The sequence below is a fragment of the Elephas maximus genome, chromosome 2, assembly GCF_024166365.1.
Source record: "Elephas maximus indicus isolate mEleMax1 chromosome 2, mEleMax1 primary haplotype, whole genome shotgun sequence".
Lineage (NCBI taxonomy): Eukaryota > Metazoa > Chordata > Mammalia > Proboscidea > Elephantidae > Elephas > Elephas maximus.
Window position 1 is genome coordinate 215,825,716 of NC_064820.1, and position 144,179 is coordinate 215,969,894.

General features: G+C 42.1%; 1 protein-coding gene across 1 annotated transcript; it reads right to left on the minus strand.

Annotated features, from left to right (window-relative positions):
• Positions 1 to 8,261: 8,261 nt before the first annotated feature.
• Positions 8,262 to 85,749, minus strand: USP22 (ubiquitin specific peptidase 22). The gene is made up of 13 exons (XM_049874779.1): positions 85,341 to 85,749; positions 56,510 to 56,642; positions 43,168 to 43,281; positions 41,645 to 41,746; positions 40,799 to 40,968; positions 37,228 to 37,375; positions 35,039 to 35,144; positions 32,623 to 32,781; positions 16,602 to 16,728; positions 15,368 to 15,459; positions 13,243 to 13,305; positions 12,327 to 12,476; positions 8,262 to 11,425 (listed from the first exon to the last, which is right to left on the minus strand). The coding sequence occupies exons 1-13, from the start codon at positions 85,476 to 85,478 to the stop codon at positions 11,383 to 11,385; spliced, it is 1,545 nt and encodes a 514-aa protein (XP_049730736.1). The 5' UTR covers positions 85,479 to 85,749; the 3' UTR covers positions 8,262 to 11,382.
• Positions 85,750 to 144,179: the final 58,430 nt, after the last annotated feature.

The window sequence follows — 144,179 nt, forward strand, 5'->3', positions numbered from 1 at the left end:
CATGTGATCATCATGCCCGGCCAGCCCCAAGAAACCCTGCCTGCAAGTGCAGAACCTTGCCAGTGCCCTGCCCTGTCACTGCTGAGTGAGGCCACCAGCCCCAAGTTGGGATCAGGGGTCTCCTGGAGCTGTAATGCATCTGGACTTGTGTTCACACATATTCTGCAGAGAGCAATATCTCATACTGACATGAACTCCCACAATCGATAAAGTGGGCAAGGCTGCAGGCAGACATATTTCTTTCCGTGGAAAGGGAAGATAGTCCCCTTCCTGGACAGGGTCCTCTGTGCAGAGAGCTAGGCTGAGAGAGTCACTGAGAGGGGACAGGGTCCTGCCCCAGGAACTGTCCAGGTTGGCACTTCAGGTGCGCTCTGATTTAAATCAGACCCTGGGGTCTGCACTGGGGTGGGGCTGTGCCACACTGAGTTGAGGGTCTTAAAATCCCAGGAGCCCACAGGGTGTGACTTCAGAGTGGACACTGACCCCTAGGACTGAGCCTTACTTAATTCCCCCCACTGTAGGGGTGCTGCTTGTAGAGGGCTCACAACTGAGGTCTTTGCTAGGACCTCTTCTATGTCAGAGCAGCCTCACCCAAGGTCACACCCCCTCATCAAGGTCATGGCCTCACCCAAGGTCACACCCTTCCCAGGATGACCTGTCCAGGGATGGAGCTCCGTGGGAGTTGAAAGTCTTGGTCCCTTTGCTCCAACTCGGAACATCTCTGTGGGGCCGCCTCAGTGTCAAGAGTTCCCACAGGGTCAGCAAGGCCTTTTGTCACGGCTACATCACCTCCCAACCTCTCCCTCTGCTTGGCCTTGCTACCCTCACAAGTACTGACTGTGAGCACTCCTGCAAACCCTTATGCATGCTAACCCATGTCACCAGGTCTTCTTTTCAAGGAAACAGCCAGTCACATTCAATCAGATACTCAAGTTCCAGATGCCAATCCTTTGGCACTGAGCTGAACAGTGGCTTGGACAGATTTTCCACCCACCCACCCCATTTCTAGATCACTTCCTTGGGAGAAAACTCTTCTTTAGAATGTTTACAGAGGTTATCTACTTTAACTCCTGTCCACTGGTTCTCCTTCTCAGAGCCACATAGAACCGAGATTTATCCTTCCTCCATGTGCTGACCCCTAACTGTATGAAGATTTGACAGTTCTTCAAGTAAACAGCTCCAGTTCCTCCATCACTCCTGGTGTGGCCATCTCACCAGCTACTCTTAACATCACCAATGCCCATGGGGGTCTTTCATCTCTGCTCTCCTGTGCTCCAGCCACATTGGTCTTTCAGCAGTCACAGGGCCCCTGCTGTCCTGGGGCACTTGTCTGTGTTGTTCCCTCTTAGTGCCCCCAACCACCACCACCACCCCCAACTGTTCAATGCCACTTCCTCAGCAGGCCTTTGAGACCCAGCTTGTGAAAACCAACTGTGAAACCAGATTGCCAGTGTTACAGACCACCCCACCCCCTCATCTACATTTCTCACAGATGGTGATAAAACTAGATCATCTTAATGTCCCTGGCCCTTTTTGGTTATGGAGGCCATACCCAAGCAGGATAATCATTTATTCAATAAGTATTTATTGTGGGTAGGCACTAAGTGTTGTGAATATAAAAAAAGACTAGGTTTGGCCAGCTCCATATTTTTAGACACTATTAATGCATCCCAAGGTAACAGCTTTCTTAACAACCAGTGTCATTTTTGCTTACATATGTCCCTCAGTGTCACCTGGAGGTGTTCCTCCCTGCCACCCTTTATCCAGGGCATCTGATTGGTAGAGCCTCCACGGCCTAACCAGTGCCAGTTTTCTGGGCAGAGAAAGGGAAAGCCTAGGGAAACACTGTTGGCCTGCAGGTTAATTTTATAATTAACCTACACTTAATTTGATAAACTTAAGTATAATAGTTCCCAGGGTGGTGCCAACTGTTCAGGACTCAGCTACCAGATGAAAGATTGGCAGTTGGGACCCACCCAGAAATGCCTCAGAAGACAAGCCCGGTGATCCTATCTACTTCCAAAAGGTCGCAGCCTTGAAAGCCTTATGGAACAGTCCTACTCTGCACACATGTGCTCATCATGCTTAGGACTTGACTCAAAGGCAACTAACAACATATTTTACATACAATGAAGTACACTGGTTTCAGACTTTTGAGTTTTAACATATCAGTGTGATCCACACCCCAATTAGAATACAGAACACTCCTATCACCCCCAAGAGTTCTCTCTTGTTCTTTCCCAGTGATACTCACCCAAACTAACTGGTTTTATTCCTAACACCATGGATTAGTTCTGTTTTACCTTGAACTTTATGTAAATGGACAATGCCATGTGTACTCTTATGTCTAGCTTTTTTCATTCAGTATGTTTCAGAGGTTTATCCATTTGTTTCACATATCAGCAGTTTGTGTGTTTTTACTGTTTTGTAGTGAAAACCCTACGGGGCAGTTCTACTCGGCAACACATGGGGTTGCCATGAGTTGGAGCTGACTTGATGGCAACTGGTTTTAAGTGTTCCATTACACAGATATACCACAATTCTCTTATCCATTCTCCTGTTGATAAGACACTGGGTTACATCTGGTTAGTATGAACATTCTTAAATGGGTCTTTTTGGAGACATGTCTTCATATCTAGGAGTAGCAGCCAGAAGCCTGATGTAATGCCAGCAGAGTCATGACCTCATTTCATTTTCCAAACTTAGTCAACTCACAGACCCAGAGCCCCTTCCAGGTCCAATTAAGGGCCAATCACGACTGCTACAAGTACAGACCAGATATCTTCCCCTGAGACCTGTGGCCATTTACAAGAGTGGCTGTGCCCTAGGAAACAGGAAAATGCCCAGGCCTTTAGAGCATGAAGAGACTCTGACTGACTGATGCAACTCCTTGGGACCCACCAATCAAAGAGGGGCTGTGGCAGTCAGGTCATTACTGGAGTCTTAAGCTCAAGTCCAACTCACATCAGGCCCAGTTGGTCCACAGGTCCACCCTGCAGTTATTTCCCCAGTTCCTGCATGTGACACAGGATCCCCACATTAACTCTTTGGTCAACTGCATGATGGCTATTATGGTAGAAAGAACTGTATAGAAGCCTCTGGAATTTTATCTTCCTACCAAAATTGTAGATCATAAGCAATATCGTATTCCTCGGGGATTTCGGACATCAATGCTCCTATTGGAGACTTGACAGGAGCAGCAGTGATAATATCTGTCACTTCCCCTTTTAACTCACTTGTTTGGCTTGTACAGAAGTCAACAGATCTTAGAGAATGACTACGGATGACTGTAGACTTAACTAGGTGACGACTCAAATTGCAGCTGCTGTCAATGATTAGAGTATCTTTACTGGATCAAACCAACATGGCCCGGGACACTAAGTATGCACCTACTCAACTGGCTAATGCCTTTTTTCCCATACCAATTTGTGTTGCTGTTAGCTGCCCTCAAATCAGCCCCAAACTCACAGCAACCCCATGCACAATAAAACAAAACACTACCCGGTTCTGTGCCATCCCCACTATCAGTTGCAGATTGGACTGTTGTAATTCATAGAGTTTCCACTGACTGATTTTCGGAAGTAGATCACCAGGCCTTTCTTCCTAGTCCATCTTAAGTCTAGAAGTTCTGCTGAAACCTGTTCAGGATCATAGCAACATGCAAGCCTCCACTGACGGATGGTGGCTGCGCATGAAGTGCACTGGCCGGGAACCAAACCCACATGGAAGGGGAGAATTCTACCACTGAGCCACAATGCCTCATACCAATTTGTAAACACCACCAAATGTAGCTTGCTATCATCTGACAGGGCCAACAGGATACCTATGTGGTAGAGCATCAGAGCTGTGTCCATTCTCCTGCTCTCTGCTGTAGAGTCTACAGATATATTGGCCATCTTGACAACCCATTAACATCACTCTGGTCACTCCATTGGTGACGTTTTGTGGACTGGATCTGATAAGCAGGAAGTAGCAAATATAGATGCTTTAAAAAGACATAACTAGAGGTTGAGCAATGAACCCCCTAAAATTCAGGGATTCCCAACTTAGTGAATTCTGCAGGATCAGATGTCTGGAGCATGTCAAGATAGCCCCTCCAATGGGAATGACAAGCTGCTGTGCCTTGTAAAAATGGTAGATCAACGAAAATTGTTTGGCAGGCCTTTTCAGATTTTGGAGACAAGATAACCACATTTCAGTTCTTTCGACCCATCTGGAGGCACCATATGGTGGCCCGTGTGAAGTGGAACCAGGCTGTCTGCCACACATGCTGCTCCACTACTTGAATCTTATGATCCAGAAGATCCAATGGGACTTGAAATGTCCATGGCAAATGAGGCTGCTTTGTGGAGGCTCTCACAAGGACCAACAGAAGAGTCACGGTGCAGACCTCCAGCATTTGGAAGCAAATCTGAGCCATGTCTTCTTCTGCAGATATTCCCTTTTTGAGAATCAGCTTCTCTTTGCTACTAGGACTCAGGAAAGACTCCACGCGTAATCATTCCACGGTAAAATGGGCATTGTCTGACCCACCTCACCGTAAGGTTGGGCGTGTGTGCAGCAGCCATCTATCATGGAGTGGAAACGGTAGGTGAGACTAACCATGGGCAGGAGTTAAGAGTTGCATCAACACAAGGTCAGATTTACTTCAACACCAACAACTGCTGCATTGCTGCCTCTCTTGAGCTAGGCCCAGGGCCTCCTCCTGTTCCTTATGACCATATGACTGAGGAAGAAAAACCCAAATCCACCTCACAGATGTGTCTCCATGATATGCTGAAACCACGTGAAAAGTGGAGTTGCAACTCTTGGCCTGTGCAGTGATGAGACTGGAGGGCAGTAAAGATAAACCTCCTGGTGAGTGGATCTTCAAACTATAATATGTCTGATTACCTATCTTGTCTAGAATGTGATATGGCCCAAAGTATTGATCCACACTGATTCACAGGGAGGTGCTAACAGCTTGGCTGGGTGGTCAAAAACTTGGAAAAAACCAAAACCTGTTGCCATCGATTCTGAGTTACAGCAATCCTACAGGACAGAGTAGAACTGTCCCATAAGGTTCCTGTTATGGGTTGAATTGTGTTCCCCAAAATGTGTCAACTTTGCTATGATTCCCAGTATTGTGTGATTGTCCACCATTTTGTCATCTGATCTGATTTTCCTATTATGTTGTAAGTCCTACCTCTATGATGTTAATGACGCAGGCTTAGAGGCAGTTATGTTAATGAGGCAGAACTCAAAAAGATTAGGTTGTTTATTGAGTCAATCTTTTTTGAGATATAAGAGAATCAAGAAGACGAAAGGGGACCTCATACCACCAAGAAAGCAGTAAAAGCAGAGCATGTCCTTTAGATCTGGGGTCCCTGCACTGAGAAGTTCCTAGGCCAGAGTAAAACTGATGACAAGGGCCTTATTCAAGAGCCGACAGAGACAGAACACCTTCCCCTGGAGCTGACACCCTATACCTAGCCTACTGGACTGTGAGAAAATAAACGTTTGTTTGTTGAAGTCAGCCGCTGTGATATTTCTGTTATAGCAGCACTAGACAACCAAGACAGTTTCCAAGGAGCAGCTGGTAGATTCGAACTGCCAACCTTTTGGTTAGCAGCCTGAGCTCTTAACCGCTGCTCCACCAGGGCCCCCCAAATTTGGAAGGAGTATGGTTAAAAAGCAGGTGATGTCTGGGGGAAGGGGGATGAACCCTCAAAGGGTGAGACTGGTAAAATGTCCAGTGCAAGCCCACCAGAGCCCCCCCAGAGAAGGCTCAACAGCCAGGTGGACAGCATGGGCTGCCTTGTGGACATTGTCTTATCCAGGCTTCAGGCTTTCTCAAAAGGCCCTGGGCAAAGCAGCTGCTGTGAGAGGGAGAGCCTGGGATGTGCTCCACATCGTTAGCCTGCCCTTACCAAGGCTAACAATGCCACTGGTGCCTAATTTGCCAGCAGCAGAGACACACTGATCCCTGATGTGGCATCACCTCCAAGGCAGATGGCCAGCTACGAGGGCGCGACACAGGGCCTCTCACAGACTGGTAAATTCATCTCCACTGGAGTAAACCCACACTCAGGGAGAGGATTTGCCTGCCCCGCCACCCACCATCCCGCATTCCACAAGCACTGCCTCCATCAGGAACCTCAGTTCACAGCACAGGGCATGCAACAACAGGCTCCCGTTCATGAAATTAACTCTTTGTACTACATACCTGTAAAATGGTGGGAGTAATAGTAGTATCAGAACCTAACTTCAGCAGGGATGACGACCAGGATCAACCCAAAGCTGATTCCTATGAGGTGGAGCTCAGACATACCTTCACCCTCCAACCCTTTTACCAATTCTCACGCCAGCCGTCCCTCCCGTGGCACTCTCTACTTGTCTTCTGGGTTCGATAATCTGTTGAAATGGCCACAAAGAACTCAAACCATCCTTACAGTTAAGTGGTTTATTAAGGAACAGCGTTCAACTCGAGATCAGGAAGAACAGGCTACAAATCAGCATGAGGATCATGAAGCATGTAGGCAAAGCCCCTTCTCTTCAGTACAGACAGCTCTCTCAGCTCCTCTTGACTGTACAGGACTCCTCTTGGCCCCGAGGACAGATTTCTCTTGGCCTTGCCATCTGTCACCAACAACTCTGCCACACGGCCCCTTCCAGGCCTGTTGCTGTCTTCAGTGTTACAGCTCTTTTAGGAGGTTCCTTTCCTCTTTTCTTCCTTTTGCTTCCTCCTGCTTTTGTCTTTCTCTGAAAACCTCTATGGAATTTACTGCTTTATATCTACAAACTCATCATCAATTTCAAGGCACAGCCCCTCTCAGTGGGGAACACAAACTGACCAATATCCTCTTGGTAGCCACAGGTACTTCATTTGCATAGTAGCACAGACACTTCATTTGCATAGTCTATTTACCAATCCCTGCAAAGTGCATACCAATCACAGGGCAGACTGCAGCCCTGAGCTATGTTAAAAGTATCAAACTACAACTTGTTTACAGCTTACCCAGGAAATGCCAATCCACCTGGACAAAAGTAACAAACCCTTTGGTGTAGAAAACTAGGGCAAAGGTAACTCTTCAGGGTTTAGCAGGAAAATCGCTCAAACTGGTTTTTCAAAGATTCAAGGCAAAATTTTGGCCACATAAAGGAACTCATGTCACTACAATACCCTATCACCCAGAGGCAGCTGGGCTAACTGAAAGGTGACAGCTTCCTGAAGAGATGGACAAGATGGCTGTTATGCTTCTAACTAGAGATCATTATTATGTGGTGCCGACTCCCCCCAGGACCAGACACATGGTCTCAGAATCAAGGGTAGAAATGCAATTGGCTCGTTTATTATATGCAACAACCCACTCATAATTTTATTTCTCTCCTGGCAAATCTGAACTTTACTTCTTTATAGATTTCAGTCTTTAGTGGAGAAAGTGTCCCCCAAGGGACATATGGTTCCACCTAACTTGAAAATGCAGGCCATCTGACCATTTTGGACTCCTCATGCATTGAACCAACAGGCAAAAAAGAAACTGTCACTCTGACCCTGATTACCTAGGGGAACCTGGGGTACTGCCATGCAATGTGGACAGGGAGGCCTGCCTGGAACCCTGGGGATCTTCAGAGGGTCTCTTTGTACTTCCATGGAAAAGTAGCCAAGAAACTTGTGCCAAGATTAATGGAAATTGCAGTTTCCAAATGCTGGGGCGTGGGGTGAGCACTCAGACTCTTCAAGAATGAAGGCTGGGCAGAAGGGGACAGGAGCTGGTTGAATGGATGTGGGAAATCCAGGGTGGAAAGGATGAGTGTGCTGTCACATTACAGGGAGAACAACTAGGGTCAAGTAACAACATGTGTACAAGCTTTTGTATGAGAAACTGACATGAACTGTAAACTTTCACTTAAAGCTCAAAAAAAACCCTGAGGTTGGGTCACTTCCCTTGGTAAAGGACCCTGACCTTGCCAGGTGTGAGGGCTCCAGCCGTCTCTGCATGCCGGGTATGAGGACCCTGGCTGCCCCTGCACCCCAGGTGTGGGGACCCCAGCCATCGCTGCATGCCAGGTATGAAGATACTGGCTGTCTGCATCCTGGGCATGCTACCCTCCTGCCTCAGAAGGAGGGAAAGAGGGTCAGAGACAATGACAACATGTGGATCACAGACGCTGAGGGCCTGAGGATGCGCAGTTGGCCCTCACTTTGAGACAGTGTCCTGCCTCTGGTCTCCACCCCCTCCCCCTAGTTGTCGAGTTAGCTAGAGGAAAACGGCCAGGTCTCAGGACAAAATGCAGCTTTATTATGACACAGGAAACACTACAGCCACTGCGGGAGAAGTGGGAGAGTCACACAGCTCCTCAGAGACAGGTGAGAGCAAGTGTAAACATCTCGGTAATAAAATATCCAACCACAGCACAATCATTGAAATTTCTCTTACAATTTTTGTTTTCAGAATTATAGTAAACAGTCACTTGAGTTGTCCGCAGAACAACAGTTTTATACAAAGGAAGCGTATGACCGTGGCAGCACTCGGGTGTATGCACTGCAGGGAAAGGGAGTCTGGGACAGTGCTAGCGCCTGACAGGAGAAAGGAGACCCAGCCCAGCTCCAGGGGCAGCCATCCACTTAATCCTTGAGTTGCCCAACTCTATGTCCCTTGGTGCCCCTTAGGCCAGCAAATCAACCATGCTCAAAACATTCCCTTAGGAAATCTGACAGGAGACCCAGCACGGGGCTATGGAACGCTGCCCTGATGGCCAACTAACACCCCCTTAGGACATTTTTGAGGGGACCCAGCAACAGGTTGCAGAACACTGTGCTGACGGTGGCAGCTTGGAGGTACATGCTGCTTCAATACACCAGCAGGATGGGGAGAGCACACGACGAGGTCCTTAATAACGAGACACACTTTGTGACCATGTAAACACTATGCAGGGTGGTTACCAGGGAACAGGAAAACAGCCTCCTGAACTTGGCTAGGGCTGTAAGAGAAGAAATCCCCAAACTCATCTGTTTCTGAAAAGGCAAACCCAAGACGGAGCGTCAAACAGAGGCATGCACGCAGACAATGTAGGCAGAGGCGTGGCCAAGCAAGCCTGGAGCCTGTGCCCCTCTGTGGAGACAGGCTCCACCTGAGCCAAGTTTGGCTGAGAGCAAATAAGGGGATGCAAACAGTGGAAAATAAGTCCAGGGACAACCAATGAAGCTCCCTCGGTCCTTGGTGGACATGAGGGATAATGGGAATGGGGTTGGGGAGGCCAACGAAGAGGGGAGATGGAGACAAATGTGGGGGCCAGGGGCTGGCCACCACAGCTCAGAGCCATCACAGCAAGTGGACAGGAGCCATCTAACCACAGGCAGCCTGCAGAACTGCCCATGACAAGCACATGTGCTGTGTCATATGCTCCACTCAGGATAGCCCAGTAATGCAAGCAAGGTGGCAGACGACACGGCCCAGCATCCTGTAGGCCAACTTACATGAATCCTCCCCTTTCCGTTAGATGTGTTCCCTAAACAAGGCAGAGAATAATTTAGATAACTGTTTTAAAGTCTACCAGTCAGGATTTTCCACATGATGATTCTGCAGCAAACAACACTTGCTGTATGATTGTAGCATTTTTTTACCTGGAGCAGCTGCTACTCAGCTCCTACTGTTACCGCCCACCTTCTGAAACTAGCTGGGTCAGGGCTGGCCAACCAAAGCCCAGGGCCAAATATGGTTGCTGCCTGTTTTTGCAGGGTATGTGAGCTGAGAATAGCTTCATATTTTAAAATAATTTCTTAAAAATCAAAGTAAAATCTTATGACACATGGAAGTTTTGTGAAATCCAAATTTCAGTACCCATAAATATAAATTTCACTGGCACACAGCTACGCCCACTAATCTCTGTACTGCCTGTGGCTGCTTTTGGGACAAAGCCCTCTGGCCCTCAAAGCCTAAAGCATTTACTCAGGCTCTTTACAGAAAAAGTTTACTGACTACAGAAATGGCTTACTCTAATTCTTCTCTAGACTAAAGAATGGACAGGTCCGAAACAGGCACCTGGAGAGATAGTTATACCACAAACCAGGCGAAAGCAAACTTCCCTCCCCCATGCCCCTAGGTTGTAAACGAAAAAATGTCTCCGAAACGGAAATCTATGCTTGGGCTTAAATAGACACGTGCAAGATATCTTACAAGGAACAAACTAATACTCTACTTCCTCAATTCGTTCTCCTTAACAGCTCACTTCACGAGTCATTTCCACTACAGTCAGAACGATACAACATGGAAAGCAGGCCGAAGAACAGTCTGATGCAGTCTCCACACGAAGTCACGCTAGTTTAAATCCAACACACGAGCTACCGTGCAGGGGGTGAGGGTGGGGGTTTGAAGATGCGCAGGGAACCAGCAGGACACCACAGAAAACGCTCCACCGTATAAGGGGTCCTGTACTAACTAGCAGCTCACTAGCTTTTTCTCCCCCATGCCCCCCACCAGCGGTGGCACACATGTCCCAGGCGGGCAGTGGGGAGGGGAAGGAATCAACAAAATAGCAACAGTGAAGAAGCAGGGGTCGCTCTCTAGAATTAAGGGGAAAAAATCTAGATTTCAGTAGAAACTCGGTAATTCGTTCACTTCACTACTACAACATTTATGAAATTCACCGTTAAAAAGGAAGAGGGGATAAGAAAATGCCTATTTCTAGAAAACCGAGAAAGAGTATCTGGGCTGATGCTTCGACATGCAGCTTGATGCTAAGTTTTCTGCAGAACAGACATGCTTGGAATCCCGAGTTCGCATCCTCAGTTCCACAGCCCTGTGGGTTGTTCTCTGCATCTGCTGAAAACACGCAGCGAAGAATCTCGAAATCTCAGGCTATATGTATCTAACGCTAAAACTCACAGAAAGAAAGGTATGTGCAAGTCCTCTGTCCTTGCATAATATCCTGTCTCCTCTACCTGACGGCTTTAATGTACCTATAAAAACTGTTCAATGGGCCTCTGGAAGCTTTTTTCATTGTTATCCACTGGTCAGTTAAAATCAAAGCACAGGCAGGAGATGCTCTGTGCTGATGAGGGCACCCCCCCCCCGCCACTTACCCCTACATTTTTTTGAGGAGCAGAGGACACGACTAGTGACAGGTCCGCTCTGCTCCTTCCCCACCCAAGAACACACCCCACATTTAATTTTCTCCTTTGTGGAGTTCCCGGAGCTCGCCCCCAACTGCAGAGCTGGTCCGTGTGCAAACCACCTGAGTCCTGGACACCCTGCTCCCTGTCCTTTGGCCCAGGCCAGGGAGCCCAACCAGGGTGGTGGCTCCTGAGTGGGTGGTGGTGTCTCCACGTTGGAAGGGCAGGGGGTTGCAGTGTGAGGCTCGTCAACTCATTCCCTTCATTCTGACCAGCTGCTGCTAAGACTATTCGTATTCCAAGAACTGCTTGTGATAGAACAGCAAGTATCTGAGGAGGCAGAGGAGAGAAAGCATGCTTACACTCTGATTCACGAGAAGTTAAAACAAAAACCGCCCTCCTTAAACGAGGAGGCTTGTGCGACATCCTCTGCAGGTGTCTGCAGGATGAAGTTTCACAGCTGGAGAGCTTCTTAGTCCCGAAGCTGGGAAGATTCCTTACCTTGACAAGTGGTACCACCCCCCCTCCCACGCCCACGTCACTCGGGGCCCACCCTCTCCCTCATTCATTAGGGAGCCATCAAATCCCGCTCATCTGCAATACCTCTGGGCTCTGCTCCTCTCCCTGTGACTGCCACTGCCTTCGTTTAGGGCCTGTTTGTGCTGGGACGAAGGCACTTCTAGGCGTCAGGGCTGCCTTTAAGCACAGATCCAACTATGTCATACTACTTAAGATCTCTCAACAGCTTCCCCACAGCTCAAAATATAAAGTCGGGACTCCCCAGGTCATTACAGTAGCTGGTTTGCTTCTCACACTGCAGGCTGGGAGTCCCGGTGAGCCTTGGACTATGAACGCAGTGAAAGCAGAAGGTGACTTACACAAGGGGCTTTCCCTGGGCTCCTGGTTGGGGGGGGGGGCGGCGTTTTCTTGTGTTAGGAAGGAATGGGACAGGAAGGACTGCTAGAGAACCAGTGTGCTCAGTTCATGCTTGTGGTTAAAACAAATGGCTGCCCCAACATGCTCGGTGTGAGCAAGAGAACCAGTCTGTAGGGTGACTGCAGTCAGCTATGGTCTCTCCTGTCCAAAGATGGCTCAAGCTGGCATCCCACAGAGCACGTGAAGGTGAACACGCCTGAACAGTACTAAAGACAGGGCCCACTTGGGGTGTGGACACCCCCCCCGGGAAGTGGCTAGCTGTGCCACCTCCCTCCTGGGGGGCCTGGGGACATACCCCTCGCTGTCCAGCACGTCCTTGATGCTGGCCTTGGTAATGATGGCATCGTCACACTTGAACCACTGGTCCTTGTGCTGCCTGATGAAGCTGGTGTAGTGGCCACTCTCCAAGGTCCCCTGATGGTTAACAACTGCGAACAAGGAGTACCTGGGTGGGGAGGAAGCGGGTGGAGGAGCAACAGAACAATTTTACCATCAGAAACCATATCACATTTTAAGCAGTTAGAAGCCTACGTCTGAGTGAAAAGCTTTTGCATTAAGGGATGCTCTACTGACCCCAGATATTTAGCACCAAGAACTGAAGTGGCTGTGCAGGGGGATACAGGGGGAGGAGAGGCTGGCTTGCCTTGCTGAGCTCTGGTCCAGGCTCCACCGTGTCCACGTGGAGCCAGGACTCCACTGGCTGCCTTCACAGAACCATCAGTGTGCGGACATTGTAACTGTTCTTTCTTTTTAACGAGATTAAGATTCCTTCTTTCTCTCTTCCACACCAGTGATAGAAAGGACAGGAGAAGAAATCAACTTCACCACAGGAAAGAAAGAAAACTTTGTTCTGATACCAGTGAGAGGCACAAGGCTAGAGTCTGGATGCAGGGTTCTTCACTCTAGGACTGTAACTACCAGGACAAAAGCCTTCTTACCCACAAGGACCAAGAAAGCTGGATCAGGGGACATTTATCAGACAGACACAGGTATGGAAAGACCTTTCCTAACAGAGGGATTATTTTCAACACAGGTCAATGAGTGGCAAGGCAGTAAGTCGGCCAGTGGCCAAAAAAAGCCAAGAGCTCTAAGACAAGAACAGTTGTCTGCTCATGAAGATGGGCTGGCCCTTCCTGCAAGGCAGACAGGCACCCCTCCTTCCCTGCTCACAGATGGAGACGCCCAGGACAAAACACCACAATGGCCCTTACTTGTTGTCATTGTTCAGACTATCCGTCGGCTGCTGGTACTGCCCATTCATCCTGCTCTCTTTGCTGTGACAAATAACACCAAAACTCAGTGTCACTAGAATGACCAGTCAAAGAGAAGCATAACAACATTGACGCTCACTGAGAGTCTATGTCAGGCACTGTACTAGGTACGTCACATAGGATTTCCAATTCTTCCAACTACTGCCCCTTTAAGGAAGTAATTACCCCACTGGAGGGGAGGACACTGAGGCTCAGAATGGCTGCTTCAGCTGCTGGAGGGCACACACACCTGCTGCCTCGGAGCTGGGTCACCCCAGACTGACCAGACCCCACTTCCTGGACGACCACCTCGAGAGAAAGCCCTGGCCCGTCGTCACCCATGGAGGCTTCTAAACAGGCTTTGTGATAGGATTAGATCTGGACACACAGGTGGCATGAATACTCTTCCTCACAAACTTAAAGGTTAATTTTAAAAAGTATAAATTAAACCTGTTCAACAATTTAGATACTTCCTTAAAAGAACCAAAATTGCTGCTTATTTATTTTACCACCGTCATGTAGTTTTGTTGTTAGCTGTTGAGCTGATTCTAACTCTTGGTGACCTCATGTGTGCAGAGTAGAACTGCTCCATAGGGTTTTTAAGCCTGTGACCTTTCAGAAGCAGATCACCAGGCCTGTCTTCTGAGGCGCCTCTGGGTGGGTGTGAACTGCCAACCTTCTGGTTACTAGTCCAGTGCTTCACCATTTGCGCCACTCAAAGACTGGTGCCACCATACCTCTTTTTAAAATGGTGGGGTGGAGGCAATGCTGGAAATGTGAAGTTCCAAGCTTTATTTAATGTATATATCCCCTGCTACTATGAGTTGACACCTTGTATCTGCCAGGTTGCTGTACTGTGGTGACCTGTGTGTTGCTGTGATGCTGGAAACTATGCCACCTTTATTTCAGATACAAGCAGGGTCACCCCGGCGGAGAGGTTTCAGCAGAGCTCCCAGACTAAGAAAGACTAGGAAGAAAGGCCCATCGATCTACTTCCAAAAATTTGCCAGTGAAAACCCTATGGATTGCAACAGATTATTGTCTGATACAGTGCTGGGAAATGAGCCTCTGGGATTGGAAGACACCACACAATGGTTGTGACAAAGGCCTCGAGCATACCAACGATTGTAAAGATGGCTCAGGACCAGGCAACGTTTCATTCTGTCATATGTGGGGTTGCTATGAGTCAGTGCCAACTTGATGGCAACTATTATCCTGTGCTGAAAATATTAAGATCTTTGATACCTTGATATCAGCAATTATTATTGCCTTCTTGGGTGAGAGATATCATGGTTAAGTCGACCAATTTTCCCAGGCACATTTCCATGTCACAGAGATACAGAGGTAATTCTGATGGTCTTGTCACTTTTGACCCAGATGGCCCCTCTATAGGGACAGGACCACCATGAGAAAGGAGACACAAATTGCCACAACTAATAACGAGGCAACTTGCTTTAGATGGTGCCATGGATTTTCTGGAGGGTACATTTCAAGCGGTCTGTGATGTATGATTTGAAAACAAGAAAAATGGAATTCACAACCACAAAATCAACTATGCTAAATTCGTATCTCAAAACCTGTTCCGTCAGCTAAAAAGTGCCTTTTAGCTGTGACTCTACCTATGCTGACTTTCCAAGTGTGAAAGATGATAAAGGGTTGCTAGAAAAAACTCTGAAGCAGAAATATACCCATTATACCTGAGGAAAGAGAATTCATTAAACTAAAACGTATCCTGGGTTAAAACAGTTGTCACTGAGTCAATTCTAACTCATGGTGACCGTGTGTGTGTCAGAGTAGAAATGTGCTCTCAGAGTTCTCAATGGCTGATTTTTTGGAAGCAGATCACCATGCCTTTCTTCCAAGGCACCTCTGTATGGACTTGAACTGCCAACGTTTCAGTTAGCAGCCGAGCACATTAACCCGCCCGGGGACTCCTACATGGGCTCAGGCCAGGGTGACCGGGTTTGTTAAGTGAAGGTTGACATTAACTCCTCCAACTGCTTCATTGTGGAACCCTGTGCTGTGTTACTGACATACCAAGAGGACGCCTCCTTGACCACAGGACACAGAACAAACCCTTCCATACCTTGAGGCCATGAAGGGGGTCATGTCCAGCTCCAAGGGGAAGGACACATATGTGGTAATCTTCCGTCTCAGCTTGGCAGAGTGTTCAAACCGCTACAGAAGTGAAGCAGATGGGAGCAGAGAAGGGAGAGGAAGAAGGACCAAGTGTCAGCCTTAAGGGTTCCACCAATGGTTTTTCTCTGAGTCCTCCTGAAGATGAGCTTTTTATCTTATTTTTTAAATTGCTTTTTGGCTGTATATCTGGAGCTTACAGATTCCATAACAGAATATTATTCCTTATCAATCTAACTTATGAAGTTTGAGTCAAATCTTGAAATTATGGGATTGATCACAGTGATAAACTAATACAGACACAAAAAGAAATCTAACAACCAACCATGAAAGTGCCAGGTGGTAGGAAAGAAAACAAGCATATTGCTTCTTTCACCAAACAAAAGGCATTAATTTGACTAGATTGCAGTCACCAAATCCAGTCAGTGAGCTATGAATAGTTTTTATATTTTTAAAGGATTGTAAAATAAAACAAAAATATCTTAACAAAGGACTTATGTGGCCCACACAGCCTAAAATATTTACTATCTGGCCCTTTACAGAAAAAATTTGCCAACCCCTCCACTGGATCATAATACAAAGGATTTGGGGTTTTTTTTGTTTGTTTTTAAGTGAAAGAAAATCTGAAAACTTGGGGGGAGGGTGGAATAATTTGCACAGGGGAGTAATAACAAAAAACCTTTTTTTTGGCACAGGAAGTTTTACAGGACAGGTAACCTACTGGGCAAGAAAAATGGTATATATGGGATATAAACCCAAACCAAACCCATTGCTGTTGAGTCAATTCTGACTCATAGTGATCCTCTAGGACAGAGTAGAACTGCCCCATAGGGTTTCCAAGGAGCTCGCCTGGTGGATTCGAACTGCCGATCTTTTGATTAGCAGCCGTAATATTTAACCATTGTGCCACCAAGGCTCCATGTGATATATATCCATACAAAAACAGTGGTGTAACTCACATGCTATTTTCATTCTGAGTAAATTATTCTTTGTTTACCACAATAAACTTCTTTCAGCAGCAGAGGAAGGTTAAGTCCAATTTACTACCCCCAATCTCTTTAGCATTCCTCACTAACCAGGTGCAGTTATAAAACACACTCAGTACGCCCAACCAATAGGCTATATATGTTGTATGGGGATAAACATCGAGTCTGCCACTCAGGTTGGTTTTCTGGAAAACTTACTTTAAGATGAAAACAGGCAACAATGGGCAATTTCTTCATGGTGAGCTGCTTAGTGGATTCCTGGTAGCTATGGCAACCACTACACTTGATTTTGGCACTGCTTCCTAAGTGCTCTGGTCTGGTAAATCTGTAAGGCATTTAAAAATATATTTTTAGCCAATTCACCAGTCACTGGGTACAAAATCGACACACAAAAATCAGTTGTGTTTCTCTACATGAGCAATGAACAATCTGAAAAGGAAATTAAGAACATTCCATTTACAATAGCATCTGAAAGTATGAAATTCTGAAAGAAATTTAACCAGAGAGGTGAAAGACATGTACACTGAAAACTAATAACATACTGCTGAAATTAAAGATCTAATCTAAATAAACGGGAAGACATCCTGTGTTCACGGGTTGGAAGACTTAATATTGTTAAGATGTCAATTCTAGCCAAAGTCATGTATAGACTGAACACAATTCCTATCAAAATTCCAACAGTCTTTTTGGAAGAAATGGAAAAATCAGTCCTCAAATTCATATGGAATGGCTAGGGCCCTGAATGGCCAAAACAACCCTGAAAAAGAACAAAGTAGAAGGACCCCTACTGATTTCAAAATGTACTATAAAGTAATCAAAATACTGTAGCACTTGTGTAAGGACAGATATATAGACCAATGGAATATCATCTATGGTCAACTGATTTTCAACAAGGATGCCAGGATAGTTCAAAGGGGAAAGAATAAATGGTGCTTGGACAACTGGGTCTCAACATAAAAACAATGAAGCTGGATCCATACCTCATACCACATACAAAAATTAACTCAAAAAGGGATCAATGACCTAAATATAAGAACAAAAACTATAAAACTCTTAGAAAAAGACAAAAGAAGTAAAGCTTTAAGATGTAGTTTCTGACAGTGGATTCTTTGGTATGACACCAAAAGCATGAGCTACAGAAGAAAACAGATAAACTGACTCCATCAAAAATAAAAACTATTGTGCACCAAAGAACTTTGTTAAGAAAGGGAAGAGACAATTTATAGAAAACGGGCAAAGGACTTTAAGAATAGACATTTCTCCAAAAAAGATAAACAAATGGCCAACAAGCACATGAAAAGATGCTCAACATTATTAGCCATTAGGGAAATGCAAATCAAAACCACCCTAAGATACCACATCATACCCAACAGATGGCTATGGCTATTATCAGAAAAATAGAAAATAAGAAGTGTTGGCAAGGATGTGGAAAATTGGGACTCTCATCTACTGCTGGTAGGAATGCAAAATGGTGCAGCTGCTGCGAAAAAGTCTGGCAATTCCTCAGAAAGTTACATAGAATTAATATACGTCCCACAATTCTGCTCCTGAGTATATATCCAAAAACTTGAAAACAAGAATTCAGATACCGATAACACCAGTGTTCACTCCAGCACTACTTACCATAGCCAAAAGGTGGAAACAACACAAGTGTCCATCAACAGACGAATGGATAAACAAAACATGGTATACGTCCATACAAAACCTGTTACCAGTGAAGAGATTCTGACTCGTGGTGACCCCATGTATCAGAATCGAACTGGGTGGTTGTGATCTTTCAGAGACAGATTACCAGGCCTTTCTTTCCAGGTGCCTCTGGGTGGATTAGAACCACCAGCCTTTCAGGTTAGTAGCCAAGCACTTAACCTTTTGTGCCACCCAGGGACTCCTTATATACATACAATGGAATGTTATTCCATCATCAAAAGAAATAAAGCTCTGACACATGCTACATGGATGATTCTTGAAAATATGATTATGCCAAGTGGTGAAGTAAGTGAGATACAAAAGGACAAATACTATATGATCCCACTCATGAAATATCAACAACAGGTAAATGCAGAGGCCAAAGTTTATCAGCGGTTACCAGGGGCTGGGGGAAGAAGCGGCAGGTGGCTATTACTTAAAGGGCAATGAGTGTCTGTTTGGGGTGATGAAAAACTTTTGGAAATGGATAGTGGTGATGGTTGCACAACATGATGAACTATAATTAATGTTACTGAACTGCATACTTAAAAAATGGTTAAAATTGCCGCCTTTTGTTTTATATATATAACCACAATTTTATGTATCTTTTATATATCTATTCCTAGATACAGATATACATAGATGTAAATACACCTTTTTAAGAAAAAAAAGATGCAGGAGGTAAGAGAGAAAAAGAATTATTTTCCTGGTTTCAACAGGGTTAGCTTCCCTACTAAAACCAAATATATGTAATTAAGGATGCTTATAATTTCATGATGAAAGAAAGAAAAACTATCTTCTCTCCCCTATTTCTTTTAAAAAAAAAAAAAATTTTTTTTTAACTAAAGGTCTTAGTAAACAGCAATTTTCTAATTACCATACAACCCAGCAACCATACTCCCGGCATTCATTCCAGGGAGTTGAAACCTGTGTTCACACGAAAACCTGCGTACGGATGTGTATACCAGCTTTATTCACAATAGCCAAAAGCCAGAAGCAACACAGACATCCTTCAACAGGTGAATGGATACACTGACTGCGGTACACCTGCACCGTGGGATACCATTCACCAAGAAAAAGGAACAAGCTACTCATACAGAACCTGTACGAAACTGCAGAGAATCATGCTGAGTGAAAAAAGCCAACCCCAAACGGTTCGATACTGTATATATAACATTCTTGAAATGAAAAAGTACAGAAAAGGAGAACAGAGAAGTGGCTCCTAGGGGGTGAGTGGTAGGGTGGGAGCTGCAGGGAAGTGAGTGTGGCTATAAAGGGCAGCATCAGGGATCTTGTGGGGACGAAATGTGCTGTCTCCTGACGGTTACAATGTCGATATCCTGCTGGTGATACTGTAGTATCCACAGTGCTGCAGGTTGTTACCATGGGGGAAATGGGGTGAAGGAGACAAGGATCTCTGTATTTCTTACTACTGCTGTGAAACTAATATAATTTAAATTAAAAAAGACATCTTTAATTTTAAAAGATAAGAGGTCTACGGAAATGGTTATTTTCTAACCGTGAAGAGAGATTACGTGAAAGGCTACACTGAATAAGTCAGTGTAACGGATTGAATTGTGCCCCCCAAAATATGTGTCAACTTGGTTAGGCCATGATTCCCAGTATGGTATGATTGTCCTCCATCCTGTGATTGTAATTTTATGTTAAGGAGGATTAGGGTGGGACTGTAATACCCTCACTAAGGTCACATCCCTGATCCAACGTAAAGTGAGTTTCCCTAGGTTGTGGCCTGTACCACCTTTTACCTTAAATAGATAAAAGGAAACGGAAGCAAGCAGAGAGCTGGGAGCCCCTCACTCCATCAAGAAAGCAGTGCCAGAAGCAGAGCACGTTCTTTGGACCCAGGGTCCCTGTGCGGAGAAGCTCTTAGTCCGGGGCAAGACTGATGAGAAGGCCAACAGAGAAAGCCTTCCCCTGGAGCCGGCGCCCTCAATTTGGACTTAAAGCCTATTTCACTGTGAGGAAACAAATTTCTCTTTGTTAAAGCCATCCACTTGTGTTATTTCTGTTACAGCAGCATTAGATGACTAAGTCAGTCAGCAAACATTTCTGGCAAAGTAGTAGCTTCTAAAGATAAAAACCCATAAAAAGATGTTTCAAGTGTATGCCAAATTTTAAAGTTTAAAGCAGAAAAACAACAGAAAAATTCACCCTTTTACAACCAGGTATGGCAAGTCCTTTCTCATCCTGGGGTAGTTTCATGATATTGCCAGGGCAAGGTGATGGCCCCTCTAACCTGAGCTGACCCTGTCTGGCCCCTCAGATACCCAGAAAGGGGGCGAGGGCAGTAAACCCTTCTGCGAAGAGGAAATACAGGCCCAGGCGATCAGAGCCCAGGCTATCAGAAGTTCTACAGGAGGGTGACCTACAAGGCAAGAAAAAAAGGCGGGGAGGTGAAGCCCATATACTTAAAAGTGATGAATGTGACAAATCAACCACGTGCATGTAATATGTGGACCTAGACTGGGTCCTAATTTGAACAAACTGTGAAAAAAACCACTGGTGTGTTCTTCAGACAGCTAGTGCAATCTGAATCCTGATTCAACACCTGTTGGGAGGAGAAAAAGTGAAGGCTTTGGATACACACACAGTCGCCAAAACAATTCTCCATACTGCAATTTTTCAACTCAAACGTGATGTCTGCCCCACCTGAACCCAGCTGCTCAAGGCCACCTGAGAGGCCTCTTTGGGTTTCTTTCACCATCTCTGGATCAGCATGCACCATTGGCTGCTGGCGACAGCAGGTTCCGTAGCTCAAACACGCAGACATTTGTCACCACTGAGCAGAGACAATGTATAAAACTGCAGTCGTCTTCTGAACCACATTGAAGAAAAAAGACTTAAGTTTAAAACTGGAGGTACAGGCCAGCCCACAGCTAACATCAGGAGGACAGTTCATGTGTCCCTCACACGAGCACCCCACAGCTCTAAATTAGTGACAGAGGGCAGAAAGCAGAAACACACACACCAAATTCCATCCCTGGCTCAAGAACACCCTGACCCACCACTTCCTTCAAGAGCCCCCAAATGCCTTCCTCCCTGAGGAAACATGAAGAACAACTCGGAAACATGAAGAGACTTTTAAGTTCCAGAACTATTTTTTTAATCTACGATGGGCTCAAGCCTTCTGAAAGGCAGTATTCTTTTGCTTGCCAACAGCTGGGGGCACAAACATCCTAATGATATACCCTCACATCTGAGTCATAGGTTTCATGTCAGGCACATTCACTTGGCTACTATCAATTGATTGGAGGACTAATAAGTGCACTGCCTATCACTGTATAAAGTGTACCACAGTTCAGATGACTGCTAAGTGTGCTGTGAATCACTGCACAAAGTGTACCACGGATCAGATGATTGGTGAGTGCACTATGAATCACTGCATAAAGTGTACCACAGTTCAGATGACTGGTTAGTACACTGTGGATCACTGCACAGAGTGTACCACAGTTCAGATGACTGCTAAGTGCGCTGTGAATCACTGCATAAAGTACACCACAGATCAGATGACTGGTCAGTGCACTGCGTTATCACTGCATAAAGTGTACTACAGATCAGATGACTTTTCAGTGCACTGCAATACTTAACCACTGTATAAAGTGTACCACAGATCACTGCTAAGTGCACTGCATTATCACTGCATAAAGTGTACCCGAGATCAGATGACTGCCAAGTGCACTGCATATCACTGCATAAAATGTACTACAGATCAGGTGACTGCCTAGTGCACTGCATATCACTGCATAAAGTGTACCACAGATCGGATGATTGCTAAGTGCATTGCATTATCACTGCATAAAATATACCACAGATCAGATGACTGCCAAGTGCACTGCATTATCACTGCATAAAGTGTACCACAGATCAGATGACTGGTCAGTGCACTGTGTATCATTGCGTAAGAGTGTACCACAGGTCAGACAACTGCTAAGTGCACTGCATATCACTGCATAAAAGGGCACCACAGATCAGATGACTGCTAAGTGCACTGCATATCACTGCATAAAAGTGTACCACAGATCAGATGACAAAGCGGCTGCATATCACTGTATAAAGTGTACCAAAGATCAGATCACTGGTCAGTACACTGTGTTATCACTGCATAAAGTGTACCGCAGACCAGATGACTACTAAGTGTATTGTGTATCACTGCAAAAAATATACTACAGATCAGATCACTGGTCAGTGCACTGTGGATCACTGCATATAGTGTACCACAGATCGGATGACTGCTAAGTGCACTGCAGATCACTGCATAAAGTGTACCACAGATCAGACGACTGGTGAGTTCACTGCATATCACTGCATAAAATTAAACTACAGATTAGATGACCAGTAAGCACAGAGCTTCTCATGAAAATACACATTTAAAAAAAAATTTATACCAATGCAGTACACAAAATGCTCATCAGTCAAGACACTTTTTGATGTTTGTTCATTTTTATTCTTCTGTAAGTTTCTGATGATTTGTCATGTTTCTCACCTTAAGTGCTCTCGAGTTGAAATACTTGCCAAGCCCTTGTCATCTCTGCCAACTACACTAAGTTTTTGCCACCACAGGTGTCACACAAACCTGCCTTGACATCACTAAAAGTATACCAAAGAATCTCATGTCAGACATAAAGAACATATGGCTTGAACATACACCTACTCCTCACTTATCAACAATCTTGTTATCTGACACTTTGCATTTATGACAATAATAAAAAATCTACTATACAACTATTTTGTGCATTAACAATGTACATCTTGTAATAATGAACATCAAGATGCAAGACAGGAGTAACGTGGCTGTGATGGTTAAGATTATGTGTCATCTTGGCTGGGCCATGATTCTCATGACCTTTGGCTTTCAATAAAAATCTAGAGATGAGTGCACTCAAGCTATCCTCCCCACCACACGTCCTGTGACTGCTAACCGCAGACTGCTTCCTACACAGTTTAGTTTGGGAAGTTTGGTTTCTCCCTCGCTGCCTGTTTTGTTTGCAGTTTCAATTTTATTCTCTATTACCAAAAGTAGTTCTGAAGACTCCCTTTTAGCACTCCGGAGTACATAAGAGCTCCCTCTGACCTCAAATTCAGTTATGTGTAGTCTGTACAGTGCTAACAACAATAACTGGGTACAATTAGGCAATTAATGCATGTCAGTGACCATCAATTTACGTATCTGTCTCCCCTCTTAAGGTCTGTAATTTCTTTAGGGCACGAGGACCTGATGCCAAGGCAAAGACCTTTTTTTTCCTCTAGTGAGCAATTTTTTAGTTTTGGTTGTTGCTTGTTTTCCAAACTGAATATATGGTGCCCTATTTTATACCTGGAACTATCACTATCAGTGCTGCAAAACTGATGCATTCTAAGATTCCAAATGTGCAAACCTGGTCCTGCTGACAGTGTAACAAGATGAAAACCAAGAGGTGTGCGCCCTTCATCAGCCTCCCCTATCAAGGTCATCAAACGCTGAACTTAACTGAAATAAAGTTTAAAAAAGGTATTCTGATCTCTCCACAAGTGTATGCTATAGCAATTTAAACACATTTTACAGCAACTGCATCATAAATCTTGTCACTTATCTAGACTGATGATGTAGCAAATTGCCAAATTAAAGAATAAATTCAAGTGCAGAATACCATAAATGTTTTAATTATTTGCAGAAAAGTCCATGTCATAGGACTGGTGTGGGAGGGGAGGGGGCATTTCTAGTTTAGGCTATTACCCACAAAAAGTACATGGGCATCAACACTCCCTCAAACTTTCTGTTAACTCAAATGGGGGTGGGGGGAATAGTAGCCTGTTGTGATGGTTAGTTTTACGTGTCATCCGGGCTAGGCTATGGTTCTCAATAGTTTTGGCAAACACTACACTAGCTGCTATTACGTAATGTAATCTAATGTATTGCAATGTAATCACCGCCCATAATGTCATCTATTATAATGCAATCAGTTAAAGGGAGAGTTTCCTTAGGCTGTGGTATGCCTTCAGACTATACACCCACTCCTCACTTATCGACCTTTTTAGGTTCCAAAGACCAGGCTGTTATCCCAAAATCAGTATTACGTAAAAACGGAGAATGACTACATCATTACACAACTGCCAAATTACATCATTAAATAACTGGCAAACCACTTAGAATCACTGCTCGGCCAAACTGATAAATAACCTTACCCAAAACAGCCAGAGTTACTCTCTCTTGGCACCTTGGAATTCATTACTGCCAGACATACGATTGTTAATGTGTAAAATAGTTGGAATAGTAGATTTTTTACTACTGTCGTAAATACGAAACGTTGAATAACGCGACGGTAAGTGAGAAGTAGGTGTACATAGGTGTTTTGGCAGAGATCACATGCTTGTTTGTGTGTACATGCACGCACACTCTCTGAACTGTTTTCTTCCTGCCACCTGACCTACAGACCTTGCGATACAAACCTACAGAAGTCTCCAGTGTGCCAAGTGTCCTGCAGATTTTTAACTTTCCAGCACTCACAACTGTGTAAGCCAAACCGTTGCAGTAAATCTCTCTCTCTGTGCATATGTATCACTAGTTCTGTTTCTTAGAGAACCCTGACTTACACATTTTGGTACTGAGAAGTAGGGGTCCTGCTCTAACAAACACCTAAACTGTAAAAGTGGTTTTGGGATTGGGTAATGGACAGAGGCTACAGAAATTCTGGTGTGTTTGATAGTAAGGTCCGAGATTGCCCTGAAGAGAAGAGACTGTTTAATAGAACTACGGATACTAAGGACGATTCTTTAGGCTTAGAAAAAATTGAAGACTATGGGGAAAGTGTCTATCACCACTGTGAAGTTTTATGAAAACACAGGGAGTTCTCTTGCCCGTGACACTAAAGGTCATCTTAATAAATGTTAAAAACTTATGTGCTGTATAATCATAAACATGTAATTTTTAGAGCTTATAGTTGTGTCTTGAACTATAACTGAGTTTTTAAAACGCACCTTGTCTGGTTTTACATAATTATATCTAGGTGATGAGGCTCACTAACACCTGAAACTTACAATGTTTGAGGAACACTGCACTCTTTTAAGATTTATGTATTGACATAATTGTCAACCAATCAAAAAAATTTTTTTTTCAAATTTCCTGACAAAATTGTATACACAGCACTTTAAAAATCTTAATCAAAGCACTGATTCACTAGGTAATGCAATGTCACCCAATTTGCAAATTATCTATTAAACCTACATAGTAATCTGTTAATGGTGTTTTGAGTTGAAAGTTATTTGGTGTCGGAAGTGGGATTGAAGTTCCTTTCCCAACAATTCCATCATAAGGGTTGAACCAGATGTTGGTAACAGCTGAGGGGTATTTTCCCTCATCTGCTTCCCCTTCCTAATTTGGACTTGTTTGGTCTCTTGAGTCCACGCTTTTAGTGTTGCTCCTTAAGACTGCTGTGCAGTTTCTCTGTTACATGGTTGGTTGTTCTTATTTGTTTCTGTTATTTCAACAAGGTTATTCAAAATCTCTGATTCTGGCGGCATTTCAGTGGAAAGACTTTGAGTCAGTGTGTGGCACTTGAAAGTTTAGACAGAATCAGAGACTAATAACAGAATCCTCAAATTCTAAACCTGAGCTTACAGCTCCCCCTGCTGGCATGCCAGTAGGATTCATGGAAAAACATTACAGTTTTTGTTCTTGTTTGTTCCTTGATAAATGAATAGATGGTACAAAAAAATAACTTAAAATTTCAATGGCCTAAATGGGGTTCTTTTTCACTAGACAAATTAGTTTATCTTAGGGAAAAATTAGAAAATGTTAAGGAAGTCAAAGAAGCTCAATGGGATACTTAACTGGTACTGAGTCCATAAACAGACAAAAGTAAAATCATATGGCTTAAAAGACTTTGTTAAACATACAGAAATTCTTGCAGAAATTGAAGAAATGACTTAAAGATCTGTGAAATGGACACATTTTTCCTTCTGAATTGCCTCCTCCATTCCGTAATTCTCTTCCCCTTCTCTTATCTATCCTGTCCTCCCTGAATCCCCTAAAACTAACCTTGGTCTATTGTAATCCCCTAAAACTAACCTTGGTCTATTGTAAGAATATCCATTCTATAAAGAAGAGGTCACACCCCAAACTCCTTTTAAAATTTAGCCCTCAGAAACTCCAGGAGCCTTTTAAAAAGTTGTATGTTCTCCTTAGAATAAAGGTAAATTAATTTTTTTTTATAAAGTATAATAAAAAAAATTCTGTAAACCCAGGGAGGATCCCCCAAAACTCACTGAACAATTTAAAATTTTAATTAGTGCTGATGACCCAGTTTTACCTGATCTCTTATCAGCTTATTCACATGTTTTTGGGACCAAAAGATACGCAAAAATAAATAAAAGAGGCTAAATGGAATAATGTTTAGGAAAAAGTCCAAGACCCCTCACTGACTCATAAAAACACCCCTAAAAGGGCCAGGACTATTACTAAAAAATCGTTAAATGCCATTCCAAAGATATTTCCCCCCCAAAATAAACTGGCCAATTGTACAGTCCTACTAACAAAAGAAAGATAAATCTGAGATTATAAGGTGTGGCTAATCATGACTTTTAAAAACAGCTCCAGGCTCCTCAAGGTCCTCAGTGCCCTGGGGGAGACCAATTCCCTTTTTCTTACAAACCTTTGCCCCTTCCTTCTTTAAGTCCTCCTCAATCATTTTCAAATCCTCAATCTTCTCAAACTCAGGTCCAAAAAAATCAATGTCTTTATTATAAGGAATTTATACATTAAAAATGAGATTGCCCAAAGCTTTCAGGAACTCTTAACTGTTCACCAACACCAGCTCCAAAAAAAAAAAAAAAAAAGAGCTCAAATAATGTTCAAAAATTCTAAATAAAGTTACTCTGAGAAGCAAGGGAGAATGAAGAAAACTAAAGATACAAGGGAAAGATTAGTCCAAAGGACTGATGGACCATATCTACCATGGCCTCCACCAGACTGAGTCCAGTACAACTAGATGGTACCTGGTTACCACCACTAACTGCTCTGGCAGGGATCACAATAGAGGGTCCCGGGCAGAGCTGGACAAAAACATAGAGCAAAATTCTAGCTCACAAAAAAGACCAGACTTACCGGCCTGAAAGACACTGGAGAAACCCCCAGAGTATGGCCCCCAGACACCCTTTTAGCTCAGTAATGAAGTCACTCCTGAGGTTCAGCCTTCACCAAAGATTAGACAGGCACATAAAACAAAATGAGACTAAAGGGGCACAACAGTCCAGGGGCAAGGACTGGAAGGCAGGAGGAAGAGGCAACAGGAAAGCTGGTAATAAGGAACCCAAGGTCTGAAAGGCAGAGTGTTGACATGTCGTGGGGTTGTTAACCAATGTCATAAAACGTGTACTATTTAACGAGAAACTAGTTTGTTCTGTAAACCTTCTAAAGCACAAATAAATAAATAAATAAATAAATAAATAAGAAGTTACTCTGAGAAATACCCAAGTGCCTTAGTCCTCATAACTTTAAATATGCAGAGACTAAATTAATTATAAATAGAAAGCCATTATCAACTCTAATAGATACTGATGTTACAGTATCTACTTTAAACTCCACACACTGTTACATTAAATCCTTCCTCCTCAGAGTGACCAAAAAAACCGTTGTAAAATAAATAATAAAACTCAAACTGTACATGTTTCTAAACCTCTTCCTATAAAACTGGGTCCATTCACCAAAAATCATTCTTTTTTGCTTTATAATTCTACTCCCATACTTTTAATAAAGAGAAACCCCTTAATTAAGATCCAAAGCCATTTTTCTTTTTCTCATCTGGAAGACATGTTATTCAAATTACCTAATAAAAAAAGAGTTAATCTGCTTTATTCAAAGTGGCATCACATTAAAAACTAAAGTTGCAAGAGCAAATGTTAATTTTAAACTATTAAATCAAGTACCAGGTCAATTACGGGTAAACGACTCTACTGATATTGGTCATATTCACAGTACTGTAAAAATAGACTCAACTAAAACTTTATCCTACCTTGCCCAAACCAAAAACCAAACCAAGTCTGTTGCCATCAAGTCAATTCCAACTCACAGGGACCTAGAGGACAGAGCAGAACTGCCTCAAAAGGTTTCCAAGGCTGTAATCTTTTTATGGAAGCAGACTGCCACATCCTTCTCACGAAGAGCGGCTGATGGGTTTGAAACACCCATCTTTGGTTAGCAGCCGAGTACTTAACCACTGCATCACCTGGGCTCACTATTACAACTTAAACCCGTTAGTAATCGATTCATTTCTAAAATACTTATCCCTTATACAAGCCCTTGCAATACCCTTGTTTTACCAGTTAAAAAAACCACACAGCCAAGATTAAAAGTTTGTTTGAGATCTAAGGGCAGTAAATAATTATCCCCCGTCTTCCTATAGTACCTAGCCCTCACACTTTACTCACTAAAACAGCCCCTCCCTGCAAAATGGTTTACTGTTATTGGCTTGTACTCAGCCTTTTTCAACATTTCTATAGAACACTCTAATCAATCTCTGATTGTTTTCACTGAGAAAGCTTCCATTCTTCCCCAAAGATTTACTAAATCACCTTCCTATTTATACCAAATCTTAAATCAAGATCAACTTTAAATTTTCCCCAAAATTCAACCCTCCTTCAATACATGAATGATCTCCTTTTATGCCCTAATACTCTCAAATACAGTCAAGCTGCTTCATTCTACCTTTTACAACAAATTAGCTGAGAAGGGCCATAAGATCTCCAAGGATAAATTACACTTTTGTCTGTCCCAAGTTCAAAACCTAGGGCATAAACTAAGTACAGAAAGTATAAAGTTAGCCTCTAAAAGGCTTCAGACAATTCAACAGTTCCAGCAATTAAATTAAAAAACAAAAATTACGAGGATTCCTGGAACTTACTGGATACTGCTGCTAATGGGTACCTACTTTATTATTATGCAAATAATGTGCACCTTCTACCTCTGTTTACCAGCTGCACCCACCCACCTCAAGGTATTTTCATAAACGTCACCAAACCATTTTTTTTTTACATGTTGCTGTAAAAAAAAAAAAAAAAGCATAGTACAGATATGAAAATATCTCATGGGGAAAGGCATGGTTGGCAAACAAACGTAGAAAGTGTGTTATTTGCATAAAAATACAGTAATTTTCCCTTTTGGTAGCCCCCTTATACAAATTATTAAACACATCTAGCTCAAAATCTCTGCTTTGGTCTAAAACTCAATCACAAACTTTTGTAAATTTAAAAATAGCCCCTGTTCAACCTCCGGCATTAAGACACCCTAAGTACAACAAAGTCTTTTACTTACGCCTTTTACTTACGTGTTCAGAAATGGAAGGGTGAAGCCTTGGGGGTGTTAACTCAAAAACATAAAAAGCAGAGACCTGTAGCTTATTATACCTGACAACTAAATCCTGTGGCCAAGGCCTTGCCTGGGTACTGAAAAGCTGTGGCTAATAGTTAACAGTCACATGCTTCCTTTTAATATTTACTCCTCTTTAGCTTTGCAAAGACCTTGAGAAACCTTCCCTCATGTGGCTTAAAAGACATTATTTTGTATGTGGTTGTCATGCCTACAAAGTGCTACCGCCCAACTGAGTAAAAACTTGTTATTTGGCTTAAGGAGTGCCTGGTGCTTCAGCTCTAAACTACCTTCTAATAAAAAAATCAAAAAGGTGAGAGCCATAATCCCTATAAAAAATTGTTTTAAAAAAAGCCATCAAACATCTGACAAAATAGCTATCAAAAAAAAAAAAAAAAAAAAAGACGACCTCTTACTAAAGAAACTTTAACTGGTTGTTTTGTGGCAGTCATAATCCATAAAATCACCAGCACAGGCTTTGCTTGTGTTAGATGAAAAATTATTAGATTACAATTAGTGTTAGATAAGGTTGCCTTAAATCTTGAGAGTTCTACTAATAGTCTAAATAATATCATATATTCTTGGTTCACTAAAGTAATTCAAGTTAAGAATAATGACTATACAAAACAGGTTAGCTCTTACTTATTTGCTTCCTCCCCAAAGTGGAGTGTGTGCCTTAATGATAAAAAAAAATGTGTATATTAACGATACCTAAACTAAAATATATCAAGATATACTAAAGACTAAAGTGCACACACAGAAGCAGCTAATGCTGCCGAGGTTCCCTCTAACACTTCTTGGGACTTGTTTTCCTGACTAAAAACTTTAGGTTCGTGGGTTAAAGAAGTCTTTCAGATCACTGGCCTGATAAGGGTAATATAGAGTAATACATATCCTTTTCAGATTGCTAAATTGTTTAGTGACTGGGGTCTTATAAGCTCGAGAACAGGCATCTAAGATGCAGCAAATGGTCTCCTTCCAACTGAAACAACAAAAAACGCAGCCATGGAACCAATAAAAATAATTTATGTGTTATAACTGGTACTTATAATTACCAAGACCCAAAGAACCTCGATAGCGCCTGGACAAATCTTAGTTGATCAAAGATTCTAACCGAATCATGATCAAAAAGGGCAATTCTGAAATACAATTTTAAGTTTTGCTTTATGAAAACAGAGTTCTCTTACCCACGATTCTAAAGATCTTATTAAATGTTAAAAACGTATGTGCTGTATAATCATAAAGGTATAATTTTTAAAGCTTATAGCTATACCTTGAACTATAACTGATCTTTAAAAATTGCTTATCTAGTTTCACGTAACTGTATCGAGGTAATCAGGCTCATTAAAATGCTTGGAACTCATTCTTTCAGAACACAATCAAAGATTAATAAACACGTCCTGTTTCCAAGACACCAGAGCTCTTTTAATCATGGCTCACTGATCTTGTGACTGTCTTAGGCAAGGCTTCTATTTAACCTGATGGTGTTTGAACACATTCTGCTTTCTTATAAGATTTATGTATTCTGACATAATACGTCAACCAAAAAATTTTTTTCAAAGTTCCTAATAAAATTCTATACGTAACACTTAAAAACCTTAAGTCAAAACGCTGATTCACTTGGTAATGACATGTTGCCCAATTAAATTGTCCATGAAACCTACATAGCAATCTGTTAATGGTATACTGTTTACTTTTAACACCATAAATAGAAAGTTGCTAGAATTGTGGACATTTAGTGTGCTTCTGGTTAGGCTTTAAAAGGAAATAACGAAGAGGTTATTGGACAGTGGAGGAAGGGCTACCCATTTTATAAAGAGGCAAAGAATTTGTGTGAATTCTATTCAAATGCCTGGCAGAAAGTAGAAGTTCTAAGTGATAATCCTATACATTTGGCTGAGGCGACTTCCACGCGAAATCTTGAAGGGACAGTGTGATTTCTTGCTGCTTATAGTAAAATGCAAGAGGAAAGAGACTTCAAAAATGAACTGTGTAAAACAAAACCATAACTTATAAGATTGTACAAACTAGGGACATATCCTGGAACTTACACAAGGGCATGGATACACAGTTTTTTTTTTTTTTAAGTGATTAAGCCTGTGAGTGATCCCCAGAGCTGAGGGGCCTCCAACCAGAATCCAAAGAACATGGCCAATGCTCAGATAGTCCGAGAACAGAGGATTGTTTTCAAGCCTTCAAAGCTAATGAAATTTGCTCTGCAGGACTGTGGACTTGCTTGGTACCCATGATTTCTCCCACTTGGAACTGGAATGTCTACCTTATGGCTATTTTACCACTGTATGGAAGCAAGTATCTTGTATTCTAGGTTTCACAAATCAACTGATGGAGGAGAATTTTGCCCCAGGATGGAATATGCCCAGAGTCTCACCCGTACTTGATTTAGATGGTTCAGAACATGAGATTTTGGACTCGGAGCTGACATAAGATTTCTGGGATGATATGATAGGTTGAGTATGTTTTGCACACTGGAAAAAACATGAATTTTGGGGGAGGGAGACTACCCCCCAAAATACGTGCTGGAATCTTAACCTCCATTAGACGTGCTGATGTAATCGTATTTGGGAGAGAGGTTTTGTTACGTTAATGAGATCATATCAGCATTGGGTGTGTCCTAAACCTAATCACTGTGGAGGAATATAAGGAGCAGCATAGGCAGAGGTACACAGGCAAGCAAGCAGACACTGGGGAAGACGATGGAGACAGACAAGTCTACAAGCCAGGAACCCTAAGATTTGCAGAAACAGACAAGAAAGGACCTCTCCTGAACTCAGACTTTTAGCCCCCTGAATTGTCACAAAATAAATTTCTGTTCTTTAAAACCACCCCCTTGTGGTATTTCTGCTATAGCAGCACTAGGAAACTAAGACACTTATGATACATAGATCCTATAGCTTTTTACAGAACTAGGTGGAAAGAAATATGTGTTCATCATGCAAAAACATGGCAAACTAGCACGAGCTGCTGGGTGTCAGCTGTAGCCATATGCAGGTTAATATCAGTGCTCTACGCTGGGCATGTGTAAGAAAACCCTACTGGGACCCTGGCATGGCCCTGGATTTAGGGTTGTATTCTGACCAACCACCATTGCTGAAGGCAAAAAGAGAGCACAGGGAAGCCTTTCCTTTCCTGCACAAGCACTGGCAGGCTCCTTACCTCCGCAGGCAGTCTGTAAGTGTGGTGGTACCCGATGCATGACTTTCCCCATTCACCATGCTGCCCTCACTCCCTGGGCTCAGGGGCCAGAATGGGGTGGAAGAGCCAGGCAGATCCAAGCTGATGTCCCAGAATGGGTCTATGGTCGTGGAGACGCCACTAGAAGCAAAAAGAGATAAGAACGTACATGAAAACCGACAGTCCACTTAAGGCTCCACAGAGGTCACCATTTGTTGGGGTACTGTTAAATATTCTTCTGCCACTCTGCCCCTTTGTCCAAATGGAGCCTGAAATCAGGTCCTAGACGGACTATACCGGTTAAGTAGGGACGCTCCACCCAGCTCATCTCCGGCTCCCAGGTAGAGCTCTAGGGAGGGACAGCACATGCAAAGCACTTCAGCCAGGGCTGCTCCTAACACAATGGCCTCCAAACGTGGAAGGCCTTCACAACCACTTGGGATTTTTTAAAAAGTAAAAATTTCCAGGCCCCATGTCCAGAGGCTCTGAATCAATGGCTCTACCCCAGGTGGTAACTCAGGACCCAAACTGCACTCTGAGAGTGTGCGTGGACCAGGTGCAACATCCACGCTGACTAGCTGCACTTTGCACCCTGACGAAGCCAACTCCTTCCTAGAGATCCATTTTTGGATACATAAGCAGGAAATTTACTACAGATACACCCCTGAGACCATCTCGGCTACCAGAGTTCAGCAGCTTATGCCAACAAGAGGCTGTTCAAAACCGTGGTCTAAACCACGTGGGGCGCTGGCCCCCTAACAAAACATGCAATGTAACAGAAACGGCACAACTATTACAGGCAAAATGGACCCTCGTGTTAGCTCATCTACCTGACAAAGCTTCAAGCAGAAGCTCAGAGCAACTTCCTAAGCAATTTTAGACGATTATGACCAGATTCTTTTTTCAATTGTACTTTATTTAGGTGAAGATTTACAGAGAAAGTAAGTTTCTCAAGAAACAATTAATATCCATACTGTTTTGTGACACTGGTTACCAATCCCACGACATGTCAATACTCTCCCCTTCTCAACCTTGGGTTCCCCGTTACCAGCTTTTCTGTCCCCTACTGTCTTCTTGTCCTTGTCCCTGGGCTGCTGTGCCCGTTTAGTCTTGTTTTGTTTTACGGGCCTGTCTAATCTTTGGCTGAAGGGTGACCCTCAGGAGTGACTTCAGTACTGAGGTAAAAAGGTGCCCAAGGGGTCATACTCTCAGGGTTTCTCTAGTCTCTGTCAGACCAGTAAGTCTCATGGCCAGAATTTTTTTTTAAAAATGAAATGGAATTAAAATAAATACCAGAGTGCCGAGGTTAAATCACAAATCAACGCACGCTCCTTCTGGCTCCCAGCGCTCTAACTCCGGCAGCAAGCAGAGAGGCTACACTTACAACAAACGACAGACACGGCCACAGAGAAAACGGACAAGGAGGCCTTTGGGAAACTCTCAGCACCCAAGGACTGGCTCTGCCTCTCTCCACAGACAACACCAAGTCTGCAAGGTTTTTCAAGGAGGAGGAAAGGGGGATGACACAAATGCAGAGGGACATAGCGTAAAGTAATAGCAGACCTGCTTAAAATGCAGACAATTTTAAATACATCTTTTTTAATGTTAAAAAATAAGTCATACAGGAATGCAAAAAACACTAACACCCATGTGCAGACACTGCGTATACAACGTAAAAATAGAGATTCAGCCTTCAAAGAGCTCACAACCATACTTTTAAAAGTTTCCTTATAATTATAAAACGCTATCTGGAAAATTATCAGTTCTTCAGAAAGGCCAAAAACACTTCCAAAAATTCACATTTTTCCATTATTAAAAAAAACTGGGGCTCTCATGCTGTCTTGTAATAGAGGCTAGGTCCTGTGTTCTCTAAGGCTCATCAAACGTCAGTAAAAGTATCAAATGTGGGGGTATGCTGAAAAGTTTGAATCTGTGTTCTAGTCCTTGAAAAAAAGGCAGCTCTTATTTGGTTTCTGGTGTCCAAGACTAAAAGAAAGTGGAGAAATGCGGGAAGAAGCCTCAAAGAAAACACCGCTAGTCATGGACAATGAGAAAGGGGCCTTACCATGGCTGCCTCACACACTGACCTTAGCCCAGAGGCCTCCCTAAGAAGGATGGTCTGCTCATCATCTTGGACAGCATTTAGCACTCACGTAATCCATCATTTCTTTTGTGTGTTCTACCAGAGCTCAAAGACTGATACTTTTAAAACTTCAGAACACAATAATTTCTTTTGTTGGCTGGAAAATGCACCGTGATGTTCAATAAAGCAACATCCACGGTGACATCAGTTACACGGACAGGACAGAGAGCCCGGTACGTGGGCCCACCTAGCCCAGACTAGATGCCCTTCGGCGTTCCGGAGGAACACCCAGCGCCTGTGCAGCTGAACACTTACTGGCAGACCTGGCAGGTGACATCCGACTGCAGCCCACCCGTAAAGATCTGGTCGATGATGCAGTTGCAGTGATTGGGGTTGTTGGCCTTCTTCCCGTTATCATCACCTAGGGGAGAGGACAACAAATGACTCGAGTCCAGAGGAGACTGCAGCTTTGTGCCACAAATCAGGGAAGAAGCTTATCCAGCAGATACACAATAAAGACAGTAGGGCTGAAGCTTTATAAAGGTATTTGATGTTTACCACATAAACAGAGCAACTTGTGGGGGCAGACCAGCCAGTTTACTATATTTTGATGAAAAATGACAGTACTCGGATTGCCAATGTCCTTCTTTTTTCCATTTCCTAAGATCTCCTAAACGTCTATCTTGACAAGAAAGCACATCTAACGTCCAATTAACAGGGGAGTCACTGATTTCCTTTTTCATCTGCAGAATCACTGAATACTTCCAGTAAGGCAGCACAACAACCCTCCTCGGGAAGCCACCACCTCTCTCCCCACACTAGACATACTGCCAGTTTAATATGGGGTGTTTTGACTTCAGTAAGCCGTACCACATAGCTCCAACCCAGTCTTTACCCAAGAACCCGTTTTGCTCACCAGCTCCTGCACTCCTGAACTTTAGGGGAACAGTTTCTGTTTTCAACTCAGTTGCATCTAAGTAAGTACCATTCTCATTTTCTCTAGTTCATCCCAAGTTTTATTTAGGTATGTGTTGACACATGAATGCAGAACTTAAATAGCAGAATTTAAGAAATACTCATCTGTAATACATGAACCCTGGTGGTGTAGTGTTTAAGTGCTATGGTTGCTAACCAAAGGCCACCAGGTGCTCCTTGGAAACTCTATGGTGCAGTTCTACCCTGTCCTATAGGGTCACTGAGTCGTAATCAACTCATTGGCAATGGGTTTGGTTTTTTTAGGTTTGTATAATGTAATATACAGGAACCTGGCTGGCACAAGTGGTTTGCCATTGGCTGGTAAGCTAAAGGTTGGCAGTCCGAACCCACCTAGCTTCTGTAAAGATTACAGCCAAGAAAACCCTACTGAATACTTCTACTCTGTAACACGTGGGGTCACCAGGGGTCGAGGGCTGACTCAACAGTAACAAACAACAACATAACGTAGTACATACCATATATATCCTATATAATTTTCATTCAACTAGAGAATGAGGATTGTGTGTGTAGCTCTATCATCTAACTAAAAAGTATCAAAAAAGTTAAATTATTACAGAGGAATAAAGGACGGTCTCTTTGTCTTTTCATAACATTTAAACTTACGGAGAAAGCGCAACCCAGAAGGATCTCAATTTCATGCAACAGAACGTTTAGAATACGGAAAAATACATACTGGAAGACATAAAGAAAAATAAACTGAGCTATGTGGTTCATAAAAGTATGTGGTTCAAAATGCACCCTGGGCCTGGCTACGTGACGTACTGGTAAGCTGGCAACTCCAATGCAGGGCTGTGATGACCAGATTTCTAAGTAGAATTTCACATTCCTTTTCAGGCCTTTCAAATAGAATCATGTCAGAGAAGTAGATCACAATGGTCTTGTTCTGTTTTGTTGTATGAACATTTTAACAACAATGTGTTTTCAAAGAACTGATTTTTAAATACAGTTCTGCTGGTTACAGAAGGCTCTCAATTATTTTCAAGTAGCTGAATTAATAATTTAAAAATATTCTTTCACAGTGCTTTTTTCTGCTTGTAAGTTATGTCTCATACTAAGAAACCAAACCTTACCTAAGCTATCAAGCAACTTTTATTCAATCCCTATGGCAAACATCTGGTATATGTTTTCAGTAGAAGAAAAAATAAACACACAAAAAAGCAGAATTTAACACCCTCACAGTTATCAAAAGAAGCCACTGTATTTCAAGTTTAGGTTGCTTCTGATTTGTAACTGAGGATGCCACAGACCATTTGTGAAGCAGCCCAGCGCCCCTAAGAGAAACCGACACAGAGGTTTTAAAAGCCAGCTAAGTAGGCCATTGCAGAAATACGACCTGGCTCTTTAAAAGACATCAGTTTAAGAGAAAACTAGCCAAAATACAGCTGGTCACTCGCAACCTCCAGAGAGGACAGTGCAAACAGCCCTGCTGTATCTCTTGTTCATAGGGAAAAGGTTAGTCCTGCACCCCGAGGGGTGGCGGGGGAACAGACTTGGTGGCAGGCCCCCACCTTTGCAGTGCCTATGGAGGACATCCAGTGCCGCAATGAGGAACTCGTGGGCGTCCTGCTGCTCGTACCCCGCCAGGTGCCGGGCGTGCGTCCACACCAGGTGCAGCAGCTTGTACGGGATGTGGGGGGACCGGTGCCCGGAGTAAAACTGCTCCGAGAGAGAGAGACAGACACATGGGGAAAACACTTGTCATCGACCAAGGTTACACTCTGAACACAAGCACAATTAAAAAAAAAAAATATATATATATATATATATATATATACACACACACACACACACACACGCTTGGACTTTATTATGGCTAGTTTGATAAAGAAAACCCTGATGACACAGTGGTTAAGAGCTATGGCTGCTAACTAAAACGTCGGCAGTTCGAATCCACCAGGCGCTCCTTGGAAACCCTATGGGGCAGTTCTACTCTGCTTTTAGGGTTGCTATGAGTCGATGGCAACAGGTAGTTTGATAAAAATGATTCAATTTACTTTTTTTCCACAAACTCTATTTTTATTTTGACTCACTGGACTTTTTGAGTCTACATATGGTTTCTCCCTTTCTACCACCTAGTTTCCACAGATAATTCTAAATGATGAATTATGACTTGCAAATATGAGAGCAAATGCAAATAAAAACAACTTGACTTGCCCAACGTTAGCTTACTCAAAGCACTAGCTAAACCAACCCGCACACGCATCTGCCCACACTTACACCTGGAACCACACCTGCTGGAGTAGGACTCAAAACACTGCAGTGAGCATGCATAATTCCAGGAGCCATCAGCTACGCACCATCCTTGCTCCAAGGCTAACTACAGCTGGCTCCAGGGCCTGCCAGCCATCTCGACGAAGCAAATACTCCACCGAGTCCCTTATGACACCACCCTAGCAGCACAGAGCACTAGGTAAGAATCCAGAAGGTTCCTCCCTGGCTGCTCAGATATGGAAGCAGGAAAACGTATTATTGTCTGATATAAGTATTTCAGGTTTTACCTTCCGAGGTAACATCTGTTAAGTCTGCTTAGAGCGCATGCACCATATGCCTTATCTAATAGCAGATCTGTAATTCTAAATTCCAAAAATAATCATGGAAACAAAATGACATGGTAACAGATATACTATTATTAATTGGTAATAATGAAATTAGCTTTGCTTCAAGTTCCAAACGGGCTTACACGCACCCACAGTACTCATCCACTTCCCATTAACCGGCAGTTGTTTACAAGGAAGCCAGATGAGGTGGGCAAGGAAGTAAGAAATACCAAATTCCTAAGTAGGCTTAGGGTTATACTTACTAGTACAGAGATGAGGAAAAGGTGAGAGGGCGAGGGACACATATAAGGAAAGGAGACGCTAATACGCTTATCTTACAGAAAGAAGAATTCAGAGCTGCTCTTGACAGATAACAGAAAACTGCTAATCCTAACAGAGGATAAGGAAGGTGAGGCTGGAGCACACAGAACAAAAACGAACTATATTTCTAGATACTAGCAATGGACAATTAAAAACAAACTAAAAATAGTACTACTTACAATAGCTTCAAAAACATGAGCTACTTAGGGATAAATATAACACAACATGTGCAAGCTTTGTATACTAAAACCACAAAACACTGATGAAAGAAATTTAAGACCTAAATAAATGGAGAGATATACTACAGACAAATATTTCTGTCCACACAAAAAACCTGTACACAAATGTTTACATCAATTTTATTCATTATCGCTAAAGACTGGAAACAACCAAATAAAACTTCCAACTGGGGATGGATCACTAAGTCACGGTATCTCCATAACAATGGAACATGAGAACACTTAAGGCGGTAAATTACTGACAGAGGCAACAAGGATGAACCCCAAATGCCAAACTGGGGAAAGCTAGACGCTATATAACTCCATTCACGTGCCATTTGGAAATGGAAACTATAGGACAGAAGACAGATGTGTGGTTGCCAGGGCTGGGGTCAGGAGGATGGCATCAGAGGGCATGAGGGAACTCGGAGGTAATGGGACTGTCCTGTAGCTGGATTGTGGCAGTAGTGACACAACCGTATGCATGTGTCAAAACTCTTAACTATATACTGTACGTAAATTACATCTTCATAACATGGGTTTAAAAGCAATCTAATAGAGTTGAATTTATGACCTAACTGTAGCAGTTACAACTATAAAATCCACGAGTCTAAGTGACACAACCCCCATGGATTCCTTCCCCTCACACCCGCTTCCTCTCACTCTAGCCCAACCAGTCTCTTTCAGGCATGCTCACCACTGCAACCCAGCAGTCATATGTCATACTTAGGACACGGTTAGACTAGACCAGGACTCGGCAGACAATTCTGAAAAGGACCAGATAGCAAATATTTTTGGCTTTGCAGGCCACAAGGGCTCTGTCCCAACTACTCAACAACTACTATTCAACTTGGCCACTGTAGCAGAAAAGCAGCTGCTAACCAGTATGTAAACAACGGGTGTGGCTCAGTTCCAAGAAAACTTTACTCCCTGAAACAGACTAGGGTGCTGTTTGCTGACTCCTGTGCCGGGCCTTCGTGTGCAGCTAGAGTCTCTCAGCCAGCTGTAGGGCAGCATCCAGTTTTTAGTTGGGCCCCTGAGTTGCTGCAGCTCGGAGAACCTTATCTGATGTCAGCGAGCAGGCAGTGCAGAGGCTCCAGCCTCAGCGTGTCTGACCCCAGGCTGGAGCTCTGTCATGCTCTCACGGTTGATGAGGAGTCACCACGCTGAGAGGTAGGACACAGATACATCAGGGCTAGAACCTGACAGTCTAGGCAGGGAGGCACAGGATGGAGGCTTTCTGGAGTCCCTGACTGAAACAGAGACAAAGCACTCTTTGAGTGGTCTGGCCGCAGAGGAGGGTCCACCCTCCTGGAGAGTGAAGCCAGGAAGAGGAATGGGGACATTCATACCCACACTGCCCATCCTCCCCAGGTAAGGACTGCACTGGGGTCGGAAAAGCAGGTGGTGGAGGACGAGGGGGAGCTACCCACCAGTTACGGCTCTGCACCTTCCTCTCAGTCAGAGGTGTGCCTCTAACACCCAAAGTCTCTAACAACTCTAGCAAAAAATGTCTGTCATCCGTAAAGAATGCGCATACTAAATATGTACTCGCTACAAAATTAGCTTTCCTTTCGTTGTTGTTAGCTGCCATCAAGTTGGTCCCTGGCACATGGCAACCCCACACACAATGGGACTGGACCACTGTGATCCACAGGGTTTTCACTGGCTCATTTTCAAAAGTAGACTGCCAGACCTTTCTTCCCAGTCTGTCTTAATCTGGGAGCTCTGCTGAAACCTGTTCAGCATCATAGCAACACACAAGTCACCAGTGACAGATGGGTGGTAGCTGTCCTTGAGGTGCACACACTGGGAACTGGGCCCGGATCTCCCACGTGGAAGGTGAGACTTCTACCACTGAGCCACCACTGCCCTCTTTCCTTTACTATAAAAAAAACTTTTTTTTTTTTTTTTACTATAGTCCACCTTATTTTTTAAAAAGGGCAAAAAATAAAAAATAAATGATTGCAGAAAAGCCTCCTTGAGGAAGCCAGTGGCTGCACCTCCTGGAAGAGTGAAGACATCTCGCAGACCAGACACGAGCTGGGGCTCTGCATCTCGCACTTGTGCCGGTCGGAGAGGAAGAAGTCTCGCAGGAGTGGTGTGTGGGTGAGCGCCTGCACGATGCAGTTCATGAAGCATGTGTTCCCGAGGTTGATCAGCCCTCGCAGGCCTAGGGAGGAGCAGGCAGGGAGAGCACTGTTACCTGAGCATTGAGGCACACGCTCTGCTCAGTCCTAGTGATGCAACACCTGCAGCGCTCCACTACATGTGTGTGCCATCACTTGCTTTTACTCATCATTCACCAAACAATAAAGGGTAAGAAGAAATACAATGTTTTTTCTAATATTTCTGCCACTTTCATATGAACTATACTGAGGACTGTTCACCACCATCACACCCACCCCACTTCAGCCTTCCTATGTTTTGAGCAGAATTACCCAGAGATTTTCTAGAGTAACAGTCAGGTCAGAGTGAAGGCTTTCCCCCTCAAAAAAAAAACAAAAAAGCCTTTTCTGTTATTTTCTACAACTCATTTCCTCATTTCTTCGAAAATGTGATGACCACTCCATGCCCCTACACTGTTCCTTCTGTCCCTGCAGATCACTGCGCCCATTTTCAACCAGCCAAAGTCAGCTGAGCCTGCCACCCCAGCAGACTGTCAGGGCCACATCCTAGCCCATCCCCAGGCCTTAGCAGGGAACAGGTGTTGCAATACAGGGGCTTAGGAAGAGTCTCCTGGAGTTATGTAACCCACATTTACGTTGAAGCCCTGAGGAAGTAAGCCCAACTCAGCGGTTGCTACAGGAGAATGAGCAGATACGGCTGCAAGCACGTCCTCCACCTACCTATGGTGCAGTTAGAGGTGATCTTTCTCCTTTTCGGGTTGTGCTTCAGCAGTTCAAGCTCCCGTTTGGTCGGTTCCCAAGTTGAAAACTTCTCCCCAACACCTAAGTAGACAAAATAGTTTCAGGCACTGCTAGCAACGTTTTCATTAAGGGTGTTCATAAATGAAAGTTGTAAGAATACACTTTCCTATCGGATTGCATTTCAAAGACAGAAGTCCCTAAAGCCCTACTATGCCAAGATGGCCAAAAAGAACACTCACAGGAGTTTCTTTTATAGACTGTGCTGTGAACAAGCTACGCTTCCATACAAAGAAGGAAAACAGAGCCTTCAATTAAAGCCACTCTAACACAGTGTCAATATGGTGGTTTTCCACATCTAGTCCTTGCATAGACAGATCAAAACACTAGCAGCAATGGGAAATACTTGGCAACTTGGATGAAGGACTCTACTGTGAACGAGAAAGTGGACTTTTGAGCAAACTAAAATACACTCAACTTACCGAACAGCTATGTCCCATAAAAGAATCAAACCAGAGACTATGATGATTTAAGTACATATAATAAGCGTCATATTTCATTCTAATAATGGTGCCTGTTCGGTGCCACCTAAAATGTCTGCATAATTCAATAACCTTTAAGGAGATAGCATCTTGCTGCCAGATGGAATTGTGAAATGATTTTAGGAGAATTCCATGTTCTTCTGTGGCATGTGTTTACTTAGCTCTGTTCCAATGTCCTGCACAAATAAATCATCCACTCAGACTAAACTGCAATGTTGTTCTATGTTCTGAGGGGGAGGAAACAGGAAGCTGAAGTCAAACAGATTGTTCTCCAGAAGAGACTTGTTAAACACAAATAATTCTGGTCGCTGAGGGAACCTATTTCTAGTCTTCCTTTCTCAAAAAAGGGGGTTGTTTTTGAAGCAGAACAATCAAGGCAGAATCTGTTAAACGGATGCCAGATTTATATGTTCTCTTTGTAGACAGCGAGCTAAGAGAGTTGGATAGTTCTGCCACTGGAGAGATACGCATCAGTCCACTGGGTAAGCTATATCTATTACTGTCACTGTGAACTGGCAATAATCATTTGCTGGAACTGAAAACTCAAAGAAAAAAATGTGAGAAACCAAGATGAGTAATAAAAGAAAATACATGCATACAGTTTTTGTGTATCTCAAACTCTACATGTATCCAACGAAGAGTTTATGCAACATGCAGAGAAAGTGTCAGCCACTGAGTCATCAGTATGCACACTGGTGACCGTTACAGGGTGAATCTGTATCCCCCCAAACAGATGTTGAAATCCTAACCCTGGGACCTGTCTACGTGACCTTGTTTAGAAATAGCATCTCTGAAGATGTTATCAATTAACATGAGGTCACAGCGGAGTAGGGTGGGTCCCAATCCTGTCTTGACTGGTGTCCTCATAAAAGAAAAGAGACAGCAAGGACACCAAGCGACAGACATGAGGGGACCGCAGGCTTAAGACACAAATCAGGGAGACAAATGTAAGCAAAACCGGACCTTGCATTTTCCACGCTTTCCGCTGTTCCTCTTTGGCAATTATCTCCATGTCTTTGTCATATATGTAGTCCTGACACAGAAAGCAATATATACCTCCATACGTCAGGTCTATGGCTGAAAAAAGGAAGGAGGGAAGAAAGGGGGTTAGGGAAGAGATGTTTAATTGAAAATTAAAAGGTAACACCTTAGGATACAAAGTTATGAGTATAATTAAGGCCCTGTGGCTATGTGACTGGATGCACCATTTTCTGACTCTCAAGTCATTACACTCTGTTACAGAAGGAATCCTCCCACTCCAGGGCACTTATCCTGAGCCGTGGAGAAAGCATACTTCCCTGCTCTGGAGGTTCCAGCCAGGGTGAAGGAGTCTGAGTGAGCGAGAGCAGCACCCACATTTTGTGAAGCACCCCATACTCAAGTTATCTGGGCCCTCTGCCTTTCTCCCCATAAGTGTGATGCTTAAAACAAGAGTGAAATGTCATGGAATATGGTAAATTCACGAGGACTCCTAGCCACCTGACGCCACTGTTTCACTGCATCTAGGGTTTCCCATACTCACTACCGCCACAAAGGAATGCAGGGGCTGTCTGCCTACTCTTGCTCTGAGGGCAGCGGGCAAGTGTTTTCTGACCAGACAATCCTGACTTCTCGACCCAGACCTGCCTACTGCCACCTGCTGGCAGGTCTTATACCTTGTCTCAACTGCACTATCTAAAAATAGGAGTACGCCTGTTGCTCTTGGTTGCTTCAGTATGAACATCAGTACTTTGAGCCCCTCTGAAGAAAGGCACTACCTCAATTCACCAACAACAAAAAAGCTGGGGAGGAACTTATACTCGCCAAGCAATATCAGATGTTTGGGAGGCACTGTAACACAGAGGAAAGAACCCAGATTTAGAATAACGGTTATCAATTCTAGCTCCAGCTCCTTGCTATATAATCTTTGAGAAATTACTCCACTTCTCTAAGTCTTGGTTTCCCCAGTGGTAAAATGGCGATGATAATAGTACTAACGCCTCATAGGATTGTCTGATAAATTAATACGTATAACTTAACTAAGGTATACCCTTCTGGTAGACAGTAATGTCTTAATAAATCACTAAGTTAAAAAATAAATCACTAAGTTACTATGCCTTAATTATGTGACTCTCTGAAGACCTCTAAAGCAGATCTACTAAACAACGATTTAAGAAATAATAAACAAAATAACAATTTACAGACCGAATGCCTACTGTCACCCCTCCCCGCAACCTGGCAAATTCACAGGGGCCATTTTAAACACCTCCGCAGGGCTGGTTGGGGCTCACTGCCTGTTGAGGCAAGACATCTACTAACAGAAGCGGCCCAGCATGCAGACGGCAAAGTGACAGCTTGCCAAAGGCAGGCTTACAATGATGATGACGGAAATGTTGAGGAAAGCAGAGCTCGATGAAAAACAGGCCAAGCAGACAGACAACAGCAGAAACACCCACACAGGGAAAGCTCATTCCCCTTAATGATCTCCACTGGTTGTTTGAAAGTCCCCCTGGATGAAACCTGTTTGGAGGCCCTGATGAGGCAATGTCTGCCATCAAGGCAGAGCCCCAGAAGAATTAACTCATAGCCAAAACTACCCCTCTAAGGGCAATGTTCCGACTGCACCGAGACACAAGGACAAAGGACGAGAGAGCCCTGGGCGAAATGGCCCCCAGTAAATTATGCTCCACAGCTTTTTGATATTGAACTAGAAGAACCACCTTTGGGCAATTAAGGCTCATTTTCAGATACTAAACAGTCCTGCTCAATTAAAACTCCAATTTCACATTGCCTTCATCCCAGCTCAGGTTGAACTCAAAGTTTGGGGATCCTCAGTTAGATAAGCCATCTCTACTTTTTAAAATTATAATATGTCTATTCTTTTGTATATTTTACGTACAAAATATAATGAATAAAACTGCTTTAAAAATTCATAAGAGTAAGTATCAATGCCCACTGCAATGCAAGGCTAGGTGTTTGTCTGCTCAAGCCTACTTGGTTGTGATCAAAGACCTAAACTGACACACAAAGTACTTGCTACGTGTCAGACACTGTTCTGACATTTCGTGCCTGTATGTTTATAATTTTTGTCTGCTAATTTAAGGTAAAAAACTAGGGGTGATCTAAAAAGTCACTTTTCTGTAGTTTCCCAATTGACGTTTCTTTCTTATTGTTGAGTTCTTGTCTGTATCAGGAAACCCTGGTAGTGTAGTGGTTAAGTGCTACGGCTGCTAACCAAGAGGTCGGCAGTTCAAATCCACCAGGCGCTCCTTGGAAACTCTATGGGGCAGTTCTACTCTGTCCTATAGGGTCGCTATGAGTCAGAATTGACTCGACGGCAGTGGGTTTGGTTTAGTTTTGTCTATATGAAGAGAAGAAACGTTCTTTTCCTACCTCTACATGCTTTGGCATTAATCTCTCTCAAATCGTATACTGGTTCTTTTATCTGCTTTAATTATTTGCTAAAGAAACTGTTGCCTTCCTGGAAAGCTTTCCTCAAGTATATGAAAAATAATTATCCCGCAAACCCAAAACCACCTGAAATAAGCCAAATGGTAAAAACAGGTGTTATAAAGCCTGTGGCAGGTTCTATTTCTTACAATGCAACTTTTTAACTCTTTACTCTTGGCTGATGCAACGTAAACCACAACTTCCTCCTCTTTCCCTGAAAGCCTCTCTCCTCTGTTCTCTCCAGACTGACCCTTCTAAGGAGTGTGGACCCAATCGTGGCTCTTAGTCTCTGTCTTCAAAAGAAAAAAGAAACCATCTCTTGACTATACCAGCTCCTTCAAGATGTCCCCTCTCAGAGCAGTGCTCCCGTCTCAGAGCAGTGCTCTGGCACCTGAACACCATGCTGTCTCAAGCTGCTCAACTCTGCTCGAGTCCCCAACCAATCTACATGCAGTGTGGAATCCTGAACTGGACCTTACAACAGAGTAACACATCGGTAGGAAAAAAAAACAAACAGTGAAATCTGAATGAATTATTAATAATGAATAATAAACTATTACCAAGGACGTACTAATGTTAATTTCCTTAATTTGACAAATTAACTTGATTCTGTGAGATGTTAACATTAAGGGAAGCTGAGTGGAGGGTCTATAAGAACCCTCTGTACTAGCTGCGACTTCTCTGTAAATCTTAAATTATTCCAAAATAAAAAGTTTAGTTAAAAAAAGTCAACCAATAGCTTGCTATCACTAAGTATTTGACTTATTGCTAGTCCCCATTTTTCTCAACTTGTCTGCACCACGTGAGTGGAAGGATTCACGCTCCTCTCTCCTACTCGGCCCCTTTAACTTACAACACAGCCCGCTCCCCATTCTATCCTCACAGCTCTCATCATTCCTGTCCCACCTTCTCTGCTGCTGCTTCCACCTGCATCCTCTACCTAAACCAAAAACCAAGCCAGCTGCCATGCAGTGACTCCAACTCATGGGGACCTCATATGTGTCAGAGTAGAACTGTGTCCACAGGGTCTTCAATGGCTGATTTTTCAGAAGTAGATCGCTAGGTCTTTCTTCCAAGGTGTCTTTGGGTTGACTCAAACCTCTAACACTTCTGTTAGCAGCTGACCATGTTAACCCTTTGTACCACCAAGGAACTTGCACTGCTTTTATTTCTCCTTCTTCTACACTCTTCCCCTCTGCCCACGGGATATTTGTTCCCACAAGCTTAATAATGGTTGATTTACAAAGTGCCAGTTCTGCAGCCAATTATTTTCCTCCACTCCAACCTCAAATTTCCAAAGTGCCGTTGTTTACTTCTATCACGGTGTTCTGCGCCAGCACCTTAATTTCAGTGTGTCAGGACAGAACACATCATTGTTACAACCTATGGACGCCTCTGTGCTGAGGGTTCTACTTTTAATCCAAGATACGTAGAAACTCCAGAACCTGGTACCTCAGAATCTCTCCCTTCAGGGTGGTTGTTGTTGGTGTTGTTAGGTGCCATTGAGTCGGTTCCAACTCATAGCAACCCTGTGCACAACGGAACGAAACACTGCCTGGTCCGGAGCCATCCTTACAATCGTTGTTATGCTTGAGTTCATTGTTGCAGCCACTGTGTCAATCCACCTTGTTGAGGTTCTTCCTCTTTTCCGCTGACCCTGTACTCTGCCATGCATGATGTCCTTCTCCAGGGACTGACCGCTCCTGACAACATGTCCAAAGTATGTAAGACACAGTCTCGCCATCTTTGCCTCTAAGGAGCATTCTGGCCACACTTCTTCCAAGACAGATTTGTTCATTCTTTTGGCAGTCCATGGTATATTCAATAGTCTTCACCCATACCACAATTCAAAGGCGTCAATTCTTCTTCGGTCTTCCTTATTCACTGCCCAGCTTTCACATGCATATTATGCAACTGAAAATACCATGGCTTGGGTCAGGCGCACCTTAGTCTTCAGGGTGACATCTTTGCTCGTCAACATTTTGTAGAGGTCCTTTGCAGCAGATTTGCCCAACACAATCTGTCTTTTGATTTCTTGACTCCTGTTTCCATGGCTGTTGATTGTGGATCCACGCAAAATGAAATCCCTGACAACTTCAATCTTTTCTCCATTTATCACGATGTTGCTCATTGGTCCAGTTGTGAGGATTTCTGTGTTTTTTATGTTGAGGTGCAATCCATATTGAAGGCTGTGGTCTTTGATCTTCATCAGTAAGTGCTTCAAGTCCTCTTCACTTTCAGCAAGCAAGTTTGTCTCATCTGCATAACGTAGGTTGTTACTGAGTCTTCCTCCAATCCTGATGCCCTGATCTTTTTCATGTAGTCCAGCTTCTCGTATTATCTGTTCAGCATACAAATTAAATAGGTATGGTGAAAGAATACAACCCTGACACACACCCTTCCTGACTTTAAATCAATCAGTATCCCCTTGTTCTGTCAGAACAACTGCCTCTTGATCTATGTAAAGGTCCCTCATGAGCACAATTAAGTGTTCTGGAATTCCCATTCTTCGCAGTGTTATCCATAGGTTATGATCCACACAGTCGAATGCCTTTGCATAGTCGCTAAAACACAGGTAAACATCCTTCTGGTATTCTCTGCTTTCAGCCAGAATCCATCTGACATCAGCAATGATATCCCTGGTTCCACGTCCTCTTCTGAAACCGGCCTGCATTTCTGGCAGTTCCCTGTCCATATACTGCTGCAGCCATTTTTGAGTGATCTTCAGCAAAATTTTGCTTGCGTGTGATATTAATGACATTGTTCTATAATTTCCACATTCGGTTGGATCACCTTTCTTGGGAATAGGCATAAATATGGATCTCTTCCAGTCAGTTGGCCAGGAAGCTGTCTTCCATATTTCTTGGCATAGACAAGTGAGCACCTCCAGCGATGCATCTGTTTGTTGAAAACATCTCAATTGATATTCCATCAATTCCTGGAGCCTTGTTTTTCGCCAATGCTTTCAGAGCAGCTTGGACTTCTTCCTTCAGTACCACTGGTTCCTGATCATATGCCACCTCTTGAAATGGTTGAACATCGACAGAAGATTTCAAAGGGCGGCTTGAGAAGACAAAGTAAAGTATTATAATGACATGTGCAAAGAGATGAAGATGGAAAACCAAAAGGGAAGAACACACTTGGCATTTCTCAAGCTGAAAGAACTGAAGAAAAAATTCAAGCCTCGAGGAGTTGCAATAGTGAAGGATTCCATGGGGAAAATATTAAACAACACAGAAAGCATCAAAAGAAGATGGAAGGAATACACAGCACAGAGTCATTATACCAAAAAGAATTAGTCGATATTCAACCATTTCAAAAGGTGGCATATGATCAGAAACCGATGGAACTGAAGGAAGAGGTCCAAGCTGCTCTGAAGGCACTGGCGAAAAACAAGGCTCTAGGAATTGATGGAGTATCAGCTGAGATGTTTCAGCAAACAGATGCAGCGCTGGAGGTGCTCACTCGTCTATGCCAAGAAATATGGAAGACAGCTTCCTGGCCAACTGACTGGAAGAGATCCATATTTATGCCTATTCCCAAGAAAAGTGATCCAACCGAATGTGGAAATTATAGAACAATACCATTAATATCACACTCAAGTAAAATTTTGCTGAAGATCATTCAAAAACGGCTGCAGCAGTATATCAACAGGGAACCGCCAGCAATTCAGGCCGGTTTCAGAAGAGGACGTGGAACCAGAGATATCATTGCTGATGTCAGATGGATCCTGGCTGAAAGCAGAGAATACCAGAAGGATGTTTACCTGTGTTTTATTGACTATGCAAAGGCATTTGACTGTGTGGATCATAACAAATTATGGATAACACTGTGAAGAATGGGAATTCCAGAACACTTAACTGTGCTCATGAGGAACCTTTCCATAGATCAAGAGGCTGTTGTTTGGACAGAACAAGGGGATACTGATTGGTTTAAAGTCAGGAAAGGTGTGCGTCAGGGTTGTATTCTTTCACCATACCTCTTCAATCTGTATGCTGAGCAAATAATCCAAGAAGCTGGACTATATGAAGAAGAAAGGGGCATCAGGATTGGAAGAAGACTCATTAACAACCTGCGTTATGCAGATGACACAACCTTGCTTCCCGAAAGTGAAAAGGACTTGAAGCGCTTACTGATGAAGATCAAAGACCACAGTCTTCAGTATGGATTACACCTCAACATAAAGAAAACAAAAATCCTCACAACTGGACCAATGAGCAACATCATGATAAATGGAGAAAAGATTGAAGTTGTCAAGGATTTCATTTTACTTGGATCCACAATCAACAGCCATGGAAGCAGCAGTCAAGAAATCAAAAGACCCATTGCATTGGGTAAATCTGCTGCAAAGGACCTCTTCAAAGTGTTGAAGAGCAAAGATGTCGCCCTGAAGACTAAGGTGCACCTGACCCAAGCCACGGTGTCTTCAATCACATCATATGCATGTGAAAGCTGGATAATGAATAAGGAAGACTAAAGAGCTGACGCCTTTGAATTCTGGTGTTGGCAAAGAATACTGAATATACCATGGACTGCCAAAAGAAGAAACAAATCTGTCTTGGAAGAAGCGAGGCCAGAATGCTCCTTGGAGGCAAGGATGGTGAGACTGGATCTTACATATTTTGGATATATTGTTAGGAGGGATCAGTCTCTGGAGAAGGACATCATGCTTGGCAGAGTACAGGGTTGGCGGAAAAGTGGAAGACCCTCAACGAGGTGGACTGACACAGTGGCTGCAACAATGAGATGAAGCATAACAACGATTGTAAGGATGGCGTAGGACCAGGCAGTGTTTTGTTCTGTTGTGCATAGGAGATGCTATGAGTCGGAACCGACCTGACGGCACCTAACAACAACTACTACTTACTCCTTAAAGTAGCCATCACAGATGAATTCGAATGAAATAGGGCAGGTGACAATTGCTGATATTTTCCTATGAAGATGTCACCTACTCATGCACTTACTTAACAGGTCAGGTGTCTCTTCCCAGAGCTCCACAGAAGAATATATAACACAAAAAGAAAGGGGGAAAAAAAAAACTGTGTTTTAAAGGCTTTAGATTTAATAAGAAAGACAAAACTGTAACTTGTTTCTCATAGAAAACAACTAGAAAGTAATTCACGATGATGAGCTGCTACAGAAATCCAAAGAAAAATAAAGACATCATGTGACAGGCTTATTCTGGATAAAAGTACAGGTCTGGAAGAATGGTTGGTGACAAAGAAACAGCCATGGTAAAGAACATAAGCAACAATTTTAAAATATTCTTAGTTATGTCATGGTTAAACCTGGCCAGGCCATTAAGCTTTATCTTACCACTACGTTTTTGATTCAAATTACTGAGTTCTTTCTTCTCCCACATAAATATTGAGTATAAAAATTATTGAAAAAGTAAGTTTCAGAATCACAATTTATTTTGTCCTATAAAGTGGAGACTAACAGTGAAAGGGTAGTTTTTCATATGGATGGCCCTAACAAAGAAACCATAAAATCAAAGTATGGGTCCTGATGTGTACCTTATTCACATACGTCATAAAGGAAACATCAAGTTAACAGAATGAATTCACACCACAGATTTCTGAAGTGATTTCTACAGACGATGCTGGGAAACAGTAAGATTCTTCAGACAACTTTAAGTATAAATACATTTCTAGTTTTTCCCATTTTCTAAAACCCTTTTGACCACTGTGAATCATAGCCCAGGGGTAATAGCCTAAACTGCCTGGTATGAGAATCCAATATGGCAGGGATGCTCTTCATCATGTTAAAAGGGAATGATTAAGTAGATACCACAGGATTCTATCCCATCCATACTCTCTCAGCATCGTCTTTTCCCTTCAGTTACACAACTTAAGGAAGTCGCCAGTAAATGCCCAGCCTCTCTGCTCATCTACAGCAGGCAACCAGCTCATCTACAGCTGATGAGAGCGCCGTGCAACATTAGTTCTTCCAAAAGGACTGGTTAGCTCACAGGCAGAGCTTGAGTCCCTAGTTCCAAGCAGCCTTTTTGTACATGCTTGCTATTAGTTACTAGCTGCGAATCAGACACATCCAATTAAGATGCCTGAGTTAGTACAATTCCATCTTCACTACAAAAAGAAAAAAACAAACATCTTTACTGCTGATACGCATTAAATTTTTCTTACTGTGGTGAAAATACACTTAACAAAACATACACCAACTCAACAATTTGTAATGTATAAATTTAGTGACACTGATTACATTCATCAAATCGTGCACCATTCTTGCCATCCATTTCCAAATCATACCACCGTAACAGAAACTCGATGCCCGCCCCCGCCCCAAGCAGAAACTTCAGCTTTACTCCCCTCCCTCCACCCTTGGTAACCACTAATAATCTTTGGTTTTCATATATTTGCTTGTTTTATGTAAGTGAGACCACGGACTATCTGTCCTTTTGTGACTGACTTATTTCACTCAGCATGTTTTTTTCCAAGGTTCATCCATGTTGTGGTGTGCATCAGGACTGCATCTGTCTTTATGGTTGAGTAGCAGAGTCCATTGTGTGTATACACATTTTGCTTATCCATTCATTTGCTGATGGACATTTCAGTTGTTTCCACCTATGGCTCCTATGAAAAATGCTGCAATGCACATCGCTGTATAGGCATATGTTTGTGTTTCTGCCTTCACTTCTCCTGGGTCCACACCTAGAAGTGGTACTGTTGGGCTATACAGTAGTCCTGATGTTCCACTTTTTGAGGAATCACCAAGCTGCCTTCCACAGAGGCTATACATTCTCACTAGCAATGGATGATGGTTCCGGTTTCTCCACAACCTCACCAACACTTTTTTTTTTTTTAAATCTCTGCCATTCTAATGGCGGTGAGATGATCTCATTGCGGTTTTGATTTGCATCTCTCTAATGGTTAATGGGGGCCCTGGTGGCACAGTGGATAAAAGTTCACGCAGCTAACCTAAAGGTTGGGAGTTTCAAATCCACCAGCCGCTTCTTGGAAACCCTATGGAGCAGTTCTATTCTGTCCCTAGAAGGGTCCCTATGAGTCAGAATCCAGTCGATGGCCATGGGTAATGATTAATGACATGGGACATTTTTTTCATGTGCTTGTCAACCATTTAAATATCCTCTTTGGAGAAAACAGCTGGATACTCGATTAAACTATGAAAAAATTTTGAGGTAAATTATAAAATGAATCGAGTGGAATTTGTTCTGTGGAATTTTCATGCTTTAACAAACTGGCACACTACATGTCACCTACAAACTAAAATGACTTTTCCTTTACAACAACCATAGATGCTGCAAACAACATGACACTGAAGTGATGGTTTCCATGTGTCCACGAAGAAGCAACTAGCTTGTAAGAACACCAAATTGTAAGAGATCTGTTTTACCTTAAATGGTATCAATTCTTAAAAGAAAAAAATTGATTGCGCGGAGTAACAAAAACCTCAGCTAAAACCATGGATTTTTTACTTTTACTATATACGCTGCTCACATAAAACAACTATGGGATTTACATTAATTTTATCCAAAGAATTTGGTCTTTGTCTTCAGTTCCTGAGAGATAATCTCTAAAAAGCCTTGAAAATGTCTTTGATAAGGGCTCCAAACCAAACCTAACAGGTTAGCTGAAGTTATGAGGTGACTTTTGCTTGATGACCTCACGATATGGACATCAGGGGATGGGCTGGCCAGGGCAGAAAGACAGCCTCATGGTATCAGCCAACATGGCTGCAGCACTTCTTCCTCCAACTGTAGCCACCCATAGCTAGGTCAGATCTCAAAAGTTAAAGACACACACACAGTCCTCCAGACTGCCCAGTCTGCCTGAGACTTCACACGCCAGCCACAAGCTCAGGAGTCCCCACAATAAAGCCCCCAAGAAGGATCTGGACACAAAAGCTCCATGGACTTTCTGGTTGGTGGAAGACATCGATGCATGTGGGAGGACAGGGCATCCCTTTTGGGGACATGGAAGCTCCACGGTGGGAATCCTCCCAGACCTTGCTCTATGCTTCTCTTCCTTTGTATTCTTTTTTTGCTATAATAAAGCTGTAAATGTTAAGTACAGCACTTTCCAGGAGTTCTGTAAGTTGTTCTAGTGAATCACTGAACCCAAAGGAATAGTGGGAGCCAGCAGGTCAGAAGTGAGGGGGTCCAGGAGCCCCTGCATTTACAGCTGGTGTCCTGAAGGGGTAGAGGAAATCCGTAAATTTGTAGCCAGGTCAGAAGTCAAGGGGGGCAGGGGCACGAGCTTGCAGCTGGCATCTTGAAGGGGTAGTGAGAAAACCTCAAATTTGTTCCTAGCAGGTCAGAACTGAATATGCCATGGGGACTCCTGAGCTTTGTGGCTGGCATGTGAAGTCTCGGGCAGACTGGGCAGTCTGGAGCACTGTGTGTGTGCCCTTCAACTTTTGAGATCTGACCTAGCTCTGGGTGGCTACGGTCAGAGGAAGAAGTGCTACAGGTATCAAAACTGAACGGAGAACTGAAAGGTAGGGATCTGTTATATTCTCATAGTTGATGTCAGGAAAAGTCTATCTGATATTTATACTTATACACTCAAAAATGATCCTCATTATTCACAGATACTGTATTTACAAAATTGCCTAGCTTCTTTGAGCCATTTGCTTTTTCTGGAATCAAAATGGCCTCCCTATATGCATATATCAACAAACGATGTAACACGCAAGACACCACAGTATAACAAACTGACAGGCAAGTGGTGGACCCGTCCCTGGAGAAGGATGTCATGCTTGGTAAAGTAGAGGGTCAATGAAAAAGAGGAAGACCCTCGACAAGATGGATTGACACAGTGGCTGCAACAACGGGCTCAAACGTAACAATGATTGTGAGGATGGCACAGGACCAGGCAGTGCTTCGTTCTATTGTATGTAGAGTCACTATGAGTTGGAACTGACTCCACGGCACCTAACAACAACATATGCATACAAAATAACTACTCAAAATAAACCTTATGTTCAAATTTCAGTGAGTTTTGATTATTTTTTAATAGCAACAAACCACAGAACTTCAGAAAAAGTCTAAAAATATTCTTAGCTGGAATTTTTAGGTCTACATGAAGTACTTTCTAGAATGGGACCTCTGGCTTGGACCTTTGGAAAGTGATCTTCTTAAGGGTGTCTTAACATCACAACAGTTAACACAAAACACTATTTTAGAGGAGAGAAAGAAGCACCTAATGACTACAGTCAGGAAATGAAACCAAGAGTAAACTTTGTTTTGTATTGCTTCCAGAATCTACCACTACAGTTTCAATTTTTAGGTATATTATGCCACATACAGTGTTAAGCTAGCCTTTTTTTTTTTGTGACTGTGATAGTGGAAACAAGGAAAACCCATTACAGAGAGCGGTAAAAATCACCTATATACACCCAACTCCACACACAGTATAAAGCTTGCCTTTTCTGAGTGTCATAGTGGAAACAATGAAAACCCATTAGTGAGAGCAATAAAAATCACCTATGTTGGCATTAATGGCCCAAATACTGCATTTAAGACATTTCTCTGTAAATGTCTGCTTAACTCTTAATTATGCATTTCAAAGACAAAGGGGAGGCTCTTGATGTTCCATCAGCAGATAAGGGACTGAAGGTGGCAATCCATGATTCTCCTGGAGTCCAGGTTTCTGGGTTCATGGAACTGGGGTGACCACCCAAGCCATCTGCCCTTAGGTGTCCTTTTGAACCTTGCGGGAGCTGGTTCCCTGGAGTCGCCTTCAGGTCTAACAGAGCTCAGTGAACAGCTTAGTGGAGAGTGTTTTGCCTACGTACAGCCATCTTCCAGAAGCAGGAACTCCAGGGTCTGACTAGAGGCTGTGTTTTAGGACATATAATGTGTCCCCTGGTGATTCTGTTCCTATAACCGAGGGACCCTGAAACCCTGCTAGTGCTTTGATGTTATCACCTGAGAAATTAACGTTAACGATGACCCATATAACCTGCTTCCACTAGTTCCCTCTTTGGAGCACCTTCCCTTCTAGATGATGTGTTCAGGTGATGCTGCCAATTTGAATAGTATCTATTCACAATAAATACATTCCCTTCCACTGATTTTTTGTGTTTCTCTGCCCATTGTGGTTTTTGGCAATGGTCTCACACTAATTTTGGCTGAACATAACCAACGTTAAGCCTCAGTAATTTATCATCTGGGGCCCTGGTGGTGCAGTGGTTAAGAGCTATGGCTGCTAACCAAAAGTCGGCAGTTCAAATCCACCAGCCGCTCCTTGGAAACCCTACAGGACTGTAATACTCTATCCTATAGGGTCACTATGAGCCAGAATCAACTCGACAGTCAGAATCGACTCGACAGCTTTGGTTTGTTGTTTTTGTTTTTCTGCACATTTAGATTCTGGCAATGGTTTCACATTAATTTTTCACAGAAAGTTGGATGGACATAACTAACATTAAGCCTCAGTAATTTGTCAATTAGGGTTATCTAAAATAACACCTACTTTAAAAGCCTTAAGGCCTTAAGGCAAGCAAGGTGCATACTCCATCTGAGCTCACTATAGCTCTTTTACCTCCCCTGTGAAGATTCAAGGAGACTTGGTGGCACAGTGGTTAAAGCACTTGACTGCTAACCGAAAGGCTGGCAGTTTGAAAGATGTGGCGGCCTCCTTTACAGACTTGGAAACCCTGTGGGGCAGTTATACTCTGTCCAACAGGGCCACTATGAGTCAGAACTGACTCGAAGGCAATGGGTTTGGTTTTGGTTTTTGGTGAAGATTCACAGGGAGAGTACAGATATTTTCGATGAAAATGAAGCACACTTATGGAAGAAGTGGACTGCAAATCGAAATTCCAAGGACAGGAAGGTGGGGGAAGTGTTTGTTCCTGGAAGCCTGGTAAAACATTTCAGGGGGCGCCTTACCCAGGTTGTGTCGTTTCGACTTTGCGTGTTCATGAATATGTTTCTTTGTGAAACAGCCAAAAAAGACACAGTAGAGGCAGGAGTGGAGTCTGTTCAAGTGTGCACCACAGACATGACAGACGCACGACTTGGCCTGGAATTCAGAGAAGAAAAAAATTGATGAACAGCAAGTAGTAGGACAGCAGTTCTCAGAGAAAAGCATTTTAGTCAAGTGATCCACAGACGGTGTACTGACTGGAGAAAGGAGGCACCAAAGTATGCTCCACGTCTTCCTATGCTAAAAGGCCACTTTGGAAAATCTTTTGATTCCGTACCAGCCACAGGGCCCTTAGTTACTGAAACTGGTTTAAACTATGTAAAAAAAATATATATATATACACACACACAGACACACATATATATAAAACCAAACCCAATACCACCTGGTGGATCTGAACTGCCGACCTCTTGGTTAGCAGCTGTCGCTCTTAGCCACTATGCCACTAGTTTCCTATGTACGTATACAAATACACACATATATATATAGTTACAAGAGATATTAGACAAAGCAGCTCTGTTAATAATGTAGCTATACACTCTCTTTCTGAAACAGTAATTACAGGATAAAAAAGATTAGCTCTTGATTGTTTACGTACTTCCCAAGCAAGAGTTTGCATTTAAAAACAGAATTACTGTGACATGTTAATGACACCTAAGTGGAAGTATACCGAGACATAAACCTTGCAAAAGCTCATTACTGGAGAGACAATGCATGCTGCAGACGCTCCTTGTGCATCTCCTTGTGATCTGTGGTCACAGCTAAGAAATTTGGACCAGACAAGCCTTTCAGACCATTGGCTTATGCAGTCTCCTCATTTTGATCTTTTATATTAACTTACTAAGCTACTTAGCATCTCAGATTCTAAAAGTTTATGAGCAGTCATCTAAGGTAAAGCAAATTGGCTCATTCTGACTACAGGAAAAATGAAGAGAAGATGCTAAAGAACCAACAAAAAATAACAAATGTTTCACAAATAGGTACCCTATAAAGCAGTATCTATGAAACCCAACTGTAGGGTCGCTATGAGTCAGAATCGACTCGACGGCACTGGTTTACTGGGTTATGAAACCCAAAGAACTTTAGTGATCAAAAATTCTAATCGAATCATGATCAGAATGGGAGAAATGTTAAATAGGGAAATTAATAAGGCTTCTTATTTTGATTTTAAGGTTTTTTTCCTTATCCACAAAACCATATACCAGCCATGAAAAGCCTGACCCAAACTGCAAAAGCCTGCCAGAAACTGCTCTACCAAACAAAAAAACCCTCGTTGCCATCGAATCCATTCCGACTCACAGCAGCCCTATAGGACAGAGTAGAACTGCCTCACACGGTTTCCAAAGAGCACCTGGTGGATTCCAACTGCCAACCTCTTGGTTAGGAGCTATAGCTCTTAACCACTAGATGCTAGGGTTTCCAAATTTGTCATATCCTGCTAGAAAAGAAGAGCGGTCAAACCATTACCTCCTAATTTAAATTTCAACCAAGTCTCATGGCTGTAGGTAGGTGGAGGGCCAAATTATTAGCAGCCAGTCCACAAGTAATCTGGTATCAGTTGATTTCAATAAAGGGGGAAAGGAGGATTCAATCAATCATGTTAAGATTAGCCAACGGTTGGCATAACATAGTTTATAAAGAAAACGTTCTATATTCTACTTTGCTGAGTAACGTCTGGGGTCACAAAAGCCTGTGAGTGGCCATCTAAGATACTCCACTGGCCTCACCCCTTCGGGAGCAAGGCAGAATGAAAAAAACTAAAGACACAAGGGAAAGATTAGTCCAAAGGACTAATGGACCACAACTACCACGGCCTCCACCAGACTGGGTCCTGGCTATCACCACTGACTGCTCTGACAGGCATAACAGAGGGTCCCAGAGAGAGCTGGAGAAAAACATGGGACAAAATTCTAACTCACAAAAAATGACCAGACTTACTGGCCTGACAAAGACTGGAGAAACCTCCGGAGTACGGCCCTGGACACCCTTTTAGCTCAGTAATGAAATCATTACTGAGGTTCACCCTTCAGCCAAAGATCAGACAGGCCCATAAAACAAAACAAGATTAAAGGGGCACACCAGCCCTGCGAAAAGGACTGGAAAGCAGGAAGAGACAGGGAAGCTGGTAACAGGGAACCGAAAGTCAAGAAGGGAGAGTGCTGACATGCCCTGGAGTTGTTAGCCAATGTCATGAAACAATATGACTACTGTTTAACGAGAAGTTAGTTTGTTCTGTAAACCTTCGTCTAAATTAAAAGATTAGCCAATGGGTTGATCTATATTTCTCCCTCCTCTTTTCCTTATAAGCCTAATTACACCTAGCTTCTTCAAGCCATTTGCCTTCTTCTGGAATCAAAATGGTCTCCCTCTGTGCACTGATTTAGGATGATAATAAGAAATTTGCAAACTTCCAGCAATCAGACATACCAGAAGAACTGATCAAACCGGTTTGGTTGTTGGATTGAGGTGGCTAAGGATAAAGTCTTTTTAAGCCAATGATCAATTCTCTGAGGCAAAACATCTTGTGACTAGTGCAGAGTTGAGAGAGAAGAGAAAGACAGTCATTAAGCACATAGATATCGTTAGTTAAAAGGTCAACCAATCCTGAGAGCTTTCTTTGTTTATAGAATAACCTATGTATCGATAAATCCCCTTTTCAGCATGATGAAGCAAAATTGCAGCCAATAGTGATTTTCCTGCTGTCGTTCTCCTGGTAAAACGGTCTAAATTGTATAATGAATAATCAGTTGGAGGATTCAGTTTGATCTTGCTCTTTAGGCAGTCGGCAGTGTTCCTCACTCCAGTGACTTGTCTGTCTCCAAATAAAGGATTTTTCCTTTTCCTCGCAAATAACTTGTCCACCATTTTAATTCTAGAACAGTAATGGCACAGTTGGCAGGATTTCTGAAGCAGCTTCTTCCATGGAACCCTGAAGAGAACTCGCCGGCAAACACCACTACACTATGGGCCCATTAAACCCTGTTTTATGCACTCCGCATCCCTTCACGAAGTTCTGGTGTGGGTAAGTTCTCTCAGAAAACATCCCTTTGTTTTTTTATAACCCAGAGGAATTATCCTTGTTCGGATTTGTATCTGAATTTTTTTGTTTGTATCCAGTTCATTTACTACTCCAAGACTTGCGAGACGGAAGAATCTTAAGGTGCATTTACCTCCCTAAGCTCAGAGTTAAGGGCACAATCTAGTGGCCTTTTTGAGAACTGCAATCTGATAAAATTTAAATTGAGATCATCGAAAACACTGGTATCAAGCCCCACCTCTGGGACTCCTGCCACTTACATGCTTCGTAATTTTGGCCCTGCAAGGATGGCGAGACTGCATCTTACATATTTTGGACATGCTGTCAGGAAGGATCAGTCCCTGGAGAAGGACATCATGCTTGGTAAAGCAGAGGGTCAGCGAGAGAGAGGAAGGCCCTCAATGAAATGGACTGACACAGTGGCTGCAACAATGGGATCAGGATCAAGCCTAACAACAATTGTGAGCATGGCGCAGGACTGGGCAGTGTTTTGTTCTGTAGACACAGGGTCGCCATGAGTCGGAACCGACTCGATGGCACCTAACAACAACGCTGTTTCAGTATTTAGAAAAATGCCATGTTATTATGAAGGATCATGAGGCATGGAGATCACCCCAGTGGGGGAGTTTTGGATTATCCAAATTTGTATTTTTAAGATGCAAATCAGAACATAAAGGGTCTTGGGTAACTGAGCCTCAATGGAAAATATTTTTTAATTGGCATTTTGAGGTTTCTCATCAACAATGTAACAATAAATTTGCCTCTATGCAAGAGACAATTTCTAAACAAGCTCAACAAACTCAGGAATCACAGAAGGGACAAAATAACATCCCCTTTTCTGAACAAAAAGAAGGGAGGTAGCTGCTTCTTCTTGTCCAACTTTATCTTCTTTAAATCACTATCTTTTGTCTGAATTACCTTTTTCCAATGCAGAATCTTTAGATACGAGTTCAATGCCATTAGTCATCAGACAACCTAGGATAGGAGGTGGGAGCTTTTTCTCACCTTTTCTCCCTGATCCAAGGGTAAACTTCATGCCATTGTAAAAGAATTCCCTGACCCCTGAGAATATCTGCAAAAAATTTGTATGTGAGTTTAGAATATCAGCTGAAACTTATGAGCCAGGTCCAGCAGACCTGTATAATTAACTATGTTTTGGGGACCAGGGGATGCCCACAGACGGACAGAAGAGGCTACGTAGAAAGATCTAGAACAATCTATGTCCACTCCCATTGGCTTATCAGAAAACAAAATTAGAACATAAATTAAGGCCTTGGTTAAAAGTCTGACAGGTGCCTTTCCTGTTGCGTTCCCACCAAAGATTAACTGGACAGAGGTGCAAACTTGTACTCAAGAAAAGGATGAAAATGTTTATAATTACCATGATAGGCTAACTAAACTATTCTTAGAACATTCAGGGTTAAAATCAGAAGACCAAGGAGCAAGGGTCGCTTTTAGGAGGATTAAATCCTGAATTAGCAGCCTTGGTAAAGAGACATCAGCTTAACTGGGAGAGTATGGATACTTCTGAATTGGCTACTTTGGCCTATAAATTAGCTCAAACCATGAAAAAGGCGAAGGAAGCTGAGCAAAGGATAAAGACAAAAAAAGATGAGCTGATGGCTTTAAAACTACAGCAATTACAACGTGCTGGTCAGTTCCCCAAACAATGACCAAATCAGGGACTCAACTCAAATGGTAATCTCCCCGCAGTTTGCAATTACTGCAAAAACCTGGTAATTTTAAGAGGGACTATCTCAAGCTAAAGAACAAAATGTGAGCTTTTCCACTGGCTCTGCTTCTACCTAAGACTCAATCATTAGGTCCCAAGTACATCTTAGAGGCTTTGTCAGTGGTACCCCTCACCCATCAAGGTTGGCAACACTTCAAGTGAATGGGGAGCCCTGTACTTCCTTGGTGGACATGTGGGCGACCGTGTCTGAGTTAAACCCCTTGAGTTTGCAGAAGCCTCTTCCCTGGAATACCTGAACATCTAAGGTCATGGTAGTCTCTAATCAGGAACAGGTTTTACTGCATTCCTTACCAGTTGATTTGGGCAAGTACTTTTTATCAACATGGAGGTGTCATATACACTTTACTGGAGGAGAAATCCTATTGCATTTCCCCAATTCTGAAGAGAGCTCTCAGAAGAACCCCTACCTGAGGTTGAAGAAGGCTTGTGCTTGCTTCAAGGGCTTATAGTAACAGACCAAAGAACAGAAGAAGAAACCTGGGAGGAAGGGAAAATTCTAGACCAAGTTCCTTCCCAGCTGTGGGCAACCTCCTCCACTGATGTGGTACGAGTGCTGTGAGCTAAACCCATTAAGGTACAGAGAGACTCTTCTAAGCCTTTACCCAGCATAACTCAGTACCCATTAAAACCAGAAGCTAAAATACGATTAGAGCTCACTAGCCAAGAATTTCTAGGTAAAAGGCTTATTACTCCATGCATTAGTAGTCCTTGTAACGCTCAGGTGTTTCCTGTCAGAACTAACAATCAGGGGTGGGGATGTGTACAAGACTTAAGAGCAATTAATTGAATAGTAGTTCGATTCCCAGTAGCCCCTGATATCATTTGTAGATGGATCTTATTCAAAGCCTGATACCTCAAGTTCTAGGTATCAAGGAGGATATGTTGCTACCACGTCACAGAGGTCTTACAGAGCAGTCCCTTCCCGGAAGTGACATCTGCTCAACAGGCTGAGCTGACAGCTTTAAGCAGAGCCTGCCAGATGGCTTCTGGACAGTTGGTAACAATATATGTAGATTCAAGGTATGGATTTTATTGGGGTTACCTTTGGAAAGCTGCAGATTAGGTTGTTAGAACTTGTGCTGTTTATTCAGAATTTAATCCTAGACACACATATCAACCAGCTCCAGGAAGTTATTCCTTTTCAACTGGTCTCATGTTAGAATGGCAAACAGATTTCATACAACTGACTCCTTCTCACATGCATAAACATGTTCTAGTAATGATATGCAGATACTCCCACTGGGTTGAAGCTTTCCCTTGCAGAACCTCTGTGGCTAGAAAACATCATTGCCACTTGGAGAACCCCAGCACTGCTATGCAGTGATTGCAGTTCTCATTTCACAGAGCAAGTAATCTCATCATACATGGAGTTTTTCAGTTCTTCCGCTGCCACATTGCCCCTACCATCCTCAATCATCAGGTTTGGTGGAACGAATAAATGGAATTCTAAAAACACAACTGGCCAAGCTGACTGTGTCCTTAGCACTGGTATGGCCTCAAGTACTCCCTATAGTTTCAATGAATCTTTGTTCCATTCCACATAAACTTACTCCTTTCAAGAATGTGACCAGGAAGCCAATTCTCCTTCCTTACAGAGCCAGTATCATTGACTCTATAACCTAATTGCTCCAAATCTTCTTAAATGTTGTCAAGGGATGATACATTATGCTTTCCAAATACAACAAGCTTTTTCTACCGATATGCCTCCAGATATTCAGAGGCCCAGAGTCTGGAAATTATGTATATTGGAAAAGACATCAATTAAAACCCTCTTTAGGGAGGCAGAGCCAAGATGGCGGAACAGACAGACGCTTCTGGCGAGCCCTCTTTACAACAAAGACCAAAAAAACACAAGTGAAATGAGTATATTTGTGACAAGCTGGGAGGCCTGAGCATCAAAGGCAAGCTTAGATAACGAACTGAGGGGCAGGAGGAGGAAGAGACCATTCAGAAGTGGAGGGGAGTTACCGGACCTGAATTGCGGGGAGCCCTCAGGCACCATTCCCCGAGCAGGGGCCGCAGCGGTCTGGTACTAGCGTTCGGCGGCAGTTTTCTCAGGGAGAAGCAGCCAGCCACACAGCCCACTCACACATCCGCGACCTGAGAAGAACAGTGCTCTCGGCAAAAGCTAAGTACTTGCGTATATTTTACCATGCCCCCCCACCCCCACCCCCAAGCGGGCTTCAGAGACTGAATCCCTGGGCCTGAGATAGACCGTGGTGAGCACCTAGAGCCATCCTCCTGGCCTTGGGGAAGGAAAAAATTTGCATTTCGGAGAAAAGATAATTTGCTAGCTCCATTAACCGGAGGAGCTCAGGACAGAAGCAGCTCCTGACCAGGCATAAACCATCCACGGACCTTGAGTACCTTTCCCTTCTGCTTGGACCTGTGTGGGCCTATTTCGGGAGAATAGACTCTTGCTGGCAAACTCCAACCATTCCAGCTGTGCGGTGGAGAGGTGGGTGTTTGATGTTTGACATTGCTTTGCCTATTAAACAAGGTTCTCACCTACCCACATCAGGGACCTAAGGAATGGTAGCTCCACTCAGGTCACCCAGCCACCTGCGACAGGGGTCCAAAGATAACTGGTACCTCCCAGTCCTTACAACCAAACACTATGGGTACCCATGATCCCTCTGCAGAACTCACCCACCAGAACACTCCAGGGAACAGACACTCGGGGGTCGGTTCTCAGCCCCCTGCCTCGTTCAGAGTGTGACCCCCTGCTGCAATCAGATACCAGTATATACGCCAATCACCCCTGCCCCTCTAAGACTGTAGGACAGAGCCTGTACCGCACACTTGATGATCAGCTACCTAGAAACCTGAGCTGAATTCATACAAGAAAACTAAATGGACTCCTACACTGATATACCTGATAACAGCTTTAGCCAGCTGGGGACAGGACACCAGAGCTCCAAAGGCAAAAATAACCAAGCTAGCTCACTCAAGCAACCCATAGGGGTATACCAAAACAAAACAAAGCAAGCAGCCACGACACAGTAAGCAAGCATAAACTAATACAATAACTTATAGATGGCTCAGAGACAACAGTCAATATCAAGTCACAAAAAGAAACAGGCCATGATCACCTCAACAGGCTCTCAAAACAAAGAATCCAGGGATCTTCCAGATGAAAGTGCATTCCTGGAATTACCAGATGCAGAATACAAAAGTTTAATACACAGAACCCTTCAAGACATCAGGAAGGAAATGAGGCAATACACAGATCAAGCCAAGGAACACACAAATAAAGCAACTGAAGAAATTAGAAAGATTATTCAGGAACATAATGAAAAGTTTAATAAGCTTGAAAAATCCACAGACAGCAATCAGAAATTCAGAAAATTAACAATAAAATTACAGAATTAGACAACTCAATAGAAAGTCAGGGGAGCAGAACTGAGCTAGTAGAAGCCAGAATTTCTGAACTCAAAGATAAATCAGTTGGCACTAATATATTTGAAGAAAAATCAGATGAAAGAATTTAAAAAATGAAGAAACTTTAAGAATCATGTGGGACTCTATCAAGAGAAATAACCTACGAGTGATTGGAGTACCAGAACAGGGAGGGATAACAGAAAATACAGAGAAAATTGTTGAAGATCTGCTGGCAGAAAACTTCCCTGGTATTGTGAAAGATGAGAAGATATCTATCCAAGGTGCTCATCGAACTCCACATAAGGCAGATGTTAAAAGAAAGTCACCAAGACATATTATAATCAAACTTGCCAAAACCAAAGATAAAGAGAGAATAATAAGAGCAGCAAGGGATAAACGAAAAGTCACCTACAAAGGACGGCCAATAAGAATAAGCTCGGACTACTCGACAGAAACCATGCAGGAAAGAAGGCAATGGGATGACATATTTAAAAAAACTGAAGGAAAAAATTGCCTGCCAAGAATCACATATCGAACAAAACTGTCTCTTAAATATGAAGGTGAAATTAAGACATTTCCAGATAAAAACAAGCTTAGGGAATTCGTAAAAACCAAACTACAAGAAATACTAAAGGGAGTTCTTTGGTTAGAAAATCAATAGTATCAGATACCAACCCAAGACTTGAACACTGGGCAGAGCAATCAGAAGTCAACCCAGACAGGGAAATCCAAAAACACAAAGATTATTGGAAAAAAAAAAAGCCAAAAACAGGGTAACAGCGATGTTATTACATAAAAGAAAACAACATTAAAATAATAAAGACGGACTGAAGAAATGTAATCATACACCTTCCATATGGAGAGGAAGATATGGCAATACAAAGAAATAAAAGTTAGTTTTAAATTTAGAAAAATAGGGGTAAATAATAAGGCAACCACAAAGGAGACAAACTATCCCACTCATCAAAATAAAATACAAGGGAAAAACAGACTCAGCTGAAACAAAATCAACAACAACAAATATACGGAAAGGACAATATATAACGAAAATCTACTCAACACATAAAATCAAGTAGGAAAAAGAAAATATCAACCACACACAAAAAAAGACATCAAAATGACAGCACTAAATTCATACATATCCATAAGTATCCTGGATGTAAATGAACTACATGCACCAATAAACAGAGAGTGGCAGAATGGATTGAAAAACAAGATCCGTCTATATGTTGCCTACAAGAGACACGCCTTAGACTTAGACACACAAACTAAAACTCAAAGGATGGAAAAAGATATACCAAGCAAAAAACAATCAAAAAAGAGCAGGAGTGGCAATATTAATTTCTGATAAAATAGACTTTAAAGTTCGATCCATCATAAAGGATAAGGAAGGACACTATATAATGATTAAACGGACAATACACCAAGAAGATATAACCATATTAAATATTTATGCACCCAATGACAGGGCTGCAAGATACATAAAACAAACTCTATCAGCATTGACAAGTGAGATAGACAGCTCCACAATAATAGTACGAGACTTCAAGACACCACTTTCGGTGAAGAACAGGACATCCAGAAAGAGGCTCAATAAAGACACGGAAGATCTAAATGCCACAATCAACCAACTTGACCTCGTAGACACATGCAGAACACTCCACCCATCAGCAACCAAGTATACTTTCTTTTCTAGTGCACATGGAACATTCTCTAGAATAGACCACATATTAGGTCATAAAGCAAGCCTTAGCAGAATCCAAAACATTGAAATATTACAAAGCATCTTCTCTGACCATAAGGCCATAAAAGTGGAAATCAATAACAGGAAAAGCAGGGAAAAGAAATCAAACACTTGGAAACTGAACAATACCTTGCTCAAAAAAAGACTGGATTATGGAAGACATTAAGGATGGAATAAAGAAATTCAGAGAATCCAATGAGAATGAAAACAATTCCTTTCAGAACCTTTGAGACATAGCAAAAGTGGTGCTCAGAGGTCAATTTATATCAATAAATGAACACATTCAAAAAGAAGAATGGGCCAAAATCAAAGAATTATCCCTACAACTTGAACAAATAGAAAGAGAGCAACAAAAGAAACCCACAGGCACCAGAAGAAAACAAATAATAAAAATTAGAGCTGAACTAAATGAAATAGAAAACAGAAAAACAGCTGAAAGAATTAACAAGACCAAAAGCTGGTTTTTTGAAAAAAAGTCAACAAAATTGATAAACCACTGGCCAAACTGACAAAAGAAAAACAGGAGAGGAAGCAAATAACCAGAATAAGAAATGAGATGGGCAATATTACAACAGACCCAAGGGAAATTAAAAGAATCATATCAGATTACTATGAAAAACTATACTCAAACAAATTTGAAAACCTAGAAGAAATGGATGAATTCCTAGAAACACACTACTTACCTAAACTAACACAAACAGAGGTAGAACAACTAAATAGACACATAACAAAAGAAGAGATTGAAAACGTAATCAAAAAACTCCCAACACAAAAAAAAGCCCTGGTCCGGACGGCTTCACTCAGAGTTCTACCAAACTTTCAGAGAAGAGTTAACACCACTACTACTAAAGGTATTTCAGAACATAGAAAAGGATGGAATACTGCCAAACTCATTCTATGAAGCCACCATATCCCTGATACCAAAACCAGGTAAAGACACCACAAGAAAAGAAAATTATAGACCTATACCCCTCATGAATGTAGATGTAAAAATCCTCAACAAAATTCTAGCTAATAGAATTCAACAACATATCAAAAAAATAATTCACCATGACCAAGTGGGATTCATACCAGGTATGCAGGGATGGTTCAACATTAGAAAAACAATTAATGTAATCCACCACATAAATAAAACAAAAGACAATAATCACATGATTTTATCAATTGATACAGAAAAGGCATTTGACAAAGTTCAACACTCGTTCATGATAAAATGTCTTAGCAAGATAGGAATAGAAGGAACATTCCTCAACATAATAAAGGGCATTTATACAAAGCCAACAGCCAACATCACCCTAAATGTAGAGAGAGCCTGAAAACATTCCCACTGAGATCAGGAACCAGACAAGGATGCCCTTTATCACCACTCTTATTCAACATTGTGCTGGAAGTCCTAGCCAGAGCAATTAGGCTAGATAAAGAAGTAAAGGGCATCCAGATTGGCAAGGAAGAAGTAAAGCTATCTAGATTTCCAGATGACATGATCTTATACACAGAAAACCCTAAGGAATCCTCCAGAAAACTACTGAAACTAATTGAAGAGTTCAGCAGAGTATCGGGATACAAGATAAACATGCAAAAATCAGCTGGATTCCTCTACATCAACACAAAGAACATCGAAGAGGAAATCACCAAATCAATGCCATTTACAGTAGACACCAAGAAGATAAAATACTTAGGAATAAATCTTACCAGATATGTAAAAGACTTATACAAAGAAAACTACAGTACACTTCTGCAAGAAACCAAAATAGACTTACATAAGTGGAAGAACATACCTTGCTTGTGGATAGGAAGACTTAACATTGTGAAAATGTCTCTTCTACCAAAAGCGATCTATACATTTAATGCAATTCTGATCCAAATCTCAATGACATTCTTTAGTGAGATAGAGAAACAAATCACCAACTTCACATGGGAGGGAAAGAGGCCCCGGATAAACAAGGCATTACTGAAAAAGAAGAACAAAGTGGGAGGCCTTACTTTACCTGATTTTAGAACCTACTATACTGCCACAGTAGTCAAAACAGCCTGGTACTGGTACAACAACAGACACATGGACCAATGGAACAGAATTGAGAATCCAGACATAAATCCATCCACATACGAGCAGTTGATATGTGACAAAGGCCCCAAAACAGTTCAATGGGGAAAAGACAGTCTTTTTAACAAATGGTGCTGGCATAACTGGATATCCATCTGCAAAAAAATGAAACAAGACCCATACCTCACTCCATGCACAAAAACTAACTCAAAATGGATCAAAGACCTAAATATAAAATTTAAAACGATAAAGACCATGGAAGGAAAAATAGGGACAACGTTAGGAGCCCTAATACATGGCATAAACAGTATACAAAACGTTATAAAGAATGAAGAAGAAAAACTAGGTAACTGGGAGCTCCTAAAAATCAAACACCTATGCTCATCCAAAGACTTCACCAAAAGAGTAAAAAGACCACCTACAAGCTGGGAAAAAGTTTTTAGCGACGACACTTCTGATCAGCGCCTGATCTCTAAAATCTACATGATACTGCAAAAACTCAACTGCAAAAAGACAAATAACCCAATTAAAAAATGAGCAAAAGGTATGAATAGACACTTCACTAAAGAAGACATTCAGGTAGCTAACAGATATATGAGGAAATGTTCACGATCATTAGCCATTAGAGAAATGCAGGTCAAAACTACAATGAGATTTTATCTCACTCTGACAAAAAACCCAGTGCTGGCATTAATCCAAAAAACACAAAATAATAAATGTTGGAGAGGATGTGGAGAGATTGGAACACTTATACACTGCTGGTGGGAATGTCAAATGGTACAACCACTTTGGAAATCAATTTGGTGCTTCCTTAAAAAGCTAGAAATAGAACTACCCTATGATCCAGCAATCCCACTCCTTGGAATATATCCTGGAGAAATAACAGCCTTTACACGAACAGATGTATGCACACCCAGCACTGTTTACAATAGCTAAAAGGTGGAAGCAACCAAGGTGCCCATCAATGGATGAATGGATAAATAAATTATGGTATGTTCACACAATGGAATACTACACATTGATAAAGAACAGTAAGGAATCTGTGAAACATTTCATAACGTGGAGGAACCTGGAAGGCATTATGCTGAGTGAAATTAGTCAGTTGCAAAAGAACAAATATTGTGTAAGACTACTATTATAAGAACTTGAGAAACAGTTTAAACTGAGAAGAAAACATTCTCTTGTGGTTACGAGGGCGGGAGGGAGGGAGGTTGGGAGAGGGGCATTCACTAATTAGATAGTAGATAAGAACTACTTTAGGTGAAGGGAAAGACAGCACACAATTACAGGGGAAGTCAGCACAATTGGACTAAGCCAAAAGCAAAGAAGTTTCCTGAATAACCCGAATGCTTCGAAGGCCAGCATAGCAGGGGCAGGGGTCTGGGGACCATGGTTTCAGGGGACATCTAAGTCAATGGGCATAATAAAATCTATTAAGAAAACATTCTGCATTCCACTTTGAAGACTGGCATCTGGGGTCTTAAACACTAGCAAGCAGCCATTTAACATGCATCAATTGGTCTCAACCCACCTGGATCAAAGGAGAATGAAGAACACCAAGGACACGAGGTGATTACAAGCCCAAGAGACAGAAAGGGCCACATGAACCAGAGACTACATCAGCCTGAGACCAGAAGAACTAGATGGTGCCTGGCTACAACCGATGACTGCCCTGACAGGGAACACAACAGAGAACCCCTGAGGGAGCAGGAGAGCAGTGGGATGCAGACCCCAAATTCTCATAAGACCAGACTTCATGGTCTGACTGAGACTGGAAGGACCCCAGTGGTCATGGCCCCCAGACCTTCTGTTGGCCCAGGACAGGAACCATTCCCAAAGCCAACTCTTCAGACATGGATTGGACTGGACAATGGGTTGGAGAGGGATGCTGGTGAGGAGTGAGCTTCTTGGATCAGGTGGACGCTTGAGACTATGTTGGCATCTCCTGCCTGGAGGGGAGACGAGAGGGTGGAGGGGGTTAGAAGCTGGCGAAATGGACACAGAAACAGAGAGTGGAGGGAGAGAGCAGGCTGTCTCATTAGGGGGAGAATAATTGGGAGTGTGTAGCAAGGTGTATATGGGTTTTTGTGTTAGAGACTCACTTGATTTGTAAACCTTCCCTTTAAGCACAACGAAAATCATTAAAAAAAAAAAAAAACACTCTTTAGAACCTAGATGGAAGGGGCCATATTTAGTCTTACAATTACGCTGCAAAACTGCAGGGAGTCAAATCCTGGGTCACAGCTTAAGAAGACAAAAGTTCCCAACAGGGCAGTAAAGCCACAGGTTGACTGAAGCTGGAGTTGAAGCTCTGTCCTAAGACCACAACCCTGCTCTAAATGCAGAGAATCCTGCTGTGGGCACATCAGAGGAATCAAGGGCTGCCTTTGCCTCCAGCTGAACTTTTGCGTTTAACTTTTGCTTGTTTCCGTTTATTACTCTTTTTCATTCATTGACTGGAAGCATAGTTTAATCCATGTACTGGCACGAAATCAAATTTTGATTATTTTATATCCTGTTTTTCAATTATCATGTTAATTATTAAGGTGACTGCATTTTTGTTACTAATCACAGAGGCTGGCCATTCTTGGAAGGAAAATGCCTTCGGCAGATTTTCACAACCTGTAGCCAGTGCTAGTGACCTTATAAATCGCTGGATTTGTCACCAAAATCCCAGGTCAGTTTAAAAAAAACTCTGATCCTGAAATAAGAGCTTTCACAAATAGATAAACGCACACCCATGTTCAATGCAGCACTGTTCACAATTCCAAAAAGACGGAAACTACCTAGAAGGCCATTAACAGACAAATGGATAAACAAGTTATGGTATATTCACACAATGGAATACCACACGATATAAAGAACAATGATGAATCCATGAAACATCTCACAACATGGATGAATCTAGAAGACTTTATACTGAGTAAAATTAGTCGCAAAAGGACAAATATTGTATGAGACTACTATTATAAGAACCCAAGAAAAAGTTTAAACACAAAAGAAAACATTCTTCGATGGTTACAAGCGTAGGGGAGGAGGGAGAGGGGTATTCACTAACTAGATAAAAACCATAGTAGACAAGAATTATTTTAGGTGATGGGAAGGACAACACACAATACAGAGGAAATCAGGACAACTCCACTAACACAAAAGCTAAGAAGTTTCCTGAACAAAAAAGCAAACACTTCGAGGGACAGAGCAGCAGGGGTGGGAGTAAGGGGACCATGGTTTCAGGGGATATCCAGGTCAACTGGCATAACAAAGTTTATCAAGAAAATGCTCTGCATCCCACTTTGGTGAGTGGCACCTGGGCTCTTAAAAGCTAGAAAGCGGCCATCTAAGATGCATCACTTGGTCCCAACCCACCTGGAGCAAAGGAGAATGAAGAACACCAAAGACACAAGGAAAATGTTAGCCCAAGAGACAAAAAGAGCCACATAAACCAGAGACTCCATCAGCCTGAGACCAGAAGAACTAGATGGTGCCTGGCTACCACCAATGACTGCCCTGACAGGGAACAAAACAGAGAGTCCCTGATGGAAGAGAAAGGCGGGGTGCAGAACTCAAATTCTAGTAAAAAGACCAGACTTAATGGTCTGAGACTGGAGGAACCCTAGAAGACATGGTCCCCAAACTCTGTTAACCCAAAACTAAAGCCATTCCCAAAGCCAACTCTTGAAAGATTAGACTGGACTATAAAGCATAAAACGATACTCGTGAAGAGTGTGCTTCTTAGTTCAAGTAGATACACGAGACTAAATAGGCATCTCTTGTCCAGAGGAGAGATGAGAAGACAGAAAGGGACAGGAGCTGATTGAATGGACATGGGAAATCTGGTGTGGAAATGAGGACTGTGTTGTCACCTTATAATAGGGATTGCAGCGAGGGTCATATAACAATACGTGTAAAAATTTTTGTATGAGAAACTAACTTGAGCTGCAAACATTCACTTAAAGCACAATTTTAAAAAAACAAAAAACTCTGATCCCTTAGCTTTCTCATTTTTGAATTATCATATAACATCACCTCACACTAAAAATGTTGGCTCAGCCCTTAAGAGGGCTATAACGGTAAAATTATGGAAGCCCCGACTGTTAGTCATACACCACCAATTCCTTGTTCTAATTTAACTGCCATCCAGCTTACTGATAACAGCTTTGATAAATTATTATCGAGGGAACATCCAGACATGCCCTGTAACCAAAAAAACTGGCTCACAGCAACCCTACAGGACAGAGGAGAACTGCCCCAGAGGGTTTACAAGGAACAGCTGGTGGATTCGAACTGCTGGTGGATTCGAACTGCTGACCTTCTGGTTAACAGTCAAGCTCTTAACCACTGTGCCACCAGTGCTCCTTACCCTGTAAACAGGAGTATTTTCAGACTGAGCATCAGAGTACTATTATTCTGACTGGCATGAAGGCCGTCTCAGACGCGTAACCACTAACCAGCACGTTCCTCCACTTTATGACAATGAATGTTCACGTAATTATTCACAGCAAGAACTGCTTTTTGGATGCCTACCCATATGTGATAATTCTTTACTTGAGACTTGGTTAACACATGCGAAAGCTAATTTTTCTATTTGGTACTCCCATTCTAATGAAGTGGTATGTGCCCCACATGGATATACCTTTTTATGTGGGGGTTCAAATTATATTCATATCTATGATCCTTTTCCTAAAGATAATTCTTATAACTGGGCTATTCCTTTTGTTGGTGGGTGGCATTTAGGAGGGAGCAATGTACTTTGGGCTCTCTGGGACTGCCCCTAGACATTCATGGCTATAATGATAGCTTACAGTGGACCAGTAAACTAAAGGTAATAAACCTAGTGAAAAAAGACAGATAATCCTGTTAGTTGAACATGCAGGTTGGGGATGGTCATTTTTGAGGGCTTAAGTCCCTACATACAGAATAGCTAAATTAGAAAAATGTTTACGGAATTTATTCATTACCATAGCTCAAATTGCTGACGAAGCAGCTGACGGAACAGCAGCTGAACAAAAGTCCACAGGAGAAGTGGGACAAGGTATTAATCAAATTCGCCAACAAACTACCTGGTTACATATCACTCCCCTACAGGCCCCTCACTTGCTTGAGTGGTTGCCTCAGGGAATTGGGTTTTGGGCTCATTCCTTTTTATAAAGCATACTGATTATTTTAATTTTAGTAATAATAGTAATCAGCCCAATTAAATACACTATTTTTTGTGTCACCAAGTGCCAGTACTAGAGAACCAATTCAACTGCCAAACAAATGATGTATGGGAATTCTGCCCACTTCTGCAACACTGTGGACACCTTGGCTACCTCGTATTAAAACACTCGGGCTCTTTGAGGGGTCATCTTGTCACCCTAATGAAGAACCAGATAAACAGAGCCTTGAGTTTAAAGTACCTGCTATGGCTGCCATCTAGGAGCCACTTAAGCCTAAGGCATTGTCTTCTGCATGATCATCGATTTACCTCCTGTAATTCAATGGTCAAAGGAGGGATTGATTTAGGATTATAGTAAGAAATCTGCAAATTCTCCAGGAATCAAACATACCAGAAGAACTGACCGAACTGGTTTTGGTTGTTGAATTGAGCTAGCTGGCTAAGAATAAAGGGTCTTTTTAAGTAAAAGATCATTCCCTGAGGCAAAACACCAGTAGTTTTAGGCAAAATCTCAGTAATTTCAGGCAAAACATCCTCTGACTAGCCTGGAGTTGAGAGAAAAAGAGAAACACAGCCATTAAGCACATAGATATCGTTCCTGAAAAGGTCAACCAATCTTGAGAGGTATCTTTGTTTATAAAATAACCTATATATTGATAAATCCCCTTTTTAGCATGACAAAGCAAAATTGTTGGCAAGAGTGATTTTCCTGCTTTCTTTCTCCTGGTAAAATGGTATAAACTGCATAAGGAATAATCAATTGGCAGACTCAGTTTGATCTTCCTCTTGAGGCAGTAAGCTGTGTCCCTCAAGTGCTTTGTGTTGTCTATCTCCGAATAAAGGATTTTTCCTTCTCCTTAAAAATAACTTGTACTTCATTTTAATTCTAGAACAGCATATTTGAATAATTGCTCAGAATAAACTTTATGTTCCAATTTCAGTAAGTTTTGATTATTAACACCCCTAAAGGTACTTAAGGAGGCCCTGTGACCCAGTGGTTAAAGCTCTGGGCTGCTAACTGAAAGGTCAGCAGTTCGAGCCCATCAGTCACTCTGTGGGAGGAAGATGTGGCAGTCTGCTTCCCTAAAGATTACAACCTTGGGAAACCTATGGGGCAGATCTACTTTGTCCTACAGGGTCACCACGTGTCAGAACCTACTTGACAGCAATAGGTTTTAAAGATACTTACTTTAATTCAAAACTAACTCCATGTAAGAAAACTCAGCCTAGAGCCTCAACTATCAAAACACATAAGCCACAATTACACTTGCTGACAACATTCAATTTTACCTAAGCCCGTGAAAACAGAGAAGGTTAGGAAATTCTCCTACCCTCTTGTGTTCCAGAACCACTCTTCCCCATATGACTTGGGTAAGACTCAGGGATGTCCCCCTGTTCACCTATGACAGGCCAGATACGTGCCCTCTGAGTTCCCTCCCATTCCCTGCCTCATAAATGATAAGAAGAACTGCTTGTCTCCACTGATCAATCAGAACAAAATGTTTATTAACCAAAGTGGTTAAGCTCTCCTCCCAATTCCCTCAGCCGGATGTAACATACCCCCCCTCCTTAAAGGCCTCCCCTGGAGAAAAGGCTGCCCTTAGAGTAAAACCATCTCTGATTTACTATCCCATCGTGCTCATCCCACTTCCCCATACCTGGGTCTCTGTAGTCTTGTTTATCCTCACCTCTATAAAAGAAACACCATTTTTGCCTAACTCTTGAGATGCTAACTGAACTAATTGGTCAGTGTTCCCCTACTGCAATAGTCCCCCTCCTCTTCCTCTTCCAGTGGTCCCTCCCACCCCCCATCCCCCCACACAATAATTCTTTGGAGTTAAGTCTCTCCTTACCAAGTCCAAATTTGTTTCTATTTGACCGTTATACTAACTGTAAACCTTCTGCAGATCATCAAACTGGATTTCCTAAAATAACACCACAATATCCAATTCTCTTTTGTTTTGATGGGGTACAGGGGAGATGAAGGAAGGTAGAAAATAAGGTCTAGGGAAGGAAAGGTTAAAATATAAAAGGCTCAAAACACAAAGGCTGGCAAAACAAACACTACATACTACATGCCTAAGGTGTGCTTCACACAGGTGTCAGGTACTTGCTGTGAGTTTGCGGCTCCCTCCTTGAAGCCACACCAGGAAGAAGGTTTTAAGCCTTTGACATATGAAGAAACTAAAACTAAAATGACTGACATTTCAGGCTAGATAACTCTTTGTGGTGGGGAGGGGGAGGCTTGTCCTGTGCTTTGTGGGTTTTTGAGTGGCATCCCTGGCCTCCTCCCTCTAGATGCCAGTAGCAATCCTACTCCTAGGTGTGACAACCAACACTGTCCCCAGACACTGCCAGATGTCTCCTGGAGGAGAAATAGCTGTCTCTTCCCCCACACTCCCCAGCTAAGAACCACCGTCCTGATGTAATGCACACTGAGGCGTATTAAAGACTTCTAAAACCTTGTAGAAGTAGTGGTTGTATCATCTATTTCTTCTTCCAGTGATAAATCAAAGGAATTAACAGGCTTTAACAGCTTTCAGCATACAGGTGGAATTTTCAAATTACACAGACGGTCACACTTGATGAATAACAAATGATGTTTCCAAATACCATCAGAATTTTCCTTTCAGACGTAAATACAATGCTATGAACGGATTTCTGGAGGTTCTTAGTTATAGCCACAAACCACAATCTATTTACTATTCGCCACGCATGTAAAGAAAGGGAAAAATTAAGAGGTGCTCTTGATTTTTATCGTTCAGGATATTTTAAAGGCATGACCATGATTTTTAAAAACTCCTCTGTGAGACTGGAGAAACCTTGAGAGTATGGCCCCTGGACACTCTTTCAGCTCAGTAATGAGGTCACTCCTGAGGTTCACCCTTTAGCCAAAGATTGAACAGGCCCATGGAACAAAACAAGGCTGAGGGGGTGTACCAGCACTGGGACAGGGACTGGAAGGCAGGAGGAAGCCAGAAAGCCGGTAACATGGAACCCTGGGGTTGAGAAAGGAGAGTGTTGGTATGTTGTGGGGTTGTTAACCAATGTCATAATCCACTGAAAAACCCACTAACATCGAGTCAATTCCGACTCATAGCGACCCTATAGGACAGAGTAGAACTCCCCCACAGAGTTTCCAAGGAGCGTCTTCATACAACAATGTATATACTGTTTGATAAGAGACTGGTTTGTTCTGTAAACCTTCATCTAAAGCACATTAAAAAAAAAAAAAAAAAACTCCTCTGTGAGCTTAATAAACAAGTATGCCCAATTCTATTTATATGAACAAAAAGTTAATGCAACACTAGCAATACCCTGAAAATAGAAATTCATCACAATTCTTATCAGTATTAAGTATACAATTTTAACACAGCACCACCTCTTTAAAATACAAAAAAATAAAAATTTAAAGAGACCAAAATAGAGCCCTGAATTTTAAATCTGACATTGTGTCATCTGTTCTTCTCATACAAGAACATCAACATAGAAAAATCTGCCTAAAGAAAAGGGGTTCAGGAACTTTAGCTGCACAAAAAGGAAAACCATTACAATTACACAGAAGCGTATCAGCTACAACTATAAAGCACGGAAGTTTATCGTCTCCCAACACTATAATAAGATCAGGGAAGGAACATCACAAATATGCGTAAATATACATACACACTACTCGACTACATCTTTTTTCCTCAGGAAGAGCCCATGCACAATACACATTTAAAGGCACTTAATCGAATCCCTCATTCGGGCCCTCCTTACGTGCTGTCTCAAGCACAACTGATGGCCATCACCGTAGACACCACGAACAGCTGCCACATACTGGAGGCATAAACAATTCACGAATTACGTGAAGTTCCTAAATGAGAACACACACGTTCTTACTTAGATCTCTTCCAAGCAACTGACTTATGACAAACTGACTTTTCTCCTCAGACGCTGACGAGGACATGTGAAAAGCAATGGGAGCCTCTGAAGATTTCTTGCTGGCCAAATTAGGCACAATTTAAGCAAAAAAAAAAAAAAAAAAAGAACAGTAACAAGAATGAATTATTATACACAGAATAAAAAAGGGATCGATAAAAGTTCATACTGAAATACTACACACACACATTTAAATAGTCTTTACAAGAGAATTTCATCTAATAAGTGTAGAAGACAAAAATAGAAAATAATTTTATAACCATCATAGTAATAAGTGATTCAGGCAAGAATCGTCAATGAATGCTAAAACCACTGCATAAAAAAAATGCTAGGGCATCAGGTATTCAGTTTCAAAGCATCACCCTAAAGATCAGTTTATTAACTAAAAGGGAAAGGGCTACCTTTACAGCAGAGCATCTGTAAGACTCCCCCTTAACCCACTTTATCAGTGCCGATAAGGAACAAGCTGGCAGCATGTGCTCCCCAGTGTAGTGCAGAGAAGCACACAACATCCCCTACTCGGACCAACACTGGGCAGTGAAGCTACAGATAAGCCAGAGGGTAAGGCTAGACTGGGCCCGGGGGGTCCTGGATCAGAGTTGGAGACATCAGCATGGACTCACACTTGTCTTAATAATGGATGCAGATACTCACCCCCAGGGAAGTACGGCATCACTCCCCAACCCCTTCAGTGTGGGCTCAGCATAGTGACCTCCTTCCAAAGAGCACAGTATGGAGGGACAGGGAGGAAGATTAACATTACAGTGGACAAACCTGACAAACACGACCTCAGCCAGGTGATCAAGGTTCACGTCAAAGTGATAGGTCCTGTTGATAGTGTGTACCCTATCAACAGGACTTATCACCTAGTGTTATGATGAGAATGGCATTTACTCCCAGAAACCCACAACCCCAGTCTAATCCTGAGAAAAATATCAGACAAATCCCAATTGAGGGACAGTCTACAAAATACCTGACCAGTGCTGCTCAAAACTGTCAGGGTCATCAACAAGGCAAGTCTGAGAAATTGTCCCAAGCCAAGAAGAGCCTAAGGAGGCATGATGACTAAAAGTAATGTGGGATCCTAAATAGGATCCTAAACGGAAAAAGAACATCAGGTAAAAACTAAGCAAATCTGAATAAAGTATGTTGTTTAGTTAATAATAATGGATCAATATCAGTCATTAGTTGTGCTAAATGTACCACAGTAATGTAAGCTGTTAACAATAGGAGAAACTTGGGGGGGGGGAATGCAATATGGGAAAGCTCTGTAACATCATTGCAACTTTTCTGTACTTCTAAAACTAGTCTCAATTGAGTTTATTAAATTGTATAGAGCTAAAAGCACAGAAAGAAGCCCTGGTCGCACAGTGGTTAAGCCCTCGGCTGCTAATAAAAAGGTCAGCAGTATGAACCCACCAGCTGTTCTGCAGGAGAAGGGTGTGGCAGTCTGCTTCCACAAAGAGATACAGCCTTGGAATTCTAACTCAAAAAGAATGATCAGACTTGCTGGCCTGAAGGAGGCTGGAGAAATCCTGAGAGTATGGCCCTCGGACACCCTTTCAGCTCAGTAATGAGGCCACTCCTGAGGTTCAACCTTCAGCCAAAGACTGAACAGGCCATGGAACAAAACAAGACTAAAGGGGTGCACCAGCCCTGGGGCAGGGACTGGAAGGCAGGAGGGAACAGGAAAGCTGGTAAAAGAGAAGCCAGGGTTGAGAAGGGAGAGTGGTGACATGTTGTGGGATTGTTAACCAATGTCTTAGAACCATGTGTGTACTAACTCTATGATAAGAAACTACTTTGTTCTGTAAACCTTCATCTAAAGAATAACTCAAAAAAAAAGATTTACAGCCTTGGAAACCCTGCAGGGCAGTTCTACTTTGTCCTATAGGGTCTCTATGAGTCAGAATCGACTCGACGGCAATGGGTTTTTGGTTTTTAAAAACACACACATACACACCAATGAGCACAACTGGAGAAATCTGCAGGAGATCAGTGGAATTGCATCAAAGGTGAAGTGTATCAATGTCAACACCCTGGTGGTGATACTCTGCTGTAGTTTTGCAAGATGTTACCATGGGAGAAACTAGGTAAAAGGCATCATCAGGATAGCTCTGTAACAGTTCTTGTAACAGCAGGTAAATCTCAAAATAAAAAGCCTAATAGAAGAAAAAAAAATTTTACTTTTAGACATTTTACTTGGAAAACTATTCCCTACCTAGTATGAATGTGCAATGTTTTGCTTTAACGGTTTGCAAAATCTAACTCATCAACAACTAAAAAAGATAACTCCTCCAAGGAAGTTTGGGAAAAAAAATCTTTTTTTAAAGGATGTAACAAATAAAAAGTGAGCTAGAAACACTTTGAGGCTGCCCACAAGACCATTCAGAAAGTCCCTCCAGGTATTCTGTTTGTATAAACCAGTAACAGAACCGTTTTTACTCAAAAAATTCAAGCATAAGAGACGTGAAAACGTCATATCTTAATAGAAAGATCTCAGACTTCAGAACCAAAATACACCAATAAAAATGGATGGCAACTAGGAGATGACCGTATAGGACCACGGAATAAATCTTTTTCTAAATCACACAGCAAAGTACCAACGACTCCAGATAAATACTACAAGTCCATTCACTTCAGTGATCACCCTTTCCCCACTATAACCCAAGGCCAGGGACGGCCTCTCAAGCCCAGCTTAGTAACTAGGCCCGCTCCTTCTCAAGCAGGTGTCCACAGACCCATGGCCTGCACCTTCACTTCCTAGAAGGCACAAAATGGAAGGCGGGAGGGTATACTTGTTCCCTATGAAAGGATCTCTTTAAAGTTCACTGTTGTGCTTTGCCTGGAGTGTTTGTATTTCTCTCCGTTTAGTCACTCTATCCCACCCCCCTATCCCGTTGTTTCCTATACACGAAACTGTGAATGTATTCTTTAACAGCTTAACTTTTTATTATGTAAACTTTCAAAGAAACACAAAGGCACGATGAACTCCCAGGTACTCGATGAACTCCCAGGTACTCGCACCTAGCTTCAGTAACCATCAACAGTTATCAACCAGATTATATTTAAAAAAAAAAAAAGCAGCAACCTCCGTATACATCAAAGGGCCAGCTTTCATGGTAGAGCTGTTGGCATTTACGGATGGCACTGTCAGGCTGTTCGAACTTAGTGTACTTTTTAAACGCCTGTGCAGTTCATGTTGGATACCAAGTAGACAAATCATTCACATTTCAACCCTGCAGCAAATAAAAACATATATGGTGAAAAATACCTGGTGTAAGATTATGCCTCCTTTGAGCTGATTACCAGAGGTCTAAGTTTCAAAAGGAAACCCTGGCAGCGTAGTGGTTAAGTGCTACAGCTGCTGTCGAATCCACGAGGAGCTCCCTGGAAACTCTATGGGGCAGTTCTACTCTGTCCTATAGGGTCACTATGAGTCAGGATTGACTCAATGGAAATGGGTTTAAGTTTCAAAAGAGTTTATTAAAAAGTAGAAAATAAACAGTGGTGTTTCCATTCAATGGAATATTAAGGGCACAGCTGAAAAGAATAAAATGTGAGATCTGTATGTATGGGCAAATAAAAAAAACAGAAACCCCGGTGGTGCAGGGGTTAAGCACTCGGGAGAAAACACCTGGCAGCTGTGCTCCTGTAAAGATTTATAGCCTAGAAACCCTATGGGGGCAGTTCTACTCTGTCCTAGGGTCACTGTGAGTCGGAATCAACTTGAGGGCCCATAACAATATGCATGCGTTTGCAATTCTGAAGACGTCTGGAAGACCCAGACAGCAAAATAACCTTAACAGTGATTACCTGAAGGCCAGGGAGAACTTACCTTGTATAAACCTTTGAGTACTTTATTTTTACCCATTGAGGATATTATCGTTTTTATTATTTTTTTAAAATGCAGACTCACAAATTTTAAGCATAAAACCAACTGACATTTGAACATCTAGAATTACCTACATATTCCTTTTGTGTATTCAGACTCAATTATCCTAAGTGCAGGAATTTTCACTGACATCTACAAAACATCTAAAATTTAAGGCAGACATTTAACGTCTTGCTATTTGACGCATACTGTTTACATGGCCATTGGACAATTTTTATTTCAATTCCTCATGGCAGAAGCTCAGGGGTATCTTACTAATCTCAGAAAGGTTAAGTCCACAACTCCTTTAGGGGTTCGGAGCTGACTTTGGACCTTAGTTCCAAACAAGACGGAATCGCCCCACTTTCTTCCAAAGAGTGTCTATCCCAAATTTCTTTATATTGCAGCGTTAAGACCGCAAACACAGAAACAGAAAAAAAAAAAAAAAATGCCAGATGAGGTATGATTTCTGGATCTTAAAGTCCTCTACCCCCTCACCTACTGTTTCCCAGATAGCTTCCCTCCCTCTCTAGCTAGCCCCTTTCCCAAACCCAAAGATTTCCCTAGGAATTTTTACCCAAAGGGTCCCTTTAGGCCCCGAATTCTGTGTCTCAGAAGCCTTGATATGCAGTTTTCCGTCCTCTAGATCACCACACAAATTAAACCAGAATTACCAACAATATGTTTGGCAACTCTTCACTTTGGGGAAAGTACATTTGGTTAAAGTATTGAAACTACTCTATCCACAAAACAGCTGAGTTTTGAAGATAAGCTATTTTAGAGTCAAAGAAACAGTTTAAAGAAAATGGAGTTAAACGATTATCTAAAAAACATTACCTGTGCAAAACGTGCCTATATATTCAAAATACAGAGTATGTCAAGTCATAACAACCAGTAGAACTCATACTTCCTACGGTTTTTATTGCCAGTTTCCATCTTTTTTTTTTTTTTCCATCTTTACATACAAACTCTAAAGTGGTTAGAGATATTTTACACATGCCAGAAACGTAAAGGAGTAAGTTCACCGTGGCAATGTTTTTATTGTTGTTATTAGTTGACATTGAGTCAACTGTGACTGATGGCAACCCTGCGTGTGTGTGCAAAGTAGAACTGCTCCATAGTTTTCAAGGCTGTTACCTTCCCGAAGCAGTTCGCCAGGCCTGTCTTCCAAGGCGCCTCTAGGTAGGTTTGAACCACCAACCTTTCAGCTAGTAGCCAAGCACTTAACTGTTTGCACCACCGAGTCCTAATATGCTAGAACATTTTTACACTGAGTAGTACCAAAGTTTTACTTTGATTCCATAAAAAGCTTAACCTGGGCAGAAAGTTATCAAATCTGACCACATTCTTCTCATTCCTTGTCTAACAAAAGAAGAATCAAAGTCTGGATACACAACCATAACTCACCTTGGATGAGAAAACTTTTAACTTCCAATCGTCCAGGAATTAATTTCTGTAGCTAACTTGTAGCTGTGTTCTTACTAAGATGTCAATCTCCAAAGGCAGCTCTGACTGCACAATTGTAACATAAATTCCATATTTTTTTAGGGAACATCGTATCTTTAGAAGCTAATGCACTGAGCCCACTGATCTGCTGAGAACCTCATCCAAACTGTCAAACATGGTTTATTCAACGTTAATCACCAAGGTTAAACTATTTCCCAAAGCAAGTCTTCCTTCATTGGGCCACTAGAGAGTGCTAGACATGCAGTTATACAGGAACTGAAGTGATCAAGAAAATGACTCCCAAAGATTCAGAGAGAATGGGAGGATACCAGTAAGAGTTCATGGCTGGTATTTTACCAAAAGGCACTGCGATAGTAACAGCCCTGAATTTTGAAAGAAACATGTATCATTACCTCTTTTACAGAGCTCAAGTTCTGACTAATGAATAATGTTAAGATGTGGTTCAGCAGCTTTCAAACCAAGCAGCTGAAAGGAAAAAGTAAAAGATTACTTTCAACATAGGAAAAAATTCTTTCCTTTAGGAAACAAGGCCAAGTTAATGATGGTTTCAGCTTGATTCCTTCAGTTTTGTTAAAAATGAGGAGAGGAAAAGAGCAGGAATTGCCTACTCAATGCCAAGTGGAAATCAATCTTACATGCTTAAGTCTTAATCAAGAAATTAGTTATACAGAGCTGCATCTTGGGAGAATAAGGTTACCACCTGTAGAAAGCCATTTCAATTCCCGCAATTCCATTAGCAAGTCATAATTTAATCGCTCCTGGACTCTCACACGGATCCCACTAGAAATCCACCTCACCTCAGATTTTTGTCCATGCTAAGAGGTAATGCTTCCCATTCCCTACAATATCAGTGAGACTGTTAGTTTTCCAATAAAAAATGCTATTCATGTGGAAATTGCCTAACAACTCCCAACGTCAGACTATATTCTGCAAAATCATCTTGTTAAATTGTCAAAGTCTATTCAGCTCAGAAGAAAGAATTTCTTATCTCCAAATCTTTAATGGCTTAATCACGGGAATGTACGTTATGTCTGAAAGGGCATAACACAATTTGTATTTCCTCAATGTCTCACAGAGGGGTCAGTTCCTTATCTTCGCACAAGGCATGCGACTCTAATTCCTGCTGCCTCACCTTTCCATCTAAGCTTTTCTTTTAAATGCACTCATTTAGCACAAGGGATTCTCCAAACCTCGATACAAATCAGCAGTCCCGGCTTCGCGGTGGCTCTACAGGGCGGCAAGGCTTGCTACATTTCTAACTGCCCACCCACTCCTCGCCGCCTCCACCCGCGTCCACGCCTGAATCAGGGGCGGGGAGGGTTGGTGGGAACGCCATCTGCCCATATTTGTTCCCGTAAAGCCCGCACCTGGTGCGGGGCTCTGCCCAAGGACCACAGTTGTAACCACGTCCTAATAGGCCCCGGTCGTAGCCATATGGCTCTTCAGTTTCCTTAGGCCAGACGGCCCGCCTCTGGACGTGAATGGACACTAGCATAAAGGGTACTTGAGAAGATGGCAGGAGCTGATCCACTGCAGGCTGCCGGAAAAGTCTCCGACACTGCTTCCCTTTATTGTCTTATTTTTTCTCAGTGCACCCTATTCCCACTCCCCAACACTCCCGCCCCTGTAGGGTTCCTCGTGTTGGAAAAACGGAGACCTTCTGCACAGACCCTGCAGGAGAAAGGCGCCTCTTCCCAGACTTGCGCTCCTCTCTCTCCACCGCTGGAATTGCACAAGCCCACCGAGACCCCGCCCTACCCTACCCCGCGCCCGAAGGGAGGGCAGGAGGAAGGTGAGGGGGAAAAGAAGGTGAGGGAAGGAGGGGAAAGGAGGAGGAGGGGGGAAAGGGGGGAAGAAAAGAGGTGGCCTGGTAGAGGGGGATGGGAGAAGAAGGGAAAGGGGGAGGGGGACGGGAGGGGAGGGAAGGTCAGGGAGGGTGGGGAGAGGGAGGAATGGGAGGGGGAGGAAAAGGAGGAAGGGAAAAGAGGAGGAAAGTGATGGGGGAGGGGGATCGGGGAGAGGAGGAAAAGGAGGGGGAAGGGGAGAAGGAAGGAGTGAAGAAGAGAAGGGAGGAGAGGAAGAGAGAGGAGAAAAAAGAGGGGAGGGGAGATGGGAGGGGGAAGGGGGAGTGGAGGAAAGTAAGGGTGGGGAAAAAGGGAAGGGAGAAAGTTATGAAGAGAACCTTCTGAGGAGAGAGAAGTATGAATGGTGGGGGAAGGATGGGGAAGGGGAGAACATGGAAGGCAGAGAAGAATGGGGGAGGGGGAAGAACGGAGGGAGGGCTGTCGCCCCTCCCCCTGCCGCCTGCGCGAATCTCCCCACGCGCCCCTCGCCCCCAGGGGGCTGGGAGCACCCGGCCACCCGCGAGGTGTGCAGCCCCCGCCCAGCTGAGGGTCTTCATTTGGGGTGTCCCACCTTGCGCTTGAGGGCCTCGGCGGTGCCGCTCCACACGAAGCACTGGTAGATGGCGCGCAGATTCTGCTTCCAGTTGTCCACCTTGAAGCTGCTCAAGTGCGAGCAGCCGGACGGCGCCACCGCCAGCTCGGCGTCCATGGCCTCGCCCTCCGCCTCGCTCCGGGAGGCCGTAGGGGGCAGGGCCCGGCCGCGCGCGGGCGGCGGCGGCGGCGACGAGGACGTGGACGACGCCAGGGCGGCGCGGGGACGAAGCTCGCAAGCGACCGCCGCGCTCCGGGTCTGCGGGACCTGGGCGGTGCCGGCGCGATTACTGCATCCCCCGCCGGCCGCACTGCGCAGGCGCCGCCCCGCCCCGCAGACCCCCGTCCCCGGCGCCCAGCGACCGCCGAGGCCTCCAGTGGTCAGGGCCGCGGGAGTGATGCTACCGAGGCCCCACCCCTGGGCCAGCTCCATTGGAAGCCGGGCCGCCACGTGGCCACGCCCACCACTGCCATTGGCTGCCATTGCAGTCCGTCTCTTTCAGAGCAGCGCCCAGTCCGCAGTGGCTCCGACTGTGCTGGTCTCCACCGATCGCCGGGGAGGTGGGGCATGCTGTGGATTGGGTGACGCGGGGTGTCTGTCAGGGCTCTGAACCGGTTTGCACCGGCCTGAGCTCTGCCGCAAAGAGGCGGAGCGACGGGCTGGGGGTGGTGCAAAGCCTGCAGTCTTGCAAACTGCTTCCTGCGTCTCTGAGAAATCCCTCGACCTGCTCTGCCTTCCCTGGGTCACGAGCAATGCCTTTGCCAATAGAAATTCCCTCCTTTGGGCTTTCTGCAGGGCTCTTCCATCTTTGCAGCCTATCCCACAGGCATCACAGCTCCGTAGCCATGAGTTAGAGCTGCCGGCTTCACCCGGTGTGTGGCACTGCCTCAAGGGAGCATACGGAGTCCCCTACACCAGGACCCCACCTTCAAGTGAGGGTCTCATCAACGCTGTCCAACAGAAATATGACGTGAGCCACATATCTAAAATTGTAAATTTCCTAGTAGCTGCATTTTAAAAAAGCAGGAGCTTTATTGACCATCGCCAAAAAGTGGCAACAGTTTAAAGGTCTGTCAGCAGATGAGCGAATAAACAAAACGTGACACACACGTACACAATGGAGTGTTATTCAATCGTAAAGAGAAATCAAGTTCTGATACATGCAACCACATGGATGAACCTTGAAAACATTATGCTGAGAGAAATAAGCCAGACATAAAAGGGCAATGTATAGATCCACATTTATGAAATAGTTAGAACAGGAAAATCCATCAGGACTAAAGAAGATTAGTGGTTTCCAGGGTCTAGGAGGAGAAGGGAAAAGGGGAGTTTAAAACAAACGAAAGAAACAGGCAAAATTAAATTTAATATATTTTATTTAATGCAGCATAGCCAAAATATTATTTCAACATGTAAACAGTATTTTTTCATTATTGATGAGATTTTTACATTTTTTTGCATGAATTTTTGGAAATTCTGTGTGTATTTTACACTTAGAGCACATCCAATTCATGCTAGCCACGTTTAAAGTGCCAGTGGCTACCACATTGGACAGTGTAAGTACAATCCAAATGAAACTTGCCGGTGAGTGGATTCTAACTCATAACGACCCTGTAGGACAGAGTAGACCTGCCCCGTAAGGTTTCCAAGGAGCTGCTAGTGGATTCAAACTAAGAACTTTTTTTTTTTTTTTTGGTTTTAAGAGCCTGAGCTCTTAACTCTTGCAGGACAAGGCTTCCCACCTTAGGACTGAGCCCTGCCTAAGTTCTTGCCTTCTACTGACCAAGAATGACCAGGAGAGGCTCAGAGGTTCCACATGAACAAAGGTTTATTGTGACAGAAAGAGCGTAAAGGCTCAGGAGTGGGGAACAGAGAGGAACCAGGAAACGCTAGCCTCTGTTACCCCAAACAAAGGTTTTGCTGGGGCTTATATGGGTTTGGCGAGGATAATAATGAATATTTAGCAGGTTTCTTTCAAGGGGCAGGTACTTCTCAGAATGGCAGTAGGTACTAAATTAGGTTGCATGGGCATCTGGAATCCAAGATGGAACTCACAGCAAAGGCTCCTGGGATTGGGTGGCAAAACTTATTACGGGGTGTCACGCCTACGCAGTCCCTCCCGTGGTGCTGGTTGGATTCCTGTCGCGGGTACTGGCATCAGGCAGAAGTCATCTGTGTGTCACCTTGCAGATATCCGCGCGTGCACCAGGCCCAGTTCCCCTGAAAAACATCTTACAAGGGAGTACTTTGTTTGTTCTTTCCTTATCACACATTCAAGGATTGGGGTTTTGCATCATTAGCCAAGCATATAATTTTTGTAAGTAAGTTGCAAGTTGCAGGGCTCCTTGACTAGGGGCTCAGTCGCTGTTTCTCCCCTATCTCATAACTCCTACGCCACAATCAGTACATAAGAAAACTGAACCAGGGCAGCCGGTAGAAAAAATTGTAAAGACAGTGCAAATGATGTCTTGGAGGAGTAAAGGCCCAATGGACCTGGGACAATATCTTGGATGAGGTGTGGTGCTACTTACCTATACTCATGGCATTGAGTTCTTTGGGAGATTAAAGAAAGCTGCCAGTTGCTCTCCAAGTATGCTACTGTGGAAGAGCTATCACAGTGAAAAAATAAAATAGTAACCTCTGGTATATAAAGCTGCAGGGTTTAATGGCTTGAGAACTGGAATAAAGCACTGTGGTTAGGACAAATTGCCAAGTACGCTTTTGCCCTATGTCTTAGTTTTCTAGTGCTGCTACAAAAGAAATACCACAAGTGGATGGCTTCAACAAAGACAAGTCTATTCTCTCACAGTCTAGTAGCGATTTAGGAAATAATATTGGAATCATTATTTCCTGTCCTTGAGCACAGAGAATGTGACCCAGCTGGAGCTGGGCCCACAAAGACTCACAAGGACACATCAGCTGGGCCCTGAGATAAAGAAAATAGATGGGACAATCTTGTAAATTATCTTTTAGGGAAGAAAAAAATCTCTTAGGGAACTTTTCACGTAAAGCCAACCAAACAGAACACAAAAGCCTTTCCACTCTTTTTCTGTTAGCATTTAATAATAATGTTAGCATATAGTGAATAAAAAATTTTTTGGACCCACGAAGACCCTCCTGACTGAAACCTGTACCAAAGACTGTTAAGAAAGACCATTCAAAATGTAGGATCACAGTTTCTAGCCAATCCATGAAAAGGTGAAGCTTTTAATGGTTTTGCCCACTTGTAATGTTAACATATACTGGTGACTCTGGAACTTTCCTTGGACAGGAGCAGACATGGCTGAGGCAGCATGCTTGTCTGTTTTTCCATTCTTGTTTATTCTGTAACATTTCCTTGGACTCAGGCAGACATGGCTCTGGCAACATGCTTGTCTGCTTCCCACTTTTGCCTTTTTTAATATATGCCGAATAAAACTTTCTTTTTGCTTTACTAAACTTTGTGATTTTTTTACCCTACGACAGTAGGCTAGACCTCTGAATTCAGGGCGTCAGCTCCAGGGGAAGGCCTTCTGTCTATTGGCTATGGAGGAAAGTCCCTGTCATCAATCTTCCCCTGGTCTTCTGAGCACAGGGACCTCAAGTCCAAAGGACGCAATCTGCCCCCATCGCTGCTTTCTTGGTGGTGTGAGGTCCCCATGTCTCTCTGCTCACTTCTTTTATATCCCAAAAGAACCCGGCTCAAGACACAATCCAATCCAGTAGATTGAGTCCTGCCTCATCAACACAACTGCCACCCATCCCCCCTCATTAACATCATAGAGGCAGGATTTACAACACATAGGAAAATCACAACAGATGACAAAATGGTGGACAAACACATAATACCAGGAATCATGGCCCAGCCAAATTGATACACGTATTTTTGGGGACACAATTCAATCCATGACACCCTAGAATCTTACACTTGCTGTGCCTTCTGCCTGGACTGCTCCCCACCCCACCCCACAGTCCTTGGCTGGTTCTCCCTAACCCTCCTCCCGGGCTTTATCAAACAACTACTCAATGAGGCCTTCCCCGCCATCCCATTGAAAATTTCAGTGTCCACCCACAAAACTCCGTATTCCCTTACGTGCTTTCGTTTTCTCCAAAGAAAGTATCACTATCTGACATAGTATACCCCTAGGTGGTACAAACGGTTAACATGCTTGGCTGCTAACATAGAGGTTACAAGTTTGAACGCACCCAAAGTCACCTCAGAAGAAAGGTCTGGCAACGATTTCCAAAAAAGCAGCCATTGAAAACCCTGTGGAGCACAGTTCTACTCTGACACACATGGGATCGCTGTGAGTCAGAATCCGTCCATCCCACTAGCATGAAAACTCAGTGAGGGTAATGATTTTTCTGTTTTGGTTACTACACTATCCCTCAGTTCTCAGAACAGAGTACTGCGACATGCAGGTACTCAAAAATATCTGTTGAATTAATTAACTCAAAGAAAATTTTATAGGAGAATCTGACAAGATCATTCCCAGAATAAAGTACTGGTCAAGGCAAGTTAAGAAAGGAGTATCAGTTTAACAAAAAGTGAAATCATGATAGAGGTATCCAGGGATGAACAGGTGAACTACAGGGCATTTGGGGGCCAGTGAAACCATTCGGTATGATACCTAATAGTGGATACATGACATTATGCCTTTGCAAAACCTGTAGGACTGTACGACACAAAGATGTAACTAAGCCCTAATGTAACTATGGACATTAATAACAACGTATCAATGTTGCTTCGTCAAAACAAATATATCACAAGGATGCAAGACGTTAATAACAAGAGAAACTGTGTAGGGGGAGAAGGGAGATGTGGGCACTCTCTGTACTACAAGAGAAACTGCAGAGGGGTGAAGGAAACTGTGGGCACTCTCTGTACTTTCCTGGCAACTTCTCTGTACACCTAAAACTGCTGTGCGAAATAAAGTATGTTTAAAAAAAAAAAAAAACTTTTCCTCATGTTCAGAAACTTTAGGGATCAGGTTTTTAAAAATGAAGTAATAAATAGAAGTTAGATTACAAGAGAATGGAATACTACCCAGTGATGAAGAAAAATGAGTTCCCAAAGCGTCTTGGAACATGGATGAACCTGGAGGACATCATGTTGAGCGAAATAAGTCAATCACAAAAATAAATAAATAATGTATGTTCTCACCTTTATGAAGGGACATGAACAAGTAAATATACAGAAAAAACTCCGAGAAGCTGGGCTATATGAAGAAGAACAGGGCATCAGGGGAGGGAGACTCATTAACAACCTGCGTTATGCAGATGACACAAACTTCCTTGCTGAAAGTGAAGAGGACCTGAAGTACTTACTGATGAAGATCAAACACCACAACCTTCAGTTTGGGTTACACCTTGACATAAAACAAAAACCCTCACAACTGGACCAATAAGCAACATCGTGATACATGGAAAAAAGATTGAAGTTGTCAACAATTTCATTTTACTTGGATCCATAATCAACACCCACGGGAGCAGCAGTCAAGAAATCAAAAGACGCATTGTGTTGGGCGAATCTGCTCCAAACGACCTCTTTAAGTGTTGAAAAGCAAAGATGTCACCTTGAAGACTAAAGTGCCCCTGACCCAAGCCATGGTATTTTCAATCCCATCATACGCATGCAAAAGCTGGACAATGAATCAGGAAGACCGAAGTAGAATTGACACCTTTGAATTGTGGTGTTGGTGAAGATTATCGAATATATCGTGGACTGCCAAAAGAACAAACAAATCTGTCTTGGAAAAAGTACAACCAGATGCTCCTTAGAGGGAAGGATGGCGAGACTACACCTTACATTATTTTGCACATGTTGTCAGGAGGGATCAGTCCCTGGAGAAGGACATCATGCTTGGTGAAGTGGAGGGCGAGGGGTATAGAAGAAGACCCTCAATGAGATGGATTGACACAGTGGCTGCAACAACAGGCTCAAACATAACAACGATTGTGAGGATGTCGCAGGACCGGGCAGTGTTTTGTTCTGTGGTACACAGAGTCGCTATGCGTCGGAACAAACTTGACGGCACCTAACAACAACAGCGATGTTCATTAGTGGTTTTCAGGGATGGGGAGTGGAGGGAGAACTCCATCTATAGAACCCATTGCTGTCAGGCCAATTCCGACTCATAGCAACCCGAAATGATTTCAATAGTGTTTCCAAGGCTGCAATTTTTTAATATGTATATGTACATTTTTAAATGAACTTTTTATTTTGGAAGTTTTAGATTTACAGAAAAATTATGAAGACAGTATAGAGAGTTCCCATATAACCCACACCCAGTTTCCCCTATTATTAACATCTTACGTTAGTAAAAATATGGTCCACTAATTACATACTCATCTGATATTGACACATTATTATTAACTAACATCCATATTTTATCCAAATATCAGTGGTTTTTACCTAATGTCCTTTTTCTTTTTGAGGATCCCATCCAGGATACCACATTACATTTAGTCATCATGTCTCCTTAGGCTCCTCTAGACTGTGATACTTTTTCAGACTTTCCTTGTTGATGACCTTGACAGTTTTAAGACATACTGGTCAGATGTTTTGTTCAATGCCCCACTAATGGGGTCTGATACTTTTCTCATAATAAGACTTTTTTTTTAAATAGGTTATTTGGAGGAAGACCACAAAAGTAAATATGTTATTCTCATCATATCATATCAAGGACACATACAATCATCATGACTCCCCACTGCTGGTGTTGACCTTAATCTCCTGATTGAGGTAGTGTTTGTCAGGTATCTCCACTGTAAAGTTACCTTTTCCCCTTTCCACATGATACTTCTTGGAAGGAAATCCCTATGACTAGTCTACATTTAAGGAATGGGAAAGTTATGCTCCACTTCCTTAGGGGTGAAGTATATACATAAATTCAAGGCTATAATCTTCATGGAAGCAGATCGCCACCTCTTCCTCCCATGGAGGAGTGGTGAGTTCAAACCGCCGACCTCTCAGTTAGCTGCTGTGTGCTTAACCACTGTGCCACCAGGGCTCCTCTATACGTAGTAGACACTTGCTATTTTTGGTGATGGGAAAGGTAACACCAAATGAGGGTGAAGTATACTCAGCTTGACAAAGGTAAATGATGTCACTAAAAAATACACAACACAAAAAAGGACCTGTTGGTAATTGCCATGGCATATATAATTTTGAAACTACAGCAAAAACAATAAAAAATATACAAGGGTATGTATGTATGTATGTAGGCATATATATGGATAAAAAAAAATTTATTGCCATCGAGTCTATTCTGACTCATAGAGACCCTATAGCGATCCTAGATATGTATAAACATGTATACATACACATAACAAACAAACACACCCGTTGCCATCAAGTTGATTACCACACATTATGACCCTATAGGACAGAGTAAAACTGCTCCATACAGTTTTCAAGGAGTGCCTGGTGGATTCAAACTGCTGACCTTTTGGTTAGCAGCCGTAGCTCTGAACCACTACTCCACCAGGGCTTCTATGTGTATATATAGGAGTATGCATATATACACTATATGCATCTATGTAACTGTAAGCATATATATTCATATTATATAGGGGTCACAGTTATAGATACTTCTCAGACATAACCAAACACCTCAAGGGATTGGATTTCTGGATTTGAAGGATGATGTTGTTGTCATTTACAGATTCACGTCTCTGTTTCCTTGTTTTTAAGTCTTTTAGCCTTTTTTTTTTTTTTTTATTGAGAGATCGTTACCTAAGTTAGTATCTGGCTGATGCTGTCCTGTGTCTTAGGCTTCAGTTGTTGTCTGATGCTGTTGGTTCTCTAACAGAAGTACTCCTTTTAACATTTCTTGTATGTTTGGTTTGGTTTGGGGGATTCCTTTAATTTCTGTTTATCTGGAAATATCCTAATTTCGCCATCATATTTGAGAGAGAGATTTTAGGATATATTCTTCTTGGTTGGCAGTTTTTTCCTGTCAATGTTTTATGTATGTCATCTCACTGCCTTTTGACTGCATTGCTCCTGCTGAGTAGTCAGAACTTAGTTCTATTGTTTCCCCTTTGTAAGTGACTTTTGTTTTTCTTGACCTGCTCTCAGAATTCTTTCTTTGTCTTTGATTTTGGCAAATGTGACTATGATCTGTCTTGGTGACTTTCTTTTAGAGTCTTTCCTCTATGAGATTCACCAAACTTCTTGGATGGTCAGTGTGTTAGTCATCTAGTGCTGCTATAACAGAAATACCACAAATGGATGGCTTTAACAAAGACAGGTTTATTCTCTCACAGTCCAGTAGGCTAAAAGTCCGAATTCAGGGTGCTGGCCCCAGGGAAGGCTTTCTCTCTCTGTCAGCTCTGGAGGAAGGTCCTTGTCATCAGTCTTCCCTTGGTCTGGGAGCATCTCGGTACAGGAACCTCAGGTCCAAAGGACACACTCTACTCCCAGTGCTGCTTTCTTGGTGGTATGAGGTCCCCCACTCTCTGCTTGCTTTCCTTTCCTTTTATCTCTTGTAAGATAAAAGATGGCGCGGGCCACACTCCAAGGAAACTGCTTTTACATTGGATCAGGGCTGTGACCTGAATAAGAGTGTTACATCCCATAATAATCCTTTTAATCACAGGCAGAGATTATGATTTATAACACATGGGAAAATCACAAAATGGAGGACAACCACACGTGGCCTAAGAAGTTGACACGTATTTTGGAGGACACAATTCAATCCATTACAGTCAGCTTTTCATTTTCATGATATTTGGGAAGTTTTCTGCCAGGAAATCTTCAATAATCTTCTGTGTTTTCAGTATTCTCTCCTGCTCTCAAACTACAATTATGTGCAAATTTTTGCTCCTGATTGTGTCCGACATAATTCTTAGATTTTCTTCATTCTTTTCTCTGATTTTTCCTCAGACAAAGTGGGGGGGCCCATGGATTTGTCTTCCATCTCAGTTATTCTGTCTTCTGTTGTTTCAAATTTGCTCCTAAAACTTTCTGTTGAGTTGTCTGTTTCTGAAATTTTGTTGCTTATCTTTTGGATTTCTGGCTGCTGATTTTGAATTATTTCTAATTATTTATTTTGAAATTTTGTTCATGTATTATTTTCCTGAATTATTCTATTGCTTTGTCTATGTTTTTCTTGATTTTGGCTATGTTTTCACTGGTTTTGTCTGTGTTTTTCAGAATTTTGTCTATTTTTTAAACTTGCTTTTGTGTTTTCTTTGATCTCTTTCCTTATCTCTTAAAAAAAAAAAAAAAAAAAAGCCCTAAATAGTAATCTTTTGAATTCTGTATCAAGTAGTTCCACTGCCTTTTCTTCTACCAAAAGGTCATCTGATTCTGTATTTTGGTCACTTGCTGGACCCATCTTTTCCTGCTTATTTATATGTTTTACTATTTTCTACTGTCTCTGAATCATTAAAGTATTTTTTATTTATTGATTGATTGTAAGTTTATTTGTTCCGTCCTGCCTTTTTGTTCTGTTTTGACATGCAGGGCAGAGCAGGTGTGTTTTGTTGTTTGCTCTCTGTGAGCATGATAGTTCTCACCACTTGTCCCAGTGGACAGGACAGCAGCAGGCAGGGCAAGCCTGCTTTGCTGTACTTTGGTTTGGCGAGGTGTCTGAGGGTGGACTGGGTGGGTGCTGTCTGTCTCTTGATGTTGGTTCAGTGGTGTGAAAGTTTTTGTAGTCTTTTTTCAGATAGGCAGGGGCGTCAGATGGGGAGTGGCATGGGCTTGCTTCACACTATACACCGGTTGGTCAAGTGGCGGGAGGGGGGCAGTGTTAGCCCAGTATGGTGGCTAACCTGAGCAGTGAGGGTGCTCTAACTGTGGCGGCATTCCAGGGACTGGTGGGGAGGGTGGCATATGGGACTAGTTGGGGGGAGGGAAAAAAGAAAAGAGAGAGAAAAAGATTTTTAAAAAGTGTAGCCAGCAGGGGAGTTTGGGCAGACCTGGGGCTGATGGAGGTGGGGGAAGTGGTGCATGATGTTAGGTGGGAGGTAGAAAGGAAAGAAAGAAAAAAAAGAAAAGAAAAGAAGTGGCAGTGCAGAGGGGTCTGATGGCAGGGTGAGAAGGTGGCATATGGGGGTAGGTCCAAGGAGAGGGAAAAGGAAGAAAGAGAAAAGAAAATTTAAAAAAATTAATAAATAAAAATGTAAAAAGCTGGCAGTGCAGTGGGGGGGGGGCAGCAAGTGGAGGCAGAGTGGACTCAAGGGCTGGTTAGAAGGGAGGAGATGTGATGTGTAGAGCTAGGTGGGAAGGAGAAAGAAGAGAAAGAAACAAAAGCAAAAAAAATTGTGGCGCAGCAGGAGCCAGCAAGTTGGGGCAAGGCTGACCCAGGGTGGCTGTGGGCTGATGGCTTTCTAGGGAGATGTGGCCCAGTAGGATGGTGTGGAGGTGGCGTATGGAGCTAGGTGGGAGGAAGAAAGGGAACAGAAAAAAGAGAAAAAAAAAAAAAAAGAGAAAAAAATGTCCGCTTGGCAGAAGCTGGTACGTGAGGGGCGGGGCAGACCTGGGGTAGCACTGTACTGGTGGTTCTCTAGCCAAGAGGCATGGTACAGCCCATTGGGAAGGGGCAAAGGTGGCACATGGGGCTAGGTAGAAAGGGGAAAGAAAAGGAAGAAAGGGAAGGAGAGAAAAAAAATGGCACAGCAGGAGCCAAACAGTAGGGGCAAGGTGAGCCTGGGGTGCGGCAAGTCAGTGCCCCTCCAGCCAAGCACTGCAGTGCAGCCTGTCAGGAAGAGGTAGAGGTGGTTCTTGGAGTTGGGTGGAAGGCAAAAAGAAAGGGAAGAAAGGGAAAGAGAAAAAAAATATGGCACTGAGGGAGCCAGCTGGTAGGGATGGGGCAGAACTGGGGTGCTAGCAAGCTGGTGTCTTTCTCGCCAGGCAGCATGGTGCTACCCATTTGGAAGGGGCAGAGACAGTGCATGGTGCTAGGTAATAGGGAGAAAGAAAAAGTAGGAAAGAGAAAATAAATAAATATGGTGTGACAAAGCCGGCTGGTAGGGGTGGGGTGGACCTGGGGTGATGGGGAGCCTGTGCGTCTCCAGCCAAGTGGCACTGCATGGCCTGTCAGGAAGGGGCAGGGATGCACAGGGGCTAGGTGAGAGGGAAAAAGTAAAGGAAGAAAAGGAAAAAGAAAAAAGTAAGGCTTGGCAGAGCCAGCCTCTGGGGACAGGGCAGACCTGGGGTGTCAGAGGCCTGGAGCCTCCCCAGCCAAGTGGTGTGGGAAGGCCTGTTGGGAAGGGGCAGAGGTATGCAGGTGGCTTGGTGGAAGGGTTAAAGTAAAAGAAAAAAGAAAAAGAGGAAAAAAATGGCTTGATGGGAGCCCATTGGTAGGGGCGGAGCAGATCTGGAGCAGCGGTGAGTTGGTGTTTCTCCAGCTGCACAGTCGTGGCCTGTTGGGAATCAGCAGAGACAGCGTACAGGGCAGAAGGGTGAGGTGTGGGAAAGTGTGTTTCTCTGGTTACCGGGTGCTCTGTCTCCCGTTGGGAGCTCCTTGTGAAGTTGCCTTTCTGTAGTCCTTGTCCAGGTTTGTTTCTGGCTGTGTTTATTTTCCAGGATGGCGAAGTTGTGCTGCATTAATTGGCAGGTGACCTCCACTCCATACCTCACCTTGTTCTCTGTTCTCTGTAAGTTTCTTCTTCCATTTTATGTTTGATTGAGTTCTTTTTCCCTTCATTTGTTGCTTAGGGTTCCAGGAAGGACATTTGTATCTGTTTTACTTAGTTTTTTGGGTCTAAGAAGCTCTGCCTCTTATGCACTATTTTGTACTTAAAATCACTAAAACCTAAAAGAAATGACAAAACATCACAGATAAAAGGGAGCATAGGGAAACTAAACCCTAGAGAAAAAGGACTTGCTGGAGTTCACCCATTTACAATATCTAGAAAACAGTTGGGGAGGGGGTCCAAAATTCATGTTTTCATTCATCTACTCAATTGTTTGCTTACCTTACAGGATTTTGGTGAGGAATAAATGAGTTAACCCATGCAAAACTCTTAGCAATGCTTGTCATTTATTAAGGGCTCAGGGTATGTTAGCAATTATTGGTCTAGTAGTTTCAGGGAATTGAAATGATTAAGAAAATTTCTTACTTCAAGAATCCCACAGTGTAGTGGGGTAAACAGCAACGTAAGCAGTGATACAATATTGCAGTGATAAAGGGAAATCCAGGTAATGTCAGAACACCTCTAACCCTAACCCTATCCAGACATCAGTAGTAGAGGGGATCTAATAAGGCTTTCTATGCGTTATTTGAGTCTACAAGGGTGGGTAAGAGTTAACTAGTTTTTAAAATCAAGCAACATGATGAAAGATTTGCCTCGAAATACATTTCCCACCATCTATGGGACAAACATGGCCTAAAATGTTACTCTGTACACATATCTGTTATTTTTTTCTTAGTTTTAAAATTTTAAAAATACCCATGGAGTTCTGCTTCTGAAATTGTCAAGTAAGATCCTCCTAGACCAAACCTCCTTCAGAAAACAACTGTGATCTCTGGACAGAATACAAAAACAAACATATGAAGGCACTGAAGAGTGAGCCAAAGCAGGCAGACTTGGGAGGGGTAGACACTTGGAGGAAAAAAAAAAAAAAAAAAGAACCTGCTAAAAGAGAGTAACCGGTTTTTTATAGCTTATAGACTAAGATCAGACTACATTTGGTGGAGCCATATGCAGGGAGGCAAAACCTCTGGTAGAAAACCACCAGTCTTTCTGGGCTGAAGAAGCAGAGGACAGAGTATAAAACAACCAAAGCTACTAAAAAGTGAGAACAGAGCCACAGTGCGTGAACCCCCAGGTCTATTATAAACTAGGCCCGATATTCTACCTGATCACTGAATCACTGTTGTGTGGAGAAGATTTCAAGCAGGCAAGGTAGAACAACAATAACAACAAAAATAAACTGAACATAGATTTAAACTACTGCCCAAGAAATGGTTAAATGCCAAGTAAATTGTCTGCTAATACAAAAACATCACCTCTCTTTGGAGGTATACAACAAAATTCAGGCTTTCAATCATATAACATGCACAAAGCTAAGATACAATTCAAAATTATTTGAAACGTGAAAAAAAAATACAGAAAAAATATGACCAATTCTCAGTAGATAAGATAGTCAAAGCTAAACACCCCAAGATGTATCGGATAATGAAATTAGCAAATGAGGACTTCAAAGCAGCTATGATAACTGTGCTCAATGAGTTAATATGAGAAATGAGAAAATGTGCTTAAAAAAAATAAAAAAGATAGGAAATATCAGCAGAGAAATAGAAAAATAAAGTATCTACAATTAACAACAGCAAAAAAAAGATAACTGAGTGGACTTAAGAGCAGAATGGAGATAACATAGGAAAGGGTCAGTAAACTTGAAGATAGAGTAATAGAAATTATCTAATCAGAACATCGGAGAGAGAAAAAATAATAAGAATAAAATGAATAGAGTCTTAGAGGCCTGTGGGACAATACCAAAAGACCTAACATTTTGTTGTATATATTTTTACCACAACTTTTTTAAAAAGGCCTAACACATACAAAAGTGAAGTCCCAGAAAGAGAGGCAAGAGAAATGGTACAACTTTTCTCAAATTCGGTAAAAGACATAAATGTACATATTTAAAAATGTCAGTAAACTTCAAGTAGGAGAAATGAAAACAAAATATGCCTGGTCACCTCATGATCAAACTACTTAAAGCAAATAATAAGGAGCAAATTTTGAAAGCAGTTAGAGAAAAACAAGACATTATAAAGAGAGGTGTGATGATTTGAATACATGCTGGCTTTTTATCAGAAACTGTGGAGGCCAGAACACAGTGGAACAACATCTTGAAACTACTGAAAGGCAAAAATTATCAACCCAGAATTACATGTGCAGTGAAAGTATCCATGAAGAACTAAGCAAAAATAACGAAATTTTACATAAAAGAGATCTAAGAGAGTTTGTCACCAGAATATCTGTACTACAAGAAATGTTAAGGAGTTCTATGGAGCAAAGGAAAAAGGTACCAGATGGAAATTTGGATGGTTAGAAATAAGTAAAGAACATTAGAAATAGTCATTATCAGAGTAAATATAAAAGACTGTTTTTGTCTTAATGTAGTTAAAAATTATATGACTATTTAATGCAAAAATTATAGCATCATATTGAGGGGTTTATAATATGGATGGATGTAACTGTTACACAAAGAACAGGAAGGAGGGGTGAATGGACTTACAAGATTACAATATTTCTATATTTTATGTGAAGCGACACAATATTAAATCTAAGTTGATTGTAAAAAGTTAAAGATATACATTATAATACCTAGAACAACCACTGAAAAATAATTATAATAATAATGCAAAGAAGTATAGCTAAAAAGTCAATGGAGGACATCTGGTTTCTGCTCTATCATGTAAAGAGCTTGGAAGTCATCACTCCCATCCTCACAGTAAGAAAAAAGCTGAACAATCTTTAAATTGACAACTCTTCTCATATTCTTCAGAGAACTAAGGTCACAAGGCAAACTGATGATCTGAAAACTGGAAACACAGCTGAATACAGAGGAACAGAAGCCCCTGGAGCCAAGAATGGGTAGGAAAACTTCAACTATTATTGATGAATTATTGGAGGAATAGTGTGGAGTAGCTTGAGAGTTATAACTCCTGGGAAGCCTAGTCTTCGGAGGAGGGGGGGACACTTTCATGAATTTTGCCTCCAGGCACCCCACCAGGTGAAGACTGGAGAAAAATCCCCTCCTGCTTCCAGCAGAAAAAAAAAAAAAAAGAGAAGAGAAATTAGCCATTTTGAAATACGAGGGAGGTGGAGGGGTAGAGAAGGTTACCATTCAGACATTCACCTGGAGTGTTCTGTTTTCCCTTTCCCTCGAGGGAAACTATTTTACCATAGCCTAACCAACTTGAGGAAAGGGAAATATGCAATTCCAACCCCCTTGAGACTCCCTGCCTCACCTAAGGGGCCTAGGGGGTTGTGAAAGCCAAGAGGCACTTGTCGCAGTCCAGGGAACAGGCTCACTAAAAGACAAAGCCCAGAATTATAGGATTATAGAATGAATCTCCTCCCCCACACTTTACCACAGCATCAATAGGGCTCCAGTAAAATAACAAAGGATTACAGCTGAAAGAACTGCAAAGCTCAGGCTCTACTTTTCAGAAGAAGTTTCTAGGGAAACCCAAAGACAACAAGGAAGACAAAAATAAGGACACTAGAGAAAATTGAAGCCTCAGACACCTACAGCTGCAACTAACTGTAAACACAGCATAACTCTAGCGAGATAAACACAGATGCCCACACTATTAACCTATTTACCTCAGTTTCTATTACCCAATACTTCCTGTCTGGCTTTGAACAAAAAATTACAAGATATGTTAAAAGCCAACAAAAAACACAGTTTGAAGAGACAACAGATCCAGATACGGCAGAGATTTTGGAATTATTAGACCAGAAATTTAAAAGAACTATGATTAAGGGCTCTAATGAAAAAAAGAGGACAACATGTAACAAAGGATGGGTAATGTAAGCAAAGCAATCAAAACTCTAAGGAAGGATCTAAAGGAAATGCTAGAAATCAAAACACTGTAACAGAAATGAAGAATGGCTTTAATGGGTATATGAGAACTGTCTGTATTATCTGCTGAATTATTCTGCTGAGTGAAATAAGTCAATCACAAAACACAAATATTGCACAATGTCACTAATATGAAACTCTTAGAATAGGCAAATGTATAGAGATCAGGGTTTATCAGTGGTTACCGGGGTGGGAGGCAAAGGGAAAGAGGAGATTATTTGTTTAGCTACCATTCAGTTTCTGTTCCCCGATGTGTCTGTCAGTTTGTCGTACTGTGCAGGTTTATGTGTTGCTGTGATGATAGAAGCTATGCCACCGGTATTCAAATACCAGCAGGATTGCCCACGGTGGACAGGTTTCAGCTGAGTTTACAGACTAAGCCAGACTAGGAAGAAGGATCTGGTGGCCTACTTCCGAAAAGAATTAGCCAGCGAAAACCTTAGGAATAGCAGTGGAACATGGTCTGATATAGTGCCAGAAGATGAGCCCCGGCAGAAGATGAGAAAGGGAAAGAATGTTGGAAGGCACTCAAAATACAAGGGAGAAGAGCTGCCTCTTCAAAGTACAGTTCACCTTAATGTTGTGGAGTCAAGTTTTCTGGACCTTCATTTGCTGATGTGGCACAACTCAAAATGAGAGGAAAGAGCTGCAAACATTCATTAATAATCGAAACCTGGAATGTATGAAGTATGAATCTAGGAAAATTGGAAATCGTCAAAAATGACATGGAATGAATAAAGATAAATATTCTAGGTATTAGTGAGCTGAAATGGACTGGTATTGGCCATTTTGAATTAGACAATCAACTTGAAGAGGAATGGCGTTGCATTCATCATCAAAAAGAACATTTCAATATCTAAGCTGAAGTACAGGGCTGTCAGTGACAGGATAATATCTATTCATCTATAAGGAAGACCAGTTAATATGACTATTATTCAAATTTATTCACCAACCACTGAGGCCAAAGATGAAGAAACTGAAGATTTTTACCAACTTCTGCAGTTTGAAATTGATCGAACATGCAATCAGGAAGCTCTGATAATTACTGGTGATTGGAATACAAAAGTTGGAAGCAAAGAACAAGGATTGGTAGTTTGAAAACATGGCCTTGGTGATAGAAATGATGCTGGAAATTGCATGATAGAATTTTGCAAGACCAAGGACTTCTTCACTGTAAATACCTTTTTTCACCAACTTAAATGGTAACTATACACATGTACGTCGCCAGGTGCAATACCCAGGAATCAAATCAACTACATTTGTGGAAAGAGACAATGGAAAAGCTCAGTCGGAATAAGGCCAAGGTCGACTGCAGATCAGACCATCAATTACTTATATGCAAGTTCAAGATGAAACTGAAAAAAATTAGAACAAGTCCATGAGAGCCGAAATATATGCTTGAGTATATCCCACTTGAATTTAGAGACCATCTCAAGAACAGATTATGACTGAAGACCAGAAAAGTTGTGGAATGACATCAAGGACATCATACATGAAGAAAGCAAGACTTCGTTGAAAAGACAGGAGAGAAAGAAAAGATACACATGGGTGTCAGAAGAGACTCTGAAACTTGCTCTTGAATATCGAGTAGCTAAAGCAAAAAAGGAACAAATGGTGATGTAAAAGAGCTGAACAGAAGATTTCAAAGGATGGCTTGAGAAGACAAAGTAAAGTATTATAATGACATATAATGCATTATATGTCTCCAGTGCAAAGGCCTGGAGACAGAAAACCAAAAGAGAAGAACACACTAAACATTTCTCATGCTGAAAGAACTGAAGAAAAAATTCAAGCCTCCAGTTCCAATACTGAAAGATTCTATGGAGAAAATTTTTAATAATGCAGAAAGCATCAAAAGAAGATGGAAGGAATACACAGAGTCACTATACCAAAAATGTTCAACTATTTTAGGAGGTAACATATGATCAGGAACCTATGGTACTGAAGGAAGCAGGCCAAGCTGCACTGAAGGCACTGGTGAAAAACAAGGCTCCGGGAACTGATGGAAAATCAATTGAGATGTTTCAACAAACAGATGCAGCGCTGGAGGTGCTCACTCATCTATGCCAAGAGATTTGGAAGACAGCTACCTGGCCAACCAACGGGAAGAGATCCATATTTATGCTTATTCCCAAGAAAGGCATTTCAACCGAATGCAGAAATTATCGAACAATATCATTAATATCACGTGCAAGCAAAATTTTGCTGAAGGTCATTCAAAAGTGGCTGCAGCAGTATATTGACAGGGAATTGCCCGAAATTCAAGCCAGATTTAGAAGAGAACGTAGAAGCAGGCATATCTTTGCTGATGTCAAATGGATCCTGGCTGAAAGTGTAACCAAACGAGGGTTCTTGTCCTGTCTTAGTAGCTGCTTGAAATAAGACAGACGCCACACCATCAGTTGCAAGGGAAACGGAAAGTGGGAATTTATTGTCTGGCAGACTAGGAGCAACGCTGGGTCTAGTAATCATAAGGCCACATGCTCGCTGTTTGAGGGGGTTGGGGAGCTTTTTATTTCTAATGGTGTCTGGGGGTTGGGTTTGGTGCCCAGAACTCTCTGCCCATACCCCTCCCATGTCCACATTTGGAGGTCCAGATATTGAATAATATCAGTGATGTTCAGGTCCAAGGACAGACTGAGGACACCGCTCTTCAGGTCCTGTTCATGCACCAAAATCTTGGTTTGCCCATGCACAGGATTCTGGCACCAGATTCAAGCTGTGGTTAAGGCACAGTGTGGTCAGCCAAACCGCAGTTAGAAGCTGTGGCTTGGCAGGCTGGGAGGGTGGGTGGGGAACCATGGCGGAGAGGGGGAAGTCTCGGAGGAGGCTTCAAAAGCAGAGAATACAAGAAAGATGTTTACCTGTGTTTTATTAACTATACTAAGGCATTCGACTGTGTGGATCATAACAAATTAGGGATAACGTTGAGGAGAATGGGAATTCCGGAACATTTAACTGTGCTCATGAGAAATGTGTACATGGATCAAGAGGCAGTCGTTTGAACTGAACAAGGGGATTCTGCATGGTTTAGTCAGGAAAGGTGTGCGTGTATCCTTTCATCATACCTATTCAATCTGTATGCTGAGCTGAGAAGCTAGACTATATGAAGAAAAACAGGGTATCAGGACTGGAGGAAGACTCATTAACAACCTGCGTTATGCAGATGACACAACAATGGTTGCAGAAAGTGAAGAGAACTTGAAGCCCTTATTGATGAAGATCAAAGACTATAGCCTTCAGTATGGATTACACCTCAACGTAAAGAAAACAAAAATCATCACAACTGGACCAATAAGCAACATCATGATAAATGAAGAAAAGATTGAGGTTGTCAATGATATCATTTTACTTGGATCCATAATCAACACCCATGGAAGCAGCAGGCAAGAAATCAAAAGAAGCATTGCATTGAGAAAATCTGCTGCAAAGGATCTCTTTAAAGTGTTGAAAAGCAAAGATGCCATCTTGAGGACTAAGGTGCTCCTGACCCAAGCCATGGTGTTTCAATTGCCTCATATGCATGCAAGGGTGGACAATAAATAAGGAAGACCAACAAAGAATTGATGCCTTTGAATTGTGGTGTTGGCAAAGAATTTTGAATATACCGTGGACTGCCAAAAGAACGAACAAATCTGTCTTGGAAGAAGTACAACCAGAATGCTCCTTAGAAGCAAGGATGGCGAGACTTATGTCTCACATACTTTGGACATGTTGTCAGGAGGGACCAGTCCCTGGAGAAGGACATCATGCTTGGTAGAGGGTCAGTGGAAAAGAGGAAGACCCTCAATTAGATGGATTGACACAGTGGCCCCAACAATGGGCTCAAGCATAGCAACAATTGTGAGGATGGTACAGGACCGGGCAATGTTTCGTTCTGTTATATGTACGGTTGCTATGAGTCGGAAGTGACTTGTTGGCACCTAACAACAACAACAGTTTCTGTTTATGGAGATGTCAAATATGACAGTGAATGTTGGTTATAGTTGCACGTGATTGATGTAATTGGTTTCGCTGAATCGTACTAGTGAAAAACGTTGAATTAGCAAATGTTGTGTCACCTATATTTTTACCAAAAAAAAAAAAAAAAAAAACTTAAAAATGTGACCTGACTTATAATGGCAGATCCAATGCTGTTTTTGAAAGTCATAAGAGATTATGAAAAGAATAGCAAGGTACATCATTGCTTATAAGACCTGCTTAAAATCTTAACATCTCTTTACACTGAGGAGCAGTCTTTTTATTTTCCCAGGATCACTTTTAAGGTATGGCATTATTGTGATTCAAATGTGATTTTAAAAATGAAGAATACAAATAATTACTCTTGTAAAATAATGATTGTCATGGATTGAATTGTGTCCCCCCAAGATATGTCTAGTATGGGAATTCCAGAACACTTAATTGTGCTCATGAGGAACCTTTACACAGATCAAGAGGCTGTTGTTTGGACAGAACAAGGGGATACTGATTGGTTTAAAGTCAGGAAAGGTGTGCGTCAGGGTTGTATTCTTTCACCATACCTCTTCAATCTGTATGCTGAGCAAATAATCTGAGAAGCTGGACTATATGATGAAGAACAGGGCATCAGGATTGGAGGAAGACTCATTAACAACCTGCGTTATGCAGATGACACAACCTTGCTTCCCGAAAGTGAAAAGGACTTGAAGCGCTTACTGATGAAGATCAAAGACCACAGCCTTCAGTATGGATTACACTTCAGGATAAAGAAAACAAAAATCCTCACAACTGGACCACTAAGCCACATCATGATAAATGGAGAAAAGATTGAAGTTGTCAAGGATTTCATTTTACTTGGATCCACAATCAACAGCCATGGAAGCAGCAGTCAAGAAATCAAAAGACCCATTGCATTGCGTAAATCTTCTGCAAAGGACCTTTTCAAATTGTTGAAAAGCAAAGATGTCACCTTAAGGACTAAGATACGCCTAACCCAAGCTCCGGTATTTTCAATCACATCACATGCATGTGAAAGCTGGACAATGAATAAGGAAGACTGAAGAAGAATTGAAGCCTTTGAATTGTGGTGTTGGCAAAGAATATTGAATATACCGTGTATTGCCGAAAGAGCGAACAAATCTGTCTTGGAAGAAGTACAACCAGGAAGCTCCTTAGAAGCAAGGATGATGAGACTGCATCTTACATACTTTGGACATGTTGTCGGAGGGATCAGTCCCTGGATAAGGACGTCATGCTTGGTAAAGTAGAGGGTCAGTGGAAAAGAGGAAGACCCTCAACGAGGTGAAGACCCTCAACAAGATGGATTGATACCGTGGTGGCAACAGTGGGCTCAGGCATAGCAACGATTGTAAGGATGGCGCAGGACTGGTCAGTGTTCTGTTCAGTGATACATAGGTTGCTATGAGTCAGAACCAACTTGATGGCACCTAACAACAACAACAATAACAAAAGATGTCTATTAATTTGGCTGGGCCATGATTCCCAGTATTGTGTGGTTGTCCAGCATTTCGTCATCTGATCTGATTTTTTTATGTGTCTTAAATCCTATCACTATGATGTTAATGAGATGGGTTGGCAGCAATTATATTGATTAGATCTACAAGATTATGTTGTGTCTTCAGCCAATCTCTTTTGAGGTATAATAGAGAGAAGTGAGCAGAGACACAAGGGGACCTCATACCACCAAGAAAGCAGTGCCAGGAGCAAAGCATGTACTTTGGACCTGAGGTTCCTGCACAGAGAGGCTCCTAGAGTAAGGGAAGATTGACGACAATGACTTTCTCTCAGAGCCGATAGAAAGAAAACCTTCCCTTGGAGCTGGCACCCTGAATTTGGACTTCTAGCCTACTCGGCTGTAATGACAACTTGAAGAGGAATGGTGTTGCCCTGAAGAGGAATGGTGTTGCCCTCATCGTCAAAAAGAACATTTCAAGATCCATCCAGAAGTACAACACTGTCAGTGATAGGATAATATCCATACACCTACAAGGAAGACCTGTTAATACGACTATTATTCAAATTTACGCACTAACCACTAGGGCCAAAGATGAAGAAATAGAAGATTTTTATCAGCTGCTGCAGTTTGAAATCGATCGAACATGCAATCAAGATGCATTGATAATTACTGGCGATTGGAACGCGGAAGTTGGAAACAAGAAGGATCAGTAGTTGGAAAATATGGCCTTGGTGATAGAAACAATGCCAGAGGTCGAATGATAGAGTTTTGCAAGACCACCGACTTCATCATGGTAAATATATTCTTTCACCAACATGAACAGCGACTATACACATGGACCTCACCAGATGGAACACACAGAAATCAAATCCACTACATGTGTGGAAAGAGACGATGGAAAAGCTCAATATCATCGGTCAGAACAAGGCTGCTTATACGCAAGTTCAAGCTGAAACTGAAGGAAATCAGAGCAAGTCCACGAAAGCCAAAATATGACCTTGAGTATATCCCACCTGAATTTAGAGACCATCTCAAAAATAGATTTAACTCATTGAACACTAGTGACCAAAGACCAGATGAGTTGTGGAATGACATCAAGGACATCATCCATGAAGAAAGCAAGAGATCACTGAAAAGACCAGGATGGATGTCAGAGGAGACTCTGAAACTTGCTCTTGAGCGTTGAGCAGCTAAAGCCAAAGGAAAAATTGATGAAGTAAAAGAACTGAACAGAAGATTTCAAAGGGTCTCTCGAGAAGTAAAGCATTATAATGACACGTGTGAAGAACTGAAGATGGAAAACCAAAAGGGGAGAACACACTCGGTGTTTCTCAAGCTGAAAGAACTGAAGAAAAAATTCAAGCCTCAAGTTGCAATAGTGAAGGATTCTATGCAGAAAACATTAAATGACACAGGAAGCAACAAAAGAAGATGGAAGGAATACACAGAGTCATTATACCAAAAAGAATTAGTTGATGTTCAACCATTTCAAGAGGTGGCATATGATCAGGAACCGATGGAACTGAAGGAAGAAGTCCAAGCTGCTCTGAAGGCATTGGCAAAAGACAAGGCTCCAGGAATTGATGGAATATCAATTGAGATGTTTCAACAGACAGATGCAGTGCTGGAGGTGCTCACTCATCTATGCCAAGAAATATGGAAGACAGTTTCCTGGCCAACTGACTGGAAGAGATCCATATTTATGCCTATTCCCAAGAAAAGTGATCCAACCAAATGTGGAAATTATAGAACAATACCATTAATATCACACTCAAGTAAAATTTTGCTGAAGATCATTCAAAAACGGCTGCAGCAGTATATCAACAGGGAACCGCCAGCAATTCAGGCCGGTTTCAGAAGAGGACGTGGAACCAGAGATATCATTGCTGATGTCAGATGGATCCTGGCTGAAAGCAGAGAATACCAGAAGGATGTTTACCTGTGTTTTATTGACTATGCAAAGGCATTTGACTGTGTGGATCATAACAAATTATGGATAACACTGTAAAGAATGGGAATTCCAGAACACTTAACTGTGCTCATGAGGAACCTTTCCATAGATCAAGAGGCTGTTGTTTGGACAGAACAAGGGGATACTGATTGGTTTAAAGTCAGGAAAGGTGTGCGTCAGGGTTGTATTCTTTCACCATACCTCTTCAATCTGTATGCTGAGCAAATAATCCAAGAAGCTGGACTATATGAAGAAGAAAGGGGCATCAGGATTGGAAGAAGACTCATTAACAACCTGCGTTATGCAGATGACACAACCTTGCTTCCCGAAAGTGAAAAGGACTTGAAGCGCTTACTGATGAAGATCAAAGACCACAGTCTTCAGTATGGATTACACCTCAACATAAAGAAAACAAAAATCCTCACAACTGGACCAATGAGCAACATCATGATAAATGGAGAAAAGATTGACGTTGTCAAGGATTTCATTTTACTTGGATCCACAATCAACAGCCATGGAAGCAGCAGTCAAGAAATCAAAAGACCCATTGCATTGGGTAAATCTGCTGCAAAGGACCTCTTCAAAGTGTTGAAGAGCAAAGATATCACCCTGAAGACTAAGGTGCACCTGACCCAAGCCATGGTATTTTCAATCACATCATATGCATGTGAAAGCTGGACAATGAATAAGGAAGACCGAAGAAGAATTGACACCTTTGAATTGTGGCATTGGCGAAGAATATTTTATATACCATGGACTGCCAAAAGAACGAACAAATCTGTCTTGGAGGAAGTGTGGCCAGAATGCTCTTTAGAGGCAACGATGGCGAGACTGCGTCTTACATAATTTGGACATGTTGTCAGGAGGGATCAGTCCCTGGAGAAGGACATCGTGCTTGGCAGGGTACAGGGTCAGCGAAAAAGAGGAAGACCCTCAACAAGGTGGATTGACACAGTGGCTGCAACTATCAGCTCAAGCATGACAACGATTATAAGGATGGCTCAGGACCGGGCAGTGTTTTGTTCTGTTGTGCATAGGGTCACTATGAGTCAGAATCGACTCAACGGCACCTAACAACAACAACAGGCTGTGAGAGAATAAACATCTGTTTGTTGAAGCCATCCACTTGCGGTATTTCTGTTATAGCTGTACTAGATAATTAAGACAGCGATTCATACAATAAATAAAATATGTATGTTGGAAAAACTACTGTAAAAATAGTCTATTAATTTAAAAAATGGATAAATTAAAATGGAATTATAAGAAATATCGAAATATTCCAAAATAAGGCAGCAAAGAAAGAATAGAGGAATAAAAATCAGAGGGAAAAAATAATAAACCGATAATAAAATAGTAGACTTAAATGCAAACATATCAATAATCCTAATAAATGTTACCAGATTAGAGTACTTCCACTTCCATCCATTACGGTGTACTAGGGACAGATTTTGCCTCGTGCCACGCAACAGCAGCAACAACAACAAAAATCAAAGAAAATATAAGAAGCAATGACATCCAGACCGTGGAATACAGGAAGTGCATAACAGTGGTCCCTGAAAGAAGGGAAACAAGTATGATGAGCCCTGATCGCTGCAGCTTATAGCCTAGAAAGTTTGCAGGTTGCAGCATAAGAAAATAGAAGCCAAAATAGGGGGAGAAACTCATCCTGGCTTTAGCATTGGAAGTCCTATTTCCTGGGAACCCTCCCTGGTCTTAGGAAAACTGGGAAGGTTGGACATCCTACCAAATAGAAACCAATGACCTAAGTTGAAAATTTGTCAAAGTAAAGGTGCCTAGAACCCTGCCCCCTCCCCAGTGCTTCAAACCGGTTCATTCTGGTTTGAACTCCTCCGGAGAATTTGTATTTCTAACAAATTCCCAGGCAATGCTGATGCTGCTGGTTAGGGACCAATTCTGAGAACCACTAGTGGAGCAGTGGTTCTCAAAATTTATTATACAAGGCAGGCCCATAAAACAAAATGAGACTAAAGCGGCACACCAGCCCAGGGACAAGGACTAGAAGGCAGGAAAGGACAGGAAATTTGGTAATATGGAACCCAAGTTCAAGAAGGGAGAGTGTTGGCATGCAATGGGGTTGATAATCAATGTCACAAAACAATATGGGTACTAACTGTTTAATGAGAAGCTAGCTTGTTCTGTAAACCTTCATCTAAAGCATAATTAGAAAAAATAAATGAATAAAAGTGACAGAAAAGGATAAAGCAAATGTGCTCAAATGTTAACATTTGAGGGATATGAGTGAAAAGTATATGAGAATTCTGTGCTATTCTTGTAACTTTTTTGTAAGTCTGAAAGGACATCAAAATAAAGTTCAAAGGGAAAAAATTATTATACATAAGGCTCACCTGGGGATCTTGTTAAAATGTAGCCTCTGATTCAGTATATCTAGGGTGGAAATTCAAATTCTCAGAAGGGGTTCAGGCCGGAACAAACTGGTTCAAAGCTCTGTAGAACCCACAGAGCAGATAACCAGAGAGGAGACACTGCACAAAGAGAGCTCCAGAAATCTGCAGATGGCTCTCTTTGAGACTTCAGCTGAGTTCTGGTCATTGTAGACATGTAAGTAAACTACCTACGACCGGGAAAATAACTGCCAGAAAGGAGCAGGTAAAATCATTTTTGGAGCTCACGGACAGAGTGGCTAAGAGCTATGCCTGCTAACCAAAAGATCAGCAGTTCAAATCCACCAGCTGCTCCATGGAAACCTAAAGGGGCAGTTGTACTCTCTCCTATAGGGTCGCTATGAGTTGGAATCCACTAGCTGGCAATGTTTTTTTTTTTTTTTTTGTAACAGCCAGAGTGGAGAAACTTTAGAACATCAGGTAGAGTACCCAGAGGGTACTGCCTTAGTGTTGTTAGGTGCCACTGAGTTGGTTCCAACTCACAGTGACCCTGTGTACTATACAATGAAACACTGCCTGGTCCTGTGCCAGCCTCACAATCTTTGCTGTGTTTGAGCCCATTGTTCAAATCACTGTGTCAATTCATCTTGTCGAGGGTCTTTCTCTCTTTTTTTTTTTTTTGTATTGTGTTTTAGGTGGAAGTTTGCAAAGCAAATTAGTTTCTCTTTAAACAATACACAAACTGTTTTGTGACATTGGTTGCCAACCCTGCGATGTGTCAACACTCTCCTCTTCTCCACCCAGTTTCCATTTCCATTCACCCAGTTTTGCTGCCCCTTCCTGCCTTCTCATCTTTTCTTTTGGCCTGGTGTGCCCATTTAGTCTCATATACACGATTGAACTATGAAGCACGTTCCTCACATATGTTATTGTTGGCCGCCTAAATCTCTCTAATCTTTGGCTGAAGGGTGAACCTCTGGAGTGACTTCAGTACTGAGTTAAATGGGTGTCTGGGGGCTGTACTCTTAGGGTTCCTCTAGTCTCTGTCAGACCAGCAAGTCTGGTCTTTTTGTGTGTGTGTGTGAATTCGAATTTTGTTCTACATTTTTCTCCTGCTCTGTCTGGGACCCTCTATTGTGGTCCCTGTCAGAGCAGTCATCTAGTTGTTCTGGGGTCTTCCTCTTTTTCACTGACACTCTGCTTTACCAACCATGATGACCTTCTCCAGGGACTGGTCCTTCCTGATAACACATCCAAAGTACATGAGACGAAGTCTCGCCATCCTTGCTTCCAAGATAGACTTGTTCGTTCTTCTGGCAATCCACTGTATATTCAATATTCTCTGCCAACACCATAATTCAAAGGCATCAATTCTTCATCTGTCTTCCTTATTCATTGTCCAGGTTTTGCAGGCATATGAGGCTATTGAAAATATCATGACTTGGGTCAGGGGCGCCTTAGTATTCAAAGTGACATCTTTGTTTTTTAACACTTTAACGAAGTCTTTTGCAGCAGATTTACCCAATGCAATGTCTTGTTTGATTTCCTCACTGCTGCTTCCGTGGGTATTGATACTGCCTCAGTAGTGAGGGTAAAGTAACCCTAGAATAAGACTGTTCTGGTCACTCCTTATAAAGTCTAAAAGCCTGAAAAGATTAAATTTTTTCCAAGTAACTGCATCCAGAACATGCTCAACAATATTTAAAGGAATAAAAAAAGGAAAAGGGAATTAAAAAAAGGTAAAACTCACAATGCCTGGCAACCAATAAAAAATTACCAAGTGTGAAAGAAGCAGGAAAATACAACTCATAATGAGGTGAAAAAGAAATCAATAGAAATAGACCCAGAAATAAAAGTGATGACAAATTTCATAGACAGGCCATAAAACAGCTGGTGTAAATATATTCTATATGTTCAAAAAGCTGGAGGAAAAATTGAGCACATTAGCAGAAACATGAAAGATACAAAAAAGAAACAAAACAAACTTCTAGAGACAAAAAAATACAGTGACTGAGATGAAAAATATACAGCGTAGGATTAACAGCAAATTAGGTATTACAGGAGAATATATTAATGAACTTGAACACATAGCAATATAAACTATCCAAAATGAAACACAGAACAAAAAAGACTGAAAACAAAAATGAACAGAGCATCAGTGAGCTGAGAGACAAACTCAAGCAGCCTAATATACATGTAATTGGAGTTCCAAGAGGGGAGAGTGAGTAGATCCACATACCCAAGTTTTTCCAAACATACTTACAAGTTTTCCAATAACTGAATCAGGTATCAGATTTCTAATATGAATTTAAAGTCATTCAAGTTAAATAAAATTAAACATTCGGCTCCTCAGTCACACTAACTGAATTTCAGGTGTACTATTCACATGTGGCTGGTAACTACAGAACTGGACATCACAGATGCAGAGCTAAGAGAATAAAGACATTTACATGTCAACTTGAGTGGGAGCTGCAGTGTTCTATGAGCAAACAGAAGAGCTAGGTCACACTTAAAACGTGATCCAGAGAATCAGGCCCTGTGACCACTCCTCCCTTAAAGGTATTACAGAATTATAGAGATAACAACCAGAGTACTCAGCTCAGTCCACCCAGGTCACAAACAAGAATCTAGGCAGATCTCATCAGTCAGTAGCTAAGATTCAACTACAGCCACACAGACTGCAAATGGCCTGGGGCCTTTCCAATTGCCATGAGGAACATGAAAGGCACAGTTCACCAAGGGGGCTTCAGAGCTTATGGAATTATTCAGAGGTAGTCTGTGAGTGCCTGGGGTCTTAAAAGTTTACAAGCAGTGATCCAAGGCACAACAACTGGTCTCTATTCACCTGGAGTAACATAAGAAGAAGGAGAGTCAGGAATAGGAGCAAGATATGGAATGTGTGGCTAATTGCCTCCATGAAAAACTACCTTCTTTGCCGTGAAACCAGAAGAACTGGATGGTGCTCAGCAATAATTACTGAACATTTTGATCAAAGATTCCATAGAAAGAGGCAGGGCCGAGATGGCAGAGTAGTCAGATGCTTCCGGTGATCCCTCTTACAACAAAGACACCAAAAAAACAAGTGAAACGATTATATAGATGACAAGCTATGAGCCCTGAACTTGAAAGGTAAAGTTGGAAAACGGACTGAGCAGCAGGGAGAGGGAAAGATGGTTCAGAAGTGGTGAGGAGTTGCCGGAGTTGACTCCATGGGAACCCTCATGCATGAGCCCCTGGAGCAACCACGGCAGTTTCCTCAGGGAGAGGCAATGAGCCACTCAGTGTACTCACACCTCCGGAACCAGAGAATAACAGTGCTCTTGGCAAAAGCTAAGTACTTGCATTTATTTTACTGTGGCCCCCAGCCCCCAAGATGGCTTCAGTGGCTATTGATTTCCCTGATACACCTGCTGCATGCTCTGAGCCATTCTCCCAGCCTTGGAGAAGGAATAAATTCACAATAGGGAGGAAGATAATCTGCCAGCTCCACTAAGCTGGGGAGCTCAGGACAAAAGCGGCTCCTGTCCAGGCATAAACGGGCTGTGGACTTTGAATACTTTCACCCCTGCATGGACCTGTGTGGGCCCATTTCAGGAGAATAGGCCCTTGTTGAGGGAGTGCAACTGTTTCAGCTGTGCGGTGGAGAGATGGGTGTTTGATGTTTGACTCCGCTTTGCATATTAAACAGGGTCCTCAACTACCCACATTGAGGCCTAAGAAATGGTGGCTCTGACCATGTCATGTACCTGTGACAGGGGTCCAAGGATACATGGTACCTCTCAGTCCTTACAACAAAAAGCACTGGGTGCCCATGGTCCAGCTGCAGAACCCACCCACCTGTGTGCTCTAAGGAACAGGGAAGCACTTTCCTCACAGACACTCAGGGGATGGTTGTCATCCCCCTGCCCTGTTCAGGGCGTGATTCCTTGCTGCAACCAGATACCTGTACCTACACCAATCACTCCTGCCCCTCTAAAACTGTAGGAGAGAGCCCCTACTACACACTTGATGACCAACTACCTGGCAACCTGAGTCAAACCCATACAAGAAAAGTGAATGTACTTCCAGGCTCATATACCTGAAAACAGCTCTAGCCATATGGTGACAGGATATGAGAGCTTCAAAGGCAAAAATAAGCAAGCAAGCTCACTCAAGCAGCCTATATGGGCATATCAAAACTAAACAAAGCAAGAAGTTAGGATACAGTAAGCAAACATAAAATAAATCAAAACAATAACTTATAGATGTCTTGGAAACAACAATCAATATCAAATCACATAAAGAAGCAGACCGTGATCGCTTCAACAAGCTCTTAAAAGAAGGAATCAAGGAATCTTCCAGACAAAGGTGTCTTCCTGGAATTACCAGATGTAGAATATAAAAGATAAATATACGGAACTCTTCAAGACATCAGGAATGAGATCAGGCAAAACAGAACAAGCCAAGGAACACACAGAAAAAGCAGTTGAAGAAATTAAAAACGTTATTCAAGAACGTAACGAAAAATTTAATAAGCTGCAAGAATCCATAGAGACAGCAATCAGAAATTCAGAAGATTAACAACAAAACTACAGAATCAGACAACTCAATAGAAAGTCAAAGAAGCAGAATTGAAGAGATGAAAGGCAGAATTAGTGAGATCAAAGATAAAACACTTGGCACCAATATATTCAAGGAAATATCAGATAAAAGAATTAAAAAAAAAAAAAAGAAGAAACCCGAAGAAATAATCTACGAGTGATTGGAGTACCAGAATAGGGAGGGATAACAGGAAATAGAGAGAGAATTGTTGAAGATTTGTTGTCAGAAAACTTCCCTGATATAATGAAAGATGAGACGATATATATCCTAGATGCTCATTGAATTTCATATAAGGTAGATCTCAAAAGAAAGTCACCAAGACATATTATAATCAAACTTACCAAGACCAAAAATAGAGAGAATTTTAAGAGCAGCTAGGGATAAAGGAAAAGTCACCTACAAAGGAGATTCAACAAGAATAAGCTCAGACTGTGCAAAAGAAACCATGCAGGCAAGAAGGCAACGGGATGACATATATAAAGCATTGAACGAAAATGATTTCCAGCCAAGAATCATATATCCAGCAAAAGTGTCTCTCAGATATGAAGGTGAAATTAGGACATTTCCAGATAAACAGAAGTTTAGGAATTTGTAAAAACCAAACCAAAACTACAAGAAATATTAAAGGGAGTTCTCTGATTAGAAAATCAATAATATCAGATATCGACCCAAGACTAGAACACAGGACACAGCAACCAGATTTCAACCCAGATAGGGAAATCAGAAAAATAAGCCAAAATTAAAAAAACACTCAAAACAGGGAAACAGTGATGTCATTACATAAAAGATGGCAACATTAAAATAATAAAGAGGGACTAAAAAATGCCCTAGATCTTTCACATGGAGAGGAAGTCAAGGTGATATAAAGAAATAAAAGTTAGGTTTAAACTTAGAAAAATAGGGGTAAATATTAAGGTAACCACAAAGGAGACTAACAATCTTACTCATCAAAATAAAATACAAGAAAAAAACAGACTCAGCAAAAACAAAATCAACAATGAGTAAGAGGAAAAGACAACATATAAATACAAACTGCTCAGCACGAAAAATTAAGTGGGAAAAAGAAACTGTCAACAACACACAAAGAAAGACATCAAAATGACAGCACTAAACTCATACCTATCCATAATTACACTGAATGTAAATGGACTAAATGCACCAAAAAAAGACAGAGAGTGGCAGAATGGATAAAAAAACCATGATCCATCTATATGCTGGCTACAAGAGACACACCTTAGAGTTAAAGACAAAAAACAAACTAAAATTCAAAGGTTGAAAAAAGTATATCAAACAAACAACAATCAAAAAAGAGTAGGGGTGGCAATATTAATTTCTGATAAAATAGACTTGAAAATTAAATCCACCACAAAGGATAAGGAAGGACACTATACAATGATTAAAGGGACAATACACCAAGAAGATATAACGATATTAAGTATTTATGCACCCAATGACAGGGCTGCAAGGTACATAAAACAAACTCTATCAGCATTGAAAAGTGAGATAGACAGCTCCACAAAAATGGTAGGAGACTTCAACACACTACTTTCGGTGAAGGACAGGACATCCAGAAAGAAGCTCAATAAAGACACGGAAGATCTAAGTGCCACCATCAACCAACTTGACCTCATAGACATATACAGAACACTCCACCCAACAGCAGCCAATTATACTTTCTTTTCCAGTGCACATGGAACATTCTCTAGAATAGACCACATATTATGTCATAAAGCAAGCCTTAACAGAATCCAAAACATCAAAATATCAGAAAGCATCTTCTCTGACCAGAAGGACATAAAAGAAGAAATCAATAACAGGAAAAGAAATCAAACACTTGGAAACTGAACAATGCCCTGCTGAAAAACGACTGGGTTATAGAAGACATTAAGGATGGAATAAAAAAAATTCATAGAATCCAATGAGAGTGAAAACACTTCCTATCAGAACCTCTGGGACACAGCAAAAGCGGTACTCAGAGGCCAATTTATATCAATAAATGCACACATCCAAAAAGAGGAAAGGGCCAAAATCAAAGAACTATCCCTACAACTTGAACAAATAGAAAGAGAGCAACAAAAGAAACCCTCAGGCACAAGAAGAAAGCAAATAATAAATATTAGAGCAGAATTAAAAGAAATAGAGAACAGAAAAACAAGTGAAAGAGTTAACAGGACCAAAAGCTGGTTCTTTGAAAAAATTAGCAAAAATGATAAACCATTGGCCAAACTGACTAAAGAAAAACAGGAGAGGAAGCAAATAACCTCAATAACAAATGATATGGGTGATATCACAACAGACCAAAGCGAAATTAAAAGAATCATATCAGATTACTATGAAAAATTGTACTCTAACAAATTTGAAAACCTAGAAGAAATGGACGAATTTCTAGAAACACACTACCTACCTAAACTAACACAAACAGAGGTACCAAAACCAAACCAAACCCACTGCCATCGAGTCGATTCCGACCCATAGCAACCCTATAGGGCAGAGTAGAACTGCCCCATAGAGTTTCCAAGGAGCGCCTGGCAGATTCGAACTGCTGACCTTTTGGTTAGCAGCCTTAGCACTTAGTCGCACTATCTGATTTTAGAGGTAGAACAACAAAACAAACCCAGAACAAAAGAAGAGATTGAAAAGGAAATTAAAAAACTCCCAACAAAAAAAGCACTGGCCGGGATGGCTTCACTGCAGAGTTTTACCAAACTTTCAGAGAAGAGTTAACACCACTACTAAAGGTATTTCAGAGCATAGAAAAGAATGCCATGCTCTCAAACTCATTCTATGAAGCCAGCATATCCCTTATACTAGAACCATGTAAAGACACCACAAAAAAAGAAAATTACAGACCTATATCCCTCATGATCTTAGATGCAAAAACCCTCAACAAAATTCTAGCCAATAGAATTCAACAACATATCAAAAGAATAATTCACCACGATCAAGTGGGATTCATACAAAGTGTGCAGGGAAGATTCAACATTAGAAAAATGATCGATGTAATCCATCACATAAATAAAACAAAAGACAGGGACCACATGATCTTATCAATTGATGCAGAAAGGGCATTTGACAAAGTCCGATACCCATTCAGGATAAAACCTCTCAGCAAAATAGGAATCAAGGGAAAATTCCTCAACATATTAAAGGGTATTTATATAAAGCCAACAGCCAACATCATCCTAAATGGAGAGAGTCTGAAAGCATTTCCGTTGAGAACGGGAACCAGGCAAGGATGGCTTTACCTCCACTCTTATTCAACATTGTGCAGGAGGTCCTAGCCACAGCAATTAGGCTAGATAAAGAAATAAAGGGCATCCAAATTGGCAAGGAAGAAGTAAAAATATCTCTATTTGTAGATGACATGATCTTATACACAGAAAACCGTAAAGAATCCTCAAGGAAACTACTGAACCTAATAGAAGAGTTCAGCAGAGCATCAGGATACAAGATAAACATACAAAAATGAGCTGGATTCCTCTACACCAACAAAGAGAACATTGAAGAGGAAATCACCAAATCAATACCGTTTACAACAGCCCTCAAGAAGATAAAATACTTAGGAATAAATCTAACCAGAGAATTAAAAGACCTATACAAAAAAAACTACAAGACACTTACTGCAAGAAACCAAAAGAGACATACGTAAGTGGGAAAACATACCTTGCTCATGGATAGGAAGACTCAACATTGTAAAAATGTCTATTCTACCTAGAGCCATCTATAGATACAATGCAATTCTGATCCAAATTCCAATGACATTTTTTAGTGATATGGAGAAACAAATCACCAACTTCATATGGAAGAGAAAGAGGCCCCGGATAAGTAAAGCATTAGTGAAAAAGAAGAACAAAGTGGGAGGCCTCACACCATCTATATTTTAGAACCTATTATACCATCACAGTAGTCAAAACAGCCTGGTACTGGTACAACAACAGGCACATAGACCAATGGAACAGAATTGAGACTCCAGATATAAATCCACCCACATATGAGCAGCTGATATTTGACAAAGGCTCAAAGTCAGTTAAATGGGGAAAAGACAGATAACCTGATTAAAAAATGGGCAAAGGCTGAGTCCAGAAGAACGAGATGGTGCCGACTACCACCAATAGCTGCCCTGACAGAGAATACAAAAGAGAATCCCTGATGGAGCAGGAAAAAAGTGGGATGCAGATCTCAAATTCTATAAAAAGATCAGACTTAACAGTCTGACTGAGAATGGATGGACTCCAGAGGTCATGATCCCCAGATTCTCTGTTAACCAAGAACTAAAACCATTCCCAAAGCCAACTCTTCAGACCAAGATTAGACTGAACTATAAGATATAAAACGATACTGGTGAGGAGTGTGCTTTTCAGCTCAAGCAGACACATGAGACTGTGTGGGCAGCTCCTGTCTGCAGGCAAGCTGGTTGAATGGACACAGGGAATACAGGGTGGAGAGGAGGAGTGTGCTGTCACATTGCAGGGAGAGCAACTAGGGTGTCATAACAATGTGTGTATAAGATTTTGCATGAGAAACTGACTTGAATTGTAAACTTTCACTTAAATCACAATAAAAAAAAATGGACAAAGTATATGAACAAGCACTTCACCAAAGAAGGCATTCAGATGGCTAACAGCTATATGAGGAAATGCTCATGATCATTAGCCATTAGAGAAACGCAAATCAAAACTACAACGAGATACCATCTCACTCCAACAAGGCTAGGCATTAACCCCCAAAAAACACAAAATAATACATGTTGGAGAGGTTTTGGAGAGAATAGAATACTTATACACTGCTGGTGGGAATGTAAAATGGTATAAACACTTTGGAAATTGATTTGGCCCTTCCTTAAAAAGCTAGCAATCTAGCTCCTTGAAATATATCCTAGAGAAATAAGAGCTGTCACATGAATATGTATATGCACACCCATGCTCCTTGCAGCACTGTTCATAATAGCAAAAAGATGGAAACAACCTAGGTGCCCAAGAACGGATGAATGAATAAACAAATTGTGGTATATTCACATACTGGAATACTACACAACGGTAGACAACAGCAATGAATCCGCGAAACATCTCATAACGTGGATGAATCTGGAAGGCATTATGCTGAGTGAAATTAGCCAGTTACAAAAGGACAAATATTGTATGACACCACTAATGTAAGAACTCAAGAAAAGGTTTAAACACAAAAGAAAACATTCTTTGATGTTTGCAGGGTGGGGAGGGAGAAAGAGGGGTATTCACTAACTAGATACCCAACCCCAGTGCCGTCGAGTCGATTCTGACTCATAGCTAGATATTAGATAAGAATTAACTTAGGTGAAGGGAAAGACAACACACAATACAGGGGAAGTCAGCACAACTGGAAAAACCAAAAGCTAAGAAGTTTCCTGAATATAACCAAACACTTAGAGGGACAGAATAACAGGGGTTTGGGGACTGTGGTTTCAAAAAAAAAAAAAAAGGTTTCAGGGGACACCTAAATCAATTGGCACAACAAAGTTTACTAAGAAAATGTTCTGCATCCCGCTTTGGTGAGTGGTGTCTGGGATCTTAAAAGTTAGCCAGTGGCCATCTAAGATGTGTCAATTGGTCCCAACCCACCTGGAGCAAAGGAGACTGAAGAACACCAAAGACACAAGGAAAATATGAGCCCAAAAGACAGAAAGGGCCCCATAAACCAGAGACTCCATCAGTCTGAGACCAGAAGAACCAGGTGGTGCCCGGCTACCACCAATGACTTCCCTGCCAGGGAACACAACGGAGAGTACCTGATGGAGCAGGAGAAAAGTGGGGTACAGAACTCAAATTCTAGCAAAAACAAACCAGACTCAATGGTCTGATTGAGACTGGAGGACCCCCAGAAGACATGGCCCTCGGACCCTGTTAACCCAGAACTAAAACCATTCCCGAAGTCAACTCTTCAGAAAAAGATTAGACTGGACTCTAAGACATAAATGGATACTTGTGAAGAATGTGCTTCTTAGCGCAAGTAGACACAGGCGACTAAATGGGCAGCTTCTGTCCAGAGGCGAGATGAGAAGGCAGAGAGGGACAGGAACTGGTTGAATGGCACGGGAAATCCGGGGTGGAAAGGAGGAGTGTGCTGTCACATGATAGGGAGAACAACTAGGGTCACATAACAATGTGCGTGTAAATTTTTCCGTGAGAAACTAACTTGAACTGTAAACTTTCACTTAAATCACAACTAAAATAATAAAAATAAAAATCACAGGCACTACTCAAGACTCTGGAAGCCTAGTAGGGAAAACAGAGTAACTTGGTGGTACCATTGACCGACAGAATGAAGACTACGCCATATGGAGACACTGGAGGATGACCTTGGGATTATGGTTCCAACTGGACACTGGAAACTCTGGAATAATGTGACCGTGGGCTCAGGATAATCTCCATCTTGTCCACGGTGTGGCTGGAGCTACCCCCACCTCCCCGGAGGCCCTCCCGTCTCTCACTGTGCTGTTGCCTGCAATGTTCTCTCACAGTGGTGGTGTCAATTACAATTGTGAGCCTATGGAATCTGCTTTCCATAAATGCTGGGAAAGTGAGAAAGCAGTCTACCGTGCAGCCTTCCACCTCCACTCGGACTGCCTACTCAAAAGTTTTGGGTCCTGATAACCGAGGCTGGGAACTGGGCCCCTTTCTCTCCCCATTTCTTTTCCTTATTGGGTAAACTCTCTCCCCATTCTGGATACACAGTAAACTTTCTGCTTCGTCCGTGAGTGCACCATATGGCACGTGGTCATCCCCGTTTCTATAACTGTTCCCAGCAGGGAGGGAATGGTGTCCTTTACCTGCGACACAAAAGGGGTGCACGCAGAACACCTGCCCTGCCATGGTGGACCTGTTGCCAATGGTTGAGTCTGACCTTGCTCTGTCTTTTCTCTATGTGAATCTAGCATTTTTCCAAGCATTGCATGTGTGTGGGTTACAGCTTTTGTTGACAACCTCAAACCCAGGCTCGAAAATAACAAAGAACATAGTACCGAAACACTGTGGTCTCTAAAATCATGGACTGTTTGAAATAATAGTGATAATGAGGCATTCTTTGACCCAGAGAAGCAGCCAATCCAGGTGCAGAGCCTCAGATAAGGGGTTTTTGGACACAGCATTCCACATTTATGTGAACGTTGCAGTTTCTAAGGAAATAGGACCCATCTCAGACAAATGTTAATTCCTGTGCACATAAGCCTCTGCTTTAAGCCTATGGAAACACTGCTTCGTTTAAATTTTACCTGGACTCTGCCCTTCTCACAAATCCTACAATAGTTCTGTCTCTTTCTTTCTTTGGTGAATAGCCCCAGTGTTCTCTCCAGCTTCAGGGAGCTTAATAAACCTATAGTTTTTGGACTATAAGTTTGTCCCTGGCAGTCTTTGGCTGTTTATTATAGTTCTGGAAAAGATGTATTTTTAACTTAATGTATGTACAGGGATGGATTTTTATATCCTCAGAGTGGAGAACAGGGAGGAAAATTGCCCCTCTGTAATCTGCAGAACTCAGTTTAAACACTCAATTATCCCAAAAGTTCCAGAATGTTCTTCTCCCAGGAGCAACTATTGCAACCCTTTTACTGAGCTTCGGTAAAAGATTCCCCTTTGTTCTTCTGAATTAATACCGACTGAGATCTCGCTCTTCTTCCCAAAATATACATTTGACTCTCTTTTCAAATGTAATAAACCAAAAGCCAAAAATATTGTCGTCCAGTGAATTCCAAACCGTAGCAATCCTATAAGACAGAGTAGAACTGCCCCATAGTTTCCAAGGAGCACCTGGTGGATTTGAACCACTGACATTTTAGTTAGTAGCCATAGCACTTAACCACTCCGCCACCAGGATTTCCATTCAAATGTAATAGCCTTAAATTTTTTTTTAATTCATTTAAGTAGGGTGTTGGGTGTTTACTTGAAGGTTCTTATAATATTCTTAATACTTATGTTTATTTATTTGCCATAGTGTTGCATAACAACCCATTGGCACCTGGATCCAACTTTGACTGCATCTCCAAGAGACCAAAGAAAGACTCTGGAACCAGTGATCATGACATATGGTTTACTGGGGGTGCTTGCTTATGGGACGGTCAGTCCAGGGAGGTGGCTGGACCAGGTTAGCACTCTGCAACCACCTGGCAAGGGACACAAGCTTATATACCATTCCAGCTGGGGCTAAGGCTTATCGTTTTTCCTCCCAAGTCCTTGGGCAGCCAGCGTTCCCAGGGACTTCACGTCCAGGCCCAGATGGACATCCTTGGAAGTCTTCTTATCGCTAAGGCATTCCTCGGCCTTGGCCACTGGCCCAGTCACACCACTTCCGGCCTTGTACCTTAGTCTGAGTCCATCCCAAGTTCATTCCCAGCATGCTTTGGGGAAGAGCAAAACTGACTCCATTAGGAAGGGATGTATATAGCTGAACAGCCTTACCCTACACATAGTGAAGTTTTTTTCTTAAGACTATTCAAATATAATAGCCTTAAAAAAAAAAACTTCACTATGTGAAACAAATAAACATAAGTGTTAAGAATATTATAAGAACCTTCAAGTAAGCACCCAACATCCAGCTTAAACGATGATCAACTCACAGTCATCTTGTTTCATATATATGTACTCCCATTAATCCTCCCCAATTCTACTCGATTTTTTGTTTTTCTAACCTAAAGAAAAGTTGTAAGAATAGTGATATGTGCCCATGCATAAACTCTTTATCTAAACTTCCCAGTTGTTTACATTTTACCACATTTACTTTATCTCTATATTTTTTAATTTAATTTTTTGTTGTCGTTGAACCATTTGAGAATTACTTACAGGCATATTTCAGCTTGTATCTCCAAAGCATTAGTTCATTCTCCTACATAACCACAATACTATGATTATGCACAGAAAATTTGACATTAATACAATACACTGGGTTTTATTATCCGTTAGGAGTCCTTATGGTACAGCAGTTAAGCCTTCAGCTGCTAACCAAAATGTTGGCAGTCCAAATCTACCAGCCACTCCTTGGAAACCCTATGGGGCAGTTCTACTCTGTCCTACAGGGTCACTATGAGTTGGAAACGACTCGACAGCAATGGTTGTTTTTTTTTTTTTTAAATTATCCATTATGTAGTCTATATTCAGGTTTCCCCAAGAATGTCCTTTCTAGCTTTTTTCTCCCCCACTCAGAATCCAACCAAGGATCTTACATCGAATTTGGTTTTGTGCCAAATATAGGCGAAATTTCTTTACTTCGTGTGTATAGACCCTCCCTTCCCTGCAAATGCTAAAGCAATTCCTGGAGGGACTCTTGGGGTCACTTGGTGTAAAGGAAGGCTGTTCTCCTGATGTATTAAGGAGCTGGGGTATATGGTTCCCAGGCTGGCTGTTGAGTACTGCCTCCTTCCTTCCTCTCTGCAGTTCTTCACAGCAGCAGTCTTGTTTACAATTTTGTGTATGTGCTTCTCTTTCTCCCCACAAGAGGAGCCGCAGACAGAGGGTGAGGGGCTGGTTCTGTGAGGACCTGGTGAGGCGGCTTCAGGTGGGTCAGGCTTTAGCATCTCCTGGCCTTCAGGTGGGCCAGGCATGGATGAGCACCCCATAAGCCACCCACCATCCAAAACAGATTCAAGATGTGGCCCAAACCTATTTTGTTGTTGTTGGCTGCTGTCTAGTTGGCTCCCAGTTCATGGCAACCGCATGTGCCACTGAATGAATCATTGCCCGATCCTGCACCATCCCTACAATCAGCTGTGAATTGGACCATTATGATCCATAGAGTTTTCAATGGCTGATTTTCAATACTAGATCGCCGGGCCTTTCTTCCTAGTCTGCCTTAGTCAGGAAGTTCCGCTGAAACGTGTTCAGCATCATAGCAGCACAGAAGCCCTCGCTAACAGGTGGTTGGTGGCTGCACATGAGGTACACTGGCCAGGAACTGAACCCAGGTCTCCTGCATGGAAGAGGAGAATTCCACCACTCAACCACCACTGCCTCATTTGCTCCAAACCTAATTTCTACTAAATCAGACGTTGCTTAGACCTGATATAACACTTATCGCCTTAAAAGTTCACAGAATTATCTCGAATTTTGTACCACAGGAGAAAGCCAGATCAAACTTTTCCTTTTTTTTTCTGTGCCAGTTAGTTTGCCGAACACACCCCAACTGGCAAACACACCTCATTAGCCACACACACCTCAGCTGATATAAGCAGACAAAGAATACATTAACAGCTCTCAGGGAGGCTACAGACACTCTGGGAGTTCACAGCCCTCCACAGTTACCCTCACCAGAAAATGGATTTCAGAAAACACATGCCACACCCTCCTGCTTCATTCATTGGAAGCCACCTCACTCAGGCACACCTGGTGGATGGAGCTTGGGTCCCCTGACAGCACCCTAGCTGACAGGGAGTCTGAGAAGGTTAGTTTCTGGTTTTTCTATCCTGGAGAGGACAGACTGTTAGCACGGAACATTCGCAAACACTGGGTGGCTGCTCAGAGATGCTGGGATACCAACAAGTGTTTACTCCAACACCCAACTGGAATCACAAAGGGAAATAGTGACCTAATATATTTCCTTTAATGTTGGTGTCTGTCGCACCCCACTGAACCAGTAGCAAGAGTGGCTCCAAGGGGCACAGGTCAGATTCCGATAAAAGAGAAGGAAAAAGACGGGTTGATCAGGTGCCGAGATTCCCACGATAGACAGCAAGACACTGAGTCACCTGGGTAGAGGTCCGCACACAATAGTGAGGAATGGGTGTTTACATACCTTGTGCTTACATGTGAGGACATGTGCAGGAGAGCCAGGAAAAAACGTGTCTACTCGATGATGGATGGGGTGGTTTGGTACTAGTTAATGGGTTCCAGCTGACATTACCATGAAGTCGGGTGTTAGACATGTTTTTTCCTGGCCCAGATCACTACTCGGTAAGGTACTCTGGTTCTCTCCCAAAGTCCTTTGCAGGCAGGATCCATCTGGTATTGTTCAGGACCCTCTCAGTGTTGGAGTATAATTTTCAAAATGTTAAAAATGCAATTCTCATATAAACAGGTAGTGACGTCATGTCAAAGTTTTGTTTAAATTATTAATGAGGGAACCAGAAGAAGATAACAGGTAAAAAGATAATACGGGAATATAGATAATATGGGAATTTAATTCTTTCAGTCAGTGGGAAAAAGGAAATGCTGAGATAAGATTTGTTAAATTAGATTAAAAATTGTTTAATGCCCTACAGAGTGGTTTTCAAACTCGAGCATACAACAGAATCATGGGCGGGGCAGGGGGAGGTTTGCTAAAACACAGATTGCTGGGCCATACCCCCAGAGTTTGTGATTTAATAGGTCCACCTGAGAATCTGCATTTCTTAGTGGTTCCCAGCTGATACTGATGCAGCTGGTCCAGGGACCATACTTTGAGAACTACTGCTCGCCAGAGAAATACAACCATAAGCTTTGGAGTTGTCTTTTCTACAGGGTATTAGTCAGGGGTTTCCAGAGAAACAGACCCAATAATTTTAGGAATTGCTACATGCAATTGTGGGAGCTGGCAATTCCAAAATCCATAGGTCAGGCAACAGGCAGGAGACCCCAGCAGGAGGCCTTTGTTGCAGTCCTGAGGTGTAGTTCTCCTCCTTTTGGAAACCTCCAGTTTTGCTCTTACAGCCTACAACTGATTGGCTGAGACCCACTTACAGTGTGGAGAGTGATCTGCTTTACTCAAGAGCAACAGATTTAAACGATAATCACACGTAAATATGTTTACAGCAACATCTACGCTAGTGTTTGACCAAACAACTGGGCACTATAGCCTAGCCGAGTTGACACATAAAATTAACCATCACAACTGATCGTGAAAGACAACAATCACACGTTATTAGTAGCCTATTCACTGATCCTTACGTTGTAAAACGTCTGGGTACTGCTCAAGAAGAAATAGAGGGTTAGGCAAAGCCACGTTGCCTCGGAGAGCAGGTGATACATAATGCCTAGCACAACACTAAATGTCACACAATCTGCTTTTACCTTATTTCCAAGTTTTGGATCATTTTTCTTCACAGTGGTGATGACTATACAAACATATTATTAGAGGACTTGTTTTGCATCAAGCCATCCGAATTGCCAAAGTAGAGACTGCTGTACATCACTTCAGATGACATTTTCCACTAAGAAGGTGGGGGAAAGTAAAGTTGAAAAATAGTATTACCATGCAAGTAAGCTACCATTGTGGGCTTTAAAGGGCTTTCACAGATGGTATCTCCTCTGACCCTTGTACGGCCCTAGGAGTTATGTGGTCTTATGCCACTTTTAAGGGTAAATGAACTGAGCCCCCAAGAATGTGAATCCCCTACCCTGACTCTCAGTAATACCAGAGACCGAGAGGGTGCTAGTCACAGGCACTGCACAGTGAACAACACCCCAACCGGGTCATCCTCACTGGACAGGGCTTTGGTCACAGTTGGTGTCACAACCTCACTCACCCACGTTACTTTGCTGCAAACTCTTTTTTTCTTTTAAAGATTTACACAATTGAAACAGTTTCAGAAAATAGTATGCCTGGGTTTTACCTTATCATAAATCATTTTATTTTGTATGAATTGAGGTACTGCTACCCTTTCTCTGAAAATTATAGAATGTAATCAGCATGTATATCTATGAGAAAAAATATCTTAACACTTTAGAAAATGTATGAATAAAGCTAGATAGATGATAGTAACATCTTTGCAAATGTTACCACTATTTATTTCTAAAATTTTTCATCACCCTAAACAGAAATTCTGTCCCCAATTAAGTACTAACTTCCCCCTCCCCCCAGCCCCTGGTAGCCACTAATCTACCTTCTGTCTCTATGTATTTGCCTATCCTAGATATTTCACATTGTTGTTGTTGTTGATAGGTGCCGTCGAGTCAATTCCGACTCAATTCCGACTCTTAGCGACCCTATGCACAGCAGAACGAAACACTGCCTGGTCCTGAGCCATCCTTACAGTTGTTGTTATGCTTGAGCTCATTGTTGCAGCCACTGTGTCAATCCTCCTCTTTGAGGGTCTTCCTCTTTTCCGCTGGCCCTGTACTCTGCCAAGCATGATGTCCTTCTCCAGGGACTGATCCCTCCTGACAACATGTCCAAAGTATGGAAGACGCAGTCTTGCCATCCTTGCTTCTAAGGAGCATTCTGGTTGTACTTCTTCTAAGACAGACCTGTTCTTTCTTTTGGCAGTTTATGGTATATTCAATATTCTTTGCCAACAACACAATCCAAAGGGGTCAACTCTTCTTCGGTCTTCCTTATTCATTGTCCAGCTTTCAATGATGCAATTGAAAATACCACGGCTTGGGTCAGGCACACCTTAGTCTTCAAGGTGACATCTTTGCTCTTCAACACTTTAAAGAGGTCCTTTGCTGCAGATTTATCCAGTGCAATGCATCCTTTGATTTCTTGGCTGCTGCTTCCACAGCTGTTGACTGTGGATCCAAGTAAAATGAAATCATTAACAACTTCAATCTTTTCTCTGTTTATCATGATGTTGCTCATTGGTCCAACTGTGAGGATTTTTGTTTTCTTTATGTTGAGGTGCAATCCATACTGAAGGCTGTGGTCTTTGATCTTCATCAGTAAGTGCTTCGAGTTCTATTCACTTTCAGCAAGCAAGGTTGTGTCATCTGCATAACGCAGGTTGTTAATGAGTCTCCCTCCAACCCTGATGCCCCATTCTTCTTCATATAGTCCAGCTTCTTGGGTTATTTGCTCAGCATACAGATTGAATAGGTATGGTGAAAGAATACAATCCTGATGCACACCTTTCCTGACTTTAAACCAATCAGTATCCCCTTGTTCTGTCTGAACAACTGCCTCTTGATCTATGTAAAGGTTCCTCATAAGCACAATTAAGTGTTCTGGAATTCCTATTCTTCTCAATGTCATCCATAATTTGTTATGATCCTCACAGTCGAATGCCTTTGCATAGTCAATAAAACACAGGTAAACATCCTTCTGGTAGTCCCTGCTTTCAGCCAGGATCCATCTGACATCAGCAATGATATCCCTGGTTCCACGTCCTCTTCTGAAACCGGCCTGAATTTCTGGCAGTTCCCTGTCAATATACTGCTGCAGCTGTTTTTGAATGACCTTCAGCAAAATTTTGCTTGCGTGTGATATTAATGATATTGTTCTATAATTTCCACATTCAGTTGGATCACCTGTCTTGGGAATAGGCATAAATATGGATCTCTTCCAGTCAGTTGGCCAGGAAACTGTCTTCCATATTTTTTGGCATAGACGAGTGAGCACCTCCAGCACTGCATCTGTTTGTTGAAACATCTCATTTGATATTCCATCAATTCCTGGAGCCTTGTTTTTCGCCAATGCCTTCAGAGCAGCTTGGACTTCTTCCGTCAGTACCGTTGGTTCCTGGTGTTATGCCACCTCTTGAAATGGTTGAACATCAACTAGTTCTTTTTGGTGTAATGACTCTGTGTATTCCTTCCATCTTCTTTTGATGCTTCCTGCATCACTTAATATTTTCCCCATAGAATCCTTCACTATTGGAACTCAAGGCTTGAACTTTTTCTTCAGTTCTTTCAGCTTGAGAAATGCCAAGTGTGTTCTTCCCTTTCAGTTTTCCATCTCCAGCTCCTTGCACATGTCATTATAATACTTTACTTTGTCTTCTCAAGATGCCCTTTTAAATCTTCCGTTCAGTTCTTTTACTTCATCAATTCTTCCTTTTGCATTAGCTGTTCGACGTTCTAGAGCAAGTTTCAGAGTTTCCTCTGACATCCATCTTGGTCTTTTCTTTCTTTCCTGTCTTTTCAATGACCTCTTGCTTTCTTCAAGTATGATGTCCTTGATGTCATTCCACAACTCGTCTGGTCTTCGGTCACTAGTGTTCAAAGCATCAAATCTATTCTTCAGATGGTCTCTAAATTCAGGTGGGATATACTCAAGGTCATATTTTGGCTCTCATGGACTTGCTCTGATTTTCTTCAGTTTCAGCTTGAACTTGCATATGAGCAATTGATGGTCTGTTCCACAGTCAGCCCCTGGCCTTGTTCTGACTGATGATATTGAGCTTTTCCATCGTCTCTTTCCACAGATGTAGTCAATTTGATTTCTGTGTGTTCCATCGGGTGAAGTCCATGTGTATAGTCGCTGTTTATGTTGGTGAAAGGAGGTATTTGCAACGAAAAAGTCGTTGGTCTTGCAAAATTCTATCATTCAATATCTGGCATTGTTTCTGTCACCAAGGCCATATTTTCCAACTACTGATCTTTCTTCTTTGTTTCCAACTTTCACGTTCCAATCACCAGTAATTATCAATGCATCTCGATTGCATGTTCGATCTATTTCAGACTGCAGCAGCTGATACAAGTCTTCTATTTCTTCATCTTTGGCCTTGGTGGTTGGTACGTAAATTCGAATAGTAGTCATATTAATTGGTCTTCCTTGTAGGTGTATGGATATTATCCTATCATTGATAGCGTTGTACTTCAGGATAGATCTTGAAACGTTCTTTTTGACGACGAATGGAACACTATTCCTTTTCAAGTTGTCATTCTCAGCATAGTAGACTGTATGATCGTCCAATTCAAAATGGCCAATACCAGTCCATTTCAGCTCACTAATGCCTAGGATATCGATGTTTATGTGTTCCATTTCATTTTTGATGATTTCCAATTTTCCTAGCTTCATACTTCGTATATTCCAGGTTCCGATTATTAATGGATGTTTGCAGCTGTTTCTTCTCATTTTGATTTGTGCCACATCAGCAAATGAAGGTCCAGAAAGCTTTACTCCATCCATGTCATTAAGGTCGACTCTACTTTGAGGCGGCAGCTCTTCCCCAGTCATCTTTTGAGTGCCTTCCAACCTGGGGGGGCTCATCTTCCAGCACTGTATCAGACAATGTTCTGCTGCTATTCATAAGGTTTTCACTGGCTAATGCTTTTCAGAAGTAGACTGCCAGGTTCTTCTTCCTAGTCTGTCTTAGTCTGGAAGCTCAGCTGAAACCTGTCCACCATGGGTGACCCTGCTGGTATCTGAATACCGGTGGCATATCTTCCAGCATCACAGCAACAGGCGAGCCCTCAAAGTATTTCATATATTTCACGTAAGTGGCCCTATATAATTTGTCCTTTTGTGTCTGGTTTATTTCACTTAGTATAATATTTTCAGGGTTCATCCACATGGTAACATGTATGAGAACTTCATTTCTCTTCATGACCGAATCATGTTGAAGTGTATGTCTGTACCACATTTTGTTTATTCATTCATCTGTTGATGGACATTTAGGTTGTTTCCACCCTTTGGCTATTGTGAATGATGCTGCAATGAGCTTTTGTGTACAGATATCTGTTTGAGTCCCTGCGTTCAAGTCTTTGGGGTACGTACCCAGGAGTGGAATTGCTGGGTCAAACGGTGATTCTATGTTTAACTTTTGAGAAACGGCCAAACTGTTTTCCATAGTGGCTCTGCCATTTTATATTCCTACCAGCAATTGATAAGGGTTCTAATTTCTATGTATCATGTTGTGAATTCATTTTTACTAAATGAAAAAACTGCTGGTTTGTCCTAGCAATGCACACTGGGGTCTCTTGAAATAGTTCAGCTATTAAAATTCTCCTGTGCCTAAAGGAAAGCACAGAAGGAAGACTTTTCCTAAAATATCTAGGAATACGCGTATCTAAGAGGAACCAAACTAGAGCATTCTGAGTTTTGCATCAGAATTAAAGCCAGAAATTCCAATGGCCTATTTAGAACCTGAATGTTTAATCTTCTTTGTGCAAAACGCTTTTTGACAGCTGCACTCTGCCACTCACAGGCCAACTAGGACTCTAGGAAGCAAATATCAAGCCCTTCCTGCTGCTTTCCAGGCTTTGTGACAGAGGCCCCCTGCTGTGCTGTGAGCAGTCTCTGCCCAGAGGGCAGCACATTAGAAGTCCCTGCACACAGCAGGCTGGGCTGAAATGGCAGCCCAAAGGCTCCAGGAAGGAGACAGAAGTTCTTTTTTTACAAAGCCATCCCCGTTTTTTGTGTTTCCATTTCCATGTCATCTTTGTGGTCCCTGACAAGGCATTTATGATGACATGCACGGAGAAAGGCCAGGCAGCGTGCAGTTGGGGGAAGACAGCACAGCCAGCAGGGGCCACAGGCGATGGGGCCACACAGTCTTCCCTAAACCAAAGGAGTTCCACACCAAAGAAGAGTTTCCCTGTCTGCTATTACGAATTGAAGTTTGTTCCCAAAAAAGATATTCTGAAATCCTAACCCTGTACCTGTGAACAAGACTTTATTTGAGGAAATAGGGCTTTTCTTTGCAGATGTTATCAGATGAAACATCTCTGCAGATGTTACCACCTTCTGTTATCAGATGAAACATCTTTGCAGATGTTACCACCTTCTGTTATCAGGTGAAACATTTTTGCAGATTTTACCAGCTTCTGTTATCAAATGATAACATCTTTGCATTTTTGCAGATTTTACCAGCTTCTGTTATCAGATGAAACATCTTTGCAGATGTTACCAGCAACCAGAGAAGGATGAGTCCTAATCCTGACTCCTTCTGAGTGGTGTCTTACAAAAGACAAGGACACACAGAAACAGTCACATGGGGAGGACAGCAAGTGAGGATCCATTTACAAACCAAGGAACATCTAGAGACACAGGGCTGCCAGGAACTGAAGGAGACGAGGAAGGATCTTCCCCTAGAGCTGACAGAGAGAGCATGGTCCTGCTGACACCTTGAGTTTAGGCTTCTAGCCTTTAGAACTGGGAGACAATACATTTCTGTTCTTTAAATCCACCCAGTTTGTTATTTTGTTATGGCAGCCCTAGGAGACTAAGGCTGCCTTCCAAGAAAGGAAGGAGTATGTGTGTGTCTGTTGGGTGGTGTACGGGGTGTGTGTATGGTATTATGTGATATGTCTCTATGCATGTGTCTGTATGTGTGTGGTGTATATATATATGTGTGGGTATACGTGCGTGGTGTGTGTATTATGTGTGATGTGTGGTGTTTATGGTACAGTACATGGCGTAGGAGGTATGGTATTTGTCTAGTGTACGTGTGATGTGTGTGTGGGAGTGTTTGTGGGGTGGTGTGTGTGGGGGGGTGTGCGTGTGGTGTATGTGGTATGCCTGTATGTGTGTCTGTCTTTATGTGTGTGGTATGTGTATAGAAGTGTGGGGGGTGTGTGTGTGGTATGTGTATGGGTTGTGTGTCTGTGGTGTGGAGTGTGAGTGTGTGGTGTGTGTGTGTGCGGTGTGGAGTGTGAGTGTGTGGTGTGTATGCTGTGGGGTGTGTGTGTGTGTGGTGTGGTGTGCACATAGGCACACCTGCTGGTCTGACATGATAGCAGTCACTGAATGCTCGAACCAGACAAACCCTGGCTTCCGTTTACTACACTGCCCATCACACATTGCTGCCATCCCCTTGGGCTTCTGTCTTGAGCCCTTTTCTCTTTTCACTTCACATTCTCTAGTTGAACAGCATAGTGGATAAGAGCATAGGCTGGGACCCTACTGCCTGCATTCCAATCCTGCGTCCAATGTTCATGTGCTTCTAGACATGGCAATCTCCCTCAAGTCTTGGCTCAAGTGTCACATCCTCAGTGTGATCTTCCTGACCATTTGATTTAAAGTTGCAGACACCTTCTGCTCAGCATTTTGGATCCACCTTAGCCTGATTTATATTTTTCTGTGTGTCTTAGTCATCTAGTGCTTCTGTAACAGAAATGCCACAAGTGGATGCCTTTAACAAACAGAAGTTTATTCTCTCACAGTCTGGTAGGCTAGAAACCCAAACTCAGGGCATCAGCTCCAGGGGAAGGCTTTCTCTGTTGGCTCTGGAGGAAGATCCTTGTCATCAATCTTCCCCTGGACTAGGAGCTTCTCTGGGCAGGAATCCTGAGTCGAAACCACCCACTCTGCTCCTGGCACTGCTTTCTTGGTGGTATGAGGTCCCCCTCTCTCTTTGCTTGCTTCTGTCTTATATCTCAAAAGGGATTTGCTCAAGACATAATCCAATCTTGTAGACTGAGTCCTGCCTTATTAACATAACTGCCACCTATCCCACCTCATCAACATCATAGAGGTAGGATTTACAACACACAGGAAAATCACATCAATCACAAAATGGAGGAAAACCACACAATACTGGAAATCATGGCCTAGCCAAATTGATACACATATTTTTGGGGGACACAATTCAATCCATGACACCATGGCACTCTACTTTTTGATGGTATTTATTTTCTTTTTCCCTGCACCATGTGTAAGCTTCTCATAGGTGGAATTTTTAACAACATTGATGTGTACTCAGGCCTAGCAAGGTGCCTGGCACAAGACAGGCTCTCCGTAAACATTTGTAAATGAAGCAATAGCTTGGCCAACTGGTAGCCAGAAAGCTCCAGCATGCACCATCCTTTCACTCCCCCAGCCCTATGCCTGCTCTCACTCCACCTCCCTCCTCAGGGCCTCTCCTGGTGCTGTTCTCTCTCCAAGGAGCTCTCCCCTGGGCATTCACAGGCTTCATCTTTCTTGTCCATCCCCAAGTCCTGCTATTCTTCCTCTAAAGTATGGTCATCTTAATTATTCATGGAGTCTGTATTTGTGAATTTGCCTACTTGCTAAAATGTATCTGTCTACTACACACCTATTAGAAGCAAAATGACAAAGGCTAACCACACCAAAGGTTGGTGAGGATGTAGATGAACTGGAACTCCCATACCTCACAGGGGGAATACGGCATGGCGCAAGCATTTTAGAAAACAGCTTGGCTATTTCTTAAAAAGTTAAAACTTACCATGTGATTTGGCCATCACACTTCTAGGTATTTACTCAAGAGAAAAGGAAACAGATGACCTTACAAAGTCTTTTACACAAATGTTCACAGAAGCTCTATTGTAACAGCTAAATACTGAAAACAAATCAAATGGCAAATGAATAAACAAAGTGTGGCACACCCATGCAACAGAACATGAATCAGCAATAAAAAGGCATGAACTGCAGACACACATGACAATGTGGATGATTCTCAAAGTAATTGTGCTGAGTAAAAGAAGCTAGGCAAAAAAGAGCTACATACTTGTACTAATGGACCACAATGACCACAGCCTCTACTAGACTGAATGCAGTACAACTAGATGGCGCCTGGGTGCCACCACTGACTGCTCTGCTAGGGATCACAATAGAGGGTCCTGGGCAGTGCTGGAGAGAAATGTAGAAGAAAATTCTAACTCGCAAAAAAAGACCACACTTCTCTGAGGGTGTGGCCTCCAGATACCCTTCTAGCTCAGTAATGAGGTTACTCCTGAGGTTCACCCTTGAGCCAAAGATTAGACAGGACCATAAAACAAAATGAGACTAAAGGGGCACAGCAGCCCAGGGACAAGGCAGGAGGGGACAGTAAATCTGGTAATAGGGAACTAAAGGTCAAGAAGGGAGAGTGTTGACATGTCGTAGAGTTGGTAACCAATGTCACAAAACAATATGTGTACTAACTATGTAATGAGAAGCCAGTTTGCTCTGTAAACCTTAGTTTAAAGTACAAAAAAAAAAAAAAAAGAGCTGCATACTTGTGATGGTTAAGGTTGTGTGTCAACTAGGCTGGGCCATGAGTCTCATTGGTTTTGCAGTTATGATGTAATTTGGCAGCTATGTAATGATATAATCACCTCCATAATGAGGTCTGATATAATGTTCTCAACCCCATGAAGAGACCTGCTATGAGCAGCCAATTGGTTGAAAGGGTGCTTCCTTGGGGATGTGGCCTGCATCCAATATATGTGGAGTTTCTGGAAAAACTCAGGGCTTTTGCTTGCTTTGGATCCTGCAGCTCTCTCTGGTTCATCTGACCTCTGGTTCTTGGGAATAGAGCTAGCATCTTACCTGCCAATCTCGGGATTTGTCAGCCTCTGCAACCTGTGATCCACCAGCCTGCCATCTTACCTTCTGTTCTTGGAATTCATCAGCCTCTACAACCTGTGAGCCAGAGGCCTGCTGTCTGACCTGCTGATCTTGGGTTCACCAGCCCCTACAGCTACATGAGTCAGGAGAAGCCTCCAGCTTGATGCACAGACTTGGGACTATCCAGCCTCTACAACCACATGAGCCATTTCCTTGATATAAACCTCTCTCTCTCTCTCTCTCTCTCTATATATATATATGGAAGCCCTGGTGGCATGGTGGTTGAGAGTTATGGCTGCTAACCAAAAAGGTCAGCAGTTCTAATTCACCAGGTGCTCCTTGGAAACCCTATGAGGCAGTTCTACTCTATCCTATAGGGTCACTATGAGTCATAATCGACTCAACAGCAACTGGTTTTGTTTGTATACACACACACACACACACACACACACACACACACACACTTCACTGGCTTTGCTTTTCTAGAGAACCCAGCCCCTAAGACGTTTGGTAGTGGGAGTGGAGTGTTTTTCTAAAAGATACCTACAGTGTGGAAGCAGTTTTGGAATTCAGTAACAGGTAGAGGCTTGAAGAGTTTTAAAGTGCCTAATAGTAAAAGCCCAGATTGCCTTGAAGAGACTGTCGGTGGAATTATGGGCATCAAAGACAACTCTGATGAGGACTCAGAAGGAAGTGAGGAGGGCTGTAACAACAGAGGAGGCGCAGACAGTGAGAATCAGCAGTGGAGAAAGGGCAGCAGCAGAACAAGGAGACCAGCAAGATGGCACGGGTGTCAACTCAAGGAGCAAGAAAGCTGAGTGCCTTTGGGCAGGAGGCTTCCTGGTGGAGTTGCATGCCTTCAGGAACTTATCAGTGGAGCTAGGCTTGCCAATCATGGAGCAAAAGAGCTGAGTGCCTTCTGGCCAAGGTCAACTAGCAGAGTGGGGTGCCTCCATGGACTTAATGGTAGAGCTAAAGAGCTTTGAAATGCTTTGTAACACTTGCCCAAGCAGGTCAGTTGCTAGGCCGGCCCAAGAGGCCCAAGAAGCCAAGGGCCTGAGGGGCCGAGAGGCCAAGGAAACAGGAAGCAGAAGTTTAAGAGACAATGAGCACATGAAGCAGAGCTGCCTCACTCTCAAAGGATAGGGCAACAATCAAAAAAGAAGAATGAGGAAAGCCTAAGAGTTATGTGGAACACTATCAAGGGGAGCAACTCATGTGTGATCAGAATCCCAGAAGGGGAGGAGACCAGAAAAAAAAAAGTATTTTTGAAGATTCACTGACAGAAAATTTCTGTAATATCATGAAAGATGAAAAGCTAACCATCCAAGAAGCGCAATGAACTCCATACAGGATAGATCTCAAAAGAAGAATCGGAGATGTATCATAATAAAACTTTCCAAAAACCAAAGACAAAGAAAGAGCCCTGAAAGCAACTCAGAAAAATGAAAGATCTCCTGCAAAGTGGCATCGACAAGGCTAAGCTCTGATTACTCTGCAGAAACCATGCAGGCAAGAAGGCAATGGAATGACATATATAAAACCTTGAAAGAAAAAAACTGCCAATCAAGAATTATATATCAAGCAAAATTATTCTCCAAATATGAGGGTGAAATTAGGATATTTTCAGACAAACAGAAATTAAAGGAATTTGTAAAAGCCAGACCAACTTTACAAGAAATGCTACAGGGAGTCCTTCAGACAGAAAACCAGTAACACCAGACAACAACATATGAGATTAAAACACATGAGAATATTTTCCAAATATCAACTCAGATAAAGAACTCTCAAAAAGAAAATAAAGGTAAAAGAAAAGAGGGAACCAGAGACATCAGTCTGTAATTGACAACCACTTCGAAACATAAAGGGGGAATAAAGGGTATAAGATTAGAATTTTCATATGGAGAGGAAGTCAAGGCAATATCGATAAATAAATGACTGCTTTAAACTTAGGAAGATAAAGGTAAATTTCAGTATAACCACAACGAAAGTTAACAAACCTACACATCAAAATTTAAGAATATCATAAAGACTCAGTACATACAAAATCAACAACAATGAAAGAAATGAAAAGAAAACCCACAATCAAAAAGAACTCAGCACAGAAAATTAAGCGGAACAAAGAAACCACCAACGCCAGAAAAACGCATAACAAAATGACAGCAATAAACTCATACCTACTGATAATCACATTGAATGTAAATGGCCTAAATGTACCAGTACAGACAGTGGCAGAATGGCTAGAAGAATACTACCCATTGATATGCTGTTTTAGGAGACACCCTATACACAAAGACATAAGTAAGCCAAAACTTAAAGAATGGAAAAAGATCTATCAAGCAAACAAAAAGCAAAAAAGAGCAGGAGTGGCAATATTAATCTCTGATAAGATAAATTTTAAAGCAAAATTCACCATAAAAGACAAGGAAAACATCACATAATGATTAAAGGGTCAATTTACCCAGAGGGCACAACCGTAATAAATATATACACACACAATGACAGAGCTCCAAAATACATAAAACAAACCCTAACACTGAAAAGAGAAACAGGCACTTCCACATTAATACTAGGAGACTTTAACACATCACTCTCAATGAAGGACAGAACAACTAGAAAGAAGCTCAACAAAAACACAGAATATCTAAATACCACAATCAACTAACCTAATCTTATACACATACACAGAACACTTGATCCAAAGGCAGCAAAACACACGTTCTTCTCCAGTGTTCATGGATCATTCTCCAGAATAGACCACATTAATAAAGCAAGCCTTGACAAATTTTAAAAAATTGAAATAATACAAAACATCTTTTCTGATTGCAACACTATAAAATAGAAATCAATAACAGGAGGAGCAAGGGGAAAAAACTGCTTTAAAACTAGTGGGTAATAGGAGAAATCAAAGATGTAATAAAAATTCCTGGAATCAAATGAGAATGAAAACACAACATACCAAATCTTTTGGGACATAGCAAAAACAACATTCATAGGTCAGTGTCTAGCAATGAACACACGTCGAAAAAGAAGGGCAAAAAACTCAACATTAATGCCACAACTAGAACAATTAGAAAGAGAGCAGTAAAAGAGGCCCACAGTTGCCAAAGAGAGGAAATGATATAAATTAGAACAGGAATAAATGGAACAGAGAACAGAAATCACACAGAATCAACAAGACTAAAAGTTGGTTCTTTGAAAGGATCAATAAAATCGACAAACCACTGGCCAAATGACAAAAGAAAAACAGGAGAAGATGCTAATAACCTGAATAAGAAATGAGATGGGTGACATTACAACAGAGCCAACCAAAATAAAAAGGATCACAACAGACTACTAGGAAAAATTGTACTTCAACAAATCTGAAAACCTAAGGGAAATGGACAAATTTCTAGAAACAAAGTATCTACCTAAATAAACACAAATCGAGGTAGAAAATTTGCGTGGACCCATAACAAAAGAAGAAATTGAACGGGTCATTAAAAAAATCTCCCAATTAAAAAAAAACCCCTACCCGGGCAGCTTCACTAGAGAATTCTACAAAACATTCTTAGAAGAGTTGACACCAATTCTACTCAAACTATTTCAGAACATAAAAAAGGAAGGAATACTACTGAATTCATTCTATAAAGCCAGCATAACCCTGATACCAAGGCCAGGCAAAGGCATCAATAAAAAAGAAAACTCCAGAGCAATATCCCTCATGAAAATGCAAAAATTCTCAACAAAATCCTAGCCAATAGAATTGAACAGCATATCAAAAAGTAAATAAATAATACATCATGATCATGTGGGATTTATACCAGGTATGCAAGGATGGTTCAACATTAGAAAATCAATCAATATAATCCACCATATAAATAAAAGAAAGGAAAACAATCACATGATCATCTCAATCAATGAAGTAAAGTCATTTGATAAAGTCCAATACTCATTTCTGATAAAAACTCTCAGCAAAATAGGAACAGAAGGGGAACTCAACATAATAAACCAACAGCCAAAATTATCCTCAATGGAGAGAGTCTTAAAGCATTCCCCTTGAGAACAAGAACCGGGCAAGGATGCCCTTTATCACCGCTCTTATTCAACATTGTATTGGAAGTCCTAGCTAGAGCAATAAGGCAAGCAAAGGAAATAAAGGGCATAAATATTGGTAAAGAAGAAGTAAAATTATTCCTATTTGCAGATGATATGATCCTATACGTAGAAAATCCCACAGATTCCACAAGAAAGCTACTGGAACTAATAGAAGGATTCAGCCAAGTGGCAGGATAAAAGATCAACATAAAAAATTAGTTGGATTCCTCTACATGAACAAAGAAACTTTGAAAAGAAAATCAGGAAAAACAATACCATTTACAATAACCACCCAAAAGATAAAATACTTAGGAATAAATATAACCATGATGTACAAGACTTATACAAAGAAAATTGCAAAACACTATTGCAAGAAACCAAGAGAGACCTACATAAATTGAAAAACATACCATGCTCTTGGATAGGAAGACAACATTGTGCAAATGTCAATACTATCTAAATCGATACATAGATATAATGCAATCCTGATCCAAATCCCAACAACATTCTTCAACAAGATGGAAAAACTAATCACTAACTTTATATGGAAGGGAAAGAGACTCCAAATAAGTGGAGCAATATTAATAAAAAGAAGAAAAAAGCTGGCGGCCTCACACTACCTGATCTCAGAACCTGAGAACCTACATGGTAGTCAAATCAGCCTGGTACTGGTGCGATGACAGACACATAGGCCAATGGAACAGAATTGAGAACCAAGACATAAATCCATCCCCCTACAGACAGCTGATCTTCAACAAAGGACCATTAAATGAGGAAGAGACAGTCTATTCAACAACAAATGTGTTGGCAAAACTGGATATCTATCTGTAGAATAATGAAACAGGGCCCATACCTCACACCACACACAAAAACAGACTCAAAATGTAACATAGATCTAAATATAAAACTTAAAACTATAAATATCATAGAGGAAAAAATAGGGACAATGCTAGGGGCCCTACTATATGGCATAAGTAGATTACCAAACATAACTGAAAATGCACGCACAGAAGAAAATGAACTAGATAAATGGGACCTCCCAAAAATTAAACACTTAGGCGCAACAAAAGACTTCTCCAAAAGAGTAAAAAGAGAGCCTATGGAATGGGGAAAAAATTTTGGCTACGACATGTATGACAAGAGTCTAATCTCTAAAATTTATAGAAAACTTCAACACTAAATAAATAACAATAAAAAGGCAATACAATTAAAAACTGAGCAAAGGAAGTAAACACATACTTCACCAGAGAAGACATTCAGGCTGCTAACGAACATATGAATGAATGTTCACAATCATTGAGTTGTTGTTGTTGTTGGGTGCCATCGACTCAGTTCCAACTCATAGCACCCGTATGTACAACAGAATGATACACTGCCCAGTCCTGTGCCATCCTTACAATGGTTGTTATGCTTGAGCCCATGGTTGCAGCCACTGTGTCAATTCACCTCGTTAGGGTCTTCCTCTTTTCCGCTGACCCTCTACTTTACCAAGCATGATGTCCTTATCCAGGGGCTGATTCCTCCTGACAACATGTCTAAAGTAGGTAAGACGCAGTCTCGCCATCCTTGCTTCTAAGGAGGATTCTGGTTGTACTTCTTCCAAGACAGGTTTGTTTGTTTTTTTGGCAGTACATGGTATATTTAATATTCTTTGCTGACACCGCAATTCAAAGGCATCAATTCTTCTTTGGTCTTCCTTATTAATTGCCCAGCTTTCACATGCATATGATGTGATTGAAAATACCATGGCTTGGGTCAGGTGCTCCTTAGTCTTCAAGGTGATGTCTTTGCTTTTCAATACTTTAAATAGGTCGTTTGGAGCAGATTGGCCCAATGCAATGTGTCTTTTGATTTCTTGACTGCTGCTTCCATGGGTGTTGATTATGGATCCAAGTAAAATGAAATCCTTGACAATTTCAATCTTTCCTTCATTATCATGATGTTGCTTATTGGTTTAGTTGTGAGGATTTTTGTTTTCTTTATATTGAGGTGTAATCCATACTGAAGGCTGTGGTTTTTGATCTTCATTGGTAAGTGCTTCAAGTCCTCTTCACTTTCAGTAAGCAAGGTTGTGTCATCTGCATAACGCAGGTTGTTAATGAGCCTTTCTCTAATCCTGATGCCCCATTCCTCTTCATATAGTCAAGCTTCTCAGATTATTTGCTTAGCATACAGATTAAATAGGTATGGTGAAAGGATACAACCTTGATGAACACCTTTCTTGACTTTAAACCAATTAATATCCCCTCATTCTGTCTGAACAACTGCCTCTTGATCTATGTACAGATTCCTCATGAGCACAATTAAGTGTTCTGGAATTCCCATTCTTTGCAATGTTGTCCATAATTTGTTATGATTCACCTAGTGGAATGCTTTTGCATAGTCAATAAAACACAGGTAAACATCCTTCTGGTATTCTCTGCTTTCAGCCAGGATCCATCTGACATCAGCAATGATATTCCTGGTTCCACGTCCTTTTCCAAATCCGGCCTGAATTTCTGGTAGTTCCCTGTCAATATACTACTGCACCGGCTTTTGAATGATCTTCAGCAAAATTTTGCTTGCATGTGATATTAATGATGTTCGATAATTTCCACATTTGGCTGGATCACCTTTCTCGGGAATAGACATGAATATGGATCTCTTCCAGTCAGTTGGCCAGGAAGCTGTCTTCCATATTTCTTGGGATAGACAAGTAAGCACTTCCAGTGCTGCATCCATTTATGGAAACATCTCAATTGGTATGCCGTCATTTCCTGGAGCCTTGTGTTTTGCCAATGCCTCAGTGCAGCTTGGACTTCTTCCTTCAGTACCATCGGTTCCTGACCATATGTTACTGCTTGAAATGGTTGAACGTCAACTAATTCTTTTTGGTATAATGACTCTGTGTACTCCTTCCATCGTCTTTTTTTTTTTTTTTAATTTTTATTGTGCTTTTTTTTAAGTGAAAGTTTACCCATCAAGTCAGTCTCGCACATACGAACTTATATATACCTTACTACATACTCCCACTTACTCTCCCCCTAATGAGACAGACCACTCCCTCCTTCCAGCCTCTCTTTTTGTGACCGTTTTGCCAGTTTCTAACCCCCTCTACCCTCCCATCTCCCCTCCAGACAGGAGATGCCAACATAGTCTCAAGTGTCCACCTGATGCAAGTAGCTCACTCCTCATCAGCATCTCTCTCCAACCCATTGTCCAGTCCCTTCCATGTCTGATGAGTTGGCTTCGGGAATGGTTCCTGTCCTGGGCCAACAGAAGGTTTGGGGACGATGACCCCTGGGATTCTTCTAGTCTTAGACCATTAGTCTGGTCTTTTTGTGAGAATTTGGGGTCTGCATCCCACTGCTCTCCTGCTCCCTCAGGGGTTCTCTGTTGTGCTCCCTGTCAGGGCAGTCATCGGTTGTGGCTGGGCACCATCTATTTCTTCTGGTCTCAGGATGATGCAGTCTCTAGTTCATGTAGTCCTTTCTGTCTCTTGGGCTCATAATTACCTTGTGACCTTGGTGTTCTTCATTCTCCTTTGATCCAGGTCGGTTGAGACTCATTGATGCATCTTAGATGGCTGCTTGCTAGCATTTAAGACCCCAGATGGCACACTTCAAAGTGGGATGCAAAATGTTTTTTTAGCAGAATTTATTTTGCTAATTGACTTAGATGTCCCCTGAAGCCATGATCCCCAAAACCCCACTCCTGGTACGCTGGCCTTCCAAGCATTCAGTTTATTCAGGGAAATTCTTTGCTTTTGGTTTAGTCCAGTTGTGCTGACCTCCCCTGTATTGAGTGTTGTCCTTCCCTTCATCTAAAGTAGTTCTTATCTACTATCTAATCAGTAAATAACCCTCTCCCGCCCTCCCTCCCTCTCCCCTCTCGTAACCACAAAAGAATGTGTTCTTCTCAGTTTAAACTATTTCTCGAGATCTTGTAATAGTGGTCTTAAACAATATTTATCCTTTTGCACCTGACTAATTTCACTCAGCATAATGCCTTCCAAGTT

Excerpts from the sequence above, each read along its gene's own strand:
- USP22 (XM_049874779.1), bottom strand. The coding sequence starts at position 85,478 with ATGGACGCCGAGCTGGCGGTGGCGCCGTCCGGCTGCTCGCACTTGAGC. Across the intron at positions 56,643-85,340 it reads CCGAGGCCCTCAAGCGCAAG|GCCAAGTCGTGCGTCTGTCA; the intron begins GTGGGACACCCC and ends TCTGAATTCCAG. Across the intron at positions 12,477-13,242 it reads AGTCTGAACAATGACAACAA|GTACTCCTTGTTCGCAGTTG; the intron begins GTAAGGGCCATT and ends CTCCCCACCCAG.